We start from the raw sequence: 107222 nt of genomic DNA on the forward strand, positions 1-107222 counted from the left end.
TGAATCCCAAAAAGTTAGTTTGCAGGTGCAGCAGGAAATCAGAAAGGTGAATGGAATGTTGGCCTTCATTGCAAGAGGGATGGAGTACAAAAGCAGGGAGGTCCTGCTGCAACTGTACAGGGTATTGGTGAGGCCACACCTGGAGTACTGCGTGCAGTTTTGGTCACCTTACTTAAGGAAGGATATACTAGCTTTGGAGGGGGTACAGAGACGATTCACTATGCTGATTCCGGAGATGAGGGGGTTACCTTATGATGATAGATTGAGTAGACTGGGTCTTTACTCGTTGGAGTTGAGAAGGATGAGGGGTGATCTTATAGAAACATTTAAAATAATGAAAGGGATAGACAAGATAGAGGCAGAGAGGTTGTTTCGACTGGTCGGGGTGACTAGAACTAGGGGGCACAGCCTCAAAATACGGGGGAGCCAATTTAAAACCGAGTTGAGAAGGAATTTCTTCTCCCGGAGGGTTGTGAATCTGTGGAATTCTCTGCCCAAGGAAGCAGTTGAGGCTAGCTCATTAAATGTATTCAAGTCACAGATAGATAGATTTTTAACCGAAAAGGGAATTAAGGGTTACGGGGAGCGGGCGGGTAAGTGGAGCTGAGTCCACGGCCAGATCAGCCATGATCTTGTTGAATGGTGGAGCAGACTCGAGGGGCTCGATGTCCTACTCCTGTTCCTAATTCTTATGTTCTTATGTAACCTACAGGGCTACCGGCCTAGTGCTGGAAGGTGGGATGAGGCAGGATAGCTCTTTTTCGACCGCAGCAGATACGATTGGCCGCATTACCTGCTTCTGTGTTGTAACTTTTCTATGGTTCTATAATTCTAGGAGGCTCGTGTGGAGCATAAACATCAGCATGGACCAGTTGGGCCTGTTTCTGTGCTGCACATTCCATGCAATTATTCGAGGGCGTGGTGGGCAGAAGGAGTGACTGACAGCAAGAATGAGCACAATGAAGCAATCAGCAGTGGGCGGTGACCCTGTATATCACCGAGCTGCCAGTGGGCACACACAGTTGTTGGCGGAGTGAGAGAGTGAGAGTGAGAGAAAGGCTTGATTGTGTTCGTAGCCCGGCTAGCCCAGCGGTTCCGTGGAGGGGAAGATGAGTGGGAGCGAAGGAGAAAAGAAGTCGGGTTACCAGGGCTGGGATGTGAAGGAGGCTTGCAACTACCTGCGGGTGCACGGGATTGATGACTTCATGAAGTTGAACCGAGGCAAGTACAGAATCATTGGATGATCCCACACAGAAGGGGGCCATTCGGCCCATCGTTCCTGTGCCAGCTCGCTGAAGGAGCTCCCCCATTAGTCCTATTCCCTTGCATTTCCCCACAGTCCTGCAAATTTACCCCCTTCATTTGCAAAATACCATCTGCAGACCGGAAGATGGGAGACACTTCCGCTGAGAATTTTTTTTTGACTTAAGCCCACTGTCCCAATCCAGGGACTTGAGCACAAAAATATAAGCTGACACTCCAGTGCAGTGCTGAGGAAGCGATGTACTGTCAGAGGTGCCGTCTTTCAGATGAGACGTTAAACCGAGGTCTTGTCTGCTCTCTCAGATTGATGTAAAAGATCGCATGGCACTATTTTGAAGAAGAGCAGGGGAGTTATCCCTGGTGTACTGGGCCAATATTTATCTTTCAATAAACATCACTAAAACAGATTAACTGGTCATTATCACATTGATGTCTGTGAGAGGTTGCTGTGCAGAAATTGGCTGCAGCGTTTCCTACATTACAACAGTGACCACACTTCAAAAAGTACTTCATTGGCTGTAAAGCACTTTGAGACATCCGGTGGTTGTAAAAGGTGTTATATGAATGCAAGTTTTTCTTTCATTGCTATCTGATTTTGGTCAATTAAGGACATCCAAAAGCATGAATTTGCGTAATATTAATATTTTATAAAATTTTTTCTGCAAGAGGTCCTCCTGGATCATTCTAGGGTAACTGAATCATTGTTATTTCTTTATATGTGGCTCACATCTGCATTTTGATTAGAGGTGGCTGTTTAATATTAGTAACATATTGTATGTGCTGTGTATATTGTGGATTCCCTATTAGAACATCACCATTCTGTGACACAAGAGGGGGGGGTGGGGGAGCTTTTCTGTGGGGCATCTTGCACTGAGCCACTGCAACTCTTGTGGAAACCCTGTTTATGTGCGTTAACGGGACCTCTGACAGAATTGCACCGGCGCAGAGGGAGACGCAGTGAGGAAATTCACCCCCAAAGTCACACCTGCAGCTGCGCAATGTGAAGGTAAGGAGGGAGTCTCTTGCAAATGTTGGTCATATTGACCATGATTAAATTGATGTTAGATTTTGAGAGGGGTAGAGAGAGTGACAAACCATTGTTTATAAGCTATGTAACGCAAACTTCGAAGGAACGAGAAATTACTTGACAACAGTAAACCGGACTGAACTGCTAACAGGTAAACATACATACAAACAATGGGAAGTATTCAAAGAAGTATATGACATGACATCATACCCAGTACAAATGATCCATCAATAGTAAAGGTGCTATTGTATAGTTAAGCAACCATAGTCAATAAATGAGGTATGAGACAATCTCAAGCAAATATGTTAAATTTGTATAGAATTTTATGTTAAACTTGTATAGACCACACTTGGAGTACTGTGAACCATTCTGGTATGCATGTTATAAAAAGGAAATAGAGGCACTGGAGAAGGTGCAAAAAAAGATTTATCAGGATAGAAACATAGAAACATAGAAAATAGGTGAAGGAGTAGGCCATTCGGCCCTTCGAGCCTGCACCAGCATTGAATAAGTTCATGGCTGATCATTCACCTCAGTACCCCTTTCCTGCTTTCTCTCCATACCCCGTGATCCCTTTAGCCGTAAGGGCCATATCTAACTCCCTCTTGAACATATCAAACAAACTGACCTCAACAACTCTCTGCGATAGAGAATTCCACAGGTTCACAGTTCTCTGAGTGAAGAAGTTTCTCCTCATCTCGGTCCTAAATGGCTTACCCCTTATCCTTACACTGCGGCCTCTGGCTCTGGACTTCCCCAACATCGGGAACATTCTTCCTGCATCTAACATGTCCACTCCTGTCAGAATTTTATATTTTTCTATGAGATCCCCTCTCATTCTTCTAAATTCCAGTGAATACTGGCCCAGTTGATCCAGTCTCTCCTCATATGTCAGTCCTGCCATCCCGGGAATCAGTCTGGTGAACCTTCGCTGCACTCCCTCAATAGCAAGAATGTCCTTCCTCAGATTAGGAGACCAAAACTGAACACAATATTCGAGATGAGGCCTCACCAAGGCCCTGTACAACTGCAGTAAAACCTCCCTGCTCCTATACTCAAATCCCCTAGCTATGAAGGCCAATATGCCATTTGCCTTCTTCACCGCCTGCTGTACCTGCAAGCCAACTTTCAATGACTGATGTACCATGACACCCAGGTCTCATTACACCTCCCCTTTTCATAATCTGTCGCCATTCAGATAATATTCTGCCTCCATGTTTTTGTCACCAAAGTGGATAATCTCACATTTATCCACATTATACAACATCTGAAGCGCATTTGCCTACTCACCTAACCTGTCCAAGTCATCCTGCAGCCTCTTAGCGTCCTCCTCATAGCTCACACTGCCACCCAGTTTAGTGTCATCTGCAAACTTGGAGATATTACACTCAATTCCTTCATCTAAATCATTGATGTATATTGTAAATAGCTGGGGTCCCAGCACTGAGCCCTGCGGCACCCCATTGGTCACTGCCTGCCATTCTGAAAAGGACCCGTTTATCTCGACTCTCTGCTTCCTGTCTGCTAACCAGTTCTCTATCCATGTCAATACATTACCCCCAATACCATGTGCTTTAATTTTGCACATCAATCTCTTTTGTGGGACCTTGTCAAAAGTCTTTTGAAAGTCCAAATACACCACATCCACTGGTTCTCCCTTGTCCACTCAACTAGTTACATCCTCAAAAAATTCCAGAAGATTTGTCAAGCATGATTTCCCTTTCATAAATCCATGCTGACTTGGACCGATCCTGTTACTGCTTTCCAAATGAGCTGCTATTTCATCTTTAATAATTGATTCCAACATTTTCCCCACTACTGATGTCAGGCTAACTGGTCTATAATTCCCTGTTTTCTCTCTCCCTCCTTTTTAAAAAAGTGGTGCAACATTAGCTACCCTCCAATCCATAGGAACTGATCCAGAGTCGATAGATTGTTGGAAAATGATCACCAATGCATCCACTATTTCAAGGGCACTTCCTTAAGTACTCTGGGATGCAGACTATCAGGCCCCAGGGATTTATCGGCCTTCAATCCCATCAATTTCCCTAACACAATTTCCTGACTAATAAGGATTTCCTTCAGTTCCTCCTTCTCGCTAGACCCTTGGTCTCCTAATATTTCCGGAAGGTTATTTGTGTCTTCCTTCGTGAAGACAGAACTAAAGTATTTGTTCAATTGGTCTGCCATTTCTTTGTTCCCCATTATAAGGAAGCAAAGAGTAGGAGTAAATGAGTACTATTCAGAATGGCAGGCAGTGACTAGTGGGGTACTGCAAGGTTCTGTGCTGGGGCCCCAGCTGTTTACATTGTACATTAATGATTTAGACGAGGGGATTAAATGTAGTATCTCCAAATTTGCGGATGACACTAAGTTCGGTGGTAGTATGAGCTGCGAGGAGGATGCTATGAAGCTGCAGAATGACTTGGATAGGTTAGGTGAGTGGGCAAATGCATGGCAGATGAAGTATAATGTGGAAAAATGTGAGGTTATCCACTTTGGTGGTAAAAACAGAGAGACAGACTATTATCTGAATGGTAACACATTAGGAAAAGGGGAGGTGCAACGAGACCTGGGTGTCATGGTACATCAGTCATTGAAGGTTGGCATGCAGGTACAGCAGGCGGTTAAGAAAGCAAATGGCATGTTGACCTTCATCACGAGGGGATTTGAGTACAGGGGCAGGGAGGTGTTGCTACAGTTGTACAGGGCCTTGGTGAGGCCACGCCTGGAGTATTGTGTACAGTTTTGGTCTCCTAACTTGAGGAAGAACATTCTTGCTATTGAGGGAGTGCAGCGAAGGATCATCAGACTGATTCCCGGGATGGCGGGACTGACATATCAAGAAAGACTGGATCAACTGGGCTTGTATTCACTGGAGTTCAGAAGAATGAGAGGGGATCTCATAGAAACGTTTAAAATTCTGACGGGTTTAGACAGGTTAGATGCAGGAAGAATGTTCCCAATGTTGGGGAAGTCCAGAACCAGGGGTCACAGTCGAAGGATAAGGGGTAAGCCATTTAGGAGCGAGATGAGGAGAAACTTCTTCACCCAGAGAGTGGTGAACCTGTGGAATTCTCTACCACAGAAAGTTGTTGAGGCCAATTCACTAAATATATTCAAAAAGGAGTTAGATGTAGTCCTTTCTACTAGGGGGATCAAGGGGTATGGCGAGAAAGCAGGAATGGGGTACTGAAGTTGCATGTTCAGCCATGAACTCATTGAATGGCGGTGCAGGCTCGAAGGGCCGAATGGCCTACTCCTGCAACTATTTTCTATGTTTCTATAAATTCATCTGATTCTGTTTGTCTTCATTAATCTTTTTCTCTTCACATCTGTAAAGAAGCTTTTGCAGTCAATTTTTATGTTCCCAGCAAGTTTCCTCTCATACTCTATTTCCCCCCTCCTAATTAAACCCTTTTTCCTCCTCTGCTGAATTTTAAATTTCTCCCAGTCCTCAGGTTTGCTGCTTTTTCTGGCCAATTTATATGCCTCTTCCTTGGATTTAACACTATCCCTAATTTCCCTTGTTAGCCATGGTTGAGGCACCTTCCCCGTTTTATTTTTACTCCAGACAGGGATATACAATTGTTGAAGTTCATCCATGTGATCTTTAAATGTTTGTCATTGCCTATCCACCATCAATCCTTTAAGTATCATTCGGCAGTCTATTCTAGCCAGTTCACATCTTATAGCATCGAAGTTACCTTTCCTTAAGTTCAGGACTCTAGTCTCTGAATTAACTGTGTCACTCTCCATTTTAATAATGAATTCTACCAAGGGGCCTCACAGAACAAGATTGCTAATTAGTCGTTTCTCATTACACATCACCCAGTCTAGGATGACCAGCCCTCTAGTTGGTTCCTTGACATAATGGTCTGGAAAACCATCCCTAATACACTCCAGGAAATCCTCCTCCACTGTATTGCTACCAGTTTTTTAGCTCAATCTATATGTAGATTAAAGTCGCCCACGATAACTGTTGTACCTTTATTGCACACATCCCTAATTTCTTGTTTGATGCTGTCCCCAACCTCACTATTACTGTTTGGTGGTCTGTGCACAACTCCCACTAGCGTTTTCTGCCCTTTGGTATTCCGCAGCTCTACCCATATAATTCCACATCATCCAAGCTAATGTTCTTCCTTACTATTGCGTTAATTTCCTCTTTAACCAGCAAAGCTACCCCACATCCTTTTCCTTTCTGTCTATCCTTCCTGAACGCTGAATACCCTTGGATGTTGAGTTCCCAGCCTTGGTCACCCTGGAGCCATATCTCCGTAATCCCAATTATATCATATTCGTTAATAGCTGTCTGCGCAGTTAATTCATCCACCTTGTTACGAATACTACTCGCATTGAGGCACAGAGCCTTCAGGCTTGTCTTTTTAACACACTTTGTCCCTTTAGAATTTTGCTGTAATGTGGCCCTTTTTGATTTTTGCCTTGGGTTTCTCTGCCCTCCACTTTTACTTTTCTTCTATCTTTTGCTTCTGTCCCCATTTTACATCCCTCTGTCTCCCTGCATAGGTTCCCATCCCCCTGCCATATTAGTTTAACCCCTCCCCAGCAACACTAGCAAACACTCCCCCAAAGGACATTGGTTCCGGTCCTGCCTAGGTGCAGACCATCCGGTTTCTACTGATCCCATCTCCCCCAGAACCGGTTGCAATGTCCCAGGAATTTGAATCCCTCCCTCCTGCACCACTCCTCATGCCACGTATTCATCTTAGCTATTCTGCTATTTCTACTCTGACTAGCACATGGCACTGATAGCAATCCTGAGATTACTACCTTTGAGGTCCTGCTTTTTAATTTAACTCCTAACTCCCTAAATTCAGCTTGCAGGACCTCATCCCGTTTTTTTACCTATATTGTTGGTACCTATATGCACCACGAGAACTGGCTGTTCACCCTCCCTCTCCAGAATGCGCTGCAGCTGCTCCGAGACATTCTTGACCCTTGTACCAGGGAGGCAACATACCATCCTGGAGTCTCGATTGCGGCTGCAGAAACGCCTATCTATTCCCCTTACAATAGAATCCCCTACCGCTATAGCTCTCCCACTCTTTTTCCTGCCCTCCTGTGCAACAGAGCTACCCATGGTGCCATGAACTTTGCTGCTGCTGCCCTCCTCTGATGAGTCATCACCCCCAACAGTACCCAAGATGGTGTGTCTGTTTTGGAGGGCGATGACCGCAGGGGACCCCTGCGCTACCTTCCTTCCACTTCTCTGCCTGATGGTCACCCATTCCCTATCTGCCTGAGTAACCTTTACCTGCGGTGTGACCAACTCACTAAACGTGCTATTCACGTCATTCTCAGCATCGTGGATGCTCCAGAGTGAATCCATGTGCAGCTCCAGTGCCACAATGCGGTCTGTCAGGAGCTGCAGCTGGATACACTTCCCGCATACATAGTAGTCAGGGACACTAGGAGCGTCCCTGACTTCCCACATAGTACAGGAGGAGCATGACATGGGTCTGGGCTCTCCTACCATGACTTAACCCTTGGATTAACTTAATTTGGCGACAATGTCAAAGGTTACCTACTGATAAGGAAATAAAAAGAAGAAAAAAAGATTAAATACTCACCAATCCACCAGCCAATCACTTACCCCCTTGGCTGTGGCGTCACACTTCGATTTCTTTTTACTGCTTTGTTTTACCTTCGACCTCGATCTCCCGAACGGCTGATACCAGATGATACCAGAACTGAGAAGTTATACCTATCGGAAAGATGGAACAGGCTGGGCTCTTTTCTCTAGAAAAGGGAAGACTGAGGAATGACCTGATAGAGGTCTTTAAGATTATGAAAGGGTTTGATAGGGTAGACGTAGAGATGTTTCCACTTGTGGGTGAGACCAGAATGAGGGCCATAAATGTAAGATAGAAACGAATAAATCCAGTAGGGAATTCAGGAGAAATTTCTTTACCCAGAGCCATGGTTAGAATGTGAAACTCGCTACCACAGGGAGAGTTTGAGGTGACTAACATAGATGCATTTAAGGCGAAGCCAAATAAATACCTGAGGGAGAAAGGAAAAGAAGTGTTAATGGTTTTAGAAAGTGTGGTGGGAGGAGCCTCGTGTGGAGCATAAACATCCGGTATAAATCTATTGGGCCAGATAACCTGTTTCTGTGCTATAAATACTTTGTAAACGTTTTGCACAAATGCAAGGAAAAGTGGAGATCCAGTGGACTGAGAGAGCTATAAAATGCAACAAGGGGATAAAACGAAAGCAATGAAGTTTAAAAAAATGAATATGAAAAAAAACCTTCAAGGAATATCAAAGCTAACAGCAAAAGTTTTTATAAATGTGTGAAGAGAAAAAGAGTGATTAAAGGGATGTGAGTCCATTAAAGACAGATGAAGGTGAGGCTGTAATGGACAATAACGAAGTGGCAGACTGGTTAAGTGGGTATTTTTCTATCTGTTTTCACAGTGGAGGAAGAGGACAACATAGCAGTGGTACAAGTCAACCTGAAAATAAGTCGAGGAGAGGAACTGAGTGGATTTAATAGAAGTTTAAAAAAAATGTATTGTAGAAAATAATGGAATGTGAAGTAAAGAAATCTCCAGCACTTAATGTTGAGCACGCCAGAATATTTAAAACATTTATTTTTTGACTTGCATTTATAGAGCATCACTCACGACCACCAGATGTCTTGGAGTGCTTTGCAGCCAATGAATTACTTTTGAAGTGTAATCACTGTTGTAATGTGGGAAAAGCAAAACATGGCTGCCAATTTGCACACAGCAAGCTCCCACAAACAACTATGTGATAATGACTAGAGAATCTGTTTTGTTATGTTGATTGAGGGATAATTATTGGCCAGGACACCAGGGATAACTTCCCTGCTCTTCTTCGAAATAGTGCCATGGGATCTTTTACATCCACCTTGAGAGGACAGACAGGGCCTCAGTTTAACGTGTCATCCAAAAGACAGCACCTCTGACAGTGCAGCACTCCCTCAGCACTGCACTGGAGTGTCAGCCTAGATTTACGTACTCAAGTCTCTGGAGTGGGAGACTTGAACCCACAACCTTCGGATTACAGAGGTGAGCATGCTACCCACTGAGCCACAGCTGACACTAACATAAATATTTGAGAAAATTAGAGACATAAGGCTAGAATTTCCTATGGCTTACCGCCCGGTTTCTAGGCAATATTGGCCATTGTGAGCAGTAATCAGGTGAGCGAAAAATTCCTTACCTGAGGTACGCCGGGGGTTTTGAGGTACGCTGGGGAGCGGACCACTGGCATGCACCATCTGTAGATCACCCTAGCACGATATTTGGTTCAGCGGTGACCCGTAGGTAAGTTTTGAAAAAACGCCCACGAGGATCAGCGGAGCTGGGTGGCAGGTGAGTAGCCCTTCAAGAAAAAGGTTAGTAATTGTTTTTTTATACTAATTATGTTAACAATGTGTTGTGGCGATTTAAAGTGTCTTGGGAATTTTTTTTGATTTTTTTTTTTAGTTGATGCTTTTTGAAAAATTATTTTTATTGTTTTTCTGGTGTTAGGCCCAACCCGCAGCCTCGGGGTAAATTTTTTATTGATTTTTAAAATTTTTCGCCCAATTTGTTTACGTAGCGCCCAATTGCACTTTTTCACCCGGAATGGGGGTGCAAGGCCCATGGTTTTCGCTCGGCGTTTTAAAAAACATTTTTGGGGAGGAAGTTTTCGTTGGCGATAATCTTCTCAGTCTTAGCGGTTGATCGGGAGCTGGAGGGCTGAGAGGGAATTCTAGCCGATAATTTTCCAAAGCACTCCAGATTGAGGAATTGTGCAATGTAATTACTACAGATTACTCAACTTACTTCAGAACATGATTAACATCAGTATATTATAAGCACATTTCATGTCCATTGTCTCACATTTCGTGTGTCACTCTCCAGCGATCACACTTCCCTGTTACACTTTTTGATTGGCTGAAATAAAAAAATAATCACAACTTTTGATCTGTTGGGAAGAGAAGTCAGATGACATTATATATTTCACATTGACATAATTAAACTGAGCTCTGAATAGTCTCGTATGCCTTCACAATTAATATGTTCGAATCCAAAAGCCTGGTTTGAAGTTGGTATTTTTGGAGTGGTGACTCTGTCAGCTGAAGGAACTTTCCGCTTACACCTGTACCCGCAGTCCCCAGGTTGCTGCAATCTCTGTGTGCGCTGAACAGAATTTCCCTTGATGCTTTTCTCTTTAAGGGAAAGTAGGTGTTTCCTGAGTGTGCAACAGGCTTTCTGAATTTCTGAGCTTTTGGAAATGAATTGAACACCAGCTGGAAGAATGTAAGCACTTTAAGCAAAACTTTCAGCTTAAACCTATTGTCAATTGCTTCTGGTTCAGAATATAAAGATGTGCAGGTTGATGTTTGCCGTGTAACCTTTGACTCACCATGTCCATTGTCTGCGGACACTTGCTGGTATTTATTCAAAATGGGACAAAAACATACCATCATCATCATCATCATCTTCATAGGAGGTCCCTCGTATCGAGGATGATCCACTTCCACGCCAAAAAGGGATAAGTTCACAGGTGTTCCAATGAAGGACCTAAAATTCCAGGAAGATGCCTGTGCATGGATTTTTTTAACGTGGGGTGGCCGTTGCACACCAGCCACCACACGGGCTTGACAGAGCTGGGTCTTGGTCCAGTGGCAAGGATTAACCAAGACGACTGGAGACCAGCTCTGCTGCACAGACCTAGTGCGCACACATATCGCAGTGTGGGCTGGCCCGTGCTGCCACTGAGCCCCGAACTCACGCCTGAGCAGCACCGACTCATTTGCTCCTGGTCCTCAGCTCAGTTAGTGAACGGAAAGAGTGCTTCAGATTTAACCAAGTGTTAATTGTGCTCTCTCTTCCAGTCAGCTTCTGGACTTCATCTAGGCATGTGCACCTACATTCACTGCACTAAGTTTAAAAACACACAAACAAAAGATAAGGAAATTAAAAAATATATATACATAAAACCACACACTGAATAACCGACTTCCAATATAGTTACAGGAGGAGATCACGATCGGGCATCCAACCTCCATTCATGTAGAAACAAAATCTGCGGTGTCCTGAAGAATGATTGGACACGAGCCCCCAGATGTGTATGTATATGTATGCGTGTGTGCGTGTGTGCACATGTATGCATGTATGCGCACGCGTGTATATATGAGTGCGGCGTGATTCTTTTTGGGGGGTGGCGGGCGAGGGGAAATGATGGCACCTAATGCCAGGTATTTTAATAAACATCAGTTAGCATGGTTTTTTTAATATATACAGGCCACAGTTTCCCTTTCGCTAAATTATGAACCTTATGCTCTCAAAACATTACTTACACCTCAGTGTGGTTTGCTTAATCTATACAAACCAAGTCAGCCATTATCAAAGGTCAAGTGTTGATTAACTATTAAGTGATTTCACTTGCACAGTCCCCTTGAAATATTCCACTGGATGGCCACTCAAAAGAGTTTCCACTGGATGGCCAACCTGAACCATCGCCGATAAATCTCCCAATGAGAAAACACCAAGAGTAGCCTCCACTGCAAGGAGGGTAACCCTGGATTCCAACCGTCTGCACGTAACCTGCATTAAACAACAAACTTTGAAATGAAACCTCCCTTTCTAAAGTGTCACCTAGCTGCAATGAGAAGAAACACGAGCCCTGTCCAGGGGAGGAAACCAACACCGACTATGTCGGAAGGGAAAGTGCCAGCAAATTTATGAAAGACCATTTCCTTGTACAGCTTTTCCAGGATTGCTGCAGTTCAGCTCCAACCTCTTCGCCGTAGTGACAGAGACCCATTACCCTGGGAAATTCTATCCAGCAGACTCATCATTATGAAATCAAACACCAGACTGTGAGAAACACTACAGAGTAAACAGTTCCATAGGGTTACACATTTGTGCAGCAAGATAATTAAGATTCCATAAAGTACCTGTCAATTCAGGTACTTTATGGAACCCCTTCATTACATGTCAGTGTAATAAAGCAGGAAGAGGAGCAGGAGTGACATTTTAACCCAAGCTTGATCGTGCCCTCAGCTGACTTTGCAGTCAGTCTAATTGTGCACCTATGCTTCATCAGGGACACCAAGATAATTATAGCCATTGCCCCATATAATGCAAGCTAATGCCGTATCATCCAAGTGCGGCCCAGTCAACACATCAGAGTGCACCAGCCCGTGTTATCAGGGAAGCTCTTGATGGAAATTAAGGAAAAAGAATGGCTGGTGTGTCTAGAACTAGCACAGTCTCAGGATAAGGGGAAGGCCATTTAAGACAGAGATGAGCAGGAATTTCTTCACTCAGAAGGTTGTGAATCTTTGGAATTCTCTGCCGAGAGGGCTGTGGATGCTGAGTCTCTGAATGTATGCAAGGTTGAGAGAGATAGAATTTTGGAGAATAGCGGAATCAAGGGATATGGAGATTGGGCGGGAAAGTGCAGTTGAGGTTGACGATCAGCCATGATCCCACTGAATGGTGGAGCGGGCCCAAAGAGCCGCATGGCCCACTCCTGCCTCTCATGTTCTTAAGTAGATCGCAAACTTACTAACTCAAGATTATCCTTTGCAAAATGCTAAATTTCTGCTCTTGACAATATCAACATTGGAATCAGAATTTGCTGATACATGGCTTACAACAATTCGCAGTAAAAGCAAATGGCGGTTAAGCCCAGAAAGAAAAGCATGTGGCTTCTCGATACCTCATCAACTGACTTCATCGTATCACTTCTCCTCAAATCCAATTGCCTCTTCAACCCACTTGGGCTCTTTGCTCCAATGTTCTTTATATATATATATATGTATATTTCACAAATATTACCCTGCTTGTAAAAAGAGTTCCAGTTAACTGCACTACCAGGTTTTTATGGTTGAGTTTTTAAGATCTTTGCTTGTCCATGCATACATTGCTGGATTCAAGGTCATTGAATGCCTAAATTTGAAAAGTACTCTGTACTGTAAGCACATGGTGTGGCTTTAGCATTAAGCAGTTCAAAATGTTTACCCTCTGAAGAAGGTAGAAATGTCATGGAACACCAACATCTGCCTGTTGCTGCTCCCCATCTAAACTCTCTCTATTCGTGCTGCAAGCATGATCAGGGATTTTCATTTGGGTATTTTAATGAAAACTGAAACCTATAAACACAACAATTTTAAACCCACAGGGAGTGGCACATTAATTGGTCCAGAACTTCAGTAGTTGCAAAATATTGCACAGCTGGCACAGTTTGACAGAAATGAGTTACAAGCCTGCAGGAAACTTTCTAGTGGGAATTCCCACAAGTTAAATGGAGGACAAAGCTCAGATACAGCACCATCCTCCTTAGCTTGTATAGTTTCATCACATACCGACACCCCATTGTAGTTTCACAGTAGGCACAATGAAAAACAATCAATTTGCTTACACACTCGTTCATATCGTCTACTTCGCAGCAGTGAAATTCCTCCTCGATAATTTTACTGGAAAAGTCAATGCAACTTAAAACAGGAAATACCATCTTGCTCACACCAACTTTTTCAGTAAAATATATACAGAAGAAAGTTGAAATTTCTATCCAGGCAGGAAACATCTGTTTGCTTACTATAAAAAGAGAATTTATGCAAAAGAACCTTTACGACATAAAGCATCTCTGGCTTCCAGTTGTCACTTCTGACAATAACAAACTCCACAGGCAAATTGGAGCCCGTGTTCACATTAAATATCTCGACAAAAGAACATGAGAAATAGCAGCAGGAGTAGGCCACACAGCCCCTCGAGCCCCCTCCACCACTGAATAAGACCATGGCTGATCATCGACCCCAACACTCACCCCTCCCCAATGGTTTCATCCAAGGGATCAAATGCTGCTCAGATACAAACATCTTTCTGAAAAGCATATACTATTAACTACTTATGGACTCCATTGTTTTAAGTACCGTGCTGTTGCAGCATCTTGCTTCTGTATATTATTTCATCTGTAAATAAACTTGCTCTAGTAGTTTTAGCCTGTGACCATTTCTTGGACATTATTTTTCCTTCAAGAGGTGGCAAAAGAATGCAATAAGCATCCTATGCATTCTTTAGTGAACCGTTAACTACAATTAGGAACATAGGAACAAGAGCAGGCAATTGAGCCCGTCCAGTCTTTTCCACCATTCAATGAGATCATGGCTGACCCTAGCAAGTGAGACTGCAGGTTTCGAGATTCATTTTTTAAATTAAACTCATGGGAACAATAACAGTTGTGAATAAAGGTGCAGATTTCAGTTGATAAAGGGAAATTATTGAAAGTGCAATCTGATTGTGAACAGAATGAGTATTAGGAAAAGCCCAAACTGCTACAGACATGTCATTGAGACCTTCTCCTGTATCATATCACAATGAGGGTGCTGCAACGATAAATAAACACACATACACATTATATATATATATTTTATATACCCTATATCACACAGTACAATTCAGCAGTTTGGTCAATCAGCCAACTGGATCAGACATTACTGGTTTCTAAAATGGGAGGAATGGCTGGACTCAGACTCATAGAAAATAGGAGCAGTAGTAGGCCATTCGGCCCTTCGAGTCTGCACCGCCACTCAATATGATCATGGCTGACTGTCTCAACACCATATTCCTGCTTTTCCCCATACCCCTTAATGTATCTTGTTTCTAGAAATCTATCTATCTTCCTCTTAAATATATTCAGTGACTTGGCCTCCACAGCCTTCTGTGGCAGAGCTATTGAACAACTAGATGTTGCTCCCCCAATTGCACTTCTCAATGTGAAACTGAGCCACAGATCTCAAAGGCCCAGAGAGTCTTGTGCTGAGGCAACTCCTCCCAGCTTGGAGGGGCGTGGGGTGCAGGGGGACAGAGAACAGTCACTCATGAATCCAACGCTTATTGATAGTAACCCCAACGAATAGAGAATAAAGCAAAAAGAAATAGCTGCTCTACAAAGTCCAAGGGAAATGAAACATAGGAAATGCTGGGTACACTCACCTATCAGGCAGCATCTGTGGGGAGAGGAAGGTAGTGTCAACGTTTCAAGTCAATGACCTTTCATTAAAACCAACAGTTCTTTGAATACCTCAGCCTTCAGTTACACTAACCAGAACTGACTTAACGAGATGCTGATTGGGAAACTTACACACAATGGGCCCAAATTTCCCCATCCAGGGAAGAAGGCAGGAGCTGGACACCAGCAACAGAGGTCGCACAAGGCTGGCACCCAAAGAAATGAAGAAACGCTGGACCCTAGTTGCAGAAGAATAATGCGGAGTGGTGAATGCCAGGAGATCTAGGAGCCAATGTAAAAAGAAATGGCAGGACCTTGGTCAATAGTTAGTGTAAGTAATATCTTCATTTTTCAATGGAATTGCAATTGTAAATGTGACCATCTGTATATGTCCCACCCAGCAGAAAGACACCCTCTCTAAAAAGTTATATTTTCATCTTTGCAGAAGAAATTGGCCCACAACAAAAGGAAAAGAACACGGACAGGAGGAGGCCTGCCATTCACCAGCTGACCATACACAAGTTAAACACTATTTCTATTATATAACAAACGTTTAAAAATGTAATTAATTTTTTCATGTTCCAGAACCGAACTGTGGAAGAATAATCTGGTGCTCCTAGTTGTTTTGAAATCTGTGCAAATGTCTGTTTTGAGCACTGTTATGTTTGCATGTCTATGATGTACTGTAACACTAGACCTGAATGTACCTTCACACTGTATATACCATACCTGTACACCAGAGAGTGCTGCTGCTGGAGACCTAAGGGTCACCTGCACACTGCAGGTAACCCAGTATAAAAGGGAGCTCACCTCTTGGTGTCCTCACTCTAGGAGCTGCAATAAAGGACTACAGTCTGTACAGTTCAAGTGCCATACCCCTGCCTCGTGGAGTCATTAACAGAGTGCTTACATACACAATAACTGGCAACGAGGTTATGAATTCCACTCACATGTCTAATCTCAGCAACTTCCAACAATTCACTGATGGGGAAGATTGGGACGCCTTCGTGGAAAGGTTAGAACATTTCTTCATCGCGAACGACCTGGATGGGGACTCACCGGCCACGCTGGCGAACAGTTGTGGGCCCACTATCCATGGCCTCGTCAGGACCTGCTAGCCCCAGCGAAGACAACAACCAAGAGCTATGCGGAGCTCGTAACTCTAATACAAGAGCAACTGAAACCCAAAGAGAGCATCCTCACAGCCAGGCACCGGTTTTACACTCACCAGCGGCCCGAAGGCGAAGAAATTGCTAAGTATGCTGCAGATCTAAGAAGATTGGCTGCACCGTGTGATTTTGGCGACCACCTCACCGAAGCACCATGGGACATTTTCGTTATTGGAATCGGCCACGAGGGCCTCCTCCATAAATTACTCTCTGTGGACACTACGATCACCCTGCAGAAGGCAATCAAAGTGAGCCAGGCTTTCATGATTTCGGTCTGCGACTCCAAACGAATGATGACCCACACCCAGGACTCTAAACTGACGAGCGCAGTGAACAGAATGGCGACTTACAAAGGCAAGAATGCTGCTCCGAGTCCCGCAACCCTGAGTCCGCCACATGGGGCCAACCAACTAGCCCCGTGCTGGCCCTGTGGAGGAAACCACAGGGCCCACCAGTGCCGATACAAAGAGTATGCCTGCAAAGGCTGCAACGCGAAAGGTCACCTTCAGCGAATGTGTAGAAAAGGTTTTACTCACCGCGTCGCTGAAGAGTTGGCCGATCACCTGGGCTCAGATACTGATGAAGATGAAGCTGCTCAGCCCCTGAAAGAAGAGTACGGAATATATACCTGCTCCACCGCGAGTTCCCCGTGGAAGATGGAAGTGGACATCAATGGGGTTCCAGTTTCGATGGAGATCGACACAGGGGCGAGCCAGTCGTTGATGAGTCAGACGCCCTTTGAAAAACTCTGGAACAATCCCGCCGAACGACCAAAACTGTCCCCAATCCAGGCAAAGCTGCTCACCTATACAAAAGGCACCATCCCAGTCGTTGGCAGCATGGAGGTCCAGGTGTCCCATGGCAGCACGATGTACAAGCTCCCCTTGTGGATCGTTGCTGGCGATGATCCAACACTGCTGGAAAGAAGTTGGATGAAGCAGGTCCAAATCGGTCGGAGCTACGATGGCCTCCGGGCCCCAGTGATCGGCATTCTACGCGGCCCCAAATTTGGATCCATCGCAGCACCGAGAAATCCTACCGTCCAGCTCGACTGCGTGGCGACGACACAGACTGCACAAAACCGTGGCGAGATCATCCAACCCGAACGTCCAGACCTCACCTTCCGGGCCGTGGCAGCACTCTGAGGGAAGAAGATCGGGGAAAAAGGTGGATTCCCGGAGTCCGTGGCCGAACCAGGGGAGAAAAGGATCACCACAGCCTACCTCGAGGAGAGCGAGAAGATGGCGGCCGCACCACGAGGCGAAGAACCTGGGATCAAAATGGCCGCAACCAGACCACGAGGAGCAACACGTGACACTGAGCAGCGAACCGGATTGGAAGGCCCTCTTAAAGGAGACCGGCAACCCAAGGCAATTAAAGGGACAGTTCCACATTAGGCACAGCGATGCCAAGGACATTGAAGTTAAAAGTGCAGTAAGCGAATGCAAGTATGCAAATGTAATGTTAAATGGTGATGCCGGAAAAACTAACGGAAAAAATGTAATGAATGATTTTAAAAGTAATGTAAAGAACAAGTTTGTACCGTTAAATAATGATGCCAGAAATGTTAATATGATAAATGTAACCATGTATGGAGACACCGATACACAAGAAAGTATTGTAAGTGCAAAATGTGATAATGTGAAGAGAGATAACAGTGTAGAGTCGGCTAGTTGCGATCAGAGCCAATGTGTCATGCATGTAAAAAGTATACTGTTAAAGGACACCGGGTTCTACAAGTATAATGTCAATGCCAGGAGAAACCCCCCGTGGGAGACCTCCAGGTCCAGCGGGCTACCTGACCAAGTAGCCTAGGCTTTTGGGACAAATGTGATGCCCCAGGAAGGGCTCACACATACCCAGTGGGAGCAGACCCACTGCAGGGACAGCAGTCAATGGGCAGCACAGCCACCACCACTGGCAACCTGCCCCAGATCGGTCCTACACCCCCTGGCCACCAGGGCCAGCACCGGGAGCGAGAGGCCAGTATCCTCCAGCTTTCCCGGCGGACCCTGGGATGACCAGACTTCCACCACCAATGGAGGATAAGGAGCCCACACAGCCCTGTGGCCCTGCCCATCACCAAACGCTACCACTTACCCATGCTACAGTGTATGCACCTTACTAATTGCACTGGCTCCACCACTGAGGAATCCTCCAACAGTGACATCCACATGGTCTGTGTGTGAGGGGGAGGAAATGGTTGAGGGCAGCCACAAGCACAGGGATCACACCTGGCACCCACATAACCCTCACCACAACCTCCCACAACCCACTATTGATCACCATCCCCCATGTCATGGCAATAAGGACTTGAGAAAGGCTTAGGGGAGAGTGTTATTATGTATGCATGTGTATGATGTAGTAACACTAGACCTGAATGTACCTTCACCCTGTATATACCATACCTGTACACCAGAGGGTGCTGCTGCTGGAGACGTAAGGGTCACCTGTAAACTGCAGGTAACCCAGTATAAAAGGGAACTCACCTCTTGGTGTCCTCACTCTAGGAGCTGCAATAAAGGACTACAGTCTGTACAGTTCAAGTGCCATACCCCTGCCTCGTGGAGTCATTAACAGAGTGCTTACATACACAATTAGCACGATACTAAATTATCACAGAAAGACAGATTTTCGGAGTCAAGGGTTATGGGGAACAGGCAGGGAAGAGGAGTTGAGGCCAAGATCAGATCAGCCATGATCTTATTGAATGGCAGAGCATGTTCGAGGGGCCAAATGGACTACTCCTGCTCCTATTTCTTAAGTTCTTATGTTCTTGTGTTCTGTTCAAACACAATTACAGAAGTTCTGTTTTCAGAAATGAATTTCTTTCTTCCTGCAGGACCTTCTCTCTCTCCTTCCTGCAGCTCTCCCCTTTCCTCCATACGCTACTCTTTCGGCTTCCTATTCTCCAGTTTGGTTGGGGTCTCGGACAGGATGTTTTGTCCATATTTGTGGCTACAACTGACCAACTCTCCTGTCTCCCTCAATATCTTGCCCTCCAGACCATCGTTTCCTCTTGATAACTTGTTTATGGCGTTTGGCAGGGGCTGACGGGTGGGCAAGAATGAGTTCCACTGAATACTGCTTCATGTTTCACTTTCCTTTATCCTCTTTTTCTAGATGAAAACCTACCTGAGATCAACCTGCCCGATCAGCAGGTCTCCGATTTGGAAGAGCTAGGAGTGAGGTAAGTGCAGCAACGCTGTAGTAAGGTGGGAAATATTGTGTCTACCTGATCTCGGGGAACTGCGTGCTTATCTGTGTGTGATGATTGTTCTTTCTCAGCAAAGACAGCGACGGGTAATTCCCCAGAATCATAGACAATGCGCAGAAAGCTGCAATTTTCAGTTTTGACTTTGTGCATGTGTGGTTTTGCAAGTTGAATATTTTGCGATTTAACAACTTATTGTATTCTATAAACACAATTGCCATTTTCTTTTCCTTCATTCCGTCCCCTCCTCGGATCAAATAAAACAACTAAGCTTGTCTACAGAAGCTGTGTGTCAGCCTGGCTCAGTTGACTCAAAGGCATAAGGTCGTGGATTCAAGCACCCACTCAAAACCTCAGCTCATAATCTAGGTTGACACTTCATTGCAGTACTTGGGGAGTACTGAACTGTCAGTGGTGACACCTATCGGTTGGTTTGTTAGACCAAGATCTCCTTGTTCTAGTGGTTCAGGTGGATGTTGAAGATCCCATGGCACTATTTCAAGAGGGGAAGTGATTCTACTGGTATCCTGGACAACATTTACACTGAAAACATAACTGGCCAACATTTAACTTTCTTCCTTGATACGCAGCAATTGACAGGATCGCCTAGACTGCTTTCCACCAGTTTCTTTTAATGGCAATTTGATTATCCCCTTTAACTTCAGGTAGATTTTCCCATCTTGAGCTCTTGAAACAGCAACTCATCAATTTATCTTTAGCAGTTCCAATATCAGAAACAAATGATGGCCAGACTTGGTGATTTTACATTAGAGACCGACGTGCTTGCAATGGTAACTCCCACATCTCCCCTTCCCCAGCACTTTGTCTCAGAAGATAACAAATGTCCCTGAATGAATTAGGTCCAAGCCTTTGAAAGGCAAAACCTTAAGTCCAAATAATGTGACTATTGATGTCTGCCGATAAGATCTTCTTAAAACTGCTGCATCTGAGTGGTCTGGAAAGCCAGGATCACCTGGTTAAAAGAAAACAGAGAATCCATTGTGACCTGCTTAAGAGCCCAAGGGATCAATTTGTCAAATCATAATTTCCTTATGACAATTTAGAAACTTAAAATTTAATAAAGCTCAATATATAAATTTACATTCAGCAATACAAAAGTTGTTGGTGGTGAACTAATAAAAAACAATTGTCAGCAGAAAGGGTTAACTTTGTTATGTTTATAAGATATCGTCAGACGCAATTACATTATTTCATGTAATTTTTTTTTAAAGGTTCCCGATCGAAAAAGAACTAAATGCCACTTTACTTTCCCCCCCCCCTCAATTTTTGTACCTTTTAAAACCAGTACAATTTTAGTTTTATCATTAGGAATTGAAAATCTGCTAATACAGCAGAAATCATTAGTAACATCATTCATCGGTCTGGGGTGTGTTATAATCCATTTTGGCAGAATAGGCTCGAAGGACTGAATGGCCTCCTCCTGTCTCTATGGAGGAATGACGGTGCAATGCTGTGACACAGTGCAGCCTCCAGCTGAGATTTGTTTTAATGCGGTAAGCTTGGATTTCACTCCCTAGTTTCCTGTCAGTCACTGGAGCAGTACGTTTTTTGAGGGCTGTGGAGAAGGAAGGGACAAATAGAGAGAATTGGTAGCGAATGCAATCAATTCCAAATGGATGTTGTGTGGGGCGACTTGTAAGCAAAGATGGATTATGAGATGACCATTCCACAGTATTGTTTTTTTCTCTTCTTTTCCAGCACTGATGGAGAACAATCAAAACCTGCGAAGGTAGGAAAATACATCTGAAGGGGAAATTGAATAGTCTCTGCGCATCAGTTGTCGGTCGTTCTGTCTGGCTCACAGCAATGTTGAGAGTCTGGAGCAGGTTACCATTTTGGAAAAACCTGGTAAAAGTTGGAGAGGAAGGTGGCAGAAACTCTTGCACAGCATCATTCTGTTACTGACCTCTGCTGAGGAAGAGTGTGTGCCAATAATTTCATCATCTGTCTGCAAGTTGCTAATTAAGTAGTAGAGATATCCGTGTATCAGATACACAAACCACTCATCATCATCATCATCATAGGCAGTCCCTCGAAATCGAGGAAGACTTGCTCACACTCCAAAAGTGAGTTCTCAGGTGATTGAACAGTCCAACACTGGAATTACAGTCTCTGTCACAGGTGGGACAGACAGTCGTTGGAGGAAAGGGTGGGTGGGCAGTCTGGTTTGCCGCACGCTCTTTCCACTTGTTTTCTGCATGCTCTCGGCAATGAAACTCGAAATGCTCTGCGCCTCCCGGACGCTCTTCCTCCACTTAGAGCAGTATTTGGCCAGGGACTCCCAGGTGTTGGTGGGAATGTTGCACTTAATCAAGGAGGCTTTGAGGGTGACCTTGAAATGTTTCCTCTGCCCACCTGGGGCTCGCTTGCTGTGTAGGAGTTCCGAGTAGAGTGATTGCTTTGCGAGTCTTGTATCGGGCATGCGAACAATGTGGCCTGCCCAATGGAGCTGGTCGAGTGCTTCGATGCTGGTCTGATTGAGAACACTAACGTTGATGCATCTATCCCCCCAGGGAATTTGCAGGCGAAACAGGTTAATAAGGCCATAATAAAAGCAAACTACGCATTGGGGTTTGTGTCTAGCGGGAGAGAATTGAAAAGCAGAGAAGTCAGTTTAAACTTATATAGAACCTTGGTTACACCACACTTTGAGCATTTTGAGCATTTGCACAGTTCAGGTCTCCATATTACAATAGATGCAAAAAGAATTACAAGAATGATACCAGAACTGAGAGGTCACACCTATCAGGAAAGACTGAACATGCTGGGGCACTTTTCTGGAGAAAAGAGAAGGCTGAGTGGTGACCTGATAGAGGTCTCTAAATGTATGAAGGGGGTTGATAGGAAGATGTTTGCACTTGTCTGGGATTCAAAAACAAGGGGCCATAATTCTGAGATAGTCACTAGTAAATCCAGTAGAAAATTCAGGAGAAACTTTTTTACCCAAAGTCTGGTAAGAATGTGGAAAGCACTACCACAAAGAGTAGATAAGGCAAATAGTATAAATGAAAAGGGCTGTGTGGAGGTTCATGTGGAGCATAAACACTGGCACAGACTCAGTGTGTGTGGGATGTAACGCACATGCTCACACTTGTAACCCTGTCATGTAATGTGAGAAGACACCTTTTGGTTTTTCTGTAGGTGTTCAATGACCCAATCCACGGAAACATTGAGATGGATCCACTCCTCGTCCGAATCATCGACACACCACAGTTCCAGCGACTTCGCAACATCAAGCAGCTCGGGGGGACGTACTTTGTGTATCCTGGGGCTTCCCACAACAGATTTGAACACTCCATAGGGTAAGGACTCAGAATGGAATTCTAGAAATTATGTTTGGAAGCAGATTGAGATCATTTCTAATGTTCATTACTTCTCCGATTCTTCCTCCAATGCCGGGTCCACTATCCCGCCGTTGATGGTGGCCCTCCAGCACCAAGTAGTCATTCTTCCAAGTGGACCCATGTGGTGAATACTGGCAGGCTACTGGACCATGGGAGCATTGCTTGAGGTTCTTTGCCCCAAAGGGCTGTGGATGCTCAGTCGTTGAGTATATTCAAGGCTGAGATCGATAGATTTTTGGGCTTTAGAGGAATCTCCACCAGAGTCCATTTGTGCATTGTGCTGAAAAGTGACTGGCCAAGGGACACTGTGTCCGATTGCACTGACCCCCAGTATTCTGGGTGAGATATGCCAACTGAGCTCTGAACAGGAATTGAGCGTGAATCCTTTCTGTTTGGCCTAGTGCTATCAATTGTGTGCTTGTTCCAGTTTGATAAGAACCCTGCGTTAGCAATGACTTCCACTGAATGACCCGCACTTTATTGGAGTGAGACTGATGCTCAAGGGCTAGTAGGTATTCTGAGTATTGTAGCAGGCTAATGATGGGACAAAGTGCTGTGTTGAGATCGGGCAAGGAACAGAGTGAGACAAACTCTTGACCTGGCTCAGTGATGTCGCCAAAGCATGGACGGACTATTGGGTTGTCAGTGGACATTTATCCGGAAGGAGGAATGTGGATTAGCTCCAGAAATCTGTTGAGTTGTTCCATGTCTTGTACTTTTGGACATTAAGATTCCTTTCTTCATTGGATAAAATGTGCCTGTTCTCTAGTCAGGCCAGTGGGTAGATTACTATGTCTCGAAGACCCACCCTCTCTGCTGAGGGCTGATGTGTGATGGTTGCTCAAGTTATAACTTGCTGATTAAAATTGTAATTTCAAAATACATATTGCGATAATGTTATGAGGCTTACAGTATATTAATAGGCCCATCTGCAGTTGAAACCCTCATCCAAACTCGACTATTCCAAAACTCTCCTGCCTGGCCTCCTGTCTTCCACTCTCCATAAACTTTAGCTCATTCAAAACTCTGCTGCCCGTATTCTAACTCTGACCAATCCCATTCGCCCCTCACCCTTGTGCTCATTGACCTACATTGGCTCCTTGTCCGGCAATGTGACAATGTTAACATTCTCATCCTTGTGTTCAAATTGCTCCATCACCTCGCCCATTCTATAACTTTCTGTAACCTCCTCTAGCCCTACAACCCACTGAGATATCTGCACTCTTCCAATTCTGGCCTCTTGTGCATCCCCAATTTTCTTTTGCCCTACCTTCTGCTGCCTATGTCCTAAAATATGGAATTCACTCCCCAAACCTCTCAGATTCTCTAGCTCATTTAAAATGCTCCTTGTAACCTATCTCTTTGATGAAAGCTTCCGACAGTGCACTACTCCCTCAGTATTGGATTTTTGTGCTCAAGTCTCTAGAGTGGGACTGAACCCAAAACCTTCTGACCCAGAGGCAAGAGTGCTATCCACTGAGCCACAGTTAAATGCAGGAAAAACTGAAGCACTTTATCATTAGATGATCATTTTCACTGGGAAAATCTATGGGTATTTACAGTATTAAATAAGAACATAAGAAATAGGAGCAGGAGTAAGCCATATGGCCCCTCAAGCCTGCTCTGCCATTTAATAAGATCATGGCTGATCTGATCATGGACTCAGCTCCACTTCCCCGCCCGCTCTCCATAACCCCTTATCACCTTATCGTTTAAGAAACTGTCTATTTCTATCTTAAATTTATTCAATGTCCCAACTTCCACAGCTCTCTGAGGCAGCGAATTCCACAGATTTACAACTCTCTGAGAGAAGAAATTTCTCCTCATCTCTGTTTTAGATGGGCGGCCCCTTGTTCTAAGATCATGCCCTCTAGTTCTAGTCTCCCCCATCAGTGGAAACATCCTCTCTGCATCCACCTTGTCAAACCTCCTCATAATCTTATACGTTTCGATAAGATCACCTGAATTCCAATGAGCAGAGGCCCAACCTACTCAACCTTTCCTCATAAGTCAACCCCCTCATCCCCGGAATCAGCCTAGTAAACCTTCTCTGAACTGCCTCCAAAGCAAGTATATCCTTTCGTAAATATGAAAACCAAAACTGCTCGCAGTATTCAAGATGTGGCCTCACCAATACCTTATATAGCTGTAGCAAGACTTCCTTGCTTTTATACTCTATCCCTTTTGCAATAAAAGCCAAGATACCATTGGCCTTTCTGATCACTTGCTGTACCTCGATACTATCCTTTTGTGTTTCATGCACAAGTACCTCCAGGTCCCGCTGTACTGCGGCACTTTGCAATCTTTCTCCATTTAAATAATAACTTGCTCTTGGACTTTTTCTGCCAAAGTGCATGACCTCACACTTTCTAACATTTTACTCCATCTGCCAAATTTGTTCCCACTCACTTAGCCTGTCTATGTCCTTTTGCAGATTTTTTTGTGTCCTCCTCACACATTGCTTTTCCTCCCATCTTTGTATCATCAGCAAACTTGGCTACATTACACTCAGTCCCTTCTTCCAAGTCGTTAATATAGATTGTAAATAGTTGGGAGACTCTAAGACAGTTGGAATATAAAGAATTGTGCGGCCGTTTTGAATTCTTCTCTCTTTGCTCTGCAGTGTGGGATACCTGGCAGGCCAATTGGTGAAAACTCTGAATGAGCGTCAACCGAAACTTGATATTAACAATCGGGACATACTGTGTGTGCAGATTGCAGGACTGTGCCACGATCTGGGTGAGTGAGAAGATTTGTAGGGGTTGGTAGAGCAGGAACCTCCATGGTTTCGTTTTAGCAAATGGCATGTTGGTCTTTATTGCAAGGGGGTTGGAGTACAAGAGTGCGAAAGTCTTGCTACAATTTTACAATGTTTTGGTGAGACTACACCTGGAGTACAGTGCACAGTTTTGGTCTCCTTAATCTAAGGATGCTCCAGAACTAGCCGTGCATCTAGCCAAGCTGTTTGTTGAGGTAACACTTCAGAGACTGGATCTCGTCTGGGTGAAATGCGCCCGCGCTGTTTCAGCCGAGACCACATCTGGTTCTTCCAATGAGTCGAGTCGGGTAGGTCTTAATTCAACATCAGGTCTTTATTTCTCGAGCATATGCACGGAAAGCCTCTCTCGACCGCTCGAGGTGAAGCACTCTGCAGAATACAGAAATGGTTACATTCTTATACCTTTCTTGGTCTCTGTCCATGTGCTCCTGGGGCCGGTCCCCAGGTCGTGGCTCACTTTATCCTTGATTATATTATAGTTGCGAATCTATTGATAGTCGAAGGCTCTTGGCATGCTTTTAATCCATTTACTACGTCTAGCTTATTTATCTTGTTTGCCCACCTGACTCCACATTCTTGAGCCGTTACCTCAGAAATAGCGACAAAGGCAGTTTGTTAATTCGATCAGTATTCTGTCTGCGTTCTGCAAATAGATCAGTATTTCCCTGACTACTTTCTTGATTGAATTTCCATCATGCTATTTTCCTACAACATTGTTTGAGTACAGCTACAACACTGGCAGATACCCGACAATGTGGGAAATTGCCCAGGTATGTCCTGTCCACAAAAAGCAGGATAAATCCAATCCGGCCAATTACCGCCCCATCGGTCTACTCTCAATCACCAGCAAAGTGATGGACGGTGTCGTCAACAGTGCTGTCAAACAGCACTTACTCACCAATAGCCTGCTCACCAATGCTCAGTTTAGGTTCCATCAGGACCACTCAGCTCCAGACCTCATTACAATCTTGGTCCAAACATGGACAAAAGAGCCCAACTTCAGAGGTGAGGTGAAAGTGACTGCCCTTGACATCAAGGCAGCATTCGACTGAGTGTGGCATCAAGGAGCTCTAGTGAAACTGAAGTCAATGGGAATCAGGGAGAAAACTCTCCACTGGCTGGAATCATACCTAGCAAAAAGGAAGATGGTTGTGGTTGTTGGAGGTCATTCATCACAACCCCAGGACATCGCTGTAGGAGTTCCTCAGGACAGTGTCCTCGGCCCAACCATCGTCAGCTACTTCATCAATGATCTTCCCTCATTCATAAGGTCAGAAATGGGGATGTTCCCTGATGATTGCACATTGTTCAGTGCCATTCGCAACTCCTCAGATAATGGAGCAGTCCATTCCCACATGCAGAAAGACCTAGATGACATTCAGGCTTGGGATGATAAGTGGCAAGTAATATTTGCGCCACACAAGTGCCAGGCAATAACTCCCTCCAACAAGCAAGAGTCTAACCACCGCCCCTTAACATTCAACGGCATTACCATTGCCGAATCCACCACCATCAACATCCTGGAGGTCATTATTGACCAGAAACTTAACTGGACCAGCCACACAAATACAGTGGCAACAAGTGCAGGGCATTCTGCGATGAGTGTCTCACCTGCTGACTCCCCAAAGCCTTTCCACCATCAACAAGGCGCAAGTCAGGAGTGTGATGGAATACTCTCCACTTGCCTGGATGAGTGCAGCTCCAACAACACTCAAGAAGCTCGACACCATCCAGGACAAAGCAGCCTGCTTGAATGGCACCCCATCCACCACCTTAAACATTCACTTCCTCCACCACCAGCGCACCGTGGCTGCATTGCGTATCATCTACAAGATGCACTGTAGAAACCCACCAAGGCTTCTATGACAGCCCCTCCCAAACCCGCGACCTCTACCGCCTAGAAGGAAAAGGGTAGCAGGCGCATGGGAGCACTAACACCTCCACGTTTCCTGCCAAGTCACACACCGTCCTTGTCATGTATTCTACTGTCATTGTAACCCATGTATAAACTGACCTAAGTTGCACACCATGAGAACATAGACCACTAGGTGGTGAACTTGTGGGAGACACTCCTAACCTGGACTTTCAGGTATAAAAGGGGAAGCTCCACCCACCTCCATCACTTCAGTGCTGGCTAATAAAGGTTACTGGTCACAGAGTGACCTTCTCTCAAGTATGGGCCTCATGTGCATTTATACTGTATAGTAAGGACATATTATTGGCGACGAGAAACGGATTTAAACCACGCGAGCATGGCCACTAGCAGCACAGACGAGAGGTACTGTGTTGGTGATGATTGGGACGATTTTATTGAGAGACTACAGCAAAGTTTTGTCACTAAGGAATGGTTGGGACAGGATTTGGCCGACAAACGCAGGGCTCATCTCCTGACGGTTTATGGATCCAGGACGTACTCCCTGATGAAGGATCTTCGAGCGCCAAAGAAGCCGGCGAACAAGACTTTTGAAGAGCTCAGTAAGTTGATCGGAGAACACTTTAAACCGACGAGCAGCATGCACGTGGCGAGACACCGGTTTTACACGCACCGGCGGCAAGAAGGACAAAGCGTTCCAGATTTCGTGGCAGACCTCCGGTGACTGGTGAGCCTATGTAAGTTCTCAGATGCATGCAGAGCGGAGATGCAGCGAGACTTTTTTATTGAGGGCATCGGGCACGCTGGGGTTTTCAGGAAACTGATTGAGACCAAAGTCTTGACCCTGGAAACGGTGGCTTTAATAGTCCAGACATTTATCTCAGGGGAGGAAGAGACCAGAATGATGTTTGACAAAAATCTTGGCTTAAATGCAGCAAATGGACAGGGAGTCACCATTGTTAATTCGGCACACAGTTCTCCAGGCAGGCAGGGGCAATCGGACATGCCCGAGCATGTAGTCGAACCCAAAGGGGGAATTTAACACAGACAATGGCTAGCTGAACGGCGATTCATGCCATCGCAAGGGACAATGCGGCCAGTAATGGGGCCATCAACACCTGTCAATGGTGCGCTTAAGGACAGTTACAGAGACAGTCAGAGACGATCGACTGGTAATGGACCTTTTGTTTCCAACAACGGCTCGTGTTGGAGGTGTGGAGGCAAACACCCAGCCAGAGCTTGCCTTGCACGTATCAGCAATAAAACTGCAACGTCAGCGGTCCCTTGGCGCGTGTGTGCAGGAAGCCTGCAGCCAGGTTGATGTACGAGGAGGACGGGCCCGATGTAAGCCCTACGAGGCCAAATGAACACTGGGGGAAATCACTGAAAGCTGAAGTTCAGTGAGTTCATGTGGAGCACATATACAGTTCCTACACCAGGATGCCACTGATAATGATGAAAGTGCTCCTCAATGGCATCCCAGTATCAATGGAGCTAGACACAGGGGCCAGCCAGTCCCTGATGAGTATCAAACAGTTCGACAAGTTGTGGGTGTCCAAGGCCAGGAGGCCAAAATTATTGCCGATTGACGCACAGCTACGGACATATACAAAGGAGATCATTCCGGTGCTAGGCAGCGCCACGGTAGTCGTGACCCACAAAGATTCGGAGAACAGGTTGCCACTCTGGATTGTCCCGGGGACGGTCCCGCACGACTGGGGAGGAGTTGGCTTACTGTCATGAACTGGAAATAGGGCGATGTCAATGCAATTTCCTCTGTGGAGCGAGTATCATGCACACAGGTCCTGGACAAATCTGACTCATTATTTCAACCCGGCATTGGCACTTTCATGGGGACCAAGGTAGTGATTCACATAAACCCAGATGCCAGGCCAGTACACCACAAGGCCAGAGCGGTGCCGTACGTGATGCGGGAAAAGATAGAAGGCGAATTGGACCGCCTGCTGAGGGAAGGCATCATCTCGCCAGTCGAATTCAGTGACTGGGCGAGCCCGATTGTGCCGGTGCACAAGGCGGATGGGTCGGTCAGGATATGTGGTGATTACAAGGCCACCATTAATCGTGTGTCACTCCAAGACCAGTACCCGCTACTGAGAGCGGAGGACCTCTTTGCGATGCTATCCGGTGGCAAACTTTTTTCAAAATTGGACCTGACCTCAGCTTACATGACCCAGGAGCTCGCGAGTGAGTCAAAGAAGCTGACCACCATCACGACACACAAGGAGTTCTTTGAGTACAACAGATGTCCGTTCGGGATTCGCTCGGCCGCCGCGATCTTCCAACGAAATATGGAAAGCCTCCTCAAGTTGATTCCAAGGACGGTGGTTTTTCAAGACGACATTCTCATCATGGGTTGTGATACTGAAGAACACCTCCACAACCTGGAGGAGATGCTACGCAGACTGGACCGGGTAGGGCTGCGACTGAAAAAGGCGAAGTGCGTCTTCCTTGCTCCAGAGGTAGAATTCCTGGGGATGAGGGTAGCAGCAGACGGGATCAGACCTACTGCGTCCAAAACAGAAGAGATCCAGAGAGCACCCAGACCCCGTAACACGACGGAGCTGCGTTCGTTCCTGGGGCTCCTGAACTATTTTGGTAACTTTCTTCCCAAATTGAGCACGCTGTTAGAGCCGCTACACGTGTTCCTACACAAAGGTTGCGATTGGGTCTGGAGGGACAGCCAGGAAAGGGCTTTTGATAGAGCACGCAATTTGTTATGCTCCACCAATCTGTTAACGCTATATGACCCATGTAAGAAACTCGTTTTAACGTGCGATGCGTCGTCCTATGGGGTCGGGTGTGTGTTGCAGCATGTTAATGCCAAGCGTCAGTTACAGCCGGTAGCTTATGCCTCCAGAAGTCTGTCCCAGGCAGAAAAGGGCTGCGGGATGGTAGAAAAGGAAGCGCTTGCATGTGTACATGCAACACGCGTGCCCAGCTAGGCAATGCGCCCATGGAAGCCCCCCTTAGACCCTGGTCCTGGCCCGCCAAGCCATGGTCACGCATCCATGTGGACTACGCAGATTCTTTTATGGGAAAAATATTTTTGGTTGTAGTAGACGCCTACTCCAAATGGATTGAGTGTGACGTTCTTAATTCAAGCACCTGTTTGGCAGGAAATTTGAGCTGGAGACAGATCACAAGCCCCTAACGTCCCTTTTGGCCGACAACAAGGCCATAATTGCAAATGCATCAGCCCGCATACAGAGATGGGCACTCACGTTAGCCGCCTATGACTATACCATTCGGCACAGGCTGGGCACTGAAAACTGCGCTGATGCACTCAGCAGACTCCCACTAGCCACCACCGAGGGGGCAACCGAGCATGCTGCTGAGATGGTCATGGCTGTTGAAGCTTTCGAAAACGCAGGCTCACCCGTGACAGCCCGTCAGATCAAAGTCTGGACAAATAGAGACCCGCTGCTGTCTTTAGTCACGAAATGTGTCCTGAATGGGGACTGGGCAGCCATGTACGGGGCATGCCCTGAGGAATTTAAACCATTTCACAGGCGCAAGGATGAACTCTCGATTCAGGCCGATTGCCTACTGTGGGGAAACCGAGTAGTCATGCCCCAGAAGGGCAGAGAGGTGTTCATCAGAGAACTCCACAATGAGCACTCGGGCATTGTCATGATGAAGGCAATTGCCAGATCACACGTTTGGTAGCCAAGGATAGATGCAGACCTGGACTTTGTGTTCACAGGTGCAACACGCGTGCCCAGCTAGGCAATGCGCCCAGGGAAGCCTCCCTTAGCCCCTGGTCCTGGCCCGCCAAGCCATGGTCACGCATCCATGTGGACTACGCAGATTCTTTTATGGGAAAAATATTTTTGGTTGTAGTAGACGCCTACTCCAAATGGATTGAGTGTGACGTTCTTAATTCAAGCACATCCTCTGCCACGGTAGAAAGTTTACGGGCAATGTTCGCTGCCCATGGTCTACCGGACGTCTTGGTCAGCGACAATGGCCCGTGCTTTACAAGCATTGAATTCCAGGACTTCATGGCAGGAAATGGTATCAACCATGTCAGAATGGCACCGTTCAAGCCGGCCTCAAACAGCCAGGCGAAACGAGCATTGCAGATAATCAAACAGGGGATGCTCAGAATCCAAGGGGGTTCCCTACAAAGCCGTTTATCACGCCTCCTGTTGGCCAATAGATCCCGGCCACACTCGCTCACAGGGGTTCCACCCACAGAGCTGCTAATGAAAAGGACGCTCAAAACCAAGTTATCCCTTATACACCCCACCATGAAAGAAATTGTTGAGAGCAGGCGCCAGTCACAATATGACTACCATGACAGGAATGCGATGGCGTGATGTATTGATGTCAATGACCCTGTCTTTGTCCTCAACTACGCTGCAGGGCCCAAATGGCTTGCAGGCACTGTGATTGCCAAAGAGCAGAATAGGATTCTGGTAGTTAAACTTACCAATGGACAAATCTGTCGCAAACACGTGGATCAAACAAAAAGGAGGTTCAGCAACCCCATAGAAGAAGCAGAGGAAGAACGCGATGTAGAGTTCACTCCACCACAGGTGACCGAACACCGGAACCAAGTGGAGGAGAGCCCAGTCACTGTGGGCAGTCTGGACAGGCCTGAGGCATCGCAAACAGCAGATACTCAGGCCAGCGCTCAACAACCGAAACCCCAACTCAGGTGCTCTACAAGGGAGCGTAAACCACCAGAGAGACTTAACCTGTGATCCCAATAAGACTTTGGGGGGGGAGGTGATGTCATGTATTCTACTGTCATTGTAACCCATGTATAAACTGACCTAAGTTGTACACTGTGAGAACATTGACCACTAGGTGGTGAACTTGTGGGAGACACGCCTAACCTGGACTTTCAGGTATAAAAGGGGAAGCTCCACCCACCTTCATCACTTGAGGTCTTGGTAATAAAGGTAACTGGTCACAGAGTGACCTTCTCTCAAGTATGGGCCTCGTGTGCATTTATACTGTATAGTAAGGACATATTAGTCCTGATTTGGAAGTATATCGTCGTTCCTTCATCGTCGCTGAGTCAAAATCCTGGAACTCCCTCTTTAACAGCACTGTGGAAGCACTTTCACCACACCTGTTAAGTATGGAAGAACTCCACAAGACTGAGTACTCTGAGTTAAAACTGACGTGACAGTCTCTTTACTACAACTCCAGAGTGCCCAAGCAGCATGGCAGACAACCTTTGATACTCCCTTGCACGAGGTGTGCAGGTGACCCTTGGGCCTCTAATATTTGCGTCCTCTGGTGACAAGTCTTACACAGTTACAATGTTTACATACATAACATCACTCCACCCCAAATTCTTTGATACAAATTATTTACAAGTTGAGACGATCCGGGGCCCTACGCTCCCTGATTGATCGTCTGAGTTCAAAGTATGGCATGGGTGAGTTGGTTGGACCATTGCTGCACTGCGGCGCCGCTGGTCTGACAGGACTGTTGGGAATGGTGGGTTCATTCTCTTGATTGACAGCGAGGTCGATTGCTGATTGGATGTGTGTTGGTGGATCGATGATTGTAATGTCCTCTTCAGGTTGTTCCTGGTTGTCGGTGAACCACAATTTGGTCTGATCCAAATGCTTTCTGCACGTTTGTCCATTCACTAGTTTGAAATTACCTGTTCCAGCTATATGCCCTAGCATAAATGACAATGCAATCTAACAAGATTTAACTTCTGTTAAACACAGAGCCAATTTGCCAGTAAATCAGTGTTGCATCATTTCAGTCTGGTGAAGGAAAGTCCTGGATTAGCTTCCTTGGCCAAGGCAGTGCCAGCGACCCATTTAGGACCACGACCGTAATTAAGGACAAACACAGGGTCGTTAAGATCAAAGTCACGTGATACAGCCGCACGATTGTGGTACATGTTTTGCCGGTGACGCGGGTTTCCACATTTAGATCCGGGTGGACTAGGGAGAGCCTGATTTTGAATGCTCTCTTCATTAACAATTCTGCAGGAGGAACCCCAGTGAGCGAGTGGGGTCACGTCCGGTAGCTGAGCAGAACCCGAGATAAGCGGGTCTGCAAGAAGCCTTCCGTCATGCGTTTTAAGCTCTGCTTGATAGTTTGGACTGCCCGTTCCGCTTGACCGTTGGATGTGGGCTTAAACGGGGCAGACCCGACATACTTGATGCCATTGCGGGTCATAAACTCGTTGAATTCTGAGCTGGTGAAACACAGTCCATTGTCACTGACAAGGATGTTGGGCAAGCCATGGGTGGCAAACATAGCCCGGAGGCTTTCATTGGTGGCAGTGGATGTGCTGGATGATATGATTACGCATTCAATCCATTTAGAGTAAGCATCCACTGCAACTAAAAACATCTTTCCGAGAAAGGGGCCAACAAAATCTACGTGGATCCTGGACCATGGTTTGGAGGGCCGTGACCACAGACTCAATGGCGCCTCAATTGTGAGTATGTGTGGCATTGGTGTACTCATGACTCGAAGTCCGAGTCAATGCCGGGCCACCAAACATGCGACCTGGCTATAGCCTTCATCATGACGATGCCTGGATGGGTATTGTGTAGGTCGCGTATAAACGTTTCCCTGCCTTTTTTTGGCAAAACCATGCGATTACCCCATAAGAGACAATCCGACTGGATGGACATTTCATCTTTGCGTCGGTGAAACGGCTTAATTTCATCTTGCATTTCGCCGGGAACGGCCGGCCAGCTGCCACTGAGGACGCAACTTTTTACAAGTGATAGCACAGGGTCCTGGCTGGTCCAGGTCCTGATCTGGCGAGCAGTGACGGGTGACCCCTTGCTCTCAAAAGCATCCATGACCAGAAGCAAGACTGCGGGCTGCACCATTTCCACCCCGGTAGTGGGCAATGGTAGCCAACTGAGGGCATCAGCACAGTTCTCCGCGCCTGGTCTGTGGTGGATAACATAGTCATAGGCGGACAATGTTAGTGCCCATCTTTGGATGCGGGACGAAGCATTGGTGTTTATACCTCTGCTTTCTGAAAACAGCGAAATGAGCGGTTTGTAGTCAATTTCAAGCTCAAACCGAAGTCCAAATAGGTAGTGGTGCATTTTCTTAACCCGAAATACACAAGCTAATGCCTCTTTCTCGACCATACTGTTGACCCTTTCAGCCTTAGACAAACTTCTAGACGCGTATGCAACCAGATGAAGTTTGCCCAATTCATTGGTTTGCTGTAACAAGCTAGCACTAATCGTTTACACGGGTCATACAGTACAAGTAACTTATTGGAACAAAGTAGGTTTCTGGCCTTCTCAAAGTTTGTCTCTTGAGATTTACCCCAAACCCAGTCGTCATCCTTATGTAGCAACATGTGCAATGGTTCCAGCAAAGTGCTTAACCCAGGTAGAAAGTTACCAAAATAGTTGAGGAGTCCCAGGAACGAACGCAGCTCCATCACATTCTGTGGTCTGGGTACATTCTTGATGGTCTCTGTCTTTGAGTCCGTGAGTCGGATGCCGTTTACCATAATCTTTCTCCCCAAAAATTCGACCTCTGGCACGGAACATTTTAGCCTGAGTCCCACTCTGTCTAGTCAACTTAGAACCTCTTCCAGGTTGTGCAGGTGTTTGGTGGTGTCATGACCGGTGATCAGAATGTCGTCTTGAAACACAACGGTGTGCGGAACCGATTTCAGCAAACTCCCCATGTTCCTCTGGAAAATGGCAGCAGTCGAGCGAATCCCAAAAGGGCACCTGTGGTATATAAACAGTCCTTTGTGTGTGTTGATGCACGTCAATCTTTTTGAAGATTCAGCCAGCTCCTGTGTCATGTAGGTGGAGGTTAGGTCCAACTTGGTGAACGACTTCCCCCCCGCCCCGCTAACGTTACGAACAGGTCATCCGCCTTGGGTAGGGGGTACTGGTCTTGTAACGAGACTCGGTTGATCGTTACCTTGTAGTCTCCACAGATTCTGACCGTGCCATTGCTTTTCAACACCGGAACAATCGGACTGACCCACTCACTGAACTTGACTGGCGATATGATTCCCTCTCATTGAAGTCTGTCCAGTTCGATCTTAACTTTCTCCCTCATCATATATGGAACCGCTCGAGCCTTGTGATGAACGGGCCTTGCATTGGGGATTAGATGGATCTGCACCTCGGCGCCTGTGAAGTTGCCGATGCCTGGTTCAAATAGCGACAGAAACTTGTTCAGCACTTGGGTGCACGAGGCATCATCCACTGAAGATAGTGCTTTGTTCCATCGAATCTTTCCCAGCCAGCTTCTGCTGAATAGCCTTGAGCCATCGCCTGGTACAATCCACAGTGATAAATCATGCACAGCTCCATCGTACGATACCTTAACTGCCGCACTATGAATGACTGGTATGAGCTCTTTGGTGTAGGTGTGCAGCTTTGTCTGAATCGGGCTTAGTTTGGGCCTTTGTGCCTTGTTGCCCCACAGTTTCTCAAAAGTCTTCTGACTCATATTTGACTGACTTGCCCTCATGTCCAACTCCATTGATACTGGAATACCGTTCAATTTGACTTTCAGCATGATAGGAGGGCTCTTGGTGGTGAAGGTGTGTACCCCATAAACTTCTTCCTCAGGTTGAGTTGCCTCTCTTGTCTGTTCTGCGTGATCCGCACCGGATCGATCATCCTCTGCCGACTCTTGCACATTCGCTGGAGGTGCCCCATTTTATCGCAGCCTTTGCACACATAGTGCTTGAATCGACATTGATGGGCTCGATGATTACCCCCGCAGTGCCAACATGGTGCTAATGGATTTGCATTCACGCCCGATGGCGGACTCTAAGTCATCCTAGGTCTTGCAGACGTGTAGGCCCTGCCATATGCAGTTCTGCCTGCTAGCGACATTACTTTATGCACAGTACTTGCCGTTGAGCTTCGATGCTGGGAAGATATCTGTCTGGTATTATCGCTCGTGGATATGAATGCCGGGACTATCGTGATGGCCTTGCTCAGGTCTAGGGATTCGGTGGACAGCAGCTTGTGAAGAATGACCTCATGGCCGATGCCAAGCACAAAAAAGCCCCGCAGCATTTCTCCAAAAAATCCAGCAAATTCGCAAGTTCCTGCAAGGCGTCTCAGGTCGGCGACATAACTCGCCATGTCCTGGCCCTCGGAGCGGTGGTACATGTAGAAGCGATACCTGGCCATTAAGACGCTCTCCTTTGGCTTGAGGTGGTTCCGAAACAGCGTACACAGCTCTGTATATGTCTTCTCCGCTGGTTTCTTCCGTGCTAGCAGATTCTTGATGAGACCGTATATTGTGGACCCACACACGTTGAGGAGAATCGCCCTGTGCTTGATCGCTTTATCGTCCCCATCCAGCTTGTTGGCCATGAAGTACTGGTCGAGATGCTCAATGAAGGTTTCCCAATCATCATCCTCTACAAATTTCTCTAAAATACCAACGGCAGCCATGACCGCGTGAAAGTTCGTAATCTGTTACTCATCGCCAATTGTTAAGTATGGAAAAAGCTCCACAAGACTGAGTACTGTGAGTTAAAACTGATGTGACCTTAGTCTCTTTAATACAACTCCAGCGAGCCCAAGCAGCATGTCAGACAACCTTTTATACTCCCTTGCACGAAGTGTGCAGGTGACTCTTGGGCCTCCAACAGTTGCACCCTCTGGTGGCAAGTCTTACACAGTTACAATGTTTACATACATAACAACACCGACTGTAGTGGTTCAAGAAGGTGGCTCACCACCACCTTCTCAAGGGCAATTAGGGATGGGCAATAAATGCCGGCCTTGCCAGTACCACCCTCATCCCATGAACGAATAAAAAAAATACCTGCGTAGAGGCGGAGGAACAATGTTCCATTTGATTGGTTCCTGGATGAGAAGGTTGTTCTGTGAGGAGAGATTGAATAGATTGGGCCTACACTCTCTGGTGTTTAGAAGAATAAGAGGTGATCTCATTGAAACATGTAAGCTTCTGAGGGGGATTGACAGGATAGATGCTGAGAGATTGTTTCCCCCTAGCTGGAGAGTCTCAGGATAAGAGGTCGGCCATTTAAGACTGAGATGAGGAGGAATTTCTTCACTCAGAGGGATGTGAATCTTTGGAATTCTCTGCCCCAGAGGGCTGTGGATGCACAGTTGTTGAGTATATTCAAGGCTGAGATCGATAGATTTTTGGACTCTAGGGGAATCAAGGGATATGGGGATCAGGTGGGAAAGTGGTAGAAGATCAACCATGATCTTATTGAATAGTGGAGCAGGCTCAAGGGGCCATATGGCCAGCTCCGGCTCCGAATTCTTCATTTCTAATGTTTTTATGTAAGATTATATGACATTTATTTGCTTCAAGACTTCAAAACGAAAGTTTCCTGTCCAAAGTGTCGAGTGGGTGAAGGCATCACCCGGTGTAACAGTAAGTTGTAAAGATCAAATGGTCACAGGTTCGATTCCCAGTCTCGCTGAGTTAACTACTCGACAAGCTTCAGTGTTCCTAGGCAACATTCCTCCAGGGTTCTGGACTGATACCCAGTGACCCCTGCCGGAAAGGGCACATGTCAAGTGAGGGTAGGATTGGGTTCGGCTGTGATGCTCTCCATTGCCAAATATCCTGCCAGCACTGACTGTAATGTCTTGTACATGAAGAATGGCCACTTGGGTGAAGTGTTGGAGATGTCGGTTCCTACAGTCACCCAGCAAGAATTAGTAGCTTGGGGAAATGAGGAGGGAGACAGGATGTAGAATCAAATCACTATCCATTCCTAATAAGTGTGAAAGTAAGTTTAAACCCTTTACTGCAGTGACGGCATCCGATTGCAGGTTTTGTGGAGCATTGTGAAATGCAGATTAGTGGGATAGCATTGGCCTTTTATGAGACTCATGATGCAGTTCTATACTGGGACAGACTTCAAGGTTAGAAAAATATAACAACCGTTAGCTCTGTCCCCCTCCCCCACCACCCGTTGAGCTGAATTTCCAGCCTACACTTAGTGGCTAAAATTGGTCCTCTCAGAAAGCTCATTAGTGCCTCCGTGAGGTGATAACGGGGCGCTAAAGGGTTTTTAGTTGGGCGCGGCAGCCTGAGCGCTCACCCCCGGAATTGCCCCCGGGACTCAGAGCGCGAACATTGCTTTGCGCCGCATCCTGCAATTAGCACAGCGACGCCGCTCACGCACGATGATGACATTATCGCAGTGTGCGGCGACCCCGTGCTGACCCACGTGTCAGTGTGACGCAGCACGTCCGCGTTGAGCTGACGCCATCTGCGACGAACTGATGTGTTGCGTGCAGTGTTGAGCATCATGCCCTGTGAACCGCCCCGATACCGGCACACAACATTTTTTGGTTGTAAGAGCCCAATTCCGGGACATTTAGAGGCCCGTGTCACCGGGTGCTAAGTTTTCTTTTAATTCGAACTGTGCGCCCCAAACCGAGCGCGATGCCATTCTGGCCCCATAGTGTCTGCCCCTTGTTTGTATCTCACTTGGTGACTGAGAAAATTCAATACCTATTGCAACAAGAATTAATGCAATCGACTCTCTCCCAATTTTTGTACAGTATCACTTTAAAAGAAAAGAAACACTTGGATGCATATAGCGCCTTTTGCGACCACACGAAGAAACGTAGTCGCTGTTGTAATGTAGGAAACACGACAGTCAATTTGCACAAGTAGCAAACAATGTGATAATGACCCAGATAATCTGTTTTTTTAGTTACATTGATTGAAGGATAAATATCTACCCCAGGACACTGGGGATAACTCCCCTGCCCTTCTTCAAAATAGTACCATGGGATCTTTTACATCCACCTAAGAGAGCAGATGGTTTAACGGCACATCTGAAAGACAGCACCTCCGACGGCACTCCCTCAGCACTGCACTGGGAGTGTCAGCCTTGGTTTTTGTGCTCAAGGCTCTGGCATGGGACTTGAACCCACAATCTTCTGACTCAGAGATGAGAGTGCTACTCACTGCGCCACCGCTGACATGTGCCAGTTTAAATGCCAGTGATGGTGGAGCCCTTCCATCCACATATTCTGTGAGTTGCCGCAACTCAGATTAAGAGGAACATCAACCACTTCATTAGTATATAGCCTTCAACACAGCAAAAGGTTCTGCCCGTCCACCTTGTGACCCATCAAGCAGGACAGTGGCTGCAGGGCTAATCTAGCGGTTGGCCATTGACTCTGTTTCCTGGCTCTACATATTCTGTAACAGTCACTAGTTTTTACGAATACAGTCTTTTTTTTAAGGATTTTGAACTTTATGTCCCCATATATGTGAATATTTACCTTTTTAAAGGGCCATATCACTTTTCATGTACCCACAAAGCAATGTCGGCTGTCGTATGCTAAGCCAACGAGTCAAATGTTGGTCTCACCACTTGGTGTTGAGGTCGGAACATTCAGCCTGAGATGCTCAAATGCAGTGGAAAGGAACCTCTCTCTTTACTCTGCCGCTCAAAACCTGGCTAGATGTTTCTTTTATAGTCGTTCCTGGGATGTGGGCGTCGCTGGCAAGGCCAGCATTTTTATTGCACATCTCTAATTGACCCTTGAGAAGATGGTAGTCAGCCGCCTTCTTGAACCGCTGCAGTCCATGTGGTGAAGGTATTTTCACAATGCGGTTAGATAGGGAGTTCCAGGATTTTGACCCAGCGTTGATGAAGGAATGGCGATATATCTCCAAGTCAGGATGGTGTGTGACTTGGAGGGGAACTTGCAGGTGATGGAGCTCAAATGCAGCCCTTGTCCTTCTAGGTGGTAGAGGTCGCGGGTTTGGGAGTTGCTGTCGAAGAAGCTGTGGCGAGTTGCTGTAGTGCATCTTATAGACGGTACATACTGCAGCCAGGGGGCGCCGGTGGTGGAGGGAGTGAATGTTGAAGGTCCCCATGGAGTGTGTGAAATATGCATAGTTGGAGCAGTTGAAATAGAATGAGGTTCAAACAGGGGTCTTGCACTCAGCAATCGCAACATTCCTACATAGCTTGGATTAAACTAATATAAGATTTAGCCAAGATAATGACATCAGAATATTAAATTCTAAAGTTAGACTAGGTACTGCAAAATAACTGATGCATACAGTAGGTTTAACACATTGCCTTTGTTTTCCCAGGTCACGGGCCATTTTCGCACGTGTTTGATAATCAATTTATCCCTCATTTTCAAAAAGGGAACAAATGGAAGGTAATTGCTACCTGTAGAGTCTGAGAAATGTCAAGCGTTAGCCGGGCATCATTATCATATTAACAGGGGAAAATCTTCGAGGAATTTCAATGGGAATTAGATCTCTGCTGCCTGTATCCTAATTCGCACCAAGCCCCGCTTTCCCCATTATCCCTGTGCTCGCCGACCTACATTGTCTCTCAGTCCAGCAACGCCTCAATTTTAAAATTCTCATCCTTCTGTTCAAGACCTTCCATGGCCTCGTCCTTCCCTATCTCTGTAACTTTCTCCAGCCCTACAACCCTCCAAGATCTCTGTGCTCCTCCAATTCTAGTCTCCTGCGCATCCCTGATTTCCTTCGCTCCACCATTGGTGGTTGTGGCTTCAGCTGCCTAGGCCCTAAGCTCTGGAATTCCCTCCCTATAACTCTCTGCTTCTCTACCTCCTCCTCCTTTAAGTCACTCCTTACAACCAACTCTTTGATCAAATGTGGCTCGGTAAAGCGCCTTGGGACATTCTACTACATTAAACGTGCATTATAATTGCAAGTTGTTGTTGTGTGATTTGAAAGGGCTTGATACTGATACTAGGTGCAAGAAGTAGGAAAACATTGCAATCCTGAGCACAAGTTGGCTTTCAACTCACGTCAACATTTTAACAAAACCTTCCACCGTTTCCCCATACCATGAAATCCTTATATAGCAGGAGACTCTCCACCTCTCAAGATCCCCACAGTACTGTTGTGTCCATCCCAATTCTTTAGTGGAGTGGTGCAAGATTCCTGCTGTGACAGTCGTGGCTCAGTGGGTAGCGCTCTCTGCCTCTGAGGCAAAAGGCTGTGGAATCAAGTCCCACTCCAGCGACTTGAGCACAAAAATCTAGGCTGACACTCCAGTGCAATACTGAGGGTGCACTGTACTGTCGTCTTTTGGATGAGACGTGAAACCGAGGCTGCGTCTGCTCTCTCAGGTGGATGTAAAAGATCCTAAGGCACTATTTCGCAGAAGAGCAGGCAAGTCCTGGCCAATATTTATCCCTCAACCAACGTCACTAAAAAAACAAATTAGCTGGTGATTATCACATTGCTGTTTGTGGGAGCTTGCTCTGCGCAAATTGGCTGCCGTGTTTACTACATTACAAAAGTGATTATACTTCAAAAAGTAATTAATTGGCTGTAAAGCACTTTCAAGGACGTCCTGTGGTGGTGAAGAGCATTATAGAAATGCGTCAGTTTTCCTTCTTACTATCTTTTGTTTTCTTTGTTTTTTTTGTCTTTTCTTTCTTTCCTCAAACACCCATTTTATTTGACTGTTTTTCCTGCCCTACCAGCCTTGCGAATTTTGTCCTTTTCCTGCTGGGTTTCTACTTCTTTTCTCCTGATTAAGCTCCGTGAGATACGGATATTACCCGAGGTCATTACTCCCAAGTAAGTTGACTCCAAGGGGAGTCAGAGCATGAACGTTATGCAGGGATTCAGACAAGGCCAGCGGTAGCTGAGACTCTTACCTGAAAGTGGGGATTCAGTGTCGAGTAAATATGTGTGCCCTGGGGCTTGGGTATGTGACAGTGTTGAATTAATTTGTTACTCATCTGCATGGAATGATGACCCAATCTTTCTTCCCTGTATTGTAATTGAATGTAGCACGAGAATGCTTCATTGGATATGTTTGATCACTTGATCAACTCCAATGGGCTGTGGGATGAACTGAAGAAGCATGGCCTAGTGTTACCACAGGATGTTGTCTTTATCAAGGAGCTGATCAAAAGCCCAACGTGTAATGGAGAGGTAAGTCATACATTCAGCCAAGGAAAATGGATGGTTGTGAGAGCTAGCTGGTTTTAAAACTAGAAATTATAACCCACACGATGGTTGTTTTTGTTTCGTACATCCAATGATGATGCCATAGGCTCATTTAAAAATAGAACTGGAGAGGCTTAGATAATGAATGTAATTCTTGGGTGGATCTGAGCCATACAGAATCAGGAGGCCGAATGTTCTACCCTTATTCTGTGCTGAGTTAGTGAATCAGTGATGAAGGGGTATGGTAGTGTAGTAGTTATATTACTGGGCCAGTAATCCAGAGAACTGTGAGTTCAAATCCCACCATAGCACTCTGAGAATTTGAATTTAAATCAATAAAAAATCTAGAAATAAAAGTCTGGTAAGAGAAAAAGTCCCCAGGAAGTTATCTGAATGTCATAAAAACCCAACTGGTTCATTAGTATCCTTTAGGGAAGGAAACCTACCGCTCTTACCCGGTCTGGCCTATATGTGACTCCAGTCCCACACCAATGTGGTTGATTCATAACTGCCCTCTGATGTGGCCTACCAAGCTAATCAAACCCACTCTCACTGCAGTGAATCAAGATGGTGGCCCATTTCCACATTCTCAGGACATCTCGGGATGGCTTTGCCAGTGACATCCCAAGAATGAACGTAAAAAACAAAAACATTAGAGGCTGATACAATTGGCTACTGCATCTCTGAGCTCGGAAGGGGAAAGATTAGCCTGATTGCAGCTCCTGTTTGCTATCCTGTGACGCTTGGTTAAAAGTATGTGTGTGTGACGTTGGGTGAAGACAAGAAAAGGTTTTGCTCTGATGTCTTCCATGGTTGAATAGTCCGCTGGTGCTTGTTGTCAAGGCTTATGTGAAGGTTGGTTACTTGGGCGAAATGCCAGTGCCTGGGGTCCGTGCCCCAACAGTATCTCCAGAGTTAGCAGAGGGGGTGTAGGGGAGGAAAGTGGTAACATTGGAGGACAGAAGTGCTGGTGGTTGGTTTATGCGGGAGAAATGGACCAGGTGTTAACCATCTGTTGGATGTAGTGCCATGCCGCATTCTGACCCAGCATGGTATGGTAGAGCTCAGCCTACTGGACCAGTTATCGCATTTCAGCTCCACTTGTACATTGTGTGGAAAGTGGGGGAGATGAGAAAAAAGAGAACAAGTGACAGTTCTCAATATTCACTGTCCTGTGAGCTGCTTTTTATAGCTAACTCTGAAATCTTGTCTTTTCAGTGGCCCTACAAAGGCCGGCCTAAAGAGAAGGGCTTTCTGTATGACATCGTTGCCAATAAGACAAATGGGATTGATGTTGATAAGTGGGATTACTTTACCAGGTAAGCCTACCTTTGGTCTATAGATCTCATTGATCAATTGGTGATGAACATTCTTTAATCCATGTCTCTTCTGAGTGGGACCTCATCAGGTACATTATAAAGTTAATTTAAAGCAAGTGTGGCAGTTTCTGGACAGTAGCACTCTGTGTTTAAGGTGCATCTGAAGATGCTGACTCTCACTGAGGTGCGGTTCCACACCCACTGGTACTCCTTTGGTGTCTCTGTCAAGTAGCGATTCTGCATGTGTGAATGTTGGCGGGCTATTCGACCACACGGGGCATCACAGCTCAGCTTGACGCTGAACTCATTGGCTGTGTATATCTGCACTTCCCAGCTGCTGGAGAGCCAGGAAGGGGGAACCTTGCCTCAACTGCTGGCTTGGCTGTGATGAGCTGATTGAGCATGACTTGGTAATCCAACCTGTGACTATCTAGTCTGTCTGGCTGAGGACTACACAAGACTGCTGGGATAACTTAAATATATTTGAATCTTGTTTAGCATCTTTTCCCACTGCTCAGCACAATAATACCAAGGTTGAAAGAGTTAAATTATGAGCACAGGTTGCGTAAACATGGTTTGTAGTCCTTTGAGTTTAGAAGGTTGAGGGGTGATCTAATCAAGGTGTTCAAAATGACAAAGTGATTTAATATGATAGATACAGAAAAACAAATTCCTCTGGTGGGGAAATTCAGAACAAGGTGGCATAATAAAATTAGAGCTAGGCCATTTAGCAGTGAAGTCCAGAAGCACTTTTTCCCACTGGGGAGTTTGCTTACAATGTAAAGTACAAGCCCATTGACTGATCTCTTCATTTGGGGATCTATTGGTGACTATTCAGCAGAACGTGTCGTCACTTTAATCAGGGATGATGTGAAAGCTGGGAGTGATGATGTCTTGTCTTCTTTCTGAAGGGACAGCTACCACTTGGGAATGAAGAACAACTTTGACTCTGCACGTCTCCTCAAGTTTGCTCGAGTTTGTAAAGTTGGTGAAGTGATGCACATTTGCTTTCGGGATAAGGTGACATATGTTGTGAGATGGAATGAAGTCTTGTTTAGTTTGTGGATTTTTCTGGTTGATTTTCTCCACCTTAGCTCAGGCCCACTAAAGCTGATTATAGCACCTCTATTGACATCAGCTAACTCTACACTAGCTCCCAATTATTTACCTCCCCCGCTACCTACCTCTGGGAACCTCTTTGAAGGCAAGACCCATCATAGACGTTACGGCATAAGGAACTGTGGCCAGAATCAGTGAGCTACAACTTCACGGCATGTTGCATTTAAAAAAAATATTCATTCTCGGGATGTGGCCGTTGCTGACAAGGCCAGCATTTATTGCCCATCACTAGTTGCCCTTGAGAATGTAGAGGTGAGCCACTTTCTTGAACTGCTGCAGTCCGTGTGGTGAAGGTTCTGCCATAGTGCTGTTAGCCTGGGAGATCCAGGGCTTTGACCGAGCGATGATGAAGGAATGTTGATAAACTTGGGCATTCCAGCCTTGAATGGAGGAGTCCAGGAGGTGATCTTTTATAGGTCTGTTTGATCGTACATGGTATGGAAAAGCTAAATGCAGAAAATACTTTATAATTAAATTGCAAAAGGCCACAAATTCTAACTAGTCATTTAGGACTGATGTCAGGCGGTTGTTATTGGCCAACACATGGAATGGACTCCTGGATAGACTAGTAGTGGTGAAAACCCTAGAATCATTGAAGGAGCGATTGTGGCATTGGGGGTGGGTAGCGGGGGTACTTTAACATCCTTCTGGATGGCTTCCACCTCTGTAATTACCTTGTGCCCCAATTATAACTGAATTACTTGTTGCTAAGTTCTGTTCCATGATATCTGTCCAACAATGTTGTTTCTGATGCAGTGTGATTGACAAGGGAGTATTCTACTTTTCTGTCTTTCCTTGCAGGAGGTTGGTAACTTGTACGACATGTTTAACACACGGTACATTTTGCATTGGAGAGCCTATCAGCATAGAGTGGTCAAAATTGTGGAGCTCATGTGAGTACTGCTGCAATGAAGCTGTGCCTCTCTGGGACCTGTTTCTTTTATCTATTTTCTCTTTTATTTCTCTCACTCTACCTCAAATGTTCTTCTTTTCTCCTGAAAGTACTGACTCGTGCTGAAGTACAGGTCCCCACTTTCCATAGTCCGCTAGCGCCTTAAACCCAAATGTGTCCCCAAGACGGTGAGTGCCAGCAGCCGATTGATCCCCACAAGAGTCATCAAAGTCAAGTCCATCTGGTCCTCACCTGATGGAAACGTATTTACTTTGCGGCATCAGTCAGTTGGCTGGTGATCAAGAGAGGGAACCCTGGCTGATTTTCTTTAATCTTCCCCCTCCTTATGCCTAAGGATGTTGAGGTCAATCGCAGACCATTGCTGTGCAAACCCGGTACGGACCAGCGATTGACCCTGAGCCTCAGTCTGACTCCAGGTGGCGAGGAATTTACCCGCTGAGCCATTGGAATCCTGTGCAAACAATTTAAAGGTCCTCTTGTTTGGAAAACATTGCTGACACGTTTCTGAAAACGTTTAATCCATCAGGATCAAAGAGGCACTGGTGCTAGCGGATCCATACATCGAGATAATCGGTACAGGTGAGAAGATTTATAAAATGTCCACAGCAATTGAAGACATGGTGGCTTATACCAAACTCACAGGTGAGCATTGTTGCGTGATTCAGTCAGATCTAAAGCTGTTCTTTGAATGCCAGAATCTGACAACAAAAATGGAAGCCCATCGTGCCAATGCCAGCTCTGTGAATATATTAGACTCACTTCCCTGCACTTTCTTCACAGCTCTGCACATTTTTCCTTTTCAAGTACATATCCAATTTCGTTTTCAAAGTAACTACTGAATCTGCTTCCAGCGCCCTTTCAGGCAGTTCACAACAACGCAGTAGTAAAAATAAATCTCCTCATCTCTATCCTGGTTCTTTTGCCAATTATCTTAAAATCTGTTTCCTCTGGCTACCGACCCTCCTGCCACTGGAAACAGTTTCTCCTTATTTACTCTATCAAAACCACTCATAATTTTGAAGACCTCTATTAAATCTCTTCCTTAACCGCTTCTGCTCTCAGGAGAAAAATCCAAACTTCTGCAGTCTCTCCACATAACTAAAGTCCCTCATCCCTGCTACAATTCCAGTAAATCTCCTCTGCACCTCTCAAAGTCCTTCACTTCCTTCTTGAAGTGTGGTGCGCAGTATTGGACACGCTGCTCCAATGGTGGCCTAAATAATTAATGTTAAGCATAACTGCCTTGTTTCTTATTTCTCTCGAATTATTTCTGTGGAAATCATTCCTTCTGGGAAATCTGGCTGCAGCAAAGTCAGGGGAAGAGAGAAACTCTGAACTAATGGAGAGTGTCAGCAAACATTGCCGATTTCTTCTTTGGTTCCCAAAGACTACATTATTATGAAAATCCCTGGGCTTTTTTTGATATAAATATTACTGTTTTTTTGATGGGAAGAAGACGAAACAATGCTTTTAGTTGACTGGAGCATGGTTTGTGATTTTTCCAGACAATATCCTTCAACAGATTCTGAATTCATCCAAACCTCAACTGCAAGAGGCACAGAAAATCCTGAACAATATCTTGCATCGCAAGCTGTACAAATTCATTGGGCAGATTCGGCCTGAAGCAGAGGCAATAATTCAACCGGTAAATATTACATAGTATTCTACAGTATAGCACACAAACTGGTCCTTCGGCCCAACTAGTCTATGCTGGTGTTTGCACTCCACACGGTCTCCTCCTACTCTAATTACATGGCCCCACCTGGGGTTCCCAACCCTCCTGCTTTGGGCGGGATTTACCGAAATGGGTGATTGGTCTCCCGAGTGCTGTAGTTGGCAGCTCAGGAGAATCAGTCCTTGTATGTGCTGTAGTTTTTATTTAAACATGACCTATCCTTAAATCTTTCTATTCTTTCTTTGATTTATAAATGATGTTATTCATCTCACTATAAAACAAAAAGTCAAATATTTTATTCAGGGCTTGGTGATATTGACACTCAACTAAGGTCAATGCAATGATGTTTGCAAACCATGGGAAAATGTCACCTGATCAAATGTCATGTGATTAAGCAGTGTGAGTGGTGTCACATGACTGAATGTCATGTGATCAAATGTTACTTGATTTCCAGGAAAATTTCCAGGAATATGTCAAACTAGAGTTGACAACCCTCATCTATTCCCTTCTCCATCATGAATGTGTCAAGTCTCCCATTTAAATGCCTTAGGGCTGTTAGCTTCAAACACGCCACGTGGCAGCAAATTCCACATTCTCATCACTCTCTGGTAAAGAGGTTCTTTTAAATTCTTTATTTAATCTGTTAGTAGCTATCTTATACTTGCACCGATCCACAATTGGAAGTAGTTTCTCCACATCCATCCTATCGAATCCCTTCATCATTTTAAAGACCTCTATCAGGTTTCCTCTTGGTCTTTTCCAGAGAAAGGATCCCTAGGTTTCAATTCTCATTGGGCAGGAGATTCTGCCATTTTTTTTGTAGTGAAATCCTACTGGAAGAGTATTTACCATTGTACCCTCCCAGCTCCATGCTATGTACTAGTTTGTGCACTAGGTGGACAGTGGTGTTGCTTTCAGATATCTAGGCACCTCTGTAATGCACCTTGGTGACGTTACCCATAAACATGGGGCCAGTTTCCACATGCTTCCTGATGATGCCCAACACCTCTCCTCCCTTGACTCCATCACTGCTGTACTGTCCAAATGCTTTTCTGACATCAAGTTGTGAATAAGCCAGAACTTTCTGTCTAGCTCATCATCAGCATGATTGAAGAAACCCTGCTTGGCTTGTGCCAGAAACTGGGCACCATGACCACTTGCTTTCATCTTTGGAACATTTGCTGCTCATGTTCCTACCTCATTCCCACTGCTGCTAAACCCTTGTCCATACCTTTCTCACCCAGCTTGATTTCTACAACACTGTCCTTGCTGACCTCGTGATCTTATCATTACCTCCTAATGTAGTGCCCCTGCACTTTACTACAAACTCACACGAGATATGGATACATTAGACACGGTCACTCTGTGACCTTCACCTTTATTGCCAGGACCAAGGAGTGCTAACCCTGGGTGGGACCTCCCCTTTTATACCTGGAAACCCAGGTGAGGAGTGTCTCCTGCAAGTTCATCCCCTGTGGTCAGGGTGTGCATTTCTAGGGTACAGGTACAGTGTACATGAGTTACAGTTACATGACTATGTCATTGCAAGATGGTTAAATACATGACATCACCTCCCCCCTTAAGTCCTTTTGTTTCAGAGGTTAAGTCTGTCAGGTGGTCGACGCTCTCTCGTGGAGCGCCGCAGTTGTGGCTCTGGTGGCTGAGCCTCGGCATGCATCTCTGTCACTTGAGGTGATTCCGGCCTGTCCGAGCTGGCCACAGAGACTGTGCATGCTGAGGACTGTCCTTGTTGCTCGTCCGCTGGCAGTGGTGTGGGTGACATCTCATGCTCTTCTTCAGGTTCCTCCGTGTCTATGCTGAACCTTTTCTTTACTTGGTCCAAGTGTTTGCGGCCTATCTGCCCATTGTTTAGTCGGACCACCGTGACTCTATTTCCTTCTTTGCCAATTACGGTGCCCTCAAGCCACTTGGGTCCCAAAGCATGGTTAAGAACAAATATCGGGTCATCTATTTCTATACACCTCCCCCTTGAGTTTCGATCATGGAGCTCGGTTTGGGACTGGCGCTTGCCCTTAACAATGTCTGCCAGGGCTGGGTGAATGAGGGACAGCTGCGTCTTGAGCATGCATTTCATGAGGAGTTCCACTGGCGGGACTCCCGTGAGCGAGTGCGGGCGGGACCTGTAGGCCAGCAGGAGGCGCGTTAGGCGGTACTGAAGGGAGGGTCCTTGGATGCGTAGCATGCCCTGTTTTATGACTTGGACCGCACGTTCCGCCTGGCCATTGGAAGCCGGCTTGAATGGCACTGCCCGGACGTGCTGGATACCATTGCCCGACATAAACTCCTGGAATTCATGGCTGGTGAAACACGGGCCATTGTCGCTGACCACGATGTCCGGCAAGCCATGGGTCGCGAAAACCGTACGCAGACTCTCCACGGTGATGGATGTCATGCACGAGTTCAATATGATGCACTCGATCCACTTCAAGTAAGCATCGACAACGATCAGGAACATTTTCCCCATGAACGGGCCAGCGTAGTCTACGTGAATACGTGACCATGGCCTGGTGGGCCACGGACTGAGTGGGGCCTCCCTGGGGGCATTGCCCAGCTGGGCACACGTCGTGCACCTGCGAACCCAGTGTTCCAGGTCTGAGTCAATCCCCGGCCACCATACATGTGACCGGGCAATAGCCTTCATTAACACGATGCCAGGGTGTTCGCTGTGGAGTTCCCTGATGAACGTTGCCCTTCATTTCTGGGGCATGACTACCCAGCTGCCCCATAGCAGGCAGTCGGCTTGGATGGAGAGCTCATCCATCCGTCTCTGAAACGGCCTGACTTCCTCGGGGCACGCCCTGTGTGCGGGCGCCCAATCCCCAGTCAGGATACATTTCTTTATCATGGATAGGAGGGGGTCCCTGTTGGTTCAGAGTTTGATCTGGCAGGCTGTGATGGGGGAGCCGCAGTGTCAAAAGCCTCAACGGCCATGACCATCTTGGCGCTCTGCTCCGACGCCCCCTCGGAGGCCAGTGGGAGCCTGCTGAGCAAGTCAGCGCATTTTTCTGTGGCTGGATGGTGCCGTAAGGTGTAGTCATATGCAGCCAGCGTGTCAGAAACTTGGATTCTTCAGCCAGTTCCTGAGTCATGTAGGCCGAAGCGAGGTCCAACTTCGTGAACAGCCCTAAATGCCTGCCAGCGTGGCAAAAAGGTCTTCCGCTCTCGGAAGCGGGTATTGGTCTTGCAGCGATACTCGGTTGATGGTGGCTTTGTAGTTGCCACAAATCCTAACCGAGCCATCTGCTTTGAGGACGGGAATGATGGGACTTACCCAGTCGTTGAATTCAACAGCCGAAATTATGCCCTCTCTGAGCAGCCTGTCCAGTTCACATTCAAATTTCTCACGCATCACGTACGGCACCGCTCTGGCTTTGTGGTGCACTGGTCTGGCGTCCGGAGTGATGCGTATCACTACTTCAGTGCCCTTGAACGTTCCGACACCAGGTTGAAACAATGACCCGAACTTTTGCAGGACCTGTGAGCATGAACTTCGCTCCACGGATGAAATGGCGTGCACATCCCCCCATTTCCAATTCATCTCAGCTAGCCAACTCCTCCCCAAAAGCGCGGGGCCATTTCCCAGAACGGTCCTGTAATCCATTATGTGTTACCATCAAGTTTGCATTGCCCAGCACTGGGATGATATCTTTGGTGTATGTCCGTAGCTGCGTCTCAATGCGTTTCAGTTTGGGCCTGCTAGCTCTGTGTGGCCATAGTCTCTCAAATTGTTGGGCGCTCATGAGTGACTGGCTAGCTCCCGTATCCTGCTCCATGTGCTCCGGGTTGCCATTCAGTAAGACTTTCATCATCATGGGTGGCGTTTTAGTGTATGAGCTATGGACGTCAACCACATGAACCCGCTGAACTTCAGCATCTATGGCTTTACCCCAGGTTTCATCCTGCGTTGCAGACCCCTTGTCTGGTTCCTCTGTCTCGCAGATTAGCCTCGCTACTGCCTTTTTGCACATCCTGGCCAAATGTCCACTGACATTACAAATCCTACAGGTATATTGCTAGAACCTGCCGCTTTTCACAGTGTGTCTACCCCCGCACCTCCAGCATGAGCTGAGATTGAGATTGCTGTTAACAAAAGGACTATTACCAGGCATTCCTCTCTGATTGCCCATTTGGCTGTTTCTAAACACTCTGATGGTGGGTGTTAATGGTCCCATCGCGGGACGCATTGTTCCTTGAGATGGCGTGAATTGCTGATCCCCTTTCCATTGTTCTTGTTGCAGGCCCACCCTAGAGCCCATTGCTGCCTGGGCGGTTTGGAAATGCCCTTGCCTGCCTGCGGGGTCCCGAGCTGCGTTCACCATGTTAACTCCCTGGTCCGTCGCCACCTTTGGACCAGAGCTGCGTGTGTAAATTAGCTTGGTCTCCTCTTCCCCTGCCATAATGGTCTGAGCTATCAACGCCGCCCCTTCTAAAGTCAAGTCTTTAGTCTTTATGAGCTTCCTGAAAATGCCGGCATGATTAATACCCTCGATGAAAAAGTCCCTTAACATCTCCCCCCTGCAGGCATTGGAGAACTTACAGAGACTGGCCAAGCGCCGCAGTTCTGCCACGAAATCCGAGACATTTTGTCCCTCCTGATGCCGGTGAGAGTAGAACCAGTGCCGGGCTGTGTGTACGCTATTCGCCGGCTTGAGATACTCACTGATCAGCTGGCTGAGCTCTCAAAGGACTTGTCCGCCGGCTTTTGGGGAGCGAGCAGGTCTTTCATCAGCCCATATGTCTGTGGTCTGCAGCTAGTCAATAAATGCGCCCTCCACTTGTCAGCCTCTGTCTCTTCCAGCCAGTCCTTTGTGACAAAGCTCTGCTGGAGTCTTTCCACGAAGTCGTCCCAGTCCTCACCCACACAGTAACGTTCCTCTGCGCCACCGGTGGTCATCCTTGTGGTTCGGTGATTCCCGTTTCTCGTCGCCAAATGTAGTGTCCCTGCCCCTTACTACAAACTCACACGAGGCATAGATACATCAGACACGGTCACTCTGTGACCTTCACCTTTATTGCCAGGACTAAGGAGTGCTGACCCTGGGTGGGACCTCCCCTTTTATATCTGGAAATCCAGGTGAGGAGTGTCTCCTGCAAGTTCACCCCCTGTGGTCAGGGTGTGCATTTCTAGGGTATAAGTACAGTGTACATGAGTTACAGTTACATGACTATGTCATTGCAAGATGGTTAAATACATGACACCTAACTTGTCTGCAGTTTTGCTGCTCGATTCCTATTCTGTGCTAATTCTGCAGCCCCATCCTGTTTGCTCTTCACCTCCCCTCCCCGCCCCCCTACCACCACTAAATTCTTGTTTCCTTTTTCAAATATATGTATTCTAACTCGTACCCAGTCCCGTTCACCCATCGCCCCTATTCACTGACCTACATTGGCTCCCTTTCCAGCAATGCTTCAAAATTACATTCTCATCCTTGTTTTAAAATCGCTTCATGGCTTCGCCCCTCCCCATCTCCTCCAGCCCCACAACCCTCCGAGATCTCTGCGCTCCTCTAATTCTGGCCTCTCGCGCATCCCCAATTTCATTCGCTGCACCATTGCTGGTCGTGCCGTCAGCTGCCTGGGCACTAAGCTCCGGAATTCCCTTCCTAAACCTCTCCCCCTCTATATCTTTCCTCCTTTAGGACGATCCTTAAAACCTACCTCTTTGACCAAGTTTTGGCCATCTGTCCTAATGACTCCTTATGTGGCTCAGTGTCACTTTGTGTCTGATAACCCTTCTGTGAAGTGCCTTTGGATGTTTTACTACGTTAAAGGCGCTATATAAATGCAAGTTGTTGTTATACCGCTCAGGTAGCCCATGGATGAATTTGCTGAGCTGTTGGGAAGCCCTGGAAAAGCTTTTGCAACGTGACCTTTTAATATATATTTTTTTTGCTGTCAATTGTGGTGGATGTTTATTTGTAAATTGAGTTTATTTTTGTATAAATCCAATTTTAGGACAAACCCATCACAATATGCTTTATGTTTCAGGAAGATTTCGACAAGCTGGCTGGCAAGGTGGCCGCTGTTGAGCCATCATCGTCTGTAGATGTCAAATTCACTGCAAACGATTTCATAGTAAATGTAAGTAATGGATGGTTAAGGATGAGCAAGAGAATTCTCCCCCCAACTGGCTACTGTATGAGGGCACTGATTCTACACAGTGGGTACATCCCTGATGAGCTATGGGTCAAATCCTGGTCTCTACTGATTTTAGCCCATGAAGTAACTGAAGCACCGTGATTAACTTCTGTACGTCTACGCTTGGGAGGGTGAAAATCCGCTCGTGTTCTCTCTTCTGGCTCATCGATCTCTGCTGGGTAGCGTGTGTATGTGGGCATTGGCTGAGGAGAGGTTTAGCTTGTTTGTGAGGTGCAGCGAAGTGATGTCATGTATGTAGAGCATGTATACTAACTGTATAGTCACATAAGGTGTGCCACCAGAGGGCACTGCGGTGGGAGACCTGAGGGTCACAATAAATACATATTAAAACCACATTTTTATTATGGCCATGGTGAAAATCTGGTTGGATTAAATTGTGTGAAAAATCTTTAGTTCTCGACATGAGGCAATCACATATATTGGTAATTAAAAAATAAAATTTTGGACCAATTTCAAGAATGTGTGACCAGGGGAGAAAAAGGGAGGGACTGCTATTATGCATGGAGTACAGAATGATTGTAATGAATGCTATTGGTATGCATGCTGTTGCACGGCACGGCCCTGGACAACGTGGACCACTTCCCATATCTCGGGAGCCTCTTATCAACAAGAGCAGACATTGACAATGAGATTCAACACCGCCTCCAGTGCGCCAGTGCAGCCTTCGGCCACCTAAGGAAACGAGTGTTTGAAGACCAGGCCTTCAAATCTGCCACCAAGCTCATGGTCTACAGGGCTGTCGTAATACCAGCCCTCCTGTATGGCTTACAGACATGGACTATGTACAGTCGACACCTCAAGTCGCTGAAGAAATACCATCAACGATGTCTCCACAAGATCCTGCAAATCCCCTGGGAGGACAGACGCACCAATGTTAACATCCTCGACCAGGCTAACATCCCCAGCATTGAAACACTGACCACACTTGATCAGTTCCAGACATGAGACTCCGAAAGCAAGCACTCTACATGGAACTCCTTCTCGGCACACTAGCCAAAGGTGGGCAGAGGAAACGTTACAAGCACACCCTCAAAGCCTTCTTGATAAAGTGCAACATCCCCACTGACACCTAGGAGTCCCTGGCTAAAGACCACCCTAAGTGGAGGAAGTGCATCCGGGAGAGTACTGAGCACCTCGAGTCTCATCGCCGAGAGCATGCAGAAATCAAGCGCAGGCAGCGGAATGGGTGTGCGGTAAACCAGTCCCACCCACCCTTTCCCACAACGACTATATGTCCCACCTGTGACAGGGACTGTGGCTCTTGTATTGGATTATTCAACCACCTAAGAATTCATTTTTCGAGTGGATACAAGTCTTCCTCGATTCCGAGGGGCTGCCTATGATAATGATGATGACGTTGCTTTACATGGATTCACAAAGCAGAGATCATGCACAACTAATAAAGCAAATATGTGTAACCAATAAAGCACATACATGAGTCCAACAGACAGACAGTTAGATACATTTCTGAATAAAAAGAGGGACAAGGTGAGAAGATGGATTTGAGCTCAACCTAAAGGCCATATATATCCTTTTCCTGTTCCTAAAATGTTTTGTTTTTAAATCCACGTTCATTTGTACCATTTCCCTGTGTGATGTCTCAAACCCATGCCCCTCTAGATCGCTCAAAATACTTTCTGTTTTTCCTGCTTGTATTAAACTTAACTGGTCTATAGATTTCAGGTATGTCTCCAGAGTTGTTTTTAAATACCTGTAGCACAGTTCTGTTTTCCATATTCTAATCGAGAATCTCCCCAGAATATAGTAAATTTTTTTAATTTAAGCTTTCCTAATTTTGATGCCCACATCCTCTTAAAGTGCCTCCGTATTACTGCACTGGTTTGTGACAGAGAAGTGGTGAGAGATCGTGCGGCAGTGCGACAGATAAGGGTACGGGGCCCCGAAGAGCCGAGGGCCCAGGGGCAGCACGGGCCAGCCCACACTGCGATATGTGTGCACACTAGGTCCATGCAGCAGAGCAGGTCTCCAGTCGTCCTGGTTAAGCCTTGTGTTACGTCTTATGAATGACTCCACGAGGTCTAGTATTGTACTTGAGCTGTTGTGACCTTAGTCCCATTTATTGTAACTCCAGAGTGAGGCACAAGTATGGTGGGCAGCCTTTTATACTGGGCCCTGCACACCTATGCAGGTGACCCTCAAATCTCCTATTGCAGTGCCCTCTAGTGGCACACCTTATGTGACTATACATTTAGTATACATGGTCTACATACATGACATCACTTCCCCCCAAGTCTTTAATGCAAATTGACTCGTACATTGCTGGTGACCTGGGCTTTGCTCTTCCTGGTTGATCATTTGAGGGTTGCTTCTAGCTTGCGTGGGTTGGTAGTGAGATTTGTTGCCAGTGGAGGTCCCTGTGGTTTCTGGTTGTGAGTCCATAACTACTCCATTCTCCCCCCCCCCACACAGAGATCATGCTAATGGCCCGTTACAGGCAAGTTGCATTCAAGTTCATCACATGGGTTTTACATTTACATCTTGGTACATTTGTTGGGTGGATTACAATTGCGTTTCTATTTGTGTGGTACATTTACATGATCATTACAGGTATATCGGTACAGGTACACAAGGACAGTCTAGTTCCAGCACGGCCGGATGAGATCCGGGTCGTCTGGTGGCGGTGCAGTACCCCATGCTAGTGGGTCTGTGGGCGAGGTGAGCTCATTTTGATCGAGTTGCCAGAGCTCAGGGCTCTTGCCGTTACTCCTAGTGTCGGGCAGACCCAAAGACAGCTGATGTGTCTGTGACCTCCCTGTCCTTTTCGTTTGCACAGAGTCGCTGCTGCTCCCTGGGAAGCGGTCTGAGCGAGTGAGCATTTCGTGTAAGTGACGGTGGGGCTGCCTCGTCTTGTCTAGCAGTTCGCAGGGGACTGCTGACTCGCTTTCCTTGAGAGCACCGTTGTGAGCACTCTCTAGTTTGGGGTCCTGGCTGGTCCAGGCCCCGCTCGGAGGAGCCGTTGTGGTGACCCTTCGCTCTTGGGCATTGCCGTGGTGGCGAGAGGGTTTGTGGGCTGCGCCTTTTCCACCCAGGTGGTGGGCCGGGTAGCCGACTGCGAGCATAGATGCAGTTTACTGTTTCTGGCCCGTGGCGGTTCATGCCATCGGGTGCCTGCAATGTTAAACCGATCTGAAGCAGGGTATCACTACCGGTGCCTCTGCTTTCCGGGGAACATTTAATCTGTGGCTTGACTAATTCTGTCATCTGTGGGCACATTTTATTGTACATCGTTCTGGTCCTGGGGAGACAGGCTACAGCATTGGGTAGCCCGCTGGACCTGTATCCGACTGTTAGGTGTTCGCCCGCTACATTGGCTGATTGCAATTTGCACCCGACATCTCTCAACAACACTTTGCCCGTTACAGCTGGACTTTTACATTGGTTACCAATTTCAAGCAGTTCATTCAAAAATGGCGGGTTGCTGGCCTCCTTTAAAATGGCCTTACTACTTTTACCCCAATCGTCTTCCTTGCATGAAACCACGTGTCATTGTTCCATTAGCGTGCACCTCATGGTTTGGACGCCATCTTTTCCCTGTCCATGATGTTGACTGCCGTGATCTTCTTTCCCAGGGATTCTGCCACTAAAGCTGGGAAGGCACCCTCAGATCTAGTTTTCCTTCCCAGGCGTACTGCCACTGAAACCAGGAAGGTGCATTCAGGTTGTCTCGGCCGGATCATCGACACGCAGTCGTGATGAGCGGTCTGTGCCTGAGGGGCTGCGCGGATCTGCTCTCCGGCGCCTGGTCCAACCGAAGGTGGGGATTTGCTCTGCCTCTGAGCACGGGGGATGTCGATCGCTGGAGGGATGAAGTCTTCCCAGTTTCAATGAATCTTCCCCATCCATCTTCTTCCAAGTAATGTTGGTCCATCACCTGAAACAATCCACAATAGTAAATTGTGCACCGCGCCATCATGGGATACACTTACATCTGCACTACCAACAACTGATATCAGTTCCTTGGTGTAGGTGCGCAGCTTTGCCTGAACCAGGACCAGCTTGGGTCGTTCAGCTTGATCGTTCCATAGCCTCTCAAAAGCTTCCTGCCTCATTACTGACTGACTCACCCCCGTGTCAACTTCCATGAAGACTCGTACACCATTTATCTCGACTTCCATTATCACTGGAGGACAATCTGTGGTGCAGGTATATACTCCATAGACTTCGTCCTGGGACTGAGCTGCCTCTCTAGCCATCTCCTCGTAATCCGCGCTAGATTCACAGCCATCTGCTGACTCCTCTTCCATGTGGTGAGTCACAGCTCTTTTGCACATTCGCTGGAGGTGGCCCTTTGTGCTGCAGCCTTTGCACACACAGTCTCTGAACCGACACTGATGAGCCCTGTGATTATCTCCGCCAGCATGGTGCTACGCGACTTACCTTTGCACCCCTCGGCGGACTCTGAGTTAAAAGACTCGGGGGCCTGTATGCTCTGCCTTGGGCAGGTTCACGTTCAACAATTCTGCCTGTGAAAGGTGCCATTCTATTTACAGTACTTGCCGGGTTTGAGTCCTGATAGTGAGTCATCATCTGCTTGAAGCTGCAGCTTGAGGTCATGAACGCCTGGCTGATGCTGATGCAGTATGACGGTGGTTTCGGCAGACAGTAGCCTGTAAAGAAGGGCCTCATGACCGATGCCAATTACGTAGACGTCCCTCAATGCATTGGTGAGGGATGCGCCGAATTCACACGGTCCTGCCAGCCTCCTGAGGTCGCAGCGTACTTCGCGATTTCCTGGCCCTCGGAGCGGCGGTGTGTATCGAATCGGTGCCTGACCATGAGGATGCTCTCCTTCAGTTTGAGTTGGTCCTGAATTAGCACTTTCAGCTCCTCGTATGACTTGGTCATTGTTTTTTCTGGTGCAAGCAAGTCCCTAACGAGGCCGTAGATCGCAGGCCCACAACTAGTCAACAGGATAGCTCTGCGCTTATCTGCCAGCGTGGCCGGATCATCGCCTACCAAATCGTTTGCTGTGAAATATTGGTTGAGCCGCTCCGTAAAGGCTTCCCAATCTTCTCCCTCTGAGAACTTTTCTAATACACTGTTAGTCATTTTTGCATGAAAGTTCGTAATCTCGTTGCCAGTTGTTACATCTTTAATACTCTACGAGGTCTAGTATTGTACTTCAGCTGTTGCGATCTTAGTCCCGTTTATTGTAACTCCAGAGTGAGACACAAGCATGGTGGGCAACCTTTTATACTGGGCCCTGCACACCTATGCAGGTGACCCTCAGGTCTCCCACCGCAGTGCCCTCTGGTGGCACACCTTATGTGACTATATAGTTAGTATACATGGTCTACGTACATGACACCTTGCCACTGGATAAAGGCCTAGCTCTGTCAAGCCCATCTGGTGGCTGATGTGAAGCGGTCACCACACGTTAAAAAAAATCACGCACAGGCATCTTCCATCCCTTCAATTGGTACATCGGGTCCTTCATTGAAACATCTGTGAATTCATGTGGAAGCAAGGCATCCTCGTTCGAGGGACTGCCTATGATGATGAGCTGAGTAACCAGTCAGCATTGGCCCTCCTGGCTCAAGTAGGACAGAATTGCCACTATAAATAAATGAGGCAGGAAGCCTCAGATTTAACGTGCTTTGCCTTGGGAATCCCGGCAGCTGTGGTGAGATGAGGGCAACCTCGGGGAACACTCCTTGTGGGCCGGGAGAGCAGGACTGCTTCCTTCGGACCCCCGCAAGCTCCCCCACCATTAGACACCTCCGCACCTGCGATCGGACACCCCCCCCTGAGTTCAGGGATCAGAACTGGTCCTGAAGCCTCGGCTCCAACATTCAATCAGGCTGGGAAACTGTCAGTGATGTCAGATGCACGCTGTGGGGTTAAATCTACACAGCGCGTGGGGGAACCAAAACATTAAAATTACCCCCAATGTTTTCACTGATTAGTTTTGAATTGACCTCCTTTCAAGCACAGGCTCTGATTCTACTGGACAAAGCGAAATTGCTCGACCGTTGATATCTCATTGGCCCAACACAGAGATACATGCACCATCCTCCCTGCAGAGTTCAGCAGATCCATTTTATACTTGTTTAGTTAAAACTTGCTATGCCTTTCCTCATTCTCACCAAGGTCTGTTATGAGCAGGAATCAAACGCGAGCAAGGCAGCCTCTGCAAAATCTCTACAAACTGGAACATAAATTATGCTGCAGTATTTTGTTTATAAATATTTCACGATTTGGTCCAGAATAAAATTAGAATTTATCTTGTGTCTTATTTACGTGGGGCTTTCGATAAGGCGTCTGGTCACCTGAAAGCAGCGGCCACGGGGCGGCGTGGAATGGCCAATGAGACTCCGCGGAGGGGCTGCTAATTTCTGTCGGTGCACTTCTTGTTGGCCGGAGGCGTGGCCACCCTTAAAGAGGAGGTGGCTCTGCCGGCGACGCCATTTAATTTTTTATTGTCGGTCGACTGCCAGGTCGGGGCAACAATTATGCCCCCGGGTTCACCTCTTGGGTGCCAGGTTGCTGGCCTGGCCAAAACCCTCCCTGGTGACCCAGTGAACCTATACGAGAAAGATGCAGAGTTTGCAGCAGCCCTCCACTTTCACTGAAGGGGAGGAACGTTGTACACATCACGCTGATGACTGGTCGGGGAGGCCGAGCTGCTACAAGGGCACTTCCGCCCCTTCAGCCACCACAACATCCACCCCGACCAGAAAAAACTTCAAATTACCGAATATCGACGGCATCTCCGCCGCACGGAGGGCGCGCCCCGTTTTGGGCGGTGGGCAATTTCGGCTCCGTGTTGTTTGATCCTCTCTCTCTAACCTTGTATCTTCTCAAATCTTCCTTCAGCCAAAAGTACGGTGGCATGGGTAGGGCACTTTTATCCCTCATTTATTTTGTTCATAGTTATTCTGACAAGCAGGGTGCACCTTCTCGATAAATCAAACTGTCACTATTTCCTCTCAGGAAAAACAGAACTTCTGTTGCCCCTGGCCATCAGGAAGTTACCATCGCAGGGGCTGGCCCTCAATGGTCTCAGCCACGGCTCTGTGGATGGTACTCTTTCCTCTGAATCGGTAGGTTGTGGGTTCAAGTACCACTCCGGAAGCGTGAGCAACGTCCAACAGCACCAGCAATTGGAAATTTTAAAAAGATTTCAACATCATTTTTTGCTTATTTAGGTTGTTCTGTTGGACTACGGGATGAAGGAAAAAGATCCAATTGAAAAGGTTTGGTTCTACTCCAAAACCGATCCCGACAAGGCAATCAAAATCCCTAAAGACCAGGTAACTTGAACAAGCAACAAATCCTGCTCCTAATATGGCTTTATAAATCTCAACTCTCTGCAGTCATGCTCCAACTGAGGGCAGGCGTGTTACCGACTCCCAGTGCTGCTGTGGGACAGCCATATGGAAGGCCTGGGTCAGCGGTCTGGAGATTGCTCCTGCTCTTGGTTTGCTCCTCAGCCTCTTGAGGTGTTAGTCGTCTCTGCAGATCAAAGGATAACAGAGCTGGGATCCAGCCCTTAACTCACTGTAACCCGGTATCATAGCTCACTCCATTGTACTCGAAATTCCATCCTTGTCAGTTTGTTGTTAACGCATGTGGATATCAAGTTTCTCTCTCGTGTGCCCACCCAGGTGCCTCAGCTGATAACGGAGAGATTTTCAGAGCAGCTAATCCAAGTGTACTGCAAGAGGACCGACAAGCCAAGTTTGGAAGCAGCCCAGAAACACTTTGAACAGTGGTGCAGCAACAGGAACTTCACGGACTCCAAGGTAGGGAGGTGGAGACCCCACTGGAATGTTGTAGTTTCTGATTTTCTCTGTGGTCGTGTTGCATACCTAGGTAATCACTATTGAGCCTCAGTGTTGTAGTTGCAAGAGCTTCTCTTGTCATGGGTTTGTCCTCTATTTGCTCAGCAGAATGCAGCACTTCCTGAGAAGGTTGAGGATTCAAATCCCACTCCAGAGACTTGAGCACATGATCTAAGCTGACGCTACAGTGTCGGATGAGATGTTAAACCGAGGCAGAAAAAATTTTGCAAATAAGGGAAGTTCACGCAATAACGACACCTTGCATTTATCTAGCACCTTTAACGTAGATAAGCGTCTCAAGGCACTTTACAATGATGCATTCAGACCTAAATGGACACCAAACCAAAGAAGACATTGTTAAGAGGCGTAACCAAATGCTTAATCAAGGGGTTGGGTTTTAAGAGGTGGGAGATGATGAGGCACAGGGCTTTAGGCAGGGAATTTCAGAGCACAGGACCTAGACAGCTGAAGTCATGGCTGCCAAAGGTGGTGGGAACAGGGTGGGCGGGGGTTATACACAATGCATTTACAATTTGTTATACATAGCCCATAGAGGAAATCCTCCATGACTGACACAGAATTGTTCAATTTATCCATTATAATTTCAAGGGGAATTGGCTGTAGCTCGCGAAGGAATTTTTGCAGTGTGTGGGAGCAGAGTGCATGGTAGTCAGTGTCTCTGCACCCTGAGTGTTCCTGGTCACAGCCATGCTAGTGAAGGCCCAGGGCCTTTATGCCATGATTGGGTTTCAGAAACTAAGTAATAAGAGTCACTGACTGGTGTCTCAGTCAGCTGCAAAATAGTACTTCAAAAGAAAGGTTTGCATTCATATAACACCTTTCACAACCTCAGGATGCCCCAAACCGCTTTACAGCCAATGAAGTACTTTTTGAAGCAGAGTTACTGTTGTAATGTAGGAATCGCAGCAGCCAATTAGTGCACAGCAAGCTCCTACAAACAGCAATGTGATAATGACCAGATAATCTGTTTTTAGTGATGTTGGGTGAGGGATAAATACTGGCCCAATTGCTAGATGGACAGTTCGAATCGCCCCCGCCTTATGAAAATTCTACACCCGGGGATTATTATTCAGAGTGTAAATGGAATGAATCACGGACGGGAATGCTTCGGTGAAAAATCATACTTATATTTATTTGATCTAACATACACTGGCTAAAACATGCACTACTAAATAAAATCACTGTCTCTGTGGAGAATAAGATCCAGATTACAAACAACACATGTACAGTACAAAACTGAAGACCTATAACATGCAGTAATTCCTTTGTTGCTGTGGTGGATTCTAACTCCACCCCGACCAACGAATTACCCAGTCACATAAGCCCCTTCACCTGGCTAACCCAACGAAGCTTCCTCCCCAGAATAGCCTCGAAAAGCTTCACTTCTGAGAAAAACCCTGAGCCCTTACACCTCACCCAGCTTAGTCTGGGATCTGGTTACCGGCTTGGGACACTCGCGACCTTGTTCACCACCTCACACAGTTGGTCTCGATCGCTCAGCTCAGCTGTGGGAAGTCACTGCTTGGAGGCCGTACCCTGTGAGCGGTATGCGGTTCTCAGTCTCAGCGGCTTCTTCTGCGGAACTGCGGCTTCCTCTCCTGGTACTTCTTGTTATGTCGATTTTAGTGGAGCGAGAGAGAGAAAATGGTGGAAGAGGGTCTATTTTTATAGGAGTCTTGCTATCCCTATCTTTCCTGCCAATCTTCAAAATCCTTTTGTTTCTAAGCACTCCGGTGCTTAGTCAGTGATGGACCATCATCAGACCCATGTGTATTCCGTGATTAGACAAATGGCCCTGAGTCTGGGACATATCTTGGTCTTTGTGTTGGGAAAAGATTGGCTCCTCTTTGGCTGGCCAGGCTAGTGGGTTCAATGTTCTGCTTCTCTTCTGCGATGAAGGTGAGAAGTGCTTTTGCATATTAGAGTGGCTTTCTAATGGCTTCAAGTTAATGAGTGCCTCAGATTTCTGAGCCCCTTTGTCAATGGTCCCCTTCCTTTTACTGGGACTGGCGGGCGAACCCATACATTCTGGATGACTGATAGTTCTTTTGTCACAGCCAACTGCCATGCGGTCTCTCTGCACATGGTGATCCCATCACAGGGAAAATACCCTCAGAAAAATTCCATAAAGTCCACGAAATATTCTCGACTGAGTCCATTCTTTAAACAGAGACTTTGCGATCTCGTCAATATTGGACAGCAAACCAAGGAGAACTTCCATGCTCTTCTTCGAAATAGTATCTTGTAATCTTTTACGTCCCACATGAGAGGCAGCATCTCCGACAGGGCGAGTGTCAGCCTGGATTTTGTGCTCAAGTTGGGTGGCTGACAGACTTACAAACACAAATTTTATAAAAATATTTTACAATGTGAAGTTTAAACAAGATAATTATTCTCTCTTCAAAAAAAGCAGTAGTTAATAGTTTCACTTTCATACCTACTTACAGGATGATGATGAAGGCACCGCTGCTTCCAATCCCTGACAGCGAGAGCGACAGTGACAATGACGACTCTGATCCCAAAGCTGAGCTCCAGTTCTATCGCCATGCCAATAGTCATAGGCCCAAGGTGAAGCTTTTCAAGTTGAGAGAATGGGACTTTCCTGTGAATGCCGAGTGAGTTGTTGCATTCACGTGGGATCACTCAGTCGCCAAAGTCCTTTCCCTTTTGGTGTTTTCAAAACTGGTGATGGCTCCGATTGTTTTCTCATTTAAATTCATGCGAATGAATCCAAATCTAAATGGATATATACCGAAATATTTTATTGCTTGGTGAGGGAGTACGGCAGTTGCTTTAGACCTCGTGACTGTTTAATACAGCATTATATCTCTTCAGCATACAGTTTAAGAACTTAAAAAATAGAATTTGGTTCCTCGAGCCTGCTCTGCCATTTAATAAGATCATGGCTGATCTGATCATGGACTCAGCTCCACTTCCCTGCCCTCCCCATAACCCTTTATCCCCTAATTGCTCAAAAATCTGTCTATCTCCGCCTTAAATATATTCAATGACCCAGCCTCCACAGCTCTCTGGGGGAGAGAATTCCACAGATTTACAACCCTCAGAGAAAAAAATTGCTCCTCATCTCAGTTTTAAATGGGTGGCCCCTTATTCTGAGACTATGCCCCCTAGTTCTAGTTTCCCCTATGAGTGGAAATATCATTTGCCTCACTCCATCTGAAGTGAGAGATATGATCACATTCAGTGATTGGTGGGGCTGGGTTTGATGTCCGCTCCTTCTAGTGAGTGTTCACAAGATAAGTACATGAGGGAGAAAGGAAAAGAAGGATAGGGTTGATAAGGTGCGGTGAAGGGGGTTGGGAGGAGGCTCGTGTGGAGCATAAACACCGGCACAGGCCTGTTGGGTTGAATGGCCTGTTTCTGTGCTGTACATTGTGTAATTTCTTTCCCCTCAGTTTTGCTGCTTTGGTAAAACATGCTTCCAAGTGGGAGAAGGTAGAAACTGTTCTGATTGACCAGAGTAGCATATTCTGTGCAGTCTGTTGACCATGCCAGTCCAACTGATAAAGCTCTGTGACATACAGCTGGGCCTAGTTCCTCTTTGAGCACAATCAGGAATTTGGGCACAATTAACAACTGAAATTGCGCTGTTCCTGGAATGTGGCCGTCGCTGACGGGGCCAGCATTTATTGCCCATCCCTAATTGCCCTCGAGAACGTGGTGCTGAGCTGCCTTCTTGAAGGCAGTCCATATGATGATTCATTGCATACTTCTTTGTAGCAGTTTGGTACAACTGAGCGGCTTGCTAGACCATTTCAGAGGGCAATTAAGAGTCAACCACATTGCTATGGGTCTGGAGTCACATATAGGCCAGACCAGGTAAGAACAGCAGGTTTCCTTGCCTAAAGGACATTCGTAAACCAGATGGGTTTTTATGACAATCGGTAGTTTCATGGTCCCCATTACTGATACTCGGTGTTTTATTAACTGAATTTAAATTCCCCAGCTGCCGTGGTGGAATTTGAACTCGTGTCTTCGGATCATTAGTCCAGGCCTCGGGATTACTCATCCAGTAACCACTATGCTACTGTACCCATGAAATTATGGTTCAAGTTTCCACCCAAATTCATTTGTATAACGCCAAATGTAAAATTTCACATGAATCAGTGTAATCGGAGCATCGTGAACAAGTGGAATTTAAATTAATTAATGCACAAGTTTTAAACCTGAGCAGTGTGTAAATTGATTTTAAAACTGCATTCATCTAATTGATTGAAATTAATTTTAAATTAATAATGCAAAGTTTTAAGGGCAGTGAATTTATTCCTGATCTCTACCACCTCCTTGTCTTCCAAGGGGGAGTTGAGAGAATTGTTTGCACATTTTATAATATTTTGGGATAATTGCTTATTTGTTGCACTTTACTGAAACTTTTTTGAATAATTGTTGGAAGTTTCATTTTTGCCCTTTCTTAAAGTATAAAACATTTTGAATATTTTCGTACATTTTTGAACATGTACATTTCTGAATAAATCTTACCACTCTTGTTATTACAATGTTACATTTTGAATACATTTATGCTGTCACAAAATGAAAGGAAGAAAAAGAAAGACTTGCATTTATATAGCGCCTTTCACAACCACCAGAAGTCCCAAAGCACTTTACAGCAACAAAAGTACTTTTGAAGCATCGCCACTGTTATAATGTGGGAAACGCGGCAGCCAATTTGTGCACAGCCAACTCCCAAAAGCAGCAATATGATAATGACCAGATAATCTGTTTTTTTATGTTGAGTGAGGGATAAATATTGGCCAGGACACCAGGGATAACTCCTCTGCTCTTCTTCGAAAGTGTCATGGGATCTTTTACGGAACCTCAGTTTAACATCTCATCCAAAAGATGGCAACTCTGACAGTGCAGCACTCACTCAGCACTGTAATGGGGCGTCAGTCGAGATTTTTGCGCTCAAGTCTCTGGAGTGGGACTTGAACCCACAACCTTTTGACTCAGAGGCGCGAGTGCTACCCACTGAGCTGCTTGATGACACTGTACATGAACAAAATAGAAATTTAGCTAAAGTTTTGAACTGAAAATTTATATTAATTCAACGACTGTATTGAGAATCTATTTTTTGATTTTTAAAATAGTCTTCAGCACTCAGTACGGGGGAGGATATGAAGTGGGGATCATTATGCAATGTTATGCTTTACAAACCTTGCTCTGACAGTCCTGTAGCTTCAGCACCCTTTGGCTCCGCTTCCCTCGGCACGAAATTTAACTTGACCAACTACTCTTCCGAGATGATGGAAGGTTATTCAGCTACGCTGCACCTCACAAACAAGCTAAACCTCTCCTCAGCCAATGCCCACATATGGTACCCAGTAGAGATTAATGAGCCAGAAGAGAGAGCACAAGCGAATATTTACCCTCCCAAGCTGAGATGTATAGAAGTTAATCACCGTGCTTCAGTTACTGCATGGGCTAAAGTTGATTCAGTAGAGACCGTAACATAACATAAGAAATAGGAGCAGGCGGAGGTCATTTGGCCCCTTGAGCCTGCTCCGCCATTTAATAAGATCATGGCTGATCTGATCTTGGGCTCAGCTCTACTTCCCTGCTCGCTCCCCATAACTCCTTATTGTTCAAAAATCTTTCTCCACCTTAAATATATTCAATGACCCAGCCTCCACAGCTCTCTGGGGCAGAGAATTCCACAGATTTACAACCCTCTGAGAGAAGAAATTCTTCATCATCTCAGTTTTAAATGGGCGGGCGGCCCCTTATTCTGAGACTATGCCTCCCCAGTTCTAGTTTCCCCTATGAGTGCAAATATCCTCTCCCCAGCCACCTTGTCGAGCCCCCTCGTTATCTTATATAGTTCGATAAGATCACCTCTCGTCTTTCTAAACTCCAATGAGTACAGGCCCGGTCCGGACGTGGATTGGGTCTGTGGTGAATTCGTTGGCCAGGATCGTGGCTTGCATGTCATCGTGGAGCAAGAGGAGAATGGTGACAAACTTTTGCGGTAGCTGAAACGGAGGACGCTCCATAGTCGCTCACTGTTGACAGTGTCAAAGGCCTTTGTGATGTCAAAGAAGGCCCTGTACAAAGGTTGGTGCTGTAACCTGCATTTCTCTTATAGTTGTCGCGCAGTGAAGATCATGTCTGTTGTACCCCTTAGTGGACGGAATCCGCATTGCGACTCTGGGAGGAGCTCTTCAGCCACAGGGAGATGATGACTGAGGAGGCTTCTTGCGATGACTTTCCCAGGGAGATTCCTCTGTAGTTACCGCAGTCGGATTTGTCCCCTTTTTTGAAGATGGTCACTTACAGCATCTCTGAGATCTCCTGGCATGCTCTCCTCCTTCCAGATAAGAGAGATGAGGTTATGCATTCATGTCAATAATGCCTCTCCGCCATACTTTAGTGCCTTGGTGGAGATTCCATCTACTGTTGCCTTGTTATTTTTGAGCTGACGGATGGCCTTTTCTACCTTGTGCAGGGCTGGGGTTTTGCTGAGATGGTGGCGGATGTAGTCGAGGACACTCGTGTCAAAGACAGTCTTGGTTAAGGAGATCTTCGAAATGCTCCCTCCAGCAGCACTGACTGCCTCGGTGTCCTTAATGAGTGCCTTTCCATTCTTAGCTAGCAGTGATGTGGGGCCTTGGACATGTCGTGGACTTTTAACAAGATGGCCTCTGGAATGGCAGCTCCCTAGGGTGCTCGCCCTGAATAAATTTACCCCTGGCCATCCTTTATTCTTTCTCCCCCAATCTCCCCCCGCTGTTTAAACTTCCCCGGCCCTAATAGTGGTGTTTTTCTTACCCTAAAGAGGCCTGTACACACGAGTGGAGTAACTGCGGAGGGAGAGGGTGAATGAACTCTGCCTGTGTAACCGCAATCGTTGAGTCTCGAGTCTACAGGCTTGGAGTCTCCACAGCACTCACTCACTCCCTCCCTCCCTCCCACACTCCCCCCACCCTACCCCCCCACACACACTCATTTTCTCACACACACGCACCCTCTAACACGCCCTCCCACTCTCTCACACACACCCTCACATCCTTTCTCAACATCCACTCTCACACACACACACCCTCTCTCTCTCTCATACACATGCCCTCTCTCACACACACACACACACACACACACACACACACCCTCTCACCCCCCACCCCAATCGCACACACGCATACCCCTTCTCGCTCACACACTCTTTGTCTCTCTCACTCCCTCTCCCTCTCTCGCACACACACCCACCTCTCTCGCACACACACCCACCTCTCTCGCGCACACACCCGCTCTCTCGCGCACACACTCTCTCTCACACACACACTCTTTCACATTCTGTCCTTCTCTCACAAACACTGTCTCACACTCTCTCTCTCACATACTCTCTGTCTCACACACTCACACATGCATTGTTCCCCACTCCCCAGTTTATCATTCCTCGCCCTGAATTATAAGATCACATCACATACAAATCTTTATTCAAGCACCAAATGTGGAGATTTTTGATGTAGGAGATACATTTGATCAGAAAGATCTACTCCCCATGGACATTGAAAGTAGGCAATGTAACTATAAACCAAATATTTTCAAGGAACGATCAATCTTTTGATACCCCAAAGTCTGAGATATTTACTGACCCCAGGAGCAAGGAAAGTATGTATTTTAACTTCAACCCTTTGTAGTGGTGTGTTCTCGTGTACAGTGTACTTGTATCTGCACATACTGGTGACACACTGGAACTAACCTCAGCAAAATGGTAACATAGAAACAAAGAAAATAGGAGCAGGAGTAGGCCATCCGGCCCTTCGAGCCTGCACCACCATTCAATATCATGACTGATCATTCCTTCAGTACCCCGTTCCTGCTTTCTCTCCATACCCCTTGATCCCTTTAGCCGCAAGGGCCATATCTAACTCCCTCTTGAATATATCCAATGAACTGGCATCAACAACTCTCTGCGGTAGGGAATGCCACAGGTTACCAACTCTCTGAGTGAAGAAGTTCCTCCCCATCTCAGTCCTAAATGGCTTACCCCTTATCCTAAGACTATGTCCCCTGGTTCTGGACTTCCTCAATATCGGGAACATTTTTCCTCCATCTAACCTGTCCAGTCCCGTCAGAATTTTATATGCTTCTATGAGATCCCCTCTCATCCTTCTAAACTCCAGTGAATTCAGGCCCAGTCGATCCAGTCTCTCCTCATATGTCAGTTCTGCCATCCCAGTTTGGTGAACCTTTGCTGCACTCCCTCAATAGCAAGAACATCCTTCCTCAGATTAGGAGACCAAAATTGAACACAATATTCCAGGTGGGGCCTCACCAAGGCCCTGTACAACTGCAGTAAGACTTCCCTGCTCCTAAACTCAAATCCCCTTGCTATGAAGGCCAACATACCATTTGCCTTCTTCACTGCCTGCTGTGCCGCCTCTTCTCCTGAGCTCCTTAAATCGTTTGTGTATTTCTAGCTATGTATACATCTAATGGTGGGAATTTTAAAAAGTTGCATATACTATTGGCAACGGAATCCACTTACTCCACAACTACTAGGAATAGCACATTGTTGGTTTTTGTGTGAAGTCCATGCGATTAGGGGCAAAGGGCTTAGTTGGTTAATGCATGGACCTGTCACATGTGGACCTGGTGAGACTGCTGGATGTTCCCAAGGAGCTTGCATGATAGCCACCTAGAATTTCTCCCCAGCCCATCTCCCCCCAAATAAGTGTTGAAAATCTTTTTTGCTGCTTTGGTAAAACATGCTTCCATTTGGGAGCAGGGAGTAACTGTTCTGACAGACCAGAGTAGCACAATCCTTGCAGTCTAATGACAGCAAGCCAGTTTGAAGACCATACCAGCTCAATTGATAAGGCTATGCGACATACAGCTGGTTCCTAATAAACAAATACTCTAGAACTTAGACCATGGGGTAACTCCATCTCTAATCTGTACTGTCCAAAGACACCATGCGATCAGTGACTCCTGTAAGGGGAGCTTAGGGGTGTGGGTTCGAATCCACACTCCCTTGAGGTTCTGTACGTGCGATTTATGAGGATGGGTGAGTAACGAGGCACCAGACACAGTGGGTAAGAGTGCAAAATGGCTAATGTTGTTTATTTAGAATAGTAAACACAAAGATAGAGGGCATAGGAAGAGGTTGTAGATAGCAGTAATGGCACAATCTCACTCAACAACACGAAAAATTCTCGCAACAGGGAAGGGGAAGATAAGAGGTTGAAACATTCCACCTACATACAACCCCACCTCCCACTTCCACCCTTCTTACCAATTCCTATCCTAAATTGAGTCTGTGAGGGGGTTTGGGCTACACTCACAACCCTATCAACTCCGGGGTTCTGGGGGGCACTTATTCCAGCTCGGGGTCCCTCTGGGGTGGGTTTTACATTGTTGGTCGGTTCGGTTTTCCTCCTCGATGTTGCGTCGGTTTCTTCTATTTGCCTCTCGGTTGGCTCCTAAGCAAAGAGCTGCTGGAGTTAAGCACACCTTCCCCAGAGCGAGGGCCCTGTGAAAAGCTGACTCAACTCCCTTTTAACTCAACTCAACCACAACGAAAACTGACTCCCACCTTCTTAACTCAACTCTACAACTCAGTGCAAAAAGCTGACTCCAACTTCCAACCTCCTTGTATGTTTTTGTAGCTTTTTCTTATAGTCCGTTCATCTTCACGCCAAAACTGCATGCCATTGTCTTGGGTCTTCCTTGAATAAAATGGGGTGTGAATGGCAGTTCGATGTGTATTGATCTGTCTGGAATGGAAGATTAGCCACACCTCCTGTATCCTGTCGCTTGCTGATGGGGTGAATTGTTCACTATCTCGACAGAGGTGCCACTCTGTTTGGGCTGGCCAAAATGATTGTATCAGACCTGTAGGCCTTTGTTTAATTATTCAAACTGATACCCTTTGTGTTGCCTTGTGTATTACTGGGGAGATTTTGCCTGGACATGTTGCCTCTTCTGTGAGGGTTTTACACGAAAAGCTGGAGAAATGTCTTTTTAAAATATAAAGTTGCCTTGTATCCATTTTCCTGGAAGAACCGAATGTACACTCTTCCCCCTTACGGCAGCTGGCTCATCCCCCGTCCGGTTCCGTGCCCCTGCAACACTGTCTGTTACTGTACAGGGTGGCTAGAGTCCCATCGGTTTACAGGCTGTTGACTGCAGTTGGTCATTTTAAACATGGCGTCTTCCCATTCTCCCTGCCACATGTCTCTGTGGTTGGTTTTGCAGAACCTTACACTCCCATATTAGTATGCTCATACTGTTATATATGCAGACTATAGATATACTCTCTGTGTAGTCACTGTATAGTTGCATAAGATGGAGACTTGTTACCTGATGTACGATCAATAAGGTTTACTCTGTGTATATACGATGCTGGCACCACTAGAGGGAGACCGGGGTTGCTTGCCCCTGTGGCAGAGGCTATCCACCAGAAGGCACTGCGATGGGAGACCTGCATAGGTGTGCAGAGCCCAGTATAAAAGGCTGCTCACCATGCTTGTGCCTCACTCTGGAGTTACAAATAAAGGACCAAGGTCACTACAGTTTGAGTACAACACATTGCCTCGTGGAGTCATTCATAAGTGCATTACAGACATAATACATACAAACAATGGTGGACAGATAAAGACCCTCTGGTCCATCAAGCCTGTCCCACACAATTACTATACCTTGTGTATCACAATATAGACTCTCTCCACCCCACCTGAAACCATGTGATCTCCCGGGAGAGGCAAAAAAAGATTAAAACAACCCAGGTCAATTTGGCGATAAAATATCAGGGAAATTCCTCTCCGACCCATCTAGGCGATCGAAACTAGTCCATGAAATCACTCCGGCCCTGAATTCCCTCCAGTGCCTACATTCTGGAAGAGGTGATCTTTGCCCCAGCCAAAAACAGGTCCAGCACTCGCTTGAAGGAATTCAGCGAATCAGCATCACCACACGAGATGGCAGCCTGTTCCAGAGGTCCATTGTTCTCTGGGAAAAGAACCACCTCCTGACATTTAACCTAGATCTAGCCTTAAAACAAGTTAATTGAACAGTGGCATGCAAGCTGTGATCCTGACCAACAGATCCATCACAGATCCAATCCACCTCCGGACTGGGGTCAAGCAGGGCTGCGTCATCACGCCAACCCTCTTCTCAATCTTCCTCGCTGCAAAGCTCCACCTCACACTCAACAAGCTCCCCGCTGGAGTGGAACTAAACTACAGGACCAGTGAGAACCTGTTCAACCTTCGTCGTCTCAAGGCCAGATCCAAGACCGTCCCAACCTCTTTCGTTAAACTACAGTATGCAGACGATGCATGCATCTGTGCACGTTCAGAGACTGAACTCCAAGTCATAGTCAACATCTTCACTGAGGCGTATGAAAGCATGGGCCTTACATTAAACATCCGTAAGACAAAGGTCCTCCACCAACTTGACCCTGCCACACAGCATTACCCTCCAGTCATCAAGATCCACGGCGCGACCCTGGACAACGTGGACCACTTTCCATACCTCGGGAGCCTATTATCAACAACGGCCAACATCAACGACGAGATTTAACACCGCCTCCAGTGCGCCAGCGCAGCCTTCGCCGCCTGAGGAAAAGAGTGTTTGAAAATCAGGCCCTCAAATTCGCCACCAAGCTCATGGTCTACAGGGCTGTTGTGATACCCGCTCTCCTGTATGGCTCAGAGATGTGGACCATATGCAGTAGACATCTCAAATCGCTGGAGAAATACCACCAACGAAGTCTCCCCAAGATCCTGCAAATCGCCTGGGAGGACAGATGCACCAATGTCAGTATTCTCGATCAGGCCAACATCCCCAGCATCGAAGCACTGACCACACTCAACCAGCTCCGTTGGGCGGGCCACATTGTTCGCATGCCTGACACAACACTCCCAAAGCAAGCGCTCTACTTAAAACTCCTACACGGCAAGCGAGCCCCAGGTGGGCAAAGGAAACATTTCAAGGACACCCTCAAAGCCTCCTTGATAAAATACAACATCCCCACCGACACCTGGGAGTCCCTGGCCAAAGACCGTCCTAAGTGGAGGAAGAGCATCCGGGAGGGTGCTGAGCACCTCGAGTCTCGTCGACGAGAGCATGCGGAAAGCAAGCGCAGGCAGCAGAAGGAGCGTGCAGCAAACCAAACTCCCCACCCACCCTTTCCTTCAACGAATATCTCTCCCACCAGTGACAGAGACTGTAATTCCTGTATTGGACTGTTCAGTCACCTAAGAACTCACTTTTAGAATGGAAGCAAGTCTCGATTTCGAGCGGCTGCCTATGATGATGAAGTCTAGGAGATGTCAGTGATTAACGATCCAGGAATGAGAACATTGGTGATTCTCACCCCAACCCCACCGACCTAAATCAGCCAATCATATTGTCCTTCCTGCCATTCTGGCTGCGATCACCCCACTTGACGTGAACCTGGGACCTCTTGGTCTATATCAAGTACTTGCATTTTTACACATTTTTCCACATCCTCAGGATATTGCAAAACACTTCACTGCTCGGTAGGACATCGCAGCAGCCAATTTAGAGAGAACAAGGTTCATTGCCTTCACCAATTGAACCTTCAGGATGTGATGATGGAAAGAGTCTTCTAATCAATGGGGCTAGATTTGAACTTTGGTTCCTGGGTGAAAAGGTAGCAGTGTTCCTTTTGTTTTGTCCCATGTGGGAAGTTGGGACTTGAATTGCTCAGTACGTAGTGTAGTTCCTCGTTCAGCCAAATGGAAGGAAAAATAGTGTTGAAGAGGACACGGGAGTTCAGAGAGTCCCAATGTGCATTGTTGGACAGCGGTGGTCCCCACATCACTGACCATTTCGTATCTTACCAGCTCATGTGGCTGTCCCGTTTGCATCGATGTGTGTTGGCAACACAAGGTAGATTTATATCATTTTAAAATAGAAAATTGCCAGATCAATGTACACTGATTAAAAGTGTTTGGTCAAATTTAGCTTCAAGGCTAAATATACAGAAGTCAAAGCAGATAGCAAAGCACACAAAACAACATAGCACTGATAAATGCTCAATGTGGCATCAATCTAAGGAATTGGTACCTTTTTTAGAACAGTATTTTTCACATTCTGACAAATAACTTGCATTTATACACCGCCTTTAATGTAATAAAACATGCCAAGGTGCTTCACGGGAGTATTATGATATAAAAATTTGACACTGAGCCACATAGGAGAAATTAGGGCAGGTTGGTCAAAGAGGTTTTAAGGAGCGTCTTAAGAGAGGCGGAGAGGTTTAGGAAGGGAATTCCAGAGCTCAGGGCCTCGGCAACAGAAGGCATGGCCACCAATGGTTGCGCAATTATAATCGGGGTGCTCTAGAGTGCAGAATTAGAGGAGCGCAGACATCTCGGGTTGTGAGGCTAGAGGAGATTACAGAGGTAGAGAGGTGTGAGGCTTTGGAGGGATTTGAAAAGAAGGATGAGAATTTTGAAATCGAGGCGTTGCTTAACCGGGAGCCAATGTAGGTCAGTGAGCACAGGGATGATGGGTGAGCGGGACTTGGTGCGAGTTAAGACACGGGCAGCTGAGTTTTGGGTGACCTCAAGTTTACGTAGGGTAGAATGTGGGAGGCCAGCCAGGAGTGCGTTGGAATAGTCAAGTCGAGAGGCAACAAAGGCGGATGAGCTGAAGCAAGGGCAGAGACGGGCGATGTTACGGAGTTGGAAGTAGGTGGTCTTAGTTATGCTGCGGACATCTGGTTGAAACCTCAATTCAGGGTCAAATATGACACCAGGGTTGCGAACAGTGTGGCAAACAAAATTTGATGCTGAGCCACATAGAGATCTATTGGATTCGAAACAGAAAATGCTGGAAATCTCAGCGGGTCAGGCAGCATCTGTGGAGAGAAACAGAGTTAACGTTTCAGGTCGATGACCCTTCGTCAGAACTGGCGAAAGTTCAAAATTAACAGTTTTTTAAGGAGCACTGAAAGGGGGAGGGGAGGAACAAAAGGGAAGGTCTGTGATAGGGTGGAAGACAGGAGAGTATTGAGAGGTATCCACAGATGCTGCCTGACCCACTGAGATTTCCAGCATTTTCTGTTTTTATTTCAGATTCCAGCATCTGCAGTATTTTGCTCTTGTAAGGATCTATTGGGACAGATAACCAAAAGCTTTGTCAAAGAGGTAGGATTTAGGGAGCGTCTTAAAGGAGGAGAGGTGGAAAGGTTAGGGAGAGAATTCCAGAGCTTGGGGCCTAGGTAGTTGAAGGTACGGCCGTTAATGGTAGAGCAATGAAAATCGGGGATGTGGAAGGGGCCAGAATGTGAGGAGTCCAGAGATCTCAGGGGGTTGTGGGGCTAGAGGACATTACAGAGATAAGGAGGGGCGAGGCGGTGGAGGGATTTAAAAACGTGGATGACAATTTAAAATCGAGGCGTTGCCGGAGCAGGAACCTATGTAGGTCAGCGAGCACAGGGGTGATAGGTGAATGGGACTTGTTGCGAGTTAGGATACCAGCAGCAGAGTTTTGGAGGATCTGAAGTTTATGGAGGGTGGAAGATGGAAGGCCGGCCAGAATAGTCAAGTCTAAGAGCAAAGGCATGGATGAGGGTTTCAGCAGCAGATGAGCTGAGGCAGGGTCGTAGTTGGGTGATGTTACAGAGGTTTGTTTCTTTGTAGATCTGGAAGAGAAGGCAACTGAGATTGAGCTTGCCTACAGATTTTTCGTGGCAGGTGTCCCAAACAGCAATGCGATAAATTAATCAATAATCTGTTTTAGTGATATTGGTTGAGGGAGGCATAAATATTGGCCGAGGGAGGCATAAATATTGGCCAGGACACCGGGAAAAGTTCTCTACTCTTTAAACATGGCCATGGGATCTTTTACAGCCACCTAAGTGGGCAGAAAGGGCCTCGGTTTAACATCTCATCTGCAAGACCCCACTTCTGACAGTGCTGCAACTTCCTAGATGACTGTGACTTAGTTACATCGAACATTCAGCAGACCGTCAGCTGGTCACAACTTAAGCTGTAAATATAAAGAAGACTTGCATTTATATAGCGGCTTTCACAGCCACTGGACATCTCAAAGCGCTTTACAACCAATGAAGTATAGCCAATTTGCGCACAGCAAGCTCCCACAAACAGCAATGTGATAATGATCCAGATAATCTGTTTTTGTTTTGTTGATTAAGGGATAAATATTGGCCAGGACACCAGGGATAACTCCCCTGCTCTTCTTCAAAATAGTGCCATGGGATCTTTTACCTCCACCCGAGTGACGGCGCCTCAGTTTAACATCTTATGCGAAACTTGGCACCTCCGACAGTGCATCACACCCTCAGCACTGCATTGGAGTGTCAGTCTAGATTTATGTCACTGGAGTGGGATTGAACCCACAACCTTCTGTCTCAGAGGCGAGTGTGCTACCCACTGAGCCACTAGCTGACACTGTATGTCCAACATCCAGTTCTTATCAGGGGTGTCGTCAACACGTTTAAATTGTACCCACACCTGAGCCTTCAAAATAGCACCATATCTGGTACATGCTCACACAAGTATTCTTAGGTAGCTCCAGAGTCAATCTCGCGACAATTTTTAAATTTTATATCAAAATGCAATATTCTGCTTAATTTTAGAAAACTTAAAAAAAAATCAAGGTGATAGGATTTTTAATGTGGGGGAAAAACATTTGGTGATTTGAGATGAGTTAATACAGCATCTAAAATATATTTTTACTGCAAGAGCACCACATTTGAAATCAATTTTTACAATCATCTTTAATAATCTTGATGGAAAAATCCTCAATGTTACTGCTGAAGTTGTCTATTTATGACCAGTTGCAACTACTCTACATTTGAAACCCACTCCGTATCATTGAAAACACACATGTCAAGTTATCAAACTAAATTCCTAAAATAAACACAGAAAATGCTGGAAACACTTAGTAGGTCAGGCAGCGTTTGTGGAGAAAGAAACAGAGTTAACATTTCAGATCGGCGACCTTGCATCAGGTTAACAGTTTCTAAACAAGTACGGAGCCAGGGAAAAGGGGGAGGGTCAGATTAACGAACAATGAGGTCTGCGATAGGGTGGAAGGCAAGAGTGATAAAGTGTCAAAATGCAGATGATACAAAAGTTGGCCTTGTGGTTGATATTGAAGAAGAAAGCTGTAGACTGCTGGAAGATATCAATGGATTGGTCAGATGGGCAAATGGAATTCAATCCGGAGAAGTGTGAGGTAATGCATTTGGGGAGGGCTGACAAGGCAAGGGAATATACAATAAATGGTGGGACACTGAAGTGTAGGGAAACAGAGGGATCTTGGAGTGCATGTCCACAGATCCCTGAAGGTAGTAGGTCAGGTAGATAAGGTGGTTAAGGCGGCATAGGGAATGCTTGCCTTTAATAGTCGAGGCACAGAATATAAGTGCAGGATATGCTTGAACTGTATAAAACACTGGTCAGGTCACAGCTAGAATACTGCGTGCAGTTCTGGTCACCACATTACAGGAAAGATGTGATTGCAATAGAGAGGGTACAGAGATTTACCAGCAAAGATTGGATAGCCTTGGGTTGTTTTCTATGGAACAGAGGAGGCTGAGGGTAGACCTATATGAGCTATATAAAATTATGAGCGGCCTAGCAGAGTGGATAGGAAAGACCTATTTCTCTGAGCAGAGGAGCCAATAACCAGGGGATATAGATTAAAAGTAATTGGTAGAAGGCTAAGAGGGAACTTGAGGATGATGGGAGTCTGGAACTCACTGCCTGAAAGGGTGGTAGAGGCAGAAACCCTCACATTTAAAAGATACTTGGATGTGCACTTGAAGTGCCGTAATCTCCAAGCTATGGATCAAGAGCTGGAATATGGAATCAAGCTGGATAGCTGTTTGTCGGCCGGCGAGGGCATGATGGGCTGAATGGCCTCCTTCTGTGCTGTAAACTTCTGGTTCAATGAAAAGGGATGATGGTGCAAGGCAAAACGGGGTGGTAATGGGATAAGTAAAGAAACAAAAGAGGTGTAAAGGATTACAGCAGAGCCATTACTAATACCGGAGCAGTGGTTGTGATCTAAAGTTGTTGAGCTTATTGTTAAAGCTGGGTGGCTGTAAAGTGCTAATTGAAAGATGAGCTGTTGTTTCTCAAGGTTGCGTTGAGCTTAAATTCCTACCTAGCGGTTGCTCCCTGCGCTGTTTCCTTCACCTGGGCAGGAACCGAGAATGGGACGGTGCAGATGTATGAGTACCATATGAGCCATGACAGGTACATGCATCAGTGTGCGACATAATTGGGACTTGTAACGGTTCTGCCTCTAGCAAACCCTATCCAATTGTAAGGTCCTCCCGCCCCCCCTACAGTAAATCCATCCCAGTATGAAGTCTCTCTCAAAATAAGCTCTCTGCTATGATAAAATAAGGTTTCTGCCCAAAATAAAATCACTCTCATCATCATCATCATAGGCAGTCCCTCGAAACGAGGATGACTTGCTTCCACGCCAAAGGATGAGTTCATATGTGTTTTGAATGAAGAACCCGAACTACATCCTCAAGGGTGGAAGATGCCTGTGCGTGGATTTTTTTAACGTGTGGTGGCCATTACACACCAGCCACCACACAGGCTTGACAGAGCTAGGTCTTGGTCCAGTGGCAAGGGTTAACCAAGACAACTGGAGACCTGCTCTGCTGCACGGACCTAGTGTGCACACATATTGCAATGTAGGCTGGCCCGTGCTGTCCCTGGGCCACTGGCCCCGAACTCACGCCTCCCCTGGGCCCCGATCACATCCCTCTACAATCTCTCGCCGCTCCTTCACCACGATCTCGCCATTCCTGCTGCATCTGCCCATGCTACAATCACCGAGCTGGATCTTGCTGACGTAACTTTTCGCTGCCGTCGTCCTCCTGCATCAGCTCGCACTGTATCTTGTAATGGCATGCCTCCACGCTGCTCCTGGGGCTGCTCGCCGCTCCTTTTATGGCCCCGACCTGCCATTGACTGTCTCTCGCAGGTCGGGGCCTCCACGCTGCTCCCGGGGCTGCCACTGTCGAGCTCAATTAAACCCACCCCAACATAGGTAAACGGTGTTTAAAGTAATAAAGTAATTGCTTCCATAAAGATGTGTCACCCTAAACTCTGCTACCCATATTCTATCCCGCTCACCCATCACTCCTGTTCCCTAAGCCCCCCAGTTTAAATTTTCCACAATGCAACAGTGACTATACATAAATAAACAACTTAATTGGTTTTAAAGCACTTTGGAATTCCCCGAGGTCATGAAAGGTGCTATAGAAATGCAAATTCTTAGTTATACTTTTGAATCTTGCTTTTTAATTGGCTTATTAACTAGCTTTTATCTGCATTACTTTAAAAAAATTAATTCACAGGATGTGGGCTCTGCTGGGAAACCCAGCATTTATTGCCCATCCCTAATTGCCCTTGAGAAGGTGGCGCTGAGTGACTTGCTCGACCATTTCAGAGGGAAGTTAAGAGTCATTGCTGTGGGATCTGGAGTCACATATAGGCCAGACTGGGTAAAGACGGCAGATTTTGTTCCAGAAAGGACATTCGTGAATCAGCTGGGTTTTTCCGACAATACGGTAGTTTCATGGTCACCATTCCTGATACTAGCTTTTTACTCCAAATTTATTTAACTGAATTTAAATTCCCCAGCTGCTGTGGTGGGATTTTAACTCTTGTCTCCAGATTATTTGTCCAGGTCTCTGGATTACTAGTCCAGTAACATAACCAACTTGCTACCGTGCCTGTTGTTTCCTGCTGTTGTTTACCTCTGAATTTTTATTTTTATCTACTACTCATAAAGAACATAAGAAATTCATTCATTCAATCATTCATAGGCAGTCCGTCGGAAACGAGGAAGACTTGCTTCCACTCCTAAAGTGAGTTCTTTGGTGGCCGAACAGTCCAACACGAGAGCCACAGACCCTGTCACAGGTGGGACAGACATTCGTCGGGGGGGGGGGTGGGGACTGATTTGCCGCACGCTCCTTCCGCTGCCTGCGCCTGACCTCTTTATGCTCGCAGCATTGAGATTCGAAGAGCTCAACGCCCTCCTGGATGCACTTTCTCCACCTAGGGCGGTCTTCGGCCAGGGTCTCCCAGGCGTCAGTGGTGATGTCGCGCTTCACCAGGGAGGCTTTGAGGGTGTCCTTGTAATGTTTCCGCTGCCCACCTTTGGCTCGTTTGCCGTGAAGGAGCTCTGCATAGAACAGTTGCTTAGGGTGTCTCGTGTCTTGCATGCGAACTAAGTAGCCTGCCCAGTGAAGCTGATCGAGTGGGGTTAGTGCTTCAATGCTGGGGATGTTAGCCTGGGCGCGGACACTGATGTTGGTGCGTCTGTCCTCCCAGGGGATTTGCAGGATCTTGCGGAGACATCATTGGTGATATATCTCCAGCGACTTGATGTGTTTTCTGTAAGTCGACCATGCCTCCAATCCATACAGGAGGGCGGGTATTCTTACAGCCCTGTAGACCATGAGCTTGGTGGTAGGTTTGAGGGCCCGGTCTTCAAACACTCTTTTCCTCAGGCGGCCGAAACATAGAAACATAGAAAATAGGTACAGGAGTAGGCCATTCGGCCCTTCTAGCCTGCACCGCCATTCAATGAGTTCATGGCTGAACATGCAACTTCAGTACCCCATTCCTGCTTTCTCGCCATACCCCTTGATCCCCCTAGTAGTAAGGACCTCATCTAACTCCTTTTTGAATATATTTAGTGAATTGGCCTCAACAACTTTCTGTGGTAGAGAATTCCACAGGTTCACCACTCTTTGGGTGAAGATGTTTCTCCTCATCTCGGTCCTAAATGGCTTACCCCTTATCCTTAGACTGTGACCCCTGGTTCTGGACTTCCCCAACATTGGGAACATTCTTCCTGCATCTAACCTGTCTAAACCCATCAGAATTTTAAACATTTCTATGAGGTCCCCTCTCATTCTTCTGAACTCCAGTGAATACAAGCCCAGTTGATCCAGTATTTTTTGATAGGTCAGTCCCGCCATCCCGGGAATCAGTCTGGTGAACCTTTGCTGCACTCCCTCAATAGCAAGAATGTCCTTCCTCAGGTTAGGAGACCAAAACTGTACACAATACTCCAGGTGTGGCCTCACCAAGGCCCTGTACAACTGTAGCAACACCTCCCTGCCCCTGTACTCAAATCCCCTCGCTATGAAGGCCAACATGCCATTTGCTTTCTTAACCGCCTGCTGTACCTGCATGCCAACCTTCAATGACTGATGTACCATGACACCCAGGTCTCGTTGTACCTCCCCTTTTCCTAATCGGTCACCATTCAGATAATAGTCTGTCTCTCTGTTTTTACCACCAAAGTGGATAACCTCACATTTATCCACATTATACTTCATCTGCCATGCATTTGCCCACTCACCTAACCTATCCAAGTCACTCTGCAGCCTCATAGCATCCTCCTTGCAGCTCACACTGCCACCCAACTTAGTGTCATCCGCAAATTTGGAGATACATTTAATCCCCTCGTCTAAATCATTAATGTACAATGTAAACAGCTGGGGCCCCAGCACAGAACCTTGCGGTACCCCACTAGTCACTGCCTGCCATTCTGAAAAGTCCCCATTTACTCCTACTCTTTGCTTCCTGTCTGACAACCAGAAGGCTGCACTGACGCACTGGAGGCGATGTTGAATCTCCGCATCAATGTCTGCCTTTGTTGACAGGCGGCTCCCGAGGTATGGGAAGTGGTCCATGCCGTGAATCTTGATGACTGGGGGGCAGTGCTGTGCGGTGAGGATAGGCTGGAGGAACTTTGTCTTACGGATGTTAAGCGTAAGGCCCATGCTTTCATATGCCTCGGTAAATATATCGACTATATCCTGGAATGTGCGCAGACGCAGGCGTCGTCCGCGTACTGCAGTTCAACGACAGAGGCTTGGGTCGTCTTGGACCTGGTCTGGAGACGGCGTAGGTTAAACAGTTTCCCACTGGTTCTGTAGTTTAGGGAGCTTGTTGACTGTGAGGTGGAGCATGGCAGCGAGGAAGATTGAGAAGAGGATTGGAGCGATGACACAACCCTGTTTGACCCCGGTTCGGACGTGGAATGGGTCTGTAACGGATCTACTGGTAAGGACCACGGCCTGCATGTCGTTGTGGAGCAGGCGAAGGATGTTGATAAACTTTTGGGTGCACCGAAAACGGAGGAGGACGCTCCATAAGCCCTCACGGTCGACAGTGTCAAAGGCCTTTGTAAGATTGAAAAAGGACATGTATAAGGGCTGGCGCTGCTCCCTGCATTATTCCTGCAGTTGTCGTGCTGCAAAGATCATGTCCGTTGTTCCCTGTAGGGGACGAAATTCGCACTGTGACTCCGGGAGGAGCTCCTCGGCCACAGGGAGAAGAGAGTTGAAGGCGATAAGAAATAGGAGCAGGAGTAGGCCATTTGGCCCCTCGAGCCTGCTCCGCCATTCAATAAGATCATGGCTGATCTGATCTTGGCCTCAACTCCACTTCCCTGTCCACTCACCATAACCCTTGACTCCTTATCGTTCAAAAATCTGTCTATCTCCACCTTAAATATATTCAATGACCCAGCCTCCACATCTTTCTGGGGTAGAGAATTCAAAAGATTCACGACCCTCAGAGAAGAAATTCCTCCTCATTTCCGTTTTAAATGGTCCACCCCTTATTCTGAAATTATGCCCCCTAGTTCTAGATTCCCCCATGAAGGGAAACATTCTCTCTACATCTACCCTGTCAAGCCCCCTAAGAATCGTATATGTTCCAAAAAGATCCCCCCTCATTCGTCTAAACTCCAATGAGTATAGACTCAACCTTTCTTCATAAAACAACCCCTTCATCTCAGGAATCAACCTCGTAAACCTTCACTGAACTGCCTCCAATGCAAGTACATCCCTCCTTAAATAAAGAGACTAAAATGCAGTACTCCAGGTATGGTCTCACCAACACCCTGTACAGTTGTAGCAAGACCTTTCTACTTTTATACTCCACCCTCCTTGCAATAAAGGCCAACATTGCATTTGCCTTCCTAATTACTCCTTTTCCTGCAAGAGATGTGCTTCCGACTGCTATTGTCCTTGCATCAAGCAAAGTTGCCAAGATGTGAGTTCCCTCAGAGGTTCAAATGGCACATCTAGATTTGGAAGATCAATTCATGAGGGGATGAAAGTGTCAGGTAATCTGGTGTTATGTACACACCTGTCCTTTATCCCAGCGCTTGCATTAAGGGACGCAGATAGTCCTTTAATGGGGGGGGGGGAGGTGGAGTTGAGGTTGAAGATCAACCATGATATTATAGAACAGCGGAGCAGGCTCGAGGGGCCATATGGCCTACTCCTGCTCCTAACTAATTCAGAAAATGCTGGACATCTCAGTGGGTCAGGCAGCATCTGTGGAGAGAAAAAGAGTTAACGTTTCGGGTCGATGACCCATCGTCAGAATTGGAGAATGTTCAAAAAGAACACATTCTTAAGAAGCACTGAAAGGGGGAGGGGAAGAAAGAACAAAAGGGAAGGTCTGTGATAGGGTGGCAGGCAGGAGAGAATAGAGAGAGAAAAGGGATGATGGGCTGAATTGAAATGGTAATGGCCAGAGTTAGAAAAAGGTTAATTTAGATAGGGTGTGAAATATTGGAATAATGACCAGCTGCCATTGGAGACAAAGGGAAAAAAGCATAAGTTCGAGGGGGTGGGGGGGAAAAGGGAGCCAAAGATGGATAGAAGTTATGCTCTGAAATTGCTGAACTCGATGTTGAGTCCAGAAGGCTGTAAAGTGCCTAAACGAAAGATGAGATGCTGTTCCTTGCGTTGAGCTTCATTGGAACTGTGCAGGAGTGCGAGGACAGAGATATCAGAGTGGGAGTCGAGTGGAGAATTAAAGTGACAGGCGGCCGGAAGCTCAGGGTCACACCTACTGGCTGAACGGAGGTGTTCCGCAAAGCGGTCACCCAATCTATGCTTTGTCTCCCCAATATAGAGACCACAGCGTGAGCAGCGAATACAATATACTAAATTGAAAGAAATACGAGCAAATCGCTGTTTCACCTGGAAGGAGTGTTTGGGGCCCTGGATAGTATGAAGGGAGGAGGTAAAAGGGCAGGTGTTGCATCTCCTGCACTTACATGGGAAGGTGCTATGGGAAGGGGAGGGGGTGCTGGGCCTGACTGCGGAATGGACCAGCGTGCCACGGAGGGAGTGGTCCCTTCGGAATGCTGAGAGAGGGGAGGGGAAGATGTGATTGGTGGTGGGATCACGCTGGAGGTGGTGGAAATGGCGGATGTTGTGTTCATACTCCATTTTGGGTTGTTGTATAAAGCACACGGTTTAAATTACTTTTCTCCTGGCTTAGTTTGTTAGTTATTTACGCGTGCACAATATAATTTGGCGACGAGGATGACTCAAATTAACCTTCCTACCACCCCGCCTTTCCTCTCCACACCCGGGGACTCTCCAATTCCGTGGCCAAGATGGATAAAAAGTTTTTCTACATACATCACGGCGAGTGGGTTAGACGGTGACAACGTAACACCAGCTCGCTGCCGTGCAATACATATCCACTGCCTCGGCACCGAAGGCCAACGCAACTTTGGCCAAATTGAAGACACGGAGTCCTACGACAAAGCGGTAAGCGCCCTAGAGAACTATTTTGGGCCAAAGTATCGTAATGGAGAGATATCAATTTCATAAAAGGGGGTAAAGGAACGGTGAACCAATCAAACAGTATATCATTACATTAACTGAACTGGCCTCTACGTGTAACTTTGGAGCACTCACAGAAGAAATGATCAGAGATCAAATTATTGAGAAAACAACGATCCCCCACATTCGGGAACGCTTGCTAATGGAAGATGATAAAATGTCATTGGATAAAGCAACTCATTTTGCCATCCAAATCGAATCAGCGCTTTCCGATTCAAAAGCGATCAGGTCCCCTGCTCCCCCTGTGCAGCAGACTGCAGCTACAGCCCATGTGCAAAGAGTTCGTCGAGAGCGGAAATCACAGTATAGACACAGGGCTACTAATAAGCCACCCACCACAGATCGTGGGCTTAACTTCCACAGCTTTAACTGTGGGAACAAATCACACTCAGCAAAGAGTCCTAACTGCCCTGCACATGGGAAGAAATGCTCTGCATGTGGTAAAATGAACCATTTTGCTAGTGTCTGTCGCTCATCGCAGCATATTCGACAGGCGGACAACCCCGATAGTGATAAACCCAATATAGTTTACACCGTTAGTGACATTTCGCACATCGGTTCGGTCAAATTCAAGGACTGTGAGGTAATCATTGACAGCACGCCCTGCTGCCTCCTCATTGACCTTGGAGCCAAAGTCTCCATTTTGAGGAGGCTGCGTACAAAACCCACTTCACGCATTGTCAACTGCAGCCCGCAACTTCCATTCTACATGTGTACTCTGACTCCAAAATTGAGATACTTGGGGTCATATAAGAACATAAGAAATAGGAGCAGGAGTAGGCCATACGGCCACTCGAGCCTGCTCTGCCATTCAATAAGATCATGGGTGATCTGATCATGGACTCAGCTCCACTTCCCTGCCCGCTGCCCATAACCTCTTATCATTTAAGAAACTGTGTATTTCTGTCTTAAATTTATTCAATGTACCAGCTTCCACAGCTCTCTGAGGCAGCGAATTCCACAGATTTACAACCCTCCTCATCTCCAGAATCAACCGAGTGAACCTCCTCTGAACTGCCTCCAAAGCAAGTATATCCTTTCGTAAATATGGAATCTAAAACTGCACGCAGTATTCCAGGTGTGGCCTCACCAATACCCTTTATAGCTGTAGCAAGACTTCCGTGCTTTTATACTCCATCCCCTTTGCAATAAAAGCCAAGATTCCATTCCTGATCACTTGTTGTACCTGCATACTATCCTTTTGTGTTTCATGCACAAGTACCCCCAGGTCCCGCTGTACTGCAGCACTTTGCAATCTTTCTCCATTTAAATAACTTGCTCTTTGATTTTTTTCTGCCAAAGTGCATGACCTCAGACTTTCCAACATTATACTCCATCTGCCAAATTTTTGCCAACTCACTTAGCCTGTCTATGGCCTTTTGCAGATTTTTTGTGTCCTCCTCACACATTGCTTTTCCTCCCATCTTTGTATCGTCAGCAAACTTGGCTATGTTATACTCAGTCCCTTCTTCCAAGTCGTTAATATAAATTGTAAATATATCTGAAAGATATATATCTGTCCCGATATACTACAAGGACGTAACATTGGAGAACTTTTCCTGTCATGTCGCGAAGGGACAAAGTCCCATGGGTGTTGACCTTTTTGACAAGCTTGGGTTCAAAGTTTACGACCCAACCAGCACACTTGTGTACACGGTGGACTTTGGCAAGCAGTATCCATCAATTTTCACAGGGTTTGGAGTGACAACAAAATTCTGCCATCGTCCCGCGTTGACCCTTCCATCAAACCGGTTACACAGCGACTTCACCATCTCCCATTCGCAGTTCGGGACCAAGCATCCGCAGAATTAATGCGACTCGAATCTCAGGAAATCATTGAGAGCATTGACTCCTCAGCGGAGGATGATTGGTGCTCGTAATTCTTGCGTTCTTAATCCCTATTGGATTTATTAGTGACTATCTTATATTGGTGACTTCTCGGTTTGGTCTCCCCCACAAGTGGAAACATTTTCTATATGTCTACGCTATCAAACCCTTTCATTATTTGACAGACCTCTATCAGGTGTATTTAAACACACACAAGGAGCACTGCTCACCAGCCTTCCACTATCCCTGTGATTTTGACTGATCGAAAATAGTCTATTTTATTCCATGGTCAAAATGGTGATGCAGCAAGCTATCAGGGTTTGTCGTGGCTTAAAAAATGTACCGTTTCTACTTCAATATTACAGTGAATGCCCATCTGTCCCTGATGATTAAAAGGATTTGATAGTGTAGATAGGGAGAAACTATTTCTTCTAGTGGGGGAAGTCCAGAACAAGGTTAAATTGTTGGATTAACCTTAAAATAGGAGCTAGGCCGATTGGGGTGATGTCAGAAAGCATTTCTTCACACAAGAGGTTGTGGAAATCTGGAACTCTCTTTCTCCCAAAAACTGTTGACGCTGGGGGTCAATTGAAAATTAGGTAAGGGGATTATGGGATATGGAACCAAGACAGGGAGATGGAGTTAAGATACAGATAATCCATGATCTATTTGAATGGCCGAACAGGATCGAGGGGCTGAATGGCCTACGCCTGTTCCTATGTTCCTTTTGTGGTGTATCTAGCACACAAATCACTGACTCCACACGGTCTGGTATAAGTCTAACTGCTTCGTCCTTTATTGTTCAGCTCCAGAGTGCTTCTCAGGTGTGGTGGTCAGCCTTATATAGTGCCTGTTCTAGGTACTTCCAGGTTTCCCACTACAGCGCCCTCTGTGGTGTGGCATAGTGCTTACATTACATTTAAGGTACTGGGATGAACCACACATCATTGCATAACATCACACTTGTCCAACGGAAGGCAGGTAGGCATGGACAGCGCGTTAGTGTGGTACATATTATCTGGTACATTAACGAGTTATTGACTGGTAACGGATCCTTGATTTCCTTGTTAGCCCTTATCATTAATTGTACTTCATCCATTATTTTACACAAATACAGTGGCCATTCAGTATTAAAAAATTAATTCTTATTATAAATTCGCCATCTCAGAAGTCCTTTGTGGGGACCACCTCTTGGTAAGGCCCTTTTAAGACTCCCGGGTGCATTTCCTTTTTAAGGCGCCATCTTTGATGCAGGAGGATTCCACGAGGCTTCTCCTTGGGCGCCGCCATCTTTGATGCTCTGCTGCTCTGAACACGATGCCGCCGCCATCTTCTTCTCCGCCGCTCCGGATGCCCTCCGCCTCCGCTGCCACCTGACTTGCCGCCTCTCCTGCGGCCGTCGTGGCATCTCCAGCGGCCGCACTTGCTGCCTCCCCCGCGGCCTCCCATGTGGCCGCCGTGGCTACCGACCTCCAGCTGCTGCCGCCGCCCGACACTAACAGCTCCTCGGCGGGGTCCACCCAATGGCAACTTCCTCGGCGGGGCTCTTCCGATCCTCCGGCCATCCTGGATCCCCCGCACCCCGCCGGCTCACTCCCCCCCCACTAAGCCCCTCTGTGCAGGGCTGCTTGCCTGTGGGGGCTGGGGCTGCAGGATCTCGGTGTGAGGTCCAGGCCTGGGACTTGCCTGTGGGTGGATTGAGGCTGCAGCTCCAGCTCGGTCGGCGCTGCTCTCTGGGGACCCGGGGCACGGCAGCACCCCGGGGAGCAGCAGCCTGTGAGGTGGTGAAGTCTTCCCAGCTCCCACGGACCGTCCCCATCCACCTCCGGCCGAGGAGTTTCGGCCCATCGCCTGCAACGACCCACAGAGGTAAACCGTGCATCTCGTCCCCGTGGGATACCTGCACCATCGCTCTGCCGAGAACAGGTATCAGTTCCCTGGTGTAGGTACGCAGCTTCGCCGTGACCGGGACCAGCTTGGGTCGTGCAGCTGGGTTAATCCACAGTTTATCAAAAGTTCTCCGACTCATCAACGACGGACCCGAGTCCATGTCCACTTCCAAAATCACTGGGACTCCATTGATTTTTATTTCCATTATCACTGGGGGTGAATCGTCAGTACACGTGTGCAGTCCAAACACCTCATCTTCTTCTACCTGCTCCTCGCTGAACAGTAGATCCTCCCTCATCTCCTCAGCCACATGGTGAGTCCGATTTCTTTTACACATATGCCGAAGGTGGCCTTTAACGTGGCAGGTATTGCACGTGTACTCCGCAAGCCTCATGGCTTCCTCCACAACGCCAGCATGGTGCTGCTTGATTGGCCCCCCTCAGCGGACTCGGAGTTCCAGGACCCCGAGGTCCGTGCTCTCTGCCCCGGGCAGAGCCACGTTCTGCAGTTTTGTCCATGGTGGGCGCTATCCTGTGGACAGTGCCTGCTGGGTTCGAGACTGTGTGGATTATTTGCTTGGTGCTGCAAGTCGAGGTCATATGTGCCCGGCTGATGGTGATGGCCTTTGTCAGAGTGACTGTGGGTTCCGTGGCTAACAGCTTGTGAAGGAGACCCTCGTGGCCAATCCCCATGACGAAAACGTCCCGCAAAGACTCGTCAGGGTGTGCGCCAAAATCACACGGCGCCGCGAGTCTCCTGAGGTCCACAGCATATTTGGTGATATCCTGGCCCTCAGATCTGCAGTGATGGTAAAATTTGTATCTGGCCATGAGGATGCTCTCCTTCGGTTTCAACTGGTCACGAATGAGTTCAGTCAGCTCCTCGTATGACTTGTCCCTGGCGCTCCCGGGTGCCAGCAAATCCCTGACGAGACAGTAAACCTCATCGCCACAACTGGAGAGCAATATCGCCTTACGCTTATCTCTCATTGTGTCCGTGTCCTCCGTCAGGTTGTTTGCTGTGAAGTAGTACTCGAGCCTTTCTGTGAAGGTCTCCCAATCATTGCCCACGGTAAAATCCTTTAGCGAGCCCAGAGTAGCCATGGTTGCGTGGAGTTCGTCCGCTTCCTAGTCGCCAATGTGGTGTATCTAGCACACAAATCACTGACTCCACACGGTCTGATATAAGTCTAACTGCTGTGACCTTCGTCCTTTATTGTTCAGTTCCAGCGTGCTTCTCAGGTGTGGTGGTCAGCCTTATATAGTGCCTGTTCTAGGTACTTCCAGGTTTCCCACCACAGCGCCCTCTGTGGTGTGGCATAGTGCTTACATTACATTTAAGGTACTGGGATGATACACACATCATTACATAACACCTTTTACCTCCTTATTTTCTGTTTCCTTGTTTAATAATTCCCCCCCTCTTATCTACCTGTTACTTCTTCAAAGAATTCAATAAGATTGGTCAAGCATGACCTTCCATGTTGGAATCCGAGTTGACTACTCTATTATATTTTCAGTTTCTAGAGGCTAGAATTTCACCACCCTAATGTGCGTTTTTAACGCGATTTTTTTACGTTAAAACAAATTTTTTGTCTTTAAAATATAGTGCTTAAAATTCCACAAACCTTGAGGATGTCGTTGTCAAAATATCGGCATTTTCAGTAACGCCATAATGAAAAAAAGTACCGCCTAAGTTTGGCTGTTTGGCACCCCCATACTCGCTTCGCAAAACATCGTTTTGAAAAACCTTGCGTTGAACATTGGTAAATAAGAAAACCTACAAAAAAGGTAAGTAGAATTAAGAAAAAAATTTTTTTGCGGCCAGCGGGGAGCAGCATCGTCGGGAGGTCGAAGGAACAGCCTATAAAGGCCTAGCAGGAGTTCGTGAGGCCAGTGGGGAGCAGCGTCGTCGGGAGGTCAGAGGAGTGGCCCATAAAAGGCCAGCCGGTGCAGCTGCAGCAGGGAGAGAAGGCGAAAAAGAAGTAGAAAGAAATCGAAAGGTGATGTCACAGCCAAGGGGGCAAGTGATTGGTAAGTAGTTTTTCTTTTTCTTTTCTTTATCAGTAAGTAACCTTTTAGCCTTGTTGTTGCCAAATTAAGTTTGTCTAGGGGTTAAGTCATGGCAGGAGAGCTCAGACACGTGTTATGCTCCTCCTGTACTATGTGGGAAGTCAGGGACGCTTCTGGTGTCCCCAACAACTACGTGTGCGGGAAGTGTGTCCGGCTGCAGCTCCTAACGGACCACATTGCGGCACTGGAGCTGCGGGTGGATTCACTCTGGAGCATGCACGATGCTGAGAATGACGTGAATAGCACGTTTAGTGAGTTGGTCTAACCGCAGGAAAAGGGTACACAGCCAGATAGGCAATGGATGACCAACAGGAAGAGCAGTGCAAGGAAGGTAGTGCAGGGGTACCCTGCAGTCATCCCCCTGCAAAACAGATACACTGCTTTGGGTACTGTTGGGGGGGGGGGTGGTATGTCTCACCAGGGGAGGGCAGCAGCATGGCACCCGTGGGTGGTTCTGCTGCACAGGAGGGCAGGAAAAAGAGTGGGAGAGCTATAGTGATAGGGGATTCAATTGTAACGGGAATAGATAGACATTTCTGCGGCAGCAGCCGAGACTCCAGGATGGTATGTTGCCTCGCTGGTGCAAGAATCAAGGATGTCTCGGAGCGGGTGCAGCAATTCTGATAAGGGAGGGTGAACAGTCAGTTGTCGTGGTGCATATAGGTAGCAACGATATAGGTAAAAAAAAGGGATGAGGTCCTACAAGACGAATTTAGGGAGCTAGGAGCTAAATTTAAAAAGTAGGATCTCAAAAGTAGTAATCTCAGGATTGCTACCAGTGTCGCGTGCTAGTCAGAGCAGGAATCGCAGGATAGCTCAGATGAATACGTGGCTTGAGGAGTGGTGCAGCAGGGAGGGATTCAAATTCCTGGGACATTGGAACCGGTTCTGGGGGAGGTGGGACCAGTACAAACCGGATGGTCTGCACCTGGGCAGGACCAGAACCAATGTCCTAGGGGGAGTGTTTGCTAGTGCTGTTGGGGAGGAGTTAAACTAATATGGCAAGGGGATGGGAACCTATGCAGGGAGACAGAGGGAAGTAGAATGGGGGCAGAAGCAAAAGATAGAAAGAAAAGTAAAAGTGGAGGGCAGAGAAACCTATGGCAAAAAGCAAAAAGGGTCACATTACAGCAAAATTCTAAAAGGGCAAAGTGTGTTAGAAAGACAAGCCTGAAGGCTCTGTGCCTCAATGTGAGGAGTATTTGGAATAAGGTGGATGAATTAACTGTGCAGATAGCAGTTAACGGGATGATGTAATTGGCATCACAGAGACATGGCTCCAGGGTGACCAAGGCTGGGAACTCAACATCCAGGGATATTCAACATTTCAGAAGGATAGACAGAAAGGAAAAGGAGGCAGGATGGCATTGCTGGTAAAAGAGGAAATTAATGCAATAGTAAGAAAGAACATTAGCTTGGATGATGTGAAATTGGTATGGGTGGAGCTGCGGAATACCAAGGGGCAGAAAACGCTCGTGGGAGGTGTGTACAAACCATCAAACAGTAGTAGTAAGGTTGGGGACAGCATCAAACAAGAAATTAGGGATGCATGCAATAAAGGTACAGCAGTTATCATGGGTGATTTTTGTTGTAAAGCATGCACTCCCATGTTCCGCCACCACGGAGCGCATCCCCTGAAGTCCCAAGGGATCCCATCATCCCTAGGAAGCACCTATGGCCTGTTCCTCACTCTGGAGTGTCTTAATAAAGACTGAGGTCACTGTTACTTTAACTTCCCTGTGTGCGGTCTCATCTGTGTTAGGAACACAATAATTGGCAACGAGTATACGAATCCAACGCAACGATGCAGCAAACTGTGGGTATCCTGGAGAAGTTCTCGGAGGGTGAGGACTGGGAAGCCTATGTCGAACGGCTAAAGCAGTACTTTGTAGCCAAAGAGCTGGATGGAGAAGGAAGCGCTGCAAATAGGAGAGTGGTCCTCCTCACGGTCTGTGGGGCACCGACCTACAGCCTCATGAAGAATCTTCTGGCTCTGGTGAAACCCACAGATAAGTCGTACGAGGAGCTGTGTACACTGGTTCGGGAGCATCTTAACCCGAGGGAGAGCGTGCCGATGGCAAGGTACCGGTTCTACACGTGCCAGCGATCTGAAGGTCAGGAAGTGGCGAGCTACGTCGCCGAGCTAAGGCGACTTGCAGGACAATGTGAGTTTGATGGATACTTGGAGCAGATACTCAGAGACTTTTTTGTACTTGGCATTGGCCACGAGACCATCATACGAAAACTTTTGAGTATAGAGACACCGACCCTCAGTAATGCCATTGCGATAGCACAGGCGTTTATGTCCACCAGTGATAACACCAAACAAATCCCTCCGCACACAAGTGCTAGCAATGTTCATAAATTAACTGGAACTGTGTTTGCGAGCAGAAATGTACAGGGCAGAAACCACGAGTCTGCAACTGCCAGCAGGCCTCAGGTGACCCAGATGACTGAGAGTCCGCAATAAAGGATGAATGCAAGGCAATTCACATCTTGTTGGCATTGTGGAGGCTTCCATTCAGCTTATTCAGGCCACTTCAAAGGGTATGTTTGCAAGAGCTGTGGAACAATGGGGCACCTCAAACGAGCAAGCTCTGCAAAACCTGCTAACCACCACGTGGCAGAGGAAGATCGGTCCATGATGGATCAAAGCAATTTCGAGCCTCAGAGAGAGGAGGCAGATGCTGAAGTACACGGGGTGCACACATTTTCGTCGAAATGTCCACCTATAATGCTAAATGTAAAATTGAATGGCTTACCCGTAGCTATGGAACTGGACACTGGCGCTATCCAATCCATCATCAGTAAAAAGATGTTTGAGAGACTGTGGTGCGACAAGGCACTCAGACCAGCCCTGAGCCCCATCCACACGAAACTGAGAATGTACACCAAACAGCTCATCACTGTCCTGGGCAGCTCCATGGTCAAAGTCACCTACGAGGGCACGGTGCACAAACTGCCACTCTGGATTGTTCCGGACGATGGTCTCACATTGCTTGGAAGGAGCTGGCTGGGCAAAATCCGCTGAAACTGGATGACGTCCGAGCGCTATCACATGTCGATGAGGCCTCATGTACCCTGGTTCTTAACAAATTTCCTTCCCTTTTTGAGCCAGGATTTGGAAACTTTTCCGGGGCGAAGGTGCGGATCCACTTGGTCCCAGAGGCACGGCCCATTCACCACAAGGCGCAAGCGGTACCTCACATGATGAGGGAGAGAGTGGAAATCGTGCTGGACAGGCTGCAACGCAAGGGCATCATCTCCCCAGTGGAATTTAGCAAGTGGGCCAGCCTGATTGTTCCAGTACTCAAAAGTGATGGCACGGTCAGGATTTGCTGCGATTATGAAGTAACTATTAGTCGTTTCTAGCTACAGAACCAATACCCGCTACCTAAAGCAGACGACCTATTTGCGATGCTGGCAGGAGGCAAGACGTTCACCAAGCTCGACCTGACTTCGGCCTACATGATGCAGGAGCTGGAGGAGTCTTCGAAGGGCCTCACTTGCATCAACACACACAAGGGACTGTTCATCTACAGCAGAGGCCCGTTTGGAATTCGGTCGGCTGCAGTGAGCTTCCAGAGAAATATGGAGAGCCTACTCAAGCCGGTACCACGCATGGTGGTTTGTCAGGACGACATATTGGTCACAGTTCGGGACACTGTCGAGCACCTCCAAAACCTGGAGGAGGTCCTCCAGCGACTGGATCGCGTAGGGCTGCGGCTGAAGAGGTCGAAATGCAGCTTCATGGCAACAGAAGTGGAGATTTTGGGGAGAAAGATCGCGGTGGACGGCATTCGGCCCACAGACGCCAAAACAGAGGCTATCAGGAACGCGCCCATGCCACAGAACGTCACAGAGTTGCGGTCGTTCCTGCGACTCCTCAACTATTTTGGTAACTTCCTACCGGGGTTATGCACCCTCTTAGAGCCTCTACATGTGTTATTGCGTAAAGGTGAGAACTGGGTATGGGGAAAAAACCAAGTAATTCCTTTTGAGAAAGCCAGAAATATTTTATGGTCCAATAAGCTGCTTGTATTGTATAATCCGTGTAAAAGACTTGTGCTAGCATGTGATTCATCGTCGTACGGAGTCGGGTGTGTATTACAACAGGCTAACGTTGCGGGGAAGTTGCAACCTGTCACCTATGCCTCCAGGAGCTTGTCTAAGGCCGAGAGGGCCTACAGCATGATTGAGAAAGAGGCATTAGCTTGTGTGTTAGGGGTAAAGAAAATGCATCAGTACCTGTTTGGCCTCAAATTTGAGCTGGAAACCGATCACAAGCCCCTCATATCCCTGTTCACTGAAAACAAGCGGATAAATACTAATGCCTCAGCCCGCATACAAAGCTAGGCACTCGCTCTATCAGCGTATAACTGTATCATCCGCCACAGGACAGGCACCGAGAACTGTGCGGATGTTCTCAGTTGGCTACCAATGCCCACCACGGGGGTGGAAATGGCGCAGCCTGCAAACTTGTTGATGGTGGCGCAGCCCGCAGACTTGTTGATGATCATGGAAGCATTTGAAAATGATAAATCACCTGTTACAGCCGGCCAGATTAGGACTTGGACCAGCCAAGATCCTCTGCTGTCGCTCGTAAAAAAACTGTGTACTGCATGGGAGCTGGGCCAGCATCCCCGTTGAAATGCAAGAGCAAATCAAGCCGTTCCAGCGGCGAAAGGACAAGCTGTCCATTCAAGGGTAACCGCATAGTGCTACCCAAAAAGGGCATGGAGACGTTCATCTCGGATCTCCACAGCACACACCCGGGTATAGTAATAATGAAAGCGATAGCCAGATCCCACATGTGTGGCCTGGTATCGACTCTGACATGGAGTCCTGTGTACGGCAATGCAGCGTATGTGCTCAGTTGAACAACGCGCCCAGAGAGACACCACTAAGTTTGTGGTCCTGGCCCTCCAGACCATGGTCGAGGATCCATGTCAACTATGCAGGCCTGTTTCTCGGTAAAATGTTCCTGGTGGTGGTGGTTGCTTTTTCAAAATGGATTGAACGTGAAATACTGTTGGGAAGCACCGCCACCGCCACCATTGAAAGCCTGAGGGCCATGTTTGCCACCCACGGCCTGCCTGACATACTGGTCAGTGACAATGGGCCATGTTTCACCAGTGCCGAATTTAAAGAATTCATGACCTGCAATGGGATCAAACATGTCACCACGGCCCCGTTTAAACCAGCCTCCAATGGGCAGGCAGAGCGGGTAGTACAAACAATCAAACAGAGCCTTAAACGAGTCACAGAAGGCTCACTCCAAACCCGCCTGTCCCGAGTACTGCTCAGCTACCGCACGAGACCCCACTCGCTCACAGGGGTGCTCCCGGCTGAGGAACTCATGAAAAGGACACTTAAAACCAGACTCTCGCTGGTTCACCCCAACCTGCATGATCAGGTAGAGAGCAGGCGGCAGCAACAAAATGTCACGGGAAATTGATCTGAATGACTCTGTGTATGTGCTAAACTATGGACATGGTCCTAAGTGGATCGCGGGCACGGTGATAGCTAAAGAAGGGAGTAGGGTGTTTGTAGTCAAACTAGACAACTCTTTTAGGGAGTACAAAACAAACATTAGATCGAGTGCCCCCCGATCTGGGGGACACTCCAGACACTTATAACTGCCCTCTTTTTTTGTTGTTTTTTTTGTGTTTTTTTTTCCTTTTGTGATTTTTTTTGGGCATTAAAATCATATAATTTACAAGTGCCCCCTATAAAAGAGGAGGGGGACACTAAAACCCGGCAATTAAAACAAATTAAACTTTTATGCATATCAAGTCAAATTAAAATTTGGTTGCCGGGGGTGACAATGCACTCCAGTCCCTCCAGCGCCCACTTCTTGTGGAAGGCCGCGAGCGTACCGGTGGACACCGCATGCTCCATCTCTAAGGACACCCTGGCCCAGATGTAGGCACGGAAGAGAGGCAGGCAGTCAGGCTGAACGACCCCCTCGACCGCCCGCTGCCTGGACCAGCTAATGGCACCCTTGGCCGTGCCCAGGAGCAGTCCTACGAGGAGGCCCTCGGACCTACCCGCTCCCCTCCGCACAGGATGCCCAAAGATCAGGAGTGTGGGATTGAAGTGCAGCCATAAATTGAGGAGCAGCCCCTTTAAATAATGGAACAGGGGCTGCAACCTCGCACACTTCATAAAAACGTGGAACATGGACTCTTCCAGACCGCAGAAATTGCAGGCGGCCTGGGAGCCCGTCAAAGTAGACAATGGACAAATTTGCAGAAACCACCTGGATCAAACGAGGCTGCGGTTCACAGACTACCCTGAACAACCCACAGCAGACACCACATTTTCGAGCCCACAACACACACCCAAAGGATCAACGACACCACCCCGGACCAGGAAATTGAACCCATCACGCCCAACAGCCCAGCAAGGCCAGGCTCACCCAGCAGCCCTGCAGGGCCAACAACATGCCATCCCAGCGAGGGCACAGCCAACACACCAGAACAGACATTTGTACCGAGGCGGTCCACCAGGGAAAGAAAGGCTCCCGACCGCCTTACCTTGTAAATAGTTTTCACTTTGACTTTGCGGGGGGGCGGGGAGAGAGTGATGTTGTGTATCTGTAAAGCATGCACTCCCATGTTCCACCACTAGGGAGCGCATCCCTGAAGTCCTAAGGCCTGTTCCTCACTCTGGAGTGTCTTAATAAAGACTGAGTTCACTGTTACTTTAATCTCCCTGTGTGCAGTCTCATCTGTGTTAGGAACACAATAATTTGAATCTACATATTGATTGGGCTAACCAAACTGGTAGCAATGCAGTGGAGGAGGATTTTCTGGAGTGTATTAGGGATGGTTTTCCAGACCAATATGTCGAGGAACCAACCAGGGAGCTGGCCATCCTAGACTGTGTGATGTGTAATGAGAAGGGACTAATTAGCAATCATGTCATGCGAGACCCCTTGGGGAAGAGTGACAATAACATGGTAGAATTCTTTATTAGGATGGAGAGTGACACAGTTAATTCAGAAACTAGGGTCCTGAACTTAAGGAAAGGTAACTTCGATGGTTTGAGGCGTGAATTGGCTAGAATAGACTGGCAAATGATACTTAAAGGGTTGATGGTGGATAGGCAATGGCAAACATTTAAAGATTACATGGATGAACTTCAGCAATTGTACATCCCTGTCTGGAGTAAAAAATAAAATGAGGAAGGCGGCTCAACCATGGCTAACAAGGGAAATTAAGGATAGTAAATCCAAGGAAGAGGCATATAAATTGGCCAGAAAAAGCAGCAAACCTGAGGACTGGGAAAAATTTAGAATTCAGCAGAGGACAAAGGGTTTAATTAAGAGGGGGAAAATAGAGTACGAGAAGAAGCTTGCCAGGAGCATAAAAACAGACTGCAAAAGCTTCTATAGATATGTGAAGAGAAAAAGGTTAGTGAAGCCAAACATAGGTCCCTTGCAGTCGGATTCAGGTGAATTTATAATGGGGAACAAAGAAATGGCAGACCAATTGAACAAATACTTTGGTTCTGTCTTCACGAAGGAAGACGCAAATAACTTACCGGAAGTACTAGGGGACCGAGGGTCGAGTGAAAAGGAGGAGCTGAAAGATATCCTTATTAGGTGGGAAATTGTGTTAGGGAAATTGATGGAATTGAAGGCCGATAAATCCCTGGGGCCTGATAGTTTGCATCACAGAGTACTTAAGGAAGTGGTCCTAGAAATAGTGGATGCATTGGTGATCATTTTCCAACAGTCTATCGACTCAGGATCAGTTGTTATGGACTGGAGGGTAGCTAATGTAACACCACTTTTTAAAAAGGGAGGGAGAGAGAAAGCGGGTAAATATAGGCCAGTTAGCCGGACATCAGTGGTGGGGAAAATGTTGGAATCAATTATTAAGGATGAAATAGCAGCGCATTTGGAAAGCAGTGACAGGATCGGTCGAAGTCAGCATGGATTTATGAAGGAGAAATCATGCTTGACAAATCTTCTGGAATTTTTGAGGATGTAACTAGTAGAGTGGACAAGGGAGAACCAGTGGATGTGGTGTATTTGGACTTTCAAAAGGCTTTTGACAAGGTCCCACATAAGAGATTGGTGTGCAAAATCAAAGCACATGGTATTGGGGGTAATATACTGACGTGGCTAGAGAACTGGTTGGCAGACAGGAAGCAGAGTCAGGATAAACGGGTCCTTTTCAGAATGGCAGGAGTGCTCAGTGCTGGGACCCCAGCTCTTTACAATATACATCAATGATTTGGATGAAGGAATTGAGTGTAATATCTCCAAGTTTGCAGATGACACTAAACTGGGTGGCAGTGTGAGCTGTGAGGGGGACGCTAAGAGGCTGCAGGGTGACTTAGACAGGTTAGGTAAGTGGGCAAATGCATGGCAGATGCAGTATAATGTGGATAAATGTGAGGTTATCCACTTTGGGGGTAAAAACACGAAGACAGAATATTATCTGAATGGTGGCAGATTAGGAAAAGGGGAGGTGCAATGAGACCTGGGTGTCATGGTTCCTCAGTCATTGAAAGTTGGCATACAGGTACAGCAAGCAGTAAAGAAGGCAAATGGTATGTTGGCCTTAATAGCTAGGAGATTTGAGTATAGGAGCAGGGAGGTCTTACTGCAGTCGTACAGGGCCTTGGTGAGGCCTCACCTGGAACATTGTGTTCAGTTTTGGTCTCCTAATCTGAGGAAGGATGTTCTTGCTATTGAGGGAGTGCAGCAAAGGTTCACTAGACTGATTCCCGGGGTGGCTGGACTGACATATAAGGAGAGAATGGATCAACTCGGCCTTTATACATTGTAGTTTAGAAGGATGAGAGGAGATCTTATAGAAACATACAAGATTCTGATGGGACGGGACAGGTTAGATGCGGGTAGATTGTTCCCGATGTTGGGGAAGTCCAGAACCAGAGGACACAGTTTTAGAATAAGGGGTAGGCCATTTAGGACTGAGATGAGGAGAAACGTCTTCACTCAGAGAGTTGTTAACCTGTGGAATTCCCTGCCGCAGAGAGTTGTTGATGCCAGTTCACTGGATATTTTCAAGAGGGAGTTAGATATGGCCCTTACAGCTAAGGGGATCAAGGGGCATGGAGAGAAAACAGGAAAGGGGTACTGAGGGAATGATCAACCATGATCTTATCGAATGGTGGTGTAGGCTCGAAGGGCCGAATGGCCTACTCCTGCACCTATTTTCTATGTTTCTATGATTCTGTTGTTACAGGTGCGACGTCCAAAATCCGCAGTTCCGGAAACTGAGCCGATCCATGGCGGGGCCGTCCGGAAAGCGGAAAATGTTCCGAAATCCGGACTGCCCCGCCTCGGCTGCCTGACCTCGGCCTGATCTTTGGCTGCCTTATCTCCCCTGGCCTCCGGACCTCCACCCCCCCGCCTCGGCCCGACCTCTCCAGTCCTCGGCCTGACCTCCCACGGCTCGACCTTCCACCGTCCCGACCTCCGCCCGCCTCGGCCTGACTTCCCCAGGCCTCCGGCGGCCCGACGGACCCCCCCCCCCCGAACCCCCCCACCTCTGGTAGCCCGACTGACACCCCATCCCGACCCTACTGACAACCCCCAACAGCTCGACCAAGACCCCCCCCCCCACCAGCCTGAATCCCGCACCCGCCCCCCCGAGCCCGAACCCCGTGCAGTCCCCCCAGCCCGAACCCCGCACACCCTCCCGAGCCCGAAACCCCCCCCTTACCGGCCCAACCTTGCTTTGGGAGTCTTGTGTCGGACATGCAGACAATGTGGCCCGCCTAACGGAGCTGGTCAAGTGTGGTCAGTGCTTCGATGCTGGGGATGTTGGTCTGATCGAGAACACTGATGTTGGCACGCCTATCCTCCCAGGATCTTGCGGAGTCACTGTTGGTGGTATTTCTCCAGCAATTTAAGGTGTCTACTGTTCACGTCTCTGAGCCATACAGGAGGGCGGATAGCACTACAGCCAGACTTGGTGCCAGACTTGAGGGCCTGATCCTCGAACACTCTCTTCTTCAGGCGACTGAAGGCTGCACTGGAGGCGGTGTTGAACCTCGTTGTCGATGCCTGCTCTTGCTGATAAGAGGCTCCCGAGATATGGAAAGTGTTCCACGTTGTCCAAGGCCGTGCCATGGATTTTGTTGACTGGGGGGGGCAGTGCTGTGTGGCGGGGTCAGGTTGGTGGAGGACCTACTTGGTCGATAATTCCTTGGGCTTGTTCTATTTTCATTTTTATATATTGAAATCACAATCGCTGTCCACCAGTCCTTTGTCACGATTCCTTTTTCGAATGATTTTTTTTTACATATATCAAATAATGCCTCTGTTATCTCTTCCCTAACTTTTAATATATGTGACTGCGATCCGTCCAGACCAGTAATGTGTCCTCTTTAAGTTTGATTAGTTGATCAGTTATCTCCCCCTTTCTATTTTAAATGTCCTTATATCCTTTTTAATCTCTTCTTCTAATGTCACGTCCATCATGTTAGTTTCTCTGGTAAATACCGAGGAAAAGTAACTATTCTATATTTCTGCCATTTCGCTGTCATTACGTGCCAGTTTATCCTTTAATGTCCTGGTCACTATCCTGATTTGTCTTTTATTATTTATGTGCCTGTAGAATATTTTTCTATTTCTTTTAAAATTCCGTGATGATTTAATTATGTTCTGGACTTCTTGCTAAGCTTTTCATATTCCCTTTTGCCATCCTTTCCTTTGTTGTCTCTATAGTGTATGTCTTTTTCTTTAGTTTCATTATTGCCCTTATTTCTTTATTAATTCGTGGTGTGTCATTACTGACTAGTTTGCTCTTGATTTTTAGTGGGATATTTTTCTCCTGGGCTTTATTAATCACCATTTTAAATGTTTTCCACTGCTGTTCTATTCCTTTGTTTGTCAGTGAATTTTTCTAGTTTATTTTCCCTCATTCCTTTCTCATTTCCTTAAAAATCAGCTTGTTGTCAATGTATTTTTGTTCTACTTATGTCCTTCTCGATCTTTACCTTAAACCTTAGTATGTTGTGATTGCTATTTCCTCAGATGTTCCCCCACATTGACTTTTCTCTGTTCTGGTTCATTTCCCATTACTAGATCCAGTAATGCTCCCTCTCTGGTTGGGTTTTTTATAATCTGGGTAAAAAAAGGAGTCTTGCACACTTTGTAAAAACTCCTTGTACCTCTTTAGTTGCCTCTCCTTGCCAGTTTAGTTGGGGGTAGTTGGGGTACTGAGGTGAATGATCAGCCATGATCTTATTGAATGGTGGTGTAGGCTCGAAGGGCCCAATGGCTTACTCCTGCGCCTATTTTCTATGTTTCTAAAATCTCCCGTGATTATTATTCCATGTAATTTACTCACATCACATATTTGCTTACATATTTGTTCCATATTCCATAATGGTCCATTCCACCATTAGATGGGTCTGTAGCCCGATACGAGACTCTCAAAACAAGCGCTCTACTCGGAGCTTCGCTACGGCAAGCGAGCCCCAGGTGGGCAGAGGAAACGCTTCAAGGACACCCTCAAAGCCTCCTTGAAAAAGTGCAACATCCCCAACGACACCTGGGACTCCCTGGCCCAAGACCGGTCAAAGTGGAGGAAAAGCATCCGGGAAGACGCCGAACACCTAGAGTCTCTTCGCTGGAAGCAAGCTAAAACCAAGCGTAGACTGCGGAAGGAGCGCACGGCAACCCAAGCACCCACCACTTGTCCCTCCAACCGCCTTCTGCCCCACCTGTGACAGAGACTGTAGGTCCTGCATTGAACTCATCAGTCACCTGAGAACTCATTTTTAGTGCGGAAGCAAGTCATCCTCGGCTCCAAGGGAATGCCGAAGAAGAAAAGGAGGTCTGTGGTATTAGCATGAATGATCCCTTCTTAACTTTTATTTCAATCCATATAGTTTTGTTTATGTCCCTTTTTTCTACTGCCATTATGTTATCTATAATTCCATAATTAGTAGAGCTACACCTCCCTGCCTCCTCCCCCCGTTCTTCCTTCCCTATCCATTCTGATTATGTCATAACCAGCAATATTTAATTACCAGTCCTGCTCTTTATGTAGCCATGTTTCAGTTATTCCCACTACATCTGGTTGCTGGCTACGGATTATTGCCTCTTTTATTTTGGTCGCTGTGTACATAGCTGTACAGGCAGTTTAATTCGCCTTTAGTAGTTATTCCTTTCACTGCATTTCTATAGTCCTTTTACACTTCTGTTCTATAACTATAACTAAAAATGAGTACTCAGGTGACTGATGAACTCATTTTAAACGGTGGAAGGTGCCTGTGCGTGAATTCTTTTAACACAGCCACCACACGGGCTTGACGGAGCAAGGTCTTGGTTCCGTAGCAAGGGGATCCAAGGCAACTGGAGACCCGGCTCCGTCTCAGGTGCCAATACATACACACAAACTCAAATATACTCCGACTGTCCTCCTTCCCACAGGACCTCTCTCTACGTGGAATTCATAGTCCGCACTGTGAGCCTCACGACCTCACAGCCCCGTCATTGGCTCGTGCCGCGCCTTCCCTTGGTCTTGTTCATGCTGCTCCACCGTGCCTCGTCCGTCCTCTTCTCTCTGCTTCCGACCTCCGCAGTGTTGATTCTGTTGTTATTTGTTCCCTGACCTTGGTCTGACCTTTACTCTTATCTCCTAATTATTTTACCTTCAGACTTGGGTCATTTTCACCAGACCCCCACCTCCTTTCTTACTTCAGGCCTATTGATCCTTTCCGCTGTCCTCGAGGGGCTGCGCGCTCTCACTCACTCTCCGCGGGGCGGCGGCGGCGGCAGTGCGGAGGGATACGGGTCCACTCAGGCCCAGTTAATCGCCCGCCCGCGCTCTCTCCCGCGCTCAGGTTTTGAATTCGGCGAAGCCGTTGAGCTGTGAGACGGTGAAGTGGCGGGAAATGGAACTCTTTTAGAGTCTACCTGCAAAACATAAGCATTAAACTGTGCCACCCGACCTGGGTGACACACCAGACATTTACAAGGCCCTTTTTTCCTTTTTTTTTGTGTTTTTCTTTTTTTTCTTCTTTTTTTTTTCGGGCACTAAAATCACAATTTTTTCCGGTGCCCCCTATAAAAGGGAAGGGGACACTAAAAACACCGGCAATTAAAACAAATTAAACTTTAAAACGTAAAATCAAATTAAAATTTGGTTGCCGGGCGTGATGATGCACTCCAGTCCCTCCGGTGCTTGGCGGGAAATGGACGGTTGACACTCCACTTCAGGTGCAGCCCATCCCAGCGGTACACCACCTTCCCGTTCCAGATCTCGTCCCACTGTCTCAACCTTGGTCTAGTTATTGTTTACATTAATATAACCTTATTGTAATGCGAGGAGTTTCTGCTTTGACCATTTTTGGGGGAGTTATAATCGTGTTTAAAATGGCGGGCTTTCTCGCTATCCCCGAATCTGGTCTTTATAATGCTGGGGGAGGAGCAGGAAAATGAGGTGAGAGAAATTTAGAGATTGAAAAGAGAGTGTGAATGAGAGAGGAGAGAGAGAAGTGGGGAGTGAGTGTGTGTGTGAGAGAGAGAGAGAGAGAGAGAGGTGGAAAGTGTGAGCGAGAGAGAAGTGGGGTGTGAGTGAGAGAGGTGGTGAGTGAGTGAGTGAGTGAGTGTGTGTGTGTGTGAGCGAGAGAGAGAGGTGGGGAGTGAGTGAGTGAGTGTGTGTGAGTGAGTGTGTGTGTGTGTGAGCGAGAGAGAGAGGTAGGTGGGGAGTGAGTGAGTGAGCGAGAGAGAGGTGGGGAGTGAGTGAGTGAGCGAGAGAGAGGTGGGGAGTGAGAGAGAGAGGTGGGGAGTGAGTGAGTGAGTGAGTGTGTGTGTGTGTGAGCGAGAGAGAGAGGTGGGGAGTGAGTGAGTGAGCGAGAGAGAGGTGGGGAGTGAGAGAGAGAGGTGGGGAGTGAGTGAGTGAGTGTGTGTGAGTGAGTGTGTGTGTGTGTGAGCGAGAGAGAGAGGTGGGGAGTGAGTGAGTGAGCGAGAGAGAGGTGGGGAGTGAGAGAGAGAGGTGGGGAGTGAGTGAGTGGTGGGGAGTGAGTGAGTGTGTGTGAGTGAGTGTGTGTGTGTGTGAGTGAGAGAGAGAGGTGGGGAGTGAGTGAGTGAGCGAGAGAGAGGTGGGGAGTGAGAGAGAGGTGGGGAGTGAGTGTGTGTGAGTGAGTGTGTGTGTGAGAGAGAGAGGTGGGGAGTGAGTGAGTGTGAGCGAGAGAGAGAGGTGGGGAGTGAGAGAGAGAGAGAGAGAGAGAGAGGTGGGGAGTGAGTGAGAGAGGTGGTGAGTGAGTGTGTGAGCGAGAGAGAGAGGTGGGGAGTGAGTGTGTGTGAGCGAGAGAGGTGGGGAGTGAGTGAGTGTGAGCGAGAGAGAGGTGGGGAGTGAGAGAGAGGTGGGGAGTGAGTGAGTGTGTGTGTGAGAGAGAGAGGTGGAAAGTGTGAGCGAGAGGGAAGTGGGGAGTGAGTGTGAGCGAGAGAGAGAGGTGGGGAGTGAGTGAGAGAGAGGTGGGGAGTGAGTGTGTGTGTGTGTGAGAGAGAGAGGTGGAAAGTGTGAGCGAGAGAGAAGTGGGGAGTGAGTGTGAGTGAGAGAGAGGTGGGGAGTGAGTGAGTGTGTGTGTGTGTGTGTGTGAGCGAGAGAGAGAGGTGGGGAGTGAGTGGGTAAGTGTGTGAGCGAGAGAGAGAGAGGTGGAAAGTGTGAGCGAGAGAGAAGTGGGGTGTGAGTGAGAGAGATGGGGAGTGCATGAGTAAGTGCGAGAGGGGGTGCGTGGGGGAGTGTGAGTGAGTGCTGTGGAGGCTCGAAGCCTGTAGACTCGACGAGTGCGGTTACACAGGCAGAGTTCATTCAACCCCTCCCTCCGCAGTTACTCCACTCGTGTGTACAGGCCTCTTTAGGGGTAAGAAAAGAACCCACATTTAGGGCCAGGGGAAGTTTAGAGGGGGAATGGAGATTGGGGGAGAGAGAATGAAGGATGGCCAGGGGTAAATTTGTTCAGGGAGAGCTCCCTAGGGAGCTGCCATCCCGGAGGCCATCTTGTTAAAAGTCCACGCCATGCGAGGATTCTTCAGCGCAACCAAGACCACCTACGGCCCAAGGCCCCATCCCACTACTAGCTAATCATTAAGGACACCGAGGCTGTAAGTGCCTGTTGGAAAGAGCATTTTGAAGATCTCCTTAACTAAGACTATCCTCGTCGCGAGTGTCCTCGACTTCATCTGCCACCATTTCAGCAAAATCCCAGCCCGGCACGAGGTAGAAAAGGCCATTCATCAGCTCAAGAATAACAAGGCAACAGGAGCAGATGGAATCCCCGCCAAGGCACTAAAGTATGACGGTGAAGCACTATTGGCACGAATGCATGACCTCATCTCTCTTATCTGGAAGGAGATCTGAGATGCTGTAAGTGATCATCTTCTAAAAAGGGGACAAGTCCGACTGCAGTAACTACAGAGGAAGTGGTGCAGGCTCGAAGGGCCGAATGGCCTACTCCTGCACCTATTTTCTATGTTTCGATCTCTCCGCTGTCGGTCACTGGGAAAGTCATTGCAAGAATCCTCCTCAATCATCTTCTCACTGTGGCTGAAGAGCTCCCAGAGTCACAATGTGGATTCCGTCCACTAAGGGGTACAATGTACATGATCTTCACCGCGCGACAACTACAAGAGAAATGCAGGTAACAGCACCAATCCTTGCACATGGCTGCCTTTGACATCATAAAGACCGTTGACACTGTCAACTATGAGGAACTATGGAGCGTCCTCCTCTGTTTCAGCTACCCTCAAAAGTTTGTCACCATCCTCTGCCTGCTCCATGATGACATACAAGCCGTGATCCTGACCAACGGATTCACCACAGACCCAATCCACATCCTGACCGAGATCAATTGGAGCCTCGTCATCGCACCAACGCTCTTCTCGGTCTTCCTTGCTGCAATGCTTCATCTCACTCGCAACAAGCTCACCGCTGGAGTGGAACTAAACTATAGAACCAGTGGGAACCTGTTCAACCTTCGCCACCTCCAGGCTAGATCCAAGGTTGTCCCATCCTCTGTCATCGAACTACAGTATGCGGTCGCGTTTGTGTGTGCACACTCAGAGGCCGGACTCCAAGCCATTATCAACACCTTCACCGAGGCGTACGAAAGCATAGGCCTTACACTAAGTAAGAC

General features: G+C 47.1%; 1 protein-coding gene across 1 annotated transcript; it reads left to right on the forward strand.

Moving 5' to 3' along the window:
• Positions 1-1109: 1109 nt before the first annotated feature.
• On the forward strand, positions 1110-64158 carry LOC139276904 (deoxynucleoside triphosphate triphosphohydrolase SAMHD1-like). The gene is made up of 16 exons (XM_070894899.1): positions 1110-1221; positions 19585-19651; positions 21395-21425; positions 22838-22998; positions 25664-25779; positions 40758-40828; positions 42450-42593; positions 43827-43927; positions 44839-44947; positions 45848-45939; positions 46486-46601; positions 47465-47604; positions 53644-53736; positions 60984-61088; positions 61443-61580; positions 64088-64158. The coding sequence occupies exons 1-16, from the start codon at positions 1110-1112 to the stop codon at positions 64121-64123; spliced, it is 1632 nt and encodes a 543-aa protein (XP_070751000.1). The 3' UTR covers positions 64124-64158.
• Positions 64159-107222: the final 43064 nt, after the last annotated feature.

Source organism: Pristiophorus japonicus, chromosome 12, assembly GCF_044704955.1.
Source record: "Pristiophorus japonicus isolate sPriJap1 chromosome 12, sPriJap1.hap1, whole genome shotgun sequence".
NCBI classification, from domain to species: Eukaryota; Metazoa; Chordata; class Chondrichthyes; family Pristiophoridae; genus Pristiophorus; species Pristiophorus japonicus.

Coding starts and splice junctions, on each gene's coding strand:
- LOC139276904 (XM_070894899.1), top strand. CDS start 1,110: ATGAGTGGGAGCGAAGGAGAAAAGAAGTCGGGTTACCAGGGCTGGGAT. Junction 43,928..44,838: donor AAGTGGGATTACTTTACCAG/GTAAGCCTACCT, acceptor TTCTTTCTGAAG/GGACAGCTACCACTTGGGAA. Junction 45,940..46,485: donor GTCAAAATTGTGGAGCTCAT/GTGAGTACTGCT, acceptor TTAATCCATCAG/GATCAAAGAGGCACTGGTGC.